Here is a 112,318-nt window from a genome sequence, read left to right on the forward strand (position 1 = left end):
CTTGGTATCCAGTAGATGCTGCCAGCTGTGAGTACCGTTTTCACCTCCCGGTGGTCCCCACTCTACGAAGAAGAGCTCCTTAGTTTTTTTGTTGAAACATGGTGCCTCGTGACTTTGGAATGCCAACTTTTGGACCTGCTTAACTGTAGCCTTTGATCCAATTAAATCCATGAATCTTTTGTCATAGGCTATGAAATTCGTGGTATTGAGGAAAGCATTCCTGTTCATTAGCTAAGGTTCATCAAGGTGCAAGTTGAACGAAATATACCTCTTTTGCAACTCTGAATCGGTGGCGTGTCCTTTGTAAATAGCATCCATGGCGGAACGATTGAACGATCCTGGAAGAACAGCCACAGAAGGGTCGCCATATGACATGTACGCCCATATTGCGGCTGTATCGTTGAAAGACTCTGGGATATCAGTAAAATATGCCACAATGGCGAGAGGCAAAACTGCTAGACTCCATAAAATAAAGGATCTCATCTTGGAGGCTTTTGGCTTCTCTGACTTGTCTGAATAGAGTTTTGTGGCATCCTTTACTGAATATATATGGTTGAAATTTCCCCAGCTTGATGAGTGCTCTACGTGACAGTGACAGCGGATGCTCTTCAAGTTTGTAAAGCCGGGCCAGTACCGAGACCGGACTACTCCGCGTTCTTGATCACGTCAACAAGTTGTATACAGTACGAATGTTCTGCTGATGGACTACTCCGCACTCTCACTTACACAGCAGCTTTATGGATGGACGACTCCGCGTACTGATAATGAGGTCATGCCTCGACACTTTAATGGCAATCGTGTTGCCGGTTCCGTCTTTGGCACTCCTTTTCAAGACTGTCAAAACGGGGTAGTCAAAACATGAAAGAGTTCTTGTGTCATCAGCCATATAGTAAGAATTGCTGCGACAGGGCCAGTTGCCGGCATGCTCGAGAGGTGTTTGGGATGTAGGTGGATACGCGGAGAAGCTCCGCCAAAAACACCTGGCGGGGGAAGTGCGGAGGCTCGAGTTTCTACCCTTCCGGACGGAGTATCTCCGATTATCATGGGCGGGCAATCGGTAAAAGCTGAAGCATAAAACTGGCGATGATTGATTTGTGCCCTCTGTAATACAAAAATTCAACAAATGATATTTAAACCTACTGCTCTGTTCAGAGACAGTAAACTGGCATTCAATTCCAAAAACCATCTCTCTATCAACAAGTTGCCGCAACGCTACCAGACCAAAGATCGAAATACACTAAAGCCTGGCCAATATCTCCAAACCACTACTAAGTGAACCTGAAGCCAAAAGATCATTATCTGCAATGCAATTTGGTTAAATATATGCAGCTTAGCTCGAGCCAAGTTGAGTTGAGCCCTCCACAGAACTTGAAGCCAAATGAAGCTTGATGAACAAACTGTGCCAAGGACTTCTGGATAAGAGGTCATTGGCAACGTGGATATGGTAGCTAATATACTGACAATAGAGGAATGTCTCCTATCTTCCATCTGGGTTTGTGAGTTCGCGCGATGGAAATTTCTATGATGAGTAAGTCGAAAGCAAGGATTAACGATGCACATTAGCTTGCTGACGTAGATCGCGCCGCAGACACAACTCAGACAAGGCGAGCGCCAAGTTTTCAATGACGGTAGTGCGAGCGGGCTCGCTTTCATTAAGTATTAGACCAATGTCATAAATTCTTGAGTCTCAATCAGCGATCTAGGATCATCCGAGCAAGGCAGCTGTTTCACTCTCGAACAGCCAAGCTACCTATGTCATTCACCACAGCACCAAAAGTCTCGCCAAAGAACAAATGCTGACGGAACATGGCACATTTTCCCGAATACTCGGAAGCGAACTATTAGATCTTCGCTGCTGATGAGTATGCGTTTTAACTCGAGACCCTAAGCCTCTGCATGTTTGCCGTCCAAATTGACGCTCTGACGCCAAGTAGGGGAAAAGAGAAACTCGCCCTCGCATTTTTGGGTTTAGAAGTATGTTCCACGCTTCTAGATTCGGGGGTTCGGACCGGTTCTCTGAGCTTAAAGCCGGCTGTTAGTATGGTCTTGTCGTTAAATTCCGTATCTCCTGAGCTGATGCAGATTCGAAGCAAGCTCCAATGTTATAGTAGATCAAAGAATCCTGGGCGGTTGACTACTCGTGCCCGCTCCCACTTTAATGGGCATTCGACTCTCATCACCCACTAAAGTGGATCTTCTCTAGAAGCTCATTCATACAGAGCCTCGGATCGGGGGCGTTTTGGTGGAGACAGTCTAACTTGTTTTCCTCAGGAGTTTCCAGCGAATGGGGTAACGTGTTCCAATCTCAACATGGAGTCAAACAATGGCGATAAGCAGTATGAACTGTCATTAAACAGGCAATCATTTCACTACAGAACCTGGGGTAAGGGACATGTTCCTATCCGTAGGCAAGATCGGCTTGGGGGCCAAGTAGAGAACATCTCCTGAGTCTGCTGGTTCAATGTCAAGACTCTGAAGAGCGTCTCATAATTAGAGAGTTTCCAGAAGCGAGAGCGGAATACTAAGAGATTAGAAATCGACTCAAAAATGAGTTCTCGCGCTCTCTCAGGTTCGAGTCTGTAATTCCCTGGCAACCGAACGGCTCAGTTGTGTCTGGTGGTGCAACATCAACCCCTAGCGCGGAATCTCATTGACTAAGTCCGAAATACGATTAAGGAGGATGCGGAAAATACGGCGGTGTCAAGGATCTCCTGTACCGCTCGGTATGGGGTTCTAGACGGCCTTTAAGCTTTTTCTAGGCTCGAACAACGAGGTGTGGTCCAGCTAGGCGTCCTCGGAGAATTGGTGTGGGTGCACAGCCCAGCTAGCCCCTATCACATTTCACGCTTTTCTTTTCCTATTTCCCCCCTCCATGCCCGTTACCGAAACCGAGCCCAGAGACACGACAGCTCCCAGGATTTCCCCCCAATCATCGGTCTCAACTTGCCGAAAAGGACTATGTTCACTTTCGTCCCCTCATTCACCATCGTAACTTCGTAAGGATGGCAGAGGTCAGTGAGGAGAACTGATGGCCGATTGACAGGGCTTCTTTGAGATGAACTTGGCTCTTACTCATCCACGCTGCTGGGAATTCTGCTTTGCGGTGGGTTTCAGTTTGTGAATTGCTCTATGCGTGTCGTTTTGCGACTTTCAAGATCTTCGATGATGCAAAGCGCAACCTTCACCTCTAGTGTGTTGGCTCTCACTTTTGACTAACATACCCTCCGTACCTAGCCATTGCCCTCGAGTACCGCAAGCACATACGTGCAGAATACCTTTACCAAAAATTTGGCACGTTTTTAGCTTACCCGTTGATCAGCAGAGCCGTCATTGGACGCCAATCTAGAGTCAAGTCGTTCCTCGAAACGAGGCCGCTGGTAGCTTGTGGGCCTGCCACCCCCCGGCCTTCGGTCTCGCTTTCAAGGATCACTGGCCACCTGCACTGCCTGGCCCACCAAGGAAGATCATTCTGACTTGTGCGACTTCCAGTCTGTCTCTGATAATGGCATGCAGCCAGCTTTTCCTTCTCCACGTCCTCACTTGTCAAAAATACAGCCCACGGAAGCTGACGGGGCATATGTGATTCGTTTTCCTCGCTTTCATGAATCTCGGAAACGCCTAACGAGACAGCGGATGGATCTACCAACCCGAACCCGACGTATTCCTCTTTTCTAACACTGAACTATTAGATCCATTCGTGTTTATATACGACTACACGACCGCCTCTTCTCAACTCTGCTGGGAAAGTCCGACTCTGTTTTGCTGCCAGACAACATTCATAACAGCCCATCTCTTGCCCTCCAACACACCAGAGCAAGAGAGATCAACCATTAGCATGAAGTCACCAGTCACCGAGTCGCCCCCTCCGGAGGCAGAGAAGCTTCCCGTCACCGAAACAAGTTCAAGCGCTGCTTCACCGAACCTACGAGGAGATGACGAAGAAGCTACAAGCGCTGAGCCAAATGCGAATAGCGTCAACACAATCGTCGATGATGCTGCCGAGCCGGAAAACGAGTTCTCTGTATGGTGGTCGGACGACCAAGACCCGGAGAACCCCATGAATTGGTCGAAGAGTCGCAAATTAGGCATCATCGCGACCCTTTCATTCATTACCTTCCTCACGTACGAAGAACTTTCCGGGGAATGACCCTTCGCCTTTTCGCAGTGACTAACCTGACCTTAGGCCCCTGGCGTCGTCGATGTTTGCGCCTGGTATCCCACAAGTCATGGCCGAATTTGGTGAATCCGACGATTCGATCGCAACCTTTGTTGTCTCCGTTTTTGTCCTCGGCTTTGCCTTGGGTCCTCTCATTATTTCACCGCTCAGCGAGTTGTACGGCCGCGTCTACATCTATCACGTCTGCAACGCCCTTTTCGTTGTTTTCTCTGCTGCTTGCGGACTTGCGGCCAACATCGACATGCTCATCGCTTTCCGCTTCCTGGCTGGTTTCTCTGGTGTCGCCGTGATTACTTGCGGTGCTGGATCCATTGCGGACATGATGCCCGTTGAAAAGAGAGGCTTCTACATCAGTATCTGGAGTCTCGGACCTCTCCTCGGCCCCGTCGTAGGACCTGTTTGTGCTGGTTTTCTTGTAGAGGCCAAGGGATGGAGATGGGTCTTCTGGATTATTACCATCACCGTGAGTGCACATATCTTCTCGACTATCTTACTTCAACGCAATGAGTGCGCCAACTAACGTTTCACCATAGTCTGGAGCAGTGACCTTGGCCTCCTTCTTTGTTCTTCGCGAGTCTTATGCACCGGTACTCTTAGAAAGAAAAGCCGCCCGCTTGCGCAAGGAGACTGGTAACGAGAAGTACCAATCAAGGATGAAGAAAAAGGGAACCCCGCGCCAGATCTTCCTTACGGCCATCATCCGTCCTGGCCGCATGTTCTTCCGTTCGGCAGTCGTCATGATTTTGTGTCTTTATGTCGCCATGCTCTACGGCTTCCTGTATATCCTCTTCACCACCTTCACCTTTGTATACCGCGACACGTATGGGTTTGGTTCTGTCGGAGCCGGCCTTTCTTTCATCGGAGGTGGTGTCGGTAACATTCTCGGACTCGCCTACGTCGGAACCTTGTCGGATAAGATCATCCAGAGACGGCAAGCCGAGGGCAAGGACCCCAAGCCGGAGGACCGCCTGCATCTCATCCTCACAGTCCCCTCTTCACTTACGATTCCTATCGGTCTCATGATGTACGGCTGGACGGCAGACAAGCAGCTTCACTGGATTCTGCCCATGATTGGCACCGGTATAATGGGCTTCGGCTCGATTGGTATTCTTATGACGATCAATACGTACTTGGTCGACGCATTTACGCTCTACGCCGCCTCCGTCACTGCTGCAAATGCCGTGTTGAGAAGTTTGCTGGGCGCTCTGCTTCCTCTCGGAGGATTGCAGTTGTACAACAAATTGGGTCTTGGATGGGGAAATACCCTGCTGGGACTTCTGACACTCGCTGCTGCGCCAGTGCCATGGATTCTGTATACTTTTGGAGAGAGGATTAGAAGAAGCCCAAGATTCCGTCAAGACTTCTAGACTACATAGACCAGCGCATGTTGTTCATCCACTTACTTGGGGAGCTTTGCTTAGTATATATTCTGCTTTAATGAAATTCGCAAACATCTTACATCCTACATGAAGCTTCTGTTGAAAAAGCACAGTACTTTATAAATTCGGTCCTTAGAATACAGTCAACATCGACTTCGGGATTACCGTCAGTCTAATTAATCCATGCTCTGCTCCCATCTTGGAGCACCTTTCTCTTTCTCCGGCCCCCGAAGATAAGGAAGCCCAGACGTTAACTAGAATGTCCCGGAATCTTTGGAGAAGACACTGGAGCCCTTGCCGCAATCTGAGGAAATCAGGGGCAGAGAAGAGACGCTCGTCGGCGAAGAGGCGAGCTACGGCCAAGATCGCGAGGAAGACTATCTTTACTGAGGAAATTCATGTGACGAAATGAAATATTTAATGACCCGAGCAGTGTAGTAGTCTGAAAGAATGGCTAGATTTACGTTGTCGCCCATCGGGCGTGAGTTTCTCCACGATCCAACCGCGATTGTAACCGAACTAGATCTAATCTATCTCGAGACCTCTGCCCTTCATCGGGAACTTTAGGCGGGAATACAGGCATCGCAAAAGGATTCACGATGGGCTTGTAGGGATAGGTATTCTCAACAGAATTTGCCTCCACCCATTTGGATATGGCGTAGAATCTGTAGTTGTCGGCTACCAGGTGTTTATTGTCAGTCGCCAAGAGGTCCGCCATTTTCAAGCAGAGAATATTGAAGCTTACAATTTTGTTACGTATACTCGCCGGTTTTGAATTGACGATCGTAATTGGCTAGTTCCTTAGCATTGTCGATACCGTAGGCTTTGTTCTCTCCACGGCCGTCACGGTAGTCGACGAGGAGATCTCTAACGACTGGCCCCGACCCCGACGATGGTGTGTTCATGAAGTAACCCATATGCGTCGCCTCATGTAGCCAATACCCTCCTCTAGCGTGCTCCCGGTTCGTCAAGTTCAGACGGTCTTCTGCGGTTCTCTCTGTGTTCATGTATCTTGTTAGGTCGTCCCAATCCTTCCCCAGGGTGGTGTACTTCCTACAGACAAGCGCCCGCGTATAGCGGTTCTCGTCCCATTTCCAAGTTATCAAAGCAGCGGGACCTCTATCAGAAGGATTTTACTTGTCTCCGCAGTAGTCTCCGGGGTCCCCAGAGCCATCGCCGAGGCTACATGAGACCTCAATCCACAGGTACTGCCACGAGTCAATATAGTTTGGAGGGCCCAACATCTGTCCACCAGTGAATCCACATTTGCGACGTGTAGTAGAAGATGTTCTGAATCTGCTTCTTCTTTTCGTCAGACAGTGTCTTTTGGTCGCCTTGTCCGAAGAACTCATTGATGCCCTGGCTGTTCCAGTCGATATTGCTCGATAGACTGTCCATCAAACTCAGACGGTCGAAGTCACGCCAGCCGTTCTTGATATTGCTAAACGTACCAGAATTGCACTGATAGAATCTGAAGAGGCGAGTCTCGCGCAAGTTCTCAACAGCAATGTCGGACCCATCGTCATTCTAAGGGGCGGGTATGGTTGGTTGCTATCCTGGGCATACACAGGAGCATAATCTCAGAGGATGAGCGGGTCGTTGGTAGAGTATGATGATAATCCAGGTCCACTGACGGTCCCATCATGGCCGCCACTTCCTTTACATTCGTTTAAGTGCGTGTAGGCTGCGTTCATCGCAGGGTCCACTTCGATGAGATCAGCTCGGCTTAGTCCGCCGAGATTCGCGAAGTACTGAGGTCACATGCGTCAACAAGTTCCATTCTTGATATAATTGTTTTGATCATGGGCTGAAACGCCTTCTGTAGAGGACGCCACGGTTCGTCCCGGAGAAAGAGGAACCCCCCGCTGCACCACCACTCTGTTAGCCATTGTTCTTGAAGACTGTGCTGACTCCAGTATATTTGTTCATCCAGATGATGTCAGCTCTCCCGGAGTTCTCCACGTCGGCAAAGCGTATATTAGCACGATCCCATGACTCTGCGAATTTGATCTGGCCAGCATCGAGAAGGCCGCCCTGTCTATTGAGCCAGGCAGTCATGCCGCCACTTATCTCACTGCAAATAGGGTCGGCTCGCCCGTCACCACTGCAAGAAAGTACGTTAGTTTCGATTTCGGCTTGCTGGAAAGTGATACTGGGGAAGCGCTCACTCAATGTCTGCCAAGCGCATGCCCCTATCAAAGATACCCGCACCCCAGCCCTCTGTGCAGCCAGTGTTCGCAACAACGCCCCGGTTGCTGAACGTGAGTGCCTTCGCGCCAGCATCGTAATTGTTCTCGTACAATGTCAGAGTCCCAGTAGCCTTGTTTTGGACAAGCACATCACATCCTCCGTTCCAGTGAATACCTGTTCGGGGCCCAGGCACTGTCAGCGTGATCGAGGTATCGTACCATCCTGCTTGGATCCAACCATGTTAACTTTCCAGCCCTCAAACCTTAGTTGTTCGCGCAACGCCTTGCGGTAGCCGTTGTTGTCACTCGACGGGACGCCTCTGGTAATTGATGCGCCGAGAGGAAGGATCCGCAAGTATAAATCCTCGGCACGCTTCTTGAAAATGTGGGTGTCATTGCCAAAGGTGTCCTCGTTGTCCGGGTGGTTCGTCCACGTCTCATTGCCCGCCAGCATAAGAACGTCCGTGGCGTAGGAGCCATTTCCGTACAGAGACGGTCCGTCCGGTGGTGACCAAGAATCTGCCGCGGCAAGGCACTTCAAAGAAGCAAACCAGAAGATAGGGTGTAATCGACGCATGGCTAGATCGCTTCGTACAACTCGCAGATCACTGGCAAATAAGAAAGAGCCACTAAACTGGAGGATCGAAGCATCCATTACTGATATTTGATGGTAGCGGTGCCATATTCTCTCTTTATGGATAGCGAGTTGACGATCTAGACCAAAACAGGTGTGAGGAGACTTACCGCGTGAACATAGCTATTGCCGGTTCTTTTCGTCGGTATTATGATTGATATACGATTTAAATGAATCCCACAGGATTCCATAGACTTCGCTTATTCCTTGGATTCTACAAATAGCGAAATTCTTCGGAGATTGGTACACAAATGGTAAGGCGTTGACAGAAATCGGAACCGACCATCCTGTCTCGTACGAATGTGACCATCACCCGAGAGTGTGATGAACTAGTGCTTATCATCCGTCTTCACATTCTCACGTATCGTAAGCGAAGCCAAGCCGTTGTATTCTCATATATCGTAAGCAGGTGAGAAGTGTTGCATTTTCATGTATGTAAGCATGGTCGAGGGGTTTTCCATCCACATCAATTCCTTTAATGCTTGTCAAAAACCTCATAGTCTAACTCATCAGAAAAGATCACTTAGGAAGGCGAGGTCTCAGCTCCCCAATGAGTAGGCCCAAAATCATGAAGTAACAAGTTCTGAGGGATGTTATTGTATCAAGGTTCGCTACGTTGAGTTATTTTGCTAAGTCTAAAACTTAGTCCTTATTCGTAAACAAATGGTACCCTGGCAATCTTACTGCACTTTACCTAAACATGATTTAACTCCGCTTTCTCTACGTACATCATAGTAAATATCTCCCTCGGCCTAACCCATTCAACTTCTTGCGCCCTCTCCAGGCGGACAAGCAGCTGTGTTTGGTAACACATTAGTAGCCCCTGAGCCATCAAAGTAGCAGGTGCCCAAGTCATTTTGGCAGGGAGAGTCTGGGCCTGGGCAACACCACCCGTATGATTTCCACTCGTAGTTCTACAATTAGGTGTCAGCTAGATACCTAGACTCATGAGCGCCGAAAGATAGTTGGGTCCCGTTACAATCGCCTCGATCACAAGAAAGAAGGTTTACTCACATAGCACGGAACCGGAGATGGCGCAGCACTAGTTGAAGCCGGCGCGGCAGACGTGACAGTCTCAACAACCTCAATTGTGGTCTCAGGAGATGTTGCGGTAACAACTTCCACGATAGATGACCCTGAGGATGACTCAACAGCTGTCGTGATTGGTGCAACTGAGCTCCAGGAGGTGCTCGCTGGTACCGAGCTGGTTAGTGTAGGTGGACTAGAGCTAGAGCTAGTACTAGAGCTCATCGTCGTGGTGGTTGACTCCGCTCCTGCCCCGCCTCCACCTCCACCGCCGCCACCAACTGGGGGAACGACGGGCACACCACCAACTACAGGAATAGCAATCGGAGCCACAGGAACATACGGATTTCCATTAGCATCCACAGTGGTATAAGTAGCTGTTGTGTAGCTCGTAGACCATGAGACGCCGGAAGATATGGTCAAGGAGAAAGTTTCGGACGAGACAGATGTTTGAGTAGATTCTCTTCTGCTCCAAGTACTCCTGGCACTCGATTCAGTAAGCTTTGAACCTGTGCTAGATACTGAATTGGAAGATGTTTCTCTCGAAGTAGTTTCCGAGGAGGTGGAAACCGCAGTACTGGAGAAAGATGTACCAGAAGTGAGTGTTGAGGACGTAAGTGCGCTGGAACTGAGGCTAGAGCTAAGGCTGGAACTAAGCGTGGAGGAGCTCTGGGAGCTGCTGGCCTGAGAACTTGAGGACGAAGACCCACGAGAGCTACTGCTGCTAGAGGACGAGGCGGTGCTGGAACTGGATGACGTTGAACTTCTGCTTGAAGACTTGCTAGAGCTGGAAGACCGCTTGCTTGAGCTTTTCGAACTTGAAGACGTTGAGGACGATCTAGATGACGTCGTATTGCGGTATGTTGTGGTGGTGTTGGTGAAGAAATGAGTTGAGAATGTGCTTGGACCCGTCGAGTTGAAAGACGGTGGGGGAGTAACGGTGGGATCCAGGGGACCTGTTTGACGCGGCATCAGGCCATGCTGCCGGTGGGCGGTACGTTCGTAGTGTTCGGCTCTATCCAGCAACTCATGAGCCGCTACCGCTTCGTTATGGTGTCGAGCCTGCACTGAGAGTGCCGCAGCGAGACATGTCAAAAGAGTGAATATTTGCATCTTGCAAGAATGGCAACCAAAAAAAAAAAAGAGTGACTATAGAAAATACGAGCGAGTGTGGGAGTTGAGCGTGCCAAGACATCACGATTCACTGAGCAAAGGGCCAACTACGCCCTTTTGTATGCCAATGGTATGGCATTAGTACCTTCCATATCAAGAAGCTTAACGCAGGGCTGAGATGTCAATAGAGTGCTCAGATCCACTTGCATCCCACAGAGCTGGCTCGGCATCAAGACAATTTTCTTGGACGGAGCGGTAATGGCGGCAGAGCCCCTGATTCACGGAGCCTTCGGTTCGTGTTCCTCGCCGACGTGATGAGTCCGCTTTTCGCTTCCGCGGGCCGCCGAGAGCTATGGACTAAACCCGATTAATAGACGCGGTAGCATTGTGTCTAGAACTCATCCGATCAAGCGCTGCAATGCTATGGGTGCCATGTGCTTGGCAGGAGGTAAGGCTGGTGCTCGAGTCAGTGACTTTGAAACTCCTTCTTAATATCGCCGTGTAAAGATAGTGCCACGACCCATTCGCCCCTGTCTAACAGAGAGGCTGCTCAGAGTGTGTGGATCTATAGTTGTCCTTTTATCAATGTAAATGTCCAAGCGCCGTTTTGGCGTGCGGCCAGAATCCGTATAGATGATGATTTCACTGGCTCGGGATTTGAACAGTTGTCCGTCGCGATCTTCCAATTTTCTGAAGAACCAAACTTAGCAAACAAGAATGCAATCCAGTGCACCAAGCAATCAATTCCTGCGCCGTTCCACACTTGCAAATCTACAGTTAGCCCAAAAGTCTCTATCGAGAAAATAATCTAAGCCAGTTCGCTCTAACACATTCCTGTACCTGATAACTTTTTTTGCCTCAACACCATGCATGGTTCTTTCTATGTAGACTCGGGTATGGCGGTGTACCCAGCGGGTTGTGTACCCCAAGCTGCAATGAACTTTCTTAAAATGTTCTCAATCTCCCGATACAGCAATTCCCTTTTACTGTAGATTGCTTCGCGGTTCTCATTTGACAAGTTCTCGCCACCTTCCTCCACGAGGTTGTCCGAGACGACGTGTAAATAACCGAACTTGACACGCACGTCTTTGGCTGCCTGTGCCATATGCCATGTTTCGCAGTCAACCCAGGAACAAGTCTCTTGCCATTGCTGTAACCATTGTTTAGTCTCGCACAACGGTGACGGAACCGAAACATGCGTCCCCATACTACCACGTCAGAGTCCGATGTGAACTCTCGCAGAGGGTTATCCCACTGTATATTACATCCGTCTTCCCATGAAGAATTATCTCCAGTAGCGATCCATCTGTTCGCCGGAAAGGTATTTGCCAGACACCCAACTTTGCTAACGTAGATGAGGCACTGTACACTTGAGATCGTGCGAAGTGCAATAACCAAAGACCCTGCAGCTTCGCTCCAGAGACCCTCTCTTCACCCCAGCAGGGTGATTCTTTTGCCACCTTCAGACACAAAGGTATACCAGTCAAATAGCCCCTTTGGATGTTGTGAGCCCCATGTAATTCCGGGAGCGAGTTGAGTCAGTCTGTGAACTTCACCGAAAATCACAACATCTGTTGCTCCAACTTCTGGGAGATTCGATTGCCAGAGGGCATCCTGGCTTGCCGAATCTGCCGGTAAGATCGTTTCTACCCTGGTAGCTCTGTTTTCGAATTGCAGGTACGTCGATATCACTCTGCTGTAATGTTGAACAAACGCCCGACATGGAAAGCAATGGATTACTAATGTCGAGTCGTCGATAATTGTCGCTGTCGGGCGCCGAAAGTTGAACAGTGTGGGCTGCTTCTCAAATTCCCAGGATGATACTATTGCGGGCGGGTCTCTTAGAAGTGAGCCGGTGACTCAAATCGTCTGCCATCCCAGTCGTTTGATATCTTGATGAATTCTTTGATATACGTACTCCCGTAGAGAATTTCCCATTGAATGCCCGTTCAAGACTCGAGTGTTGTGTTCTTCCAGAGCATGAGTGCTAGGCTTTTTCGGTGTTTGGGGATCATGCTCCTCAGGGGCATGAGAGGATATCTCTATTAAGTTTGCTGCCATCGATATCTGTTGAAAGCGCCAAATGAGCCATTGTGAAAATCAAGAATTCGAACGCCTTAAGACTCGCTGGGTCACCTTTTAGTAGCAGTATTCTATTTCATCACCTGGCAAACGGGCACAAACCCTTCCCGTCTTCATCTTTGAATGTTCAATCGACTATTCAAGATTCTTTATCCCATTTAGAAGCGGCTGTCTGCCCTTAGCACTAGGCTGAACTCGCAACTTGTAAGATCTGGTCTGCTGGGCCATTGGAGGCTGGTGCTTAGCGTATGAGAACATGAACTAGAATGACAGTTTGCTTTGTCCCTCCGCCTACCTTACCGGGTAAATGTGGCGGGAGAAAACCAACGGCGGTAAGAATTGAAGCGCTGTTCAGGTCAATGGAACAACAAAGCCACCTTCCTCGGCGCTTGCAGCGCCAACCAACTCGATGTTGAAATTATTTGAACCAAACCCTACCTGCCGTGGACCAAGTCACCACCGCCAGCAACATTCGAGGTTTCTATTGAAGAAAACTCCGTGGTAGGCGAGAAATTAAAATTTTAAGAATGACTAGCTATTTTCCAAGGCTCGAATCTTTCATCTGCCCCTCATTAAACGTTGTCGAGGCGGCACTCGCGGACCACGGATCGCTGTCCAAGTCGCTACCATTCCGCTCGATCGCCGTCTCCAAGTAATAGTGGGATGACTTCCCCTCACTCGGCGCCGAGGACTCTATCTCAAGCGAATCGAGCCTGACGGGCTTCTGGGCCGCGTCCTTGGGCCACGACTGGGCGCTGGCCTGGTGAGATCTCGAGGGGTGTGAGCCAATGTTGGCCATTGCGAAACCATGCCGTTGCTGTTGCTGGTGAGTCTTGTCGCCAGCGGACGTGGGCCTGCTGCTCCATGTCCGTGAAGACACGAGGACCAGCGCTTTCACGAAAAGCGGCCGGAGGGCTGGGAGACTACTGCACATGACGGCTGCGTTGAGCTCAGCACAGGACCAGTCTATGACGCCGACGTAATCCCCTTTTAATTTGACATAAGTTAGCACGGGAGTCTGATGCTGACTTTATGGGGGTGGCTATAAATGACGTACACGTAGGGTCGAATGTGTGAGCAAAGGAGACCAGCTGTTTGAGTCGGATCATGCTGGCAACACATGCACTAGTTGGCCGCCGTGTCAGCTTCCATTTTTCTACAGGCAACATCATGGACGATGGATACCCACAAGGAGCCTAGGGCGAACATGCCGAACAAAGCAGCCTTCTTCTTCTTGTCTAGCTGGAGCCTCATAAGCTCCGGAACGGGGAGGGCAATAAGGACAATGTCCTCGAGAATGCTGCAGGCCGCACCGCCGTAGCTAATAGCCGAGATATTGAGGCACTGGCTCGGGATAGCCCGGTTCCAGATAGACTGGATCGGGGTGCATTGAAAGATGATGAGAAGTAAGAACAGAAGGCTGCGCGTGGTGAGAAAGATCAAGAAGATATTGGTCTTGAGTCGGAAGGTTTTGCCGGTGAAGACGCGATAGTAGAAGCAGGCGATGGAGATTTTGGCAAATCCTCTACACGAGAAGGTGGTTAGTTGTCGTCTTCCTTGTTGTTTGTTAATAGTGGGCTTTTGACATACTGCACAAATATGTAGAGCATTTGCAACACATAGATGATCTACATAGTGTTGTGAGCAAAAAACAAAAAGAAGCTCAAAGTGAGTTGCACGATCTCATACCTGCAGGATCATCTTACTATTTGCAGGGTCGATGTTCCAATAGTGGTGACCGAACCCCAAGTCTCCATCTAACCAGTCATTCAGGTAAGCATGTACACCTCTGGTAGATTCGGCACGGGGAAGGAGTAGCATGTACTTGCGTAGCCGAGACCGGATATTACTATCAATATTGCCTGCAAGTAAGGTATTAAACTGATTGTTGTTATCTACACACTATAGAAGATCGCAGACTTACCATAGCCATCAAAGCCGCACCGTCGTCCCACCATAACCGACTGGCGACTTGTATGCGGGCAACACATCGAAGGAGCACAACCACGAGAGTCATGGTAGGGAGGGCAACGGAGAAGAACTTGGCAGGTCGCGCTTGCTCTTCAATGGGGTAGTTCTTGCACAACTCTTGGGAGACGTTGACGGTGGCTTCATGGGTTCTAGTCAGCCATAACCGCGTGAAGCAGAGCTCCAGCATCTTACTCTGACATACCAATTTGATCGTTGAAGTCGCATGACTGCTGTACACACTGCGAACTGCGGGCCTGCAATGGAATGTCGGTGCAGACGCAGTCTGTTATCTTGTCAATGGGGCAATGGGCGGAGCGGTATCCGTCGAGGAGGCATCCTATCTGTGATTCAACAGGAAGGTCAGAACATCTTCTCTTGCGGTCTTGATAGATAGGTGAACCTACTGCGCAATGTGGGACTCTGGCCATGAGAGTTGTCAGAGAGGACGAGTTGAAGCCGGATGTGGACGCCGCCTGTGCCACTGCGGCCATGAGCAGCACAACACCGATCCTCATGATTTGTTTCATCTCCGTGATGAAGGACAGGCACTTCAGCGTTTGACCCGGCGTGGTGGATAATCGAAGACCGCCCCTCTTTCCTTCCCTTTCTTGAAAAAGAGGGACTCAAGACCGGGCACGGCAACATCTTGTATCGGAGCCGGGGGTCAGGGGTTCGAATTGGGAAAACACCAGACGAACGCGGGATGCCTTTGTCGCAGTCTCTAGGCTAGCGCGTTAGCGATCGAACCATGCACTCAGCACTAGTCGCCGGGACAAGAACGCCACAGAACGCCAATCCGATGGGATGAGTGAATGAGCGTCTGAGCGATCTCAGTCTGGATGTGACAGGTCCCTAGGATCGACCCTTAGATTGAGTTCGACCCTTGGTACGAGCACGAATGATCTCGTCGGCTTAATGGCCAAGGAGAATCCGAGCATACAAACGAGCATTCAACATAGTATTCAGACCAGGTTTTAAGTATCTAGAGGAGAATTCAAGTGTCCAGAGGAGCATGTTGTATAGACGATATATTGTTGATACTACCTGAAGCAAGAGTCAAATTGCTTCAGGGTGATGAGGATGAGGAGGATGAAAATGGTGGTGGACATTTCTAGGAACTCTTAGCCTGGTCCCGTGACGCGACAGCACTGCAGCAGTTGACCACTTGCGTTTGTCTCAGTTCGGTCAACCAGACGACCGGTTGCCTTTTCGGAACGCGTTTCCGAGCGAAAGCACGTTGGGAATGTAGGTCGTGCTGGAAGGGGATAAACCAATTTCCTCTGGAGAAGACCTTGGATTTTGAGTTCTTGACCGTCACCGCGCCGGCCTATTCCTACGTCTTGCATACCTTGTAGAGCGGTCTGTGCCAACTTTGGGTATCTGGGTAGTGATATCCGTATACTCTTCTAGCCAACGAGAGCCTTCAGCCACAACTCTAAACTTTCCCGGTCCAGGTGCGCACGAGTCACAGAGCGCGCAGTAACCCGCCCGCGCGGCACCCACAACGCAGGCCCGGCAGTCAATGGCTTAGGTCCCAGTTGCCTAACTATGTTTCAGACTGTCTATTCTTGATCATACTTAGTTCCAGGCGGAATTATCTAGTTTCTATTGTAATTATAAACGATTGCGATCGCGTTCAAGCAATTCCGACCGTGGGTAGGCAAACTCGGCCGCCGTGGGCAGTCACGACCGCAACTGCCGTGTATGGCGCTGACCGCTATGTGATCGTAGTGGCGGGAGGGTTCGTATGGAGAAGTGGTCCCAGCTCAAAACCCCCGGAAAGTGTGGTTGCGGACGATAGCTCCAGCGTTATCACATCACTAGCACGCAACGTACCTACTTTAGCTAGGCGAACAAGGTAGAGCTAAGCCCACTGAGGCCAAAATACCCTTGGCAGCTGTAGACACCAGCCTGAATGGAGTCCGAGTTGACATGCTTTGGTGAGACTTGGGTGAGACCTAGCCAGGTGACTGACGCGAAGAGTCCAACAAAGAAACATCAGCTCATTCGGGGGGCAAGTCTTTAAGGAATTCAATTCGCGACTTGCGCGAAGCTAGAAAGTACCGAATGTTTCTCCAACTTTAAATCGCATAAAGGTTAGAACGGGGCTGGACATGCGCGATATATGATGGGTTTTGTTGAGTTATTGTTTTGTACAGCTCTGCTAGCGAACGCGTACAATCATCACCGCCAATGGCCCAACCGTGGATTATAAATCCGCCCTATGTTACGGTTCACCTCGATCTACCCCTACAACTCCCTAAGAGCCGAGCTAACTCTTTCTGTCTCCATGACCGACACCACGATCGTGGGATTTCTCTACTTTAGTCTTCCGGAGCTCTAGGCATTGGGCTCTCTGAGACGCAAACGCTTCGGACAGCTTTCCCGATTCATTGTAATCACAGCTCGATCTGAACTAAAGCGACTCCCGTGATCAAACGATCTCAAGCTTTCTCTTGCCGGGCTGCTGCAATGTCCCCATAACTTGCGCAGCCTTAATTCAATCACCGACTATGTCCATGACCACCCTTTAACCGACCTCCTACTCGCATTCCCACAGAGAGACGCAGAGCATCTTGTCCTATGTAGCCTGCCAGGCGAAAGCTATGTTTCAACGTCCTTACTGAATTCCATTCCTTGGGTCAACGATGGGAATTTCGAGTCGATCCTAGTCACACGAAGAAAACAAAAGAGCAATTATGAATCAGAAACAGCACCATGCGATGCGCTTCTTCATCTCGATTAGGCCCTGGCGAGTTGCGTTGAAGAGGGGTGATGGAGGATAGTTATTTGTATGGATGGCCCTGCGAAGGCAAATATGGACTGACTTGACGGCGACTAGTGTTCTTTACTTCCCCGAAGTGCTGTTCAGGTCACTGACTCAAGAAAGCCCGGCACTTGGACGTCGACAACACCGAATGATCCCACAGGCGCCGACAATATCAAACTTTTTGATATCCCTCACATGAACATTCTGTTGAACTAAAGGGCCCAACAGTGGTTCACAGGGCCTCTCCGAGCATTAAGTGTATACTAGGGACTGTCGCCCACCTGCATATTACTTGTCCGGTTCAGGCCATAAACCAGCAATCACACTACCCGTACCTTCGTTCGACACATCCCTACATTTAAGGAAGCCATTAAGTGAAGCATACTCCCAGGAATTTATCTCGATGGCGCGAAGCGACTCCTCATGCGATTTACACAGGTACAGAAGACGGCACTGCACACGGGACCGCCCACCATGAAACTCATTCACATGACAGAAGAAGGGCATACCACTGCTTCTTGTGTTATTGGTCGAGATAACACTCGGATCTTGACAAAGCCATGCCAATATTCGTTATCTCGACGCGAAGAGCAATAATTCACTCACTCACCCCATTGATGAAATCTTTAGACCATGTAAACATAATAATCACATCGAATCGACTGCAAATGATGGAAGTGGTAATTTCAAAGCCTTCAAAGCCAGAAATGTAAGTCTGTCTTATTCTGATACTATCGCATTAACAATGAAGAAAGGGCCAAGGTAAAACATCAAGCTCCACCTCCCGCAAGATAATACGTTGAATGTCGTGACATGATAGCGAATGTTTCCTACCGCAATGAGTCCAGGAATCATTACCGGGAAAATTTCAGTTAAGAATGTGCGCCGGAAGTACGGTTACAAGAGGGCGGGATAGGAGAAGAAATTGACCGTGTGTTTACGCAAAATTCGGCATTCATCATTTCTCAAGCTTTGATCAAGCGATTGAACATATATCTGTCCATTTTCAGACATCTTGTCCGATGACTTCGATTCCATTCATAATGTCAGACACAAAGAGTGCCGGTTTGGATTGTTCAAATCTTTGATGAAATCCGTAATTATTTCAACAACGGGATGACGTGATTGAGTCTCACATCCTTCGATCATCTTCGAAATCCTAACCCCACAGTTTACGCCCGAACCCGGACCCCCGCTCGCGACTCGCGATTATTGATGATGCGCGGATTTAACCTTCCAGTCCGCTTGCTCGATTACTCAGCGGAATAATTGCCTTCTGAGCCTTTACAACTGCGTCCTGTTCAGTATCACATCAACCACATTCATCTCTACAGACAAATCAATTCATCTGTTATCGAAAAAAAAAATGGCTCGAATCCTCATCACAGGCTCTTCTGACGGCCTAGGCGCAGTCGCCGCCCGCACCCTCCTCAAGAACGGCCATCAAGTCGTCATTCACGCCCGCAACGCGCAACGAGCCGAAGATGCAAAGACGGCCGTACCAGGCGCCGAGACAGTCCTCATCGGCGACCTCTCCAAGATTGCAGAGGTCAAGAAGCTCGCCGAGGACGCCAACAATCTGGGAACATTTGACGTCGTCATCCACAACGCCGGCCTCTACCGCGGGCCTTACCGCAAGACCGATCTCGGACTGCCAAGCTTGACTGCTGTCAACGTCTTTGCGCCCTACATCCTCACGTCCTTGATCAACAAACCCAAGAGGATCGTTTACATCTCTTCCGGTTTGCACAAAAATGGCGACACCAGCTTCAATGACCCGACGTGGCGCGAGCGCGGAGAGGGAGGGTGGAATGAGACGCAGGCGTATTGCGACTCAAAGCTGCACGTCACGACGTTGGCCAACGCCGTCGCTCGTCTGTGGCCGGATGTGAAGAGTAACTCGGTTGATCCTGGTTGGGTGCCTACCAAGATGGGAGGTTCCAGCGCACCTGAAAAGGCAGAGGATGGAGTGGCAAGTTACGTTCTGCTGGCGGAGGGAACTGGTGGTGGAGATGTTACTGGAAAGTACTTCAAGCCTCCCGGACAGGAAGATACTCCCGCCCCTTTCACAAAGGAGGAGAAGAGACAAAACCAGCTGTTGAAATTGCTTGAGGAGGAGACTGGAATTAAGATTCCCTTCGCCTAAATTAGCGTGGTCAATTCACACTAGCAGATATGGCTTGGTCCATGATACCTAATCCAATATGACTGAGAACGTCGCTTTTGGCATGATGTGACTGATTGATCCTAAATTTGGAGAGCTTAAGGGTTCAATTGATGGTACCGTAGCACTGCGGCGTGTGCTTCTCTGATCTTGGCTACTCGGCGAATATTGACGATCGGGATTCTCCCGAAGACAGCGTAGCAATGGCCGGCGACTCCCCGGCCGCTCGTCCGAGCCGCAAACGCGGCTCCGCGGCTATGTGACTCCCAAAGAAACGCCAATAGTCCGGTCAGGGGGTATCGAACTTCGCAAAGAGCTTGGCGTGCTCGAAATTCAATGAGTTAGGACAGGAAGGAACGCCGAAATCCCACAATCTGGCAGCCAACCCCACTCAAACCCCCCAGCGCCGGTGTGTCTCTGCCGATCTCGGCGCCGATGGCGCGGGACACCTCCGAGAGCTTCTAGAACAATAGGAGTGGATAGCTCTTTGATAGTATGAGATCCGCCACAGAATCATGTCAATCTTCAATTTGACACGTAAATACGAGAGGAGAACCTCAAATTGTCGTGGTGCTTACGGGCCCGGCGAACGCTAACTGACGCCCAGTATATTGTGCAAAGTTAGCGACCGTCCGGTCCCTGAGCGAGTGGAGCTTGGGACCGTTGCTAAGAGCAGATAAGCTAATTCCAAGCCAATGGCGGCTGGGGTTTGCCCATGGGGGCGGGTCCTGTGCTTCTTAGTGCGTAGGGTCTTTGAGGAGAATCATTCTCGTCCTGTGTGGTTAGCAGCGGCAGCCGGGGAGTGAGAGAGAGGGGTGTGTGGGTTTGTTTCCCCCTAAGGGTGTGCTGCACGCTTGCCATTGCCGTCTTGGCCTTTTTCGATGTGATGTCACGGTCACAACGATAAGTACGCACAATTTCTGATATCCCATCGTTTTGCTGCCCAGGGTTCGTCTCATTTGGGGGTGACGACGCTCGGTTGGGGAAGCTGTCACTTAACAGGTGAATTATGCGGCCAGACTTCGGCGTATTCAAGAGCTCACAATAGGCTTTTGTCAGATATCTCTGCTGGTTTCAGGGTAAGAAGAAACGTTGTTGGCCAGTGTCTTGCAGACGATTACCAATGAGCGAGGACACTATCTGGCAACTTGATTAGCGGGCCTTTTCGGTTCTTAGTTGTGTGCTCCGAATCTAAACACCGTGCTATCCCCATGTGTTGGCCAAACTCTCCAGCCCTCCCCTGTGTCCCCCAACATGAAGGACGGCATCCACCCTCCCCGGACTGGTGTCGACCCTCGTCGACCCTACATCATTCTAGGTGTTTTTATTTCATGGATAACCCCGCTCTTGAATTAGTGCTCACGGGGTTATGCCGTCGACAGGCCTCGTTGTTCGTATAAGACCGCTGCGGTGCCGTAGGAACTTCTGCTGGGTGAAAGGAACTTGACCTCCAACTACTCAATCTGCTTTGCGACTGGAACCAACAGCTCATCATGGACGATAAAACACACGTCGAACCTGAGAGCCCTCACATCGAACATCATGGGGACCAAGAGCCATGGCACGGCATGTCCGTCCGCCGCTATCTCGGTACACGCTTTACCACCCTCAAGCCGCCTATGCTGAGCGCGCCGAATCCGTTGAGGCTCGTGAAGATGATCAACGGAAGGCAATGGGCTTTTTTTGCTGTCGCCTTTGCTGCCTGGGTATGCCTTCATCCTCGTCTGTGTCAGGCTTTGCTTACCCTTCTAAACAGACCTGGGACGCCTTCGATTTCTTCACCGTCTCCCTCACCATCACCGAACTCTCCGAGACTTTCAACAAGTCCAAGACCGACATCACCTGGGGAATCACATTGGTGCTCATGTTCCGATCTGTTGGGTCCATCCTCTTCGGTATCGCAGCCGATCGCTTCGGCAGAAAATGGCCCTTCATCGTGAACAACCTCCTCTTCATAATCCTCGAACTGGTATGATAAATTACTCGTCATCTATTCTCTCTAACGGCGCTACTTTGATTGGCTTCAACCGGCAATTATGTGCCGAGCCTGGCCGGCGCCAGACAAGCTTTCCCCTCTCCCCTCTCCCGTCTTGGCTGCGCCGTTGGGGAATCCCTGCCCCCCTCCACAAACCCGCTCTTCTCCCCCAGGCTTGTCTTCCTCTCTCTCTTGGTCGATGTTGTTCAGTCACCTGGATGCTAGTGCTATGTATGGCAGTGGTGACATCAGCATCCGCTCTTTGTTCTGCGCCATCTTTGTTGTTTTGGTATTGCAAGCTAACAAGCCGATTTCCGCAGGGCACTGGCTTCTGCCAAACTTACGAGCAATTCCTAGCATGTCGCGCCCTCTTCGGAGTCGCCATGGGCGGTCTGTACGGTAACGCGGCAGCAACAGCCCTTGAAGACCTCCCAGCAGAGACACGCGGAATGATGTCCGGCGTCTTACAACAAGGTGTAAGTCTCAATTCCCGAAACCCAAGTTAACCAACCATCATCCCCCAAGCCACCAACGCTTGCCCGAATCCTTCAGTTGGTCGCATCACAAGACTAACCTTTTTCTCTGCCGATCAGTACGCTTTTGGATACCTACTGGCTGCGGCCTTTGCCCGAGGGCTGGTCAACACGACCCCGCACGGCTGGCGACCACTCTTCTGGTTCGGAGCCGGTCCGCCGGTCCTCTTCATCGCATTCCGTCTGATGCTGCCCGAGACCGACACGTTCATCGAGCACAAGCGCATCCGCGAGGCGGCCGGCCGACGCGCTGAGGAGGCTGGGCACACGAGCGTCACCTCGACCTTTTTGAAGGAGGGTAAAGTGGCTCTGCGCAGACACTGGTTGCTCTTGACCTACCTGGTCCTCCTCATGGCTGGGTTCAACTTTATGTCGCACGGCAGCCAGGATCTCTATCCCACCATGCTAACGAACCAATTCAACTTCAATGCCGACATGGTCACTGTCACGCAGGTCGTCGCGAACCTGGGAGCCATGCTAGGTGGCACGACTGTCGGTTACTGCAGTCAGATTTTCGGTCGGCGTTTCAGCATCATGGTTTGCTGCGTCGTGGGCGGTGCTTTGCTGTATCCCTACACCTTTGTCACGACCGAGGCCGTCATGGCTGCCGCCTTCTTTGAGCAGTTCTGCGTGCAGGGTGCCTGGGGCGTCATCCCCATCCACCTCATGGAACTCAGCCCCGGCGCGTTCCGCACTTTTGTGGTCGGCACGTCCTACCAGCTCGGTAATCTCGTCTCGTCGGCTAGTTCCACCATTGAGTCCCGCCTCGGCGAGAACTTCCCTCTTACACCGAAGGGCACGACGAAGCGCTACGACTATGGCAAAGTTATCTGCATCTTCATGGGCTGTGTATTTGCCTATGTGTTGTTGTTGACCTTTATCGGTCCTGAACACCTACGACGCAGCTTTGATGTGGCTGATGATTCGGATATGAGAGAGGTTGCTGGGGATGAGATGATGGAGGATGAGCTTCACAATCGCGAGGGACGAACCGGCCACCTTGCGCACAGTGATGAGGAATTGGGACACCAAGAGAAGTCGGCTACTCACCGGGAATAAGCTCAAACTTCAGTACGAAGTCACGCTGTAGCTCAAATTGTAGTTGAGATAATCTGATAATTCAATTTCGCGCTAAAATCTGAGTCCGTTGAGACGTCTGCATTGAAGAGAACTTTCAGTAGACGTCCTTGGTCTTGGTAAACTCTGTCTCATACCTCACGGTAAGTGAGACTTCCTCACCCAGCAAGAGGCTGGTTTCGTAAACTGTTGACGAGAAACATTTGAGTTTGTCGCAATCGGACCGGCTCGTCCAGATTTACTTCAGCTGCGGGTATTGCGCGAATCTCCCGCCCGGGGCCTTTCCCGGCTTCAATCCCGGTAGAGTGGATCCTGATCCGGCCTTTCTGCCGAATTCACTTCGATGACATTTATGCTTATCCGCATTGGATGCTTTACATGCACTCACCGTATTGGTGATTACCTCACTGTTGTACTCTAACATTTCTCGGAAAAGGCCAAGAAACCGCGAAGCCGTTCAGCCGACTTCAAAGCAATCGCTCCTTTCCCAGAAGAGGACTCGGCCGCTGCATCCGAACCCGTTTCTTCGGCCAAGATACCAATCTCAATAGTTGGGTCGCATGCGCAGGTCGAACACGAGGTGATTGATAGAAGAATATGCAGGAACCTGCAGCCCGCAGGCGCCTGATGACGGATACTTACCAAGCCTGAGCTCACTTTCAGCCCTTCGCTCTGACATCTTGCGCCCATGGGTCTATGCAGTTCATTTAAACCCCAGCTGCATTACATGCCATCAGCCTAATCGCACTCTGGACTAGGAATGGTGCCATCTCGCGCAATCAGCGACCGAACAGCGCGTTTTCCAAGTCACGCAGTTGGTCGTTATCGGGGAGAGCGCAACACGAGATTTGCGAGATTTCGACTTGCGATTTGCCATCAAATGCACCTTGTTCTTCCAGGGGTAGCGTCTTGGCAGCCTCTCTTGGGTAGCATCAATCACTACAAAACGGGTTTACCCCTCAATTCTCACAAAACAGCTCTCTTGTTTGCTGTTTAACACGACAGAGGTTCATGATCGACGTTCCTAAAATACGCTTCGAATGGCATGCTCATAGTTGCCTTTGGATACGAGATGCTACGCACTTTAGGGGATCAATGTGTTTCTTATTGTCTATCATGAGAACTTCCTACAACCAGAAGGTTGGTGATGACTGCGAAGTTTAAAAAAAGACTGTGTGATTGTCAACGTCAGCGCTGCACCATCGTCCGATACCGCGTGCGACCCTGGCATATTAGCCATCCCAAGAAGGAAGCTCATTCCAACAACAATGGCGATATCGCCAGGAATCTCTACGCCCATGGCCGTATCGGCAATGTAACGCTGCAACAAAGAGTAGCAGCCGGATTTCGGTAGAGGCGAGGTGAATGTCACCAGAGCCGTCAATAAGTCATAGTTATAAGAGCTTCATCCCACCGGTTTGATTTTTGTTAATCAAGAGACAGAGCTTCAAGTGGCGCACTATCTTGAGTGAACCCTCATAATGCATCTGCTGAGTATTGCCAGTCTCCTTGCGCTTCCCGTTCTTGGGAGTGCACAGTCTTTCGCTACTCGTCAAGCTCCAGAGGTTGCAGATGAGATCAACAACGCTACTGTTCCTATTGCGAAGAGCTACATAATCGAGTATACCTCAGTATGTAAATGCAACTCGACTCGGGAGTTCAGAAGCCTGGACTAATATTCAACTATAGGGATCAGCCAAAGCTCGTCGCGACGTTGCCCTCCAGGCCGACATTAAGGTCGTCAAGAATTTTGAGAGCGACATATTCTCCGGCGCCAGCATTGAGACCGACACCCACAACATTGATAGTCTCCAGAACCTAGCTGGTGTTGCTCGCGTCTGGCAGAATACCCGTGTCAGCTTGTCCCCCGTTGAGGGCCTCAAGTCGATTGAGGAGGCTGCCGCTGGTAACTACAGCCCGCACAATACGACCGGTGTGAGCAAGCTGCACGACAAGGGCATATTCGGGCAGGGAGTCAAAGTCGGAGTTGTTGACTCTGGAACTTGGTACACGCATCCAGCCGTAAGTCACTCTTATCATCCGTCGAGTTATCTTGGAGTGCTAAACACCCTTCAGCTCGGAGGTGGCTTCGGCCCGGGTTTCAAGGTTGCCGGTGGTTACGATCTCGTCGGCAATGGAAGTAAGTCTCAGGCTCAAGTGCGAAATATGAAGAGATTCTGACGAGCATGCGTAGTCTGGCCCTACGAAGACAAGACTCCAGATGATGATCCGCTGGACCAGCTTGGACATGGTAGGAGAACGCCTAACAATCTTTGGTACAAAAGCGGAATCTGACCACCGCACAGGAACCCATGTTGCGGGAATCATTGCTGGAAAGAATGACTTGTAAGGCCGTGAAGAAATCTTTTGCCGCCGCAAAAGAGACTAATGGCTTTTTCTCACAGCTGGAGCGGAGTTGCCCCTGAGGCTTCGCTTTACTCATACAAGGTCTTCGCTCAACTGGTGAGCTTGACATTTGAACCACTGCAGGCATGATCTTTTCTGATTTGCGGCAGGACGCGACGGACGATGCTACTCTCATCGAGGCTTTCCTCCGAGCCTACTCCGACGGCGTAAGCGTCCTTTAGACCTTGAGAGAAGCAAGCAAGCACTGATAAAAAACAGGTTGACATCATCACTGCCAGTATCGGCGGTCCAGGTGGCTGGTCTACGAATGCGTGGGCTGAGATCGCTTCTCGCTTGGTAGACGAGGGAGTCGTAGTCACGATCGCTAATGGCAACTCTGGCGCTGCCGGTGCCTTCTTCGGAAGCAGTGGCTCCTCCGGCAAGAATGTTCTCGCCGTCGCCTCCGTAGAGACCGAGAAGTATCCGGCCTCGCCCTTTGAGCTGACATCAGTCCTCGATGGAAACACCGAGACTGTTAAGGTACGATCTTCGTTCGTGGATCACATGGCATGGTCTCTGACACTAGACAGGCTGGATACTTGCCTTCGACCTACTACTTCTCATCCGATATACTTGACTGGCCAGTCGTTCCTCTCAACTTTGACATTACTGATCCTGCGGACGGCTGCGAACCCTACCCCAACGGCACGCGCAGCCTCAAGGGCGTCGTTCCCTTGGTGAGAAGAGGCACTTGCACTTTCGCAACTAAGCAAGCCAATTTGGTTGCCCTTGGTGCCGAGTACATCTTGTTCTACAACAACGAAAACCCCATCATTACTCCCGGAACCGATGACGATGTTGGTTTGATTGCCCTCATCACTGCCGCACTTGGCAAGGCTATCATTGAGACGGTTCAAGCCGGCGGCAATGTCACCGCGGACTTTTCACTCAATCCCGAGCAGGTTGTTGGCTTGGAATACCCGGCAGGTGGTCGGCCCAACACTTTCACTTCCTGGGGTGCTTCAAACGACCTCGATATCAAGCCTGATATTGCTGCTCCTGGTGGTCAAGTCAGTCTCTTTACCAGCCTAAAAGTCTCCCTGCTGGGCATTCTGACATCGCCTTAGATCTTCAGCACCTATCTTGATGACATGTATGCGTTGCTCTCCGGTACCTCGATGGCCACACCTTACGTAGCCGGTGTGGCTGCCCTCTTCATCAGCGCCCACGGCGGCCGGTCTGTACACGGTTAGTCCTCCCAATCAGCCTTAATGTCTGAATAGTAGCTGATCGTGCATTATCTAGGCAAGGGCTTCGCCAAGACACTGCACCAAAGAATCATCGCCAGTGGAACCTCTCTTCCCTGGTCCGACGGAACCGCTACCGACTACGGCTTCTCCGCATCGGTGGCCCAAGTTGGCAACGGCCTCGTTAACGCCTTCAAGATTGTCAACTACACCACCGACATTGCCTTTGAGAAGATCGCCCTCAATGATACCCACTACTTCAGCCGTTACCACGACGTGACTGTAACTAACAATGGTGCCAAGGATGTGAGCTACAAGCTCTCGTACGAAGCTGCCGCGGGAGTGGAAATCCTTGGATGGTACCCATTCGTCACACCCTGGGGTGGCGAGAAAAGACTGAAGAGCTTTACGGAGTTAACGCCCAAGAGTCTCCCTGTGGAGGTGTCTTTGCCGAGAGACTTCACTTTGAAACCGGGTGAGAGCAAGACTGTCAGGTAAGATGCACATTGTGAAATTACATTCCATATTGCAGGGACCTGATTGAGTAAAGTGTCAACTTTCCCAACCCAGACGGCCTTGACTGGAACTCTTCTGCTCTGCCGATCTACAGCGGAAAGGTCATAGTCTCCGCAAATAACGGAGAACAACTTTCCGTGCCCTACCTAGGTGAGATTCCGCGGTGATATTAGACTCTGACAACTAGATTGACTCCATTAAAGGCCTCGGTGCGAACCTGAAGGCCGAGATTAGCCCGATCTATCGTCCTTCGTACCCCTTCACCACGCAGAGAGACTAGTAAGTGGACGTGTTCAGAGCCCGGGGCAAGAATAAGCTGACCGTGGCCAGTGTGTACTCTTTCAATCTCGACCCATCCGTCGCCGATTTCCCTATCATCTACTCAAAGCTCATTTGGGGCAGCAAGGAGGTCCGATGGGATGTAAGTCTTATCACAACATTCAGTTGGACGTAAGAATAGCTGCTGACCTGTGTCAAGATTTACGAAGCTGGTTGGACCGATAGACAATGGGAATATCCGCCCGTCCCCGGCCACAACGGCTACATTGGCCCAGCCACCAGCCACGTCGTAGCAGGCAGTGCGTCGTACTTTGACCCCACTCGTTATGACCCTGATGACACCTGGACCTACCCTCAAGTTGATCTGTACCGCAATGCTCAGACTCAGGCGTCGTATCACGAGTTCTGGTGGTTCGGGAAACTTGGCAACGGAAGCCAGATTGAACTCGGAAACTACACGTAAGTCATGATGAACCCTTGTGCTTTTGATAAGAGCTGGGCTGACAATAGTTCTGGATAGCATGCGATTCGCCACGCTGAAGCCTTTCGGAAACCCTGCGGCTGCTGATAACTGGGATATTTTCCAAACACCGCAGATCCAAGTTACTGGCAAATACGAGAGACGAGGATAGGCGAAGCATAGCAAACGAGTTGTTTTGAGAAGCTACATGCAGAATTCCAGTGAGAACTGGTCCTATCTATGTATTTTGTGTGCAAGCATCCCCCTAGATATTCAGTTGTCAGACTGGAACTCTGCAGAGAGCTCTTAAGATGAAGCCTCTCAAAACTCACACTTGCGAAACTCATTCCGACCGCTTCTTGTAATCCTCATCCGTGACAGCCTCATGCCACTTCGTTTCTCCAATGCCGACAACAAAATGCGTCATAATGCTTCCATCGTCGGCGCCGTGCCAGTGAGTTGTGCCCGGGGGAGCCCAGACAGTGTCTCCAGCCTTGATTCGCTTAGCCTCGCCACCCTTGTCGCAAACCCATCCGCTGCCAGCCAGCACTCTGATCATCTGTCCTCCGACGTGGGTGTGCCAATGCGTCCGAGCGCATGGGGTAAAGGTGACGTTTGCGATGGCGGCGTTCTCGTCGCGGTTGATGAGCTCCATGTAAACATCGCCGGTAAAAGTAGCCGTTGGCTTTGCCACTGGTGTGGCCGAGGCCGGAATGACTTTGGACTCCGGCATGTTGGCGATTGTTTGGTAGTATTTCGCTGGTGTAAGTTGACGCTGGAGGGTTGAAGATGAGGAGGTCTCTGCTCCAAGCTGGCGGTGGGTGCGCTAGTTATAATCACGCCATTAAGTCTCCGCTATGTTGGTATTTCATGGCAAGTGGAACCGAGAGGACATCATGCGAGGTCTTTAATCTGATCTTGAGCAGCAGAACTCAACCCGAGCTGTACCGAGAACAAGATACATCAAATGGCCTTATCCGCTCCTAGACGCAAGCAAATACCTCTACCCAGATGACTCGGTATTAAAGGCAACCGGAATAGACACGGGCGCTTTAGAATGCGGCGGAGATCGGCCGAGGTGGGGTTGGCTGACAGCTCCCCCGCATCTTGAGTGGTAACTCCGCGTGGTGGTAACTAACTCCGTCACGACTTACTGCTCCATGATTCGAGTCATGGCTACTTCAGGAGCCGTGTAGCCGGGATTCGACTTCAGTCATGACGAAGTTCGAGCGCCGATTTGCTTCGATAGCCGGTGGTCGTCTTAAAAACCCATACCGGGTAAGAAAGTGCCCAAACTGCCTGGATTACTTAGAGCTCCCCAGCCATGGTATCGGTTCCTCTTAGACGCAGTCAACATTTCGAGCTTCATTCCATCTGTACGACATATAGAGATTTAAGTCAAAGTTGAAAAGGTACTGAAGTCACGACCGTCGAATACTCAAGTGCTTGCGTGTCGTCAACTGCATGTTTTCATGACTGCTCAAGCATATCTATCCGGTTCATGTAGAAATTGTCCATGATGGTCTCTTCCACCGCCGTCATGTCAATCCCTTCTGCCTTCTTATTCAATCTCTTCCGACTCTCAATCAAGTTCTTGGCAACATCCTTCCATGTGATGCTTTTCTCGTGAAGACCGAGGTCACTGGCTCCTTCCACTTGACTAGTGACTGACACCGGTAGTAATTTGCCATTTTCCTTCCGAATCACGCCTCCAACAATAACCATCTCCACATCTCTCTCACTCGAATGCAGAACCACGGCTGCAATGGGGTCCTCTTCAGCAGCAGGAAGCATAGAGGGGCTGTCGGTGCTGAATACCACCAGGTCTGCCCTTGCTCCAACGCGGATCTGGCCAACCTCGCCCGCCATGCCAATCGCCTTTGCACCGCCAATTGTAGCGAGGTTGAAGACTTGCTCAGCCGACGGTCCGACATGTCGGCTCCACTTGCCCTGTCTTCGAAGATTCTCTTGTCTTTCAATCCGGGCATATTGCAGGCCGAGTCGCATCTGGCTAGGCATGAAGCTGCTGCCACAGCTGTGGCAATCAACCCCGAGGCTGGAATTTGCTTCAAACTCAGGCTGAAGGGCGACTGGCGGCCACCCCATCTGAAGCTCTGTGTTGGGTGTAGCAGATATGTAGACGTTGTGCTGTTTGACAAACTCTGCGTCGCCATTCTTTGGAAAGTTGGCGTGAGAGATCAGTATATCTGAGCCTAGCAAGTTGTGGTTGTTGAGGATCTGGAGGACAGAAGGGCCATTGCCAAAGGCTAGACCGCCGGCACCGTGTGATGTAATAACTTTCGCGTTTGCGTTCCCGAAGCTCTGAGTAGAGGTGCTTCATTTGGTCAGGCGACTGATACAAGTTGTCCACCGCGAAACCAAGCTGCACTCGGCCGTCTCCGTATGGTCCCTTACTCGCCAGAGATTTCCAGTTTTCGAGAACATGTGAAGATGTATAGTCATCTACTGTAGAGAACGGGCTCCAGCTGGTCGTCCTTGGAACGCAATAGCAGTAGACAGAGCGAATCCCAGAGGTTACAAGCGCCTGAAGCATCGTAGGGGCTGGTTTTTAGTGTCAACTAATGGCTAGACTTATATCGAGCAAGGGTCTTACGGAATTCTGAGCCAACGTTCAGACTGGAGTGGTCCACAATGGTCGTGGTCCCGCCATCAATAGCTTCAAGTGCGCCACCAAGTTCACCCCAAAATGCGTCTTCGGTGGTGAACAATGACCCAATGAAGTTTCCTCGCGGCAAGTATTCAAGTAGAGTGTGGTCGACATGGCGGCCCTTGAGCGCGGTTTGCCAGACGTGATGATGTGTGCTTATAAAGCCTGGAGATATGATTTTGTTCTCGCAGTCTAACACTTTGACATCCTCGCCGGTTGTCCTGACGGTTGTGCCGATTTCGGAAATCGTGTCTCCCTCGATGAGAATATCCGACCGCTGCGGATTGACTTTGCCGTCGTCTCCATGAATAAGAAGCACGCCGTTCTTCAACAAAATCTTAATTGACGAGACAGTCATGATATTAAATCTAAGTATGGAGATAGGCGGGGAAGCAAATATCGCTGCCGCATACTGATGTCCGAGGAGCCTGGTGACTACTTATTCCCCATCCCATCGGCCATATCTGGGCGATAATCAGCTACGCGATGAAGGGCTTCTCGGGGCCACTGCTGTCACACCAAGACGAGGAAATGGACTGAACAGAAACATGCGCTTGTTGCTAGACCTCGCGCTCATGATCTAGAAGAATAAACGCGAAGAGCGACGAGGTTTACGGCCTGTGACGAAAAACCTCCAACTCGGTCTCGGACATTTCGGAGGCCGGATGTGGTTGGTGTGGAGATAGGCCTAATGTCCGGACGGTATGAGTGCCAGACGCCACCGAATGCTAGGGTATGCAACTTGTCACCGCTTTCTAGATATTGACTCGTACGTGACAGATAGATTCATTTATCCTCACGTTGTGAACACATAAGTAGTTCACAGGCAGCCGGCATAGGGTGCAACGAGTCCAACAGCACAGAGGTCAAGTTCTCAATTTGTGTTATTGGACCAGTATCAAGGTGATGAAATTGGATACGCACTGGAATCCAGGACTGCACGTTCTCCAAACCGAGAATAGGAACGGTTCAGTATTGAATGAAAGCCTCTAAAACAATACGCATGTCTTCAATTAGTTTTGCCACGCCATCCACGTCGCCTTGCCCCCACTTCTGTTCCATATGTCGGCATTGAAGGGGTGACGACTTCAGTATATTAAGGGATCCCAACTTCACATAATACAGAGAAATCTTATAATCAGAACGATTTTAAGGGACTTAAAAGGAAGTCATAGCCTCAAATAGCCTTCATTTTCAGTATGTATGCTATGGAAACGCAAGGTTGGTCTTACTTATGAACGAGAACTTTTTTGCCAGAATTGACCGATAACAATAGCTTTTGCGTGCGAAACTGTTCAGTAGAGCTTTCATCTCTTACGTAAACTAGTATACACTGACAGCTTGGTCCAAGTCTATTAAGAAGCTTTGGGTTCCCGCCCCAGAAAGAGGCCCTTGGTTGACACCGTAGAACATATTCACTGGGAAAACTAGTGACTTTGGGAAAGGTATCAAGCAGCAGTCCAGTCATACAGCATTTATGCAAACTCTTTTCGGCACATGAAACACAAATCTTCCAGTTCCGAACTGTCACTCGAATGGTAGGTGAGTATGCCCTCTTTCTACGATGATACCTCGGGAGAAGGCGACGCCAAATGTCAATCAGTGACAAACCCTGAGACAACTCGAAATTTTCGGAAATATTTTATGCATGGAACTTTTCTGCTATATTGTCCCTCGCCTTTATTCGATACACAGAGGTTTCACTGCCTTCGTCACTACACAAGGACGCATGAGCCCTTCAGACGGTTAGTTAATAATGTGTAACTTCAACAACAAAAGACTATGAGCGCGCAGGAATCTTTCGAGATAAGCCCCAAGCGTTATGTTCAAAATTCGCAGTACATTTTGGGTGGGGAAATGGGAAGAGGGGCTCACCGTCATGCGTTAACGGGACTTTTGTCGGGGCTAGACGTCAGCTTGAACGTAAGCTTAGTAGCCCGTGATAGGGCCACTCGGACTCCTTAGAGGCATTAGTAAGGAATCCCCTCACAACCCTAAGTATCAACCTGCAGAAGTAACGGTAACAAGTCGCTCAATTATTGCACAATCACTTGATATTTGAGACTTTGAGCAGTGCCCAGAGTGATTACTTCCATTCTGAACTATCTCGAACAGTCATATTCGTTACGACACCCCTTGCACACTCTGATAACCACCATGCTCGCCGGAGGCGTGAACGATGCCTATCGCTCTGAACGGCTTGTTTTCCGAGCCGTGGAAAACAACGACGATGATAAGAAGTTCTTACACACGCAAATCGAGAATGACCCAGTCATCGTCGCCCTCTCCAACCCAATGGCGCTGATGCCGAGGACTAGCAAGCACAGCGAGTGGATGGTTGAACAAATGGCCAAATCCGTTCTCGCTGTCATGGTCTGCCTTCCAGCGGATGCCCCAGGCGACAGCGACGAGAAATTTGACGATGCGAAGACGACTGCGCCAAAGCCCATAGGATACCTCGCGATTGGCTGGGGTGGCATTCCGCCGGCAATGGCCCATCACCGCTCAGTCGGCCTCGGGATCGCGATAGCACCACAGTATCAAGGAAGAGGCTACGGGACCGAGGTCATCAACTGGGCTCTCGACTGGGCCTTCCGGTATGGGAACTACCATCGGGTTCACCTTGGCACTGTCTCTTACAATGAGCGAGCGCAGCACTTATACAAGAAGCTTGGTTTCGTGGAAGAGGGCCGCAGCCGTGAGTCTTATTGGTTTGATAGACAATGGTATGACATGATCAGCTATGGAATCCTAGAAAGTGAATGGGAGGCAATGAGGGGCATAGGGTCCAGATAAGCAAGTTTCATCTGTAAAGTAGTTGCTTAGGCGTTCAAACTTTCACTTAGGAAGAGAGCAACTCACTATAATTTCTTCCCCCAAACCTCTGAGCGCCCTGAATCTTGGCCGAGATTCTGCTCCCGGTTCAAATTATGATTACGAGAAGGGCTTGTGAGACAGTCACCAGTGTAGTGCGCCCTAGTCTGATAAGGCAGTTTGTCCGGAATAAGATGCTCCGGAGACTGTTTGGAACCGCTGTCATTCAGCTCGCGTTCTGAGAGATATGTGTTCAACGTCGTTAGTTTCGATGGAACGTGTCTATGTCATTGTTACGAACGAATCGTTAGATATTACAAAAAGACGAAACAAATCAACGCAGAAGAACTCAAGCTACCACCCATAAAAATGGTAGACAGGATGAAATGAAACACGATGATAAGTAGCAGGTATTCAAACTTTGTCCTTCTCCCCTTTTCATCTCAATCATGCTAGTTTGTGTTGAACCTCCAGTTATTAGACTTCACAGATTCTCGCTTTAGCTGTAGCTATTCCACAACTCTATTCCCAGTCATCATCATGGTAAGGTTCCTTGCGTCTCTCAACCCACAAAACAGCCTTCCGTTTCTGTTCATGATCAGGCGAAAAGTGGAACACCACATGACCCAGGGCAGTATCAAATAGCTGTTCGTCGTCGTCATCTAATCGGTTATAAATGACCTCTTGCCACTTGTTATCTGGCGCCAGTTCCGGTATAATTTCCTTTACTGTGTCTTTGATCTTGTTCCATTGCAATCGATATCCATCAACTGCGGCGGGGGTATGCTGCCATGATCGCTCAGGATGAACAAGGTAGGCCTTGATATAATCGTCAGCAATCTCGTCTCGATCGAGCCTAGCCTGCATTCTCCTGCCTCTGACAACGTTGCCGCTTTTGAGACCGTCAATTACAGTACGTTCAAACACCTGAGAATTGGTTTCGCCTGGGTTTCTCCACTCTTTCTCAGGCGCGAACGAAATACTCTCCCAATAGTGAGTGGCATAAACCCCTTTTCTGCTGATGATCCAAAGTGAACTGCACCCACACAGGCCGTTTGTTCCAAGGCTGAAGGAATTCCTGCCAAACCTTCGGAAAACTGCTGTATTGGCATCGGTTCCTGGACTGACTTCCCAAACAATAGGTTTCGTCTTTCGGACCTGGGCTATCATCCACTGGTCTACGTTGTCACCAGGAAATGCGATATCGACTCTTCTAGCCAAGGTGAGATTCTGTCCTTCAGCACTAAGCCTCTCAACAGGCCCATGGATGTTTTTAATCATGGAAAATGGGTTGCAGGTATTTCGGGGATCCTGATCCTCGTCGCGCTGTCGGGTTTGGGTGATAGACTCGAAGTTGCCTAGAAGAGTGGTAGAGCGAGGCCATTCTTCAAACGATGGTCTCATAGCATTAGAATCTAATAATCAAAGTCAGCCAGAGTGATAAGGTATTCAACGTGACAGAATAAGTGTTTGCGGACAACATACCAAGTGACCATGCCGATGGAAAAGCGCTTACTGCCATCGCTACTAGAAGCAGGAGCGGTAAAAAGAGCTGGCCAAAGGTGTTTGGAGACATTCTGAAGTGATGGGGTCTTCCAATGATAATCCTTAGTTGGGTGAGGATATTTGCGCGTGTGGGCTTTTGAGTGTTGATGTACTCGTCGTGACTTGCAAAGAATGCCAAAGAATATGAGTTACATCCGCAATGATCAATCTCGAATGTTGTGATCATAATATGTTAATGAAAAGATGATTTCACATTACGGAACCACGCCCTCTCAAGCAGAATGCGTGTTGTATTTTATAAGTCGAAGAAGATGTCGTAGAACATCCTTCCGGTTCGGAAGCAGAGTATCTGATGAGGTACGTACAAAAATAACTTGAAAGGCCTTCAGAGGCCATCTTGGCGACCAATTCTATCCTTATTCGCGGGGGCTTGTTGAACAGGCTTTCCATCTCGCTTGACCCAGTCCATCAAGGGGCGAGTTCATCAGGGGCTGCATCCGCTTTCAGCAGATTATACATTTCCATGTAGTCAAACTCTTTGGCTGTGTCGGCCGGCGTATCGTCCCAATACTTGACGCCGGGATCGGCCCCCGCACTCAACAGAAGCTGAGCGATGTCAAGTCGATTGGTACCGGCGGCGACATGTAGAGGGGTCCCTTGCCAGATCTTGTAGCCTGTTTTGATGTTTCGGACATAGTTGAGGTCAGCCCTCTTTTCAATGAGATATTCAACCATCTCTATGCTTGCACCTTTGAAACCTATCGCAGACTGAAGTATATCTCGTGGCAACGTGGCTCCGTGGTCAAGCAGCAGCTGACAGGGTTGCAACGATGGCTTGATCACGGCGGAGTGAAGCGCTGTCCGTCCCCTCGAATCTTTGACATTGGGGTCTGCTCCGTGCTGTAACAGTACCTCCATCCACTCGATATGTCCAGTGGATAGCCTGTTTGAGAAGATGAGTATCATGCCCCTCAGAACCTGGCACGATGGGGGCACACACCTTAGTAAAGTCGCGCCTGGCTCCACTGTGTTGATGTCAAACCCTCTTTTGAGGATTTCCTCCAACATCGTTTTGTCACGACTTTTAGATACCGCAAGAACAACTGAATCGGTGATACTAGCTCCGTTATCAAGTAGGAAGCCGACAACAGGCGCGTGATTCTTCCACGCTGCCTCGTCAACGGCGTGCTTTATCAAAGTGTCAGGATACACATAACACTCCTGCTGTGCCTTGAAGTCGTTGTGATCCTGCATAATGCTTTCAGCCAGTGGCAAGTCGCCGTTCCTGCACGCTTCAATAAAGCTCTGTTTGGGGGCGCCCGTCATCTCCGTCTCTGGGCGGCGAAGTGTCTTTGGGTCGTGTCGGGGGGAAATGAAAAGTTGGGATGTGGTCTATTGTTTGGGTACAAGGCTGGTGTTGGAACATGAAGTGAGGGCACCAACCACGTATTTGTACCCCAAACAAGCCGCTTGCACGTTGGCCGCGGTTCCGGCAATGGGGGCCATGCTTCGTCCTTCCCGGTTTGGTTGGGCCCCCAAAGCTGGGCAATTTATCTCTCCGTTCGAATTGGCTACTTGCAGAGACACATACTTAAGGTTGGCATATAGGTCTAGCCCATGAGCCACTGTTGGCAAGCAGTCAAATGAAATCAACTGACATGAGTACATACCAAGCAATGCAGCAGAAATAGGTTCCAACCATTCGCCCCCAACAGGCAGTGATATGCACAGGCACCATTTTGTACCAGCCATCGACTGACCATTGCTCAAACTCGGTGGGTAGGGTCAGCTTAAATAGCCCAATGTGAAGTTGAGGGTTTGGCCCGTGCTTCGCCAGCCAACAACTCCAACAAAAACGTCAGAATGACAGTCCTGCATCGTGATTATTGAGCTTCATCCTTAAAACCCATCGTGTGGGGGTTTTGGGGCAGCCCCAAAGCCCCCGACATAGCGATGCCCTTCGCAGGCCCTCAAGGACGACTCTCGTCGACATGCAGATTGGCCCGGAAGTTTCAGGCCGAAGTCCACAGCTCACCACCGGCTTGAAGCTGTGGTTGTATGGAAGAAGTCCTTCCGAGGATAAAGACAATTGTCTTCAATTTTAAAGACAGTGGAAGATGGGAAAGGCATAAATACCCGCGCTTCCATCTCCTCTGAGTTCAGAACTCGAAGGTACCTTAGTCAATGAAGACGGGCCACCAGGATTTTGTAAAACATCGCTAGAAAGCCTCTCTCTTCACAACCCCACCGCGAAGAATAGCTTTCTTATCTTGGTTCTATCCAGAGATTTCTTTGATATGGGCTCCACAGTCGTCCGCTATCTTTTCATTTGCATCATTGCAGCAGTCTTGGCTGTAGCCCAAGAGGAAAAGGTTTTCGATCTTGGACAACTCAGTCAATATCAAGGAAATGTGAGTACCACTGTTGTCCCCCGGTCCAACTAAGAAAGCTGATACCTTGTTTCTTCAAAGGGAAAACTTCCAGGTCTCAGTGGTAAAGTGATCTGGATGTCGGGCAAAGAGGGTGCAGGGTTCCATATTGCCCTATCACCTGATACTCAGGACGAAGTCCGGAAGACGTTGATCGGCTGCAAAAAGACTGATGACAAGTGCTACCAAGACGTACGAGAGGTAATTCAATCAGCCAACTTTGTAATCGACGCCGAAATCGAACGTCGCCACTTTGGGCATTTCCTCTCCAAGACGTTCAAGTCAAAGGGCTCCGCGTTCACAACAATTGCTATGTTGCTTCTTTCGGCCTGGAGCTTCAAGCATGCCGAGCAGCCAACCATTCAGTTTGCGGACCGTATAATTCCTGATACGCAGGCTAGTAACGCGGCCGATCTTGCGGACACGAAAACGATCATATTATCTGCAGAAGGGAAGGGCGTTGCTACACTCACCCCTGTGCCGGATCCAACCAGACCAGGAGGGTGAGTCTCCTGAAAAACTCCTCTGAAGATATGCTACCTTACACATGGGATTGTGCTGACGAGGCTATATGCAGTACTGCCACACCTTTGATCACGCCCATTGCCACCGCTATTGCTGGTTATACCCCAGGGGATCTGATGGTCACCATGGACGAAGGACTAGCCAAGCGGCTCGAAGAAATTATACGAAGGTCTACCGACTGCCTTGATGGCAGGCAATTCGACAGTGATGCCAATGGAAAACGCGCTGCTCAGTTCGGAGCCGCCATATGTGGTGCTCAAGGGGCCATCGGCATGGCAACTCCTGGTGGCCCACTGGAAGACCTCCTTCTCATGAATCCCCCAGCCTTACCATTCACAGCTGGAAATGTCGCCAATGCCGCCCTTGTCGTTACGAATTTTGTTAGAGACTTCGCCCCGCTAATGAATATCGGTGAAAGCGTCGCGCAGGGCATTGGCGAAGTTGTTTTCATGATGGCTTACAACACCCTGATTGAAAACCTACCCCTAGGGGACAAGAATCCGATCAAGCAAAAGCTCATGTCGGGCATCATCACCACACCACCCGCCTCAGTCACAGCAACTACTATATCTAGATGTTCACGAATTACTGCATGTGAGGCCTCGTGTGAGGGCGTTGGCATTATGTTTCAATATTGCGAAACATCGTGTGGAGCCGTCTCCGGATGCCGAACCGATGGAGGGAGTCAGACATCAACGCCCATTACCACAGTAACGACGAAGGCGTGGTTACCCCCACCAGCAGAGACTAGAATCCCGATAACGACTTTGAGCCCATCTGCCAACCCAAACTGCGCCATGGATAAACCTGCTGAGATTCAATGGGATGCATTCGCAGGGTCAAAGTACAACGTGGCAGCAAAGTTCTGCCAGGAAGTCGACGCCCTGGCTTCACAAGCGCTTTCATGGGTTGTCGACATAACTGGCAACAATCAGGAAGCCAAGCTGCAGGCGCGAACTCCGCCAGTCACACTCGACCCGTACAAGGGCTACATCGTAAATCTCGGTTGGAAACCAAACATGGTATTTGACGCAGGCTCTTGCCAGAAAAGCTGCCTAGACACATACAAAACAATTGCGAACACATGTGAGTCCATGCCATCTTCCTATCCTCATTAGAAGACATTGACTAAAACACTTCAGGCGGGCACACGGGAGGCGAAGGCAACGTCATGGCCGAAAAGGGCCAATTCGATGCTGGGTGCGGGACATACTCATACCAAATCACCAACACGGCCCCTCGCAAAGGGGAGCTGCGTTGCAACAGCGAGGGCGACTTTCCGAAGCACAAAGATGTCCACGAAGTGACAGTCAAGCAGGGACTTAAGGCTATGTGCAATGAGGTCTTACCTGACGTTGTGACACCCGGACATGAGGCAATAACCCGGATCTACTACTCGAAGTATTTCAATGCCGCGAAGTTGAAGTATACCGTGGCTTGGAGAAAGCAGTGCTCGCCTGCCGTAACGGAGCAGAATCCCAAGGAACCTTGGGGTGGGGGTACGATTGGATGTCGCCAGTTATTCTACCAACTTTGGACCGATTGTAAGTTCGCAGTTGCCACGGGATCTTATCATATGCATAACGGATGGCCTTCATATCATTTCTAACTCGAGCCGACAGGTATCAACGGAGGTGTTGCTGGAACGCGGGATATTGGGTGCTTGACATATTCCTTGAGCCCTACCGAGGAGTGAAGAGACTACTTAGTACTTTACTGAGCACAGTCTCTTTCGTAAAACATCTCTCAAAGGAGTGCATGTGGAAAGGCTACTTAAGTACAATGAAGAATTATCTCATCCTTGCATATATCAGCCTAAGGTAGTTGGCGGGTGTGCTATGCTAGTCGCCAGTTTTGCGCCCTTGGCGGGCGAGCTCTCCCCATGAACTCCGTCGTGAAAACGGAGTACCTTGAAGTCAGTTCCCTTGCTTCACACGCGCAAGTGAACTTTGATACTTTGAAGGCCTAATGACTAGCATTGTTTTCTCCGGTTAAAGCCGCTGAAAGTTAGTTAGTAATGGCTTTGGATGCCTTCCTCGGAGCAATGCAATTCAATACTCGTCGATCATTACTTGTTTAGGGACTTGTATAATACTAGGTGGATTAGATTTGACTCGTGATTTCTAAGTCACAGACTCTTGTAGATGAGACTGCTCTTCCTTTCGGAGGGTTGCACTAATAGATATGTTGAAGAGAAGACAATCATATCCTCCCTAGGTTGATGCGATAATGGACATCCTGAGTCAGCGTACGTCAGCTACGATATCTTGCCACGGTAATCCTTTGAAGACTAAGGTCGGCATTAAGGTGTGGCATAGTCCATCACACCACAGTCTTTCGCTCCTGGCCAAACCGGTCCATTTCCTTCCTCCCTATTCCCTCGCCGCCTACTTCTTAATCACCACGCGGATCTGTCATTTTCATCCCAATCATGCAGAATCGGGTTACTTTGATCCTGGCAGCTTTGGTTGCAGACTCCGCAGCCAAGCACTGTGCCTTCTTCTATGACTCGACCGTCTCCGATCCCTTCATGGCCTCCATCCCTGCTTCCAACGCCCAGTGGTACTGTAAAAACGACATTGGCGATACGATGGAATACAAAAGTCGAACATATCCAACTCGGCAAGCAACCCAAATTTCAGATGCGGGATTTGTAGGGGAGCTAGGAGTTCAACCAAGGACTACGAAATCCCTGATAAGATTGGCAACTATGCAATTCGATGCGTATATTATGCTCTTGGAGAATGCACAGCAAGCTAGGTTTGAGATCGTAAAGGTGACACCAACAGCTCTAGATTCTCTCGTGCCTAGTTCCAAGCTTTTGCTTTTTTTCAGTCTTGTTCCAACAGCTTTTGAGTTGTCGATTTATCGACCTGGAAGGCGAATGGAATGTCCAGAGATCGTATAGAGTAGAGCTTCGATCCAAAATTGAACAGGAGTTCTGTGTAGGGCCGTGCTTCTGAGCCAAGCACAGGTGTCACGACAAGCGAGAGGTGCGTGTGAAGATCGATGGCTTCGGGGTTGGTCGCGATATTGGGTCCGGCACCTATGAATTCAATCTACAGCGTAAAGTATGTGTGAAACGAATATTGATCCTTCACTAATCAGAAGGTGCCTGTTCCATATACTTTCTTTAGTAACTGTTTAAGCTTTCCTTGCTTCAATCTATTGAGAGCAGTTCTGTCGGAAATGGACATGATGCCGAGCTCAATTCATCCTGATACCTTTCTAGTACTACTCGTGATCTAAAGTTTTTGCGGATAGGACTCAGCCTAGACTTCGCTTATTTTTCAAGAAAGCTTGCACCCCATGTGATGATTTATTTCTACTAACTTCTTCGTGATGTCCAGTCATGAAGTAGTTCAAAAGTCGTCTGCCTCTTACGAAATCGTTCGCATTCGGTTACCATATGTCTCAACCAAAATTCGGCAAATAATCGGGCGAGCATGCATCATATCTCGCGAATTTACCCTTGAGAATGGCCCGTCATCAACCATGATACCGCTTACTTGTCTTTTATATCCCTGAACTCATGCCTAGCGCCTATGGCTTACGTCGGAATGACGAAGGTGTTACGACGCCGCAGAGTTGAGATTATGGTAGCGTTTGCATGCTGTTGGCCAGGGTCTCATGCGATGTGACGCACTCTGCAAGATTAATAGGCTATCAAGTATGGAATATGAGACTTCGCTACTGGATCTGCCTTGTTGCCTTATTGCCTGCTCAATTGGCTTATCTATCAAACATATTCATTCAATGCCGGTTCCGTATCAGACTGCCCGTGAGAAGGAGCTCTTAAAATTCTCATTCTCGGTCATATGAAGCCTTGGATACCAACAATTCCTAGTGATCAAATCTCCAACTCATCAAACTTCACGTTGTGTCGCAATGAAGCTTCTCAACTGCTCCACCCTTCGCATTGAGGAAATGTATCCAGCGAGGAAACAGGAGCTAGAAAAGAAGGGAATTTCAACAGCCTACGCTATTCTTTCCCACAGATGGGAAGACGACGAAGATGAGTTCACCTTCGAAGACATGAGCAGTGCCGAAACAAGGTCCAAGAAGGTACTTGGGTGGTCCAAGATTGAGGGAACTTGCGCCAGGCACTCGAAATCGGGATCGGTTACGCCTGGATAGACACTTGCTGCATCGACAAGCGAAACCTTACCGAGCCTACTGAAGCGATTAACTCAATGTTCAGGTGGTATTCAGAGGCAAAGATCTGCTTCGCATACCTCTCGGACATTCAGTCAGATGATGATATGACAAAGTCGGCGTGGTTCAGCAGGGGCTGGACACTCCAAGAGCTCATCGCACCGCGAGAAATGAAGTTCTACGACAGGCAATGGAGACTGATCGGAAGCCGTATCGAGCTTTGGAGGGAGATAAATCTCCGAACAATGATCGACGACGAAGTTTTGAAACATAACCCGCTGACGCAACAAAGCATACAGAGTCTACTAGCCAGCATTCCTGTTGGCCGGCGATTGTCATGGGCTGCCGGCCGTAAGGCAAAGAGAGTCGAAGACCGTGCCTACTCACTATTAGGTATTTTGGCATCAGTATGCCTCTTCTCTATGGGGAAGGTGACCGAGCTTTCATTCGATTACAAGAGGCGATCATCACCGAGACTAACGACATGTCGCTCTTTGCCTGGACGGATTCTAGCGTCACTTCGCCTGACCGCTCGGCCGGATTCTGTGGCATCCTCACCAACAATCCTGATCATTTCGGCTCTTGTCGGCATCTAATATCCGTTAACAATGCGAAATGTGGTCCAGAGGTCTGTTAACAATCACCAAGAACTTCTGAAAGAGAATGCAATATTAACGTATTCATGCCGCTATTGGTAGTTTTCTATGACGAACAAGGGTCTTCGACTAGAATCCAGGCTTTTCACGTACAATAAATTCGGCGAAGACACGGACTTCCTTAGTCTGGGTATTCCAAGAACCGCGGAAACCAAGTCTGAACCTTTGGGCATCCTGCTTCGTAAGCTCAATGGTGGTATCTTCGTCAGGATGAGGCCGGACGAGCTATACCTTAGGCAGTATGAGTTTGATAGTCGACCACTCGACAAGAGGATTCTTTTCATCGCTAAAAGGTTTACTGTAGATCTAACGGAGGAAATTGTGAGGATCCCTGGCCGTGACTTCAGGTTTTCCTTCGACACCGAGGAACCGAAGTTGGTATTGCGCATCATCTCTCAAGGAGCTAGCAGGGACCACTGGGACCCTGACACATACAGATTTGTGAGTCGACGCCTAAAAGAGTTCGAAGGATCAGTAGAAGTCGAGACCGTGACTGGGAAAAAGTTCATACTCATTTGCGGATTCGACACACATAACGGTACATGGGTCTATTTAGTAGACGAGGATCTTCGGAACAACGTACCACTATTCTATGACTATAAAGTGGCGGACGAAACGCTCAATGGTATTCCAGTCACAAGTATTCATTTCTTTAGTACCAGGTAAGTCGCAAAGAAACCTGCCCTTTGGATGAAAGTTAATCTCCAGCCGAGGATTAGGATGCCGCTCAAATTGACTACGGTTGAATGTGAAGCACAAGGGGGAAAGGGCTCTCAAAGGGCAGCTTCCGACTTGCAACCAGATGTAGAATGAGATCTTATTTCTACGAATCGCTGGAACTTATCGGTTAGATCGATTGAAATCGCTGCTTCACACTTCAGTAGATACCGCAATAGTAAGTGTTGGGTAGGGTGAATATATACCTAGATTCTACGTTTGTACATGAGAGAAGCACAGCATTAAAAATAGCATAATTTGCGAGGGATAGATAGTCGCAATCAGACAACGTCATTCACAGGGCAAAGTGAGCAAACGAAAGCCGAAAACAGATTCCTTTGAATGGTGTAAACACGACGAATGAAAAAAATACCTGCAACCTTTGGTCGTAGACACATCCAACCTGATAGGCACTAGCATAATGATTCACGCTATGTGTGTAGTTTTTTGTTTGAAATTTCTAGTTATCGTAAAGTAGCAAACATGCAGTAGGGTACTATATATATCGAAGAAGTGGGCGCACCACCCATTCCATTCAATGGAAAGAAGCTCCAGGCTTTTCAAACCTCTCCCAATCCAACCCTTTCTGTCATTTTGGTAAACCCCAGCCGTTGATGCATAATTGGTATAAAACTTGGTCCCATAATCTCCTTCATCTTCCCAGCCCCCATTCGGGTATTCAAAGAAACCACACCGCAGGACATCAGATGAGAAGTCCTCCGACAACACCAGCGGCAGCCATACCCAAGCTGAGCAGACCCCAGCGAACGTCACCGCGGGCCTCAATACCAGCGCTGGGCTGCGATGAGGATGAAGCAGAGGGAGAGCTCGAGGCAGAGCTGGGGCTGCCAGTGGCCGCGGAGCCGAGGGTACCACCTCCAGTCGCGCTGGGAGCGACGTTGGACTGCGCCGCGGCGGCGGCCTGGGCGTATTGCTCAATAGTTCTTTGACCGCTGGCACTGCAAATCTATCAGCAAATCTGACTAGATTCCTCCGAATAGGGGACATAAACTTACGGAGCGTTGATAACACCAACCATACCGCCCTGGCAATGCTGCCCAGTAGCACAGTAAAACCACTTGGGATTCGTATCCTTCACCTCGACAGTAAACACCTCCGACCCAACACCAGACGCAACCTGAACCGGACCGCTAAAGAAGCCCGTCGTGGATCCGTTGGTCAACGGCTGGCAAGGCGAGTCAAAGGCCGACTGGGCGACGGAGTGGGCGCGCGGGTAGAAGTGGAACTCGACGACGTCGCCGACGGCGGCGGTGACGCTGTTGGGTTCAAAGGTAAGGCCGCCATCGCCGACCTTGACGACGTGGACGCCGGTGATGCTGGATGAGGAGGAAGCGGCGGCGGACGCGGTGTTTGTGGAGGATTCTTGGGCGCCGTAGCCGTATTGGGCGAGGGCTCCTGCGGCGGGGAGGAGGGATGCGAGGAGGGTTGATGTGTGCATGTTGGATGTGTTTGTGAGGTTATGGGGTTGATTAGGTAGTGTCGAGTTAAGGAGTTGATGTGTATTGTTGTGATTTGCGAAAGCTTGTTTGGATTAATGAAGGATAGCAGCTAGACATCAGGGAAAGGAAGACGTCCTCTTATACGTGTAGATCTTCTTCCAGCCTTCACCTGGAGATGCCCAGGAAACAACACTAAAAACGACCCTCAAACGGTTTACACCCCTTGGAACATCCCAAGCCTCCATACTCAAGCCTACACCCCTCCACCTCACCAGGCACCATCCACGTTTGATCCTATCACCTTGAAGCTTTGGTCCCCAAACCATGTGGCGGCGGCCTCCTTCATCAAGTCCGTCTCGGAAGCAAATTGACCCTTGGACACTAGACCCCACCTCAACTTACCTACCAAGACCACAAGAAACAAAACTCGGCTAGGCGGTCATCCTCCAAGTAGCGTAAGGTAATCACAATTAAGCTCCGCCTCGCGGATAGGATATTTTCCATGGTGGCATGGTCTCCATCCCAAAACCCGCGCCCCAGCCGGCCGGGTGTATCTGACATCCGAGGTGGCAGCAGTCAGAGAGCCAGAGCCAAGGGCCAGGGATCAGGGGAGTGCTTGTGGGAACAAACACGAACAAGCGTGCAGGCCAAGCATTTTCCTGACGCATGCTGATCCCGGGGGAGGTGGGCAAGGGCTAGAAGAGGAGAGAGAGGAGAGGTCCCTCGTCTGAATGCGAATAAGTCTATTTCGAGTCCAAGCGTTTTCTTGTCTTGTCTTCTTTGGGCGTGACAGTGGCAGTGGCACCAGCAACATTGCAGATACACTACCAAGTCACATTAGCAGCTTGGTCTATCAGAGTTGGGCTCTAGGCCGAATTCAACTCAAATTAGCACAATAGCACGGAGTCCTCACGGAGGCGGACATTAACGCCTCCAAGTTTAGCATGACAAGCCAACGAGGTCTGCAACGGATTGGATGACAGAAAGTCTCAGTGAGTGCTCTGCTGTAGCCATATGACTGTCTGCCGGGATTCAACACAGCCGCTGTGCATGTCCCGTCCTTCCCGCGCCAATGTTCGGATCATGTTTCGAATAGTCGTGCCCCCCAAGGCCAGATGTAAGCGCCAGGAGACACCAGTCCAGTAAGGGTACCTCATTCGACGTGCGAAAGCGACGACAAAACACACAACAAAATTGTATCTTTTCTGGCCCCCATGAATAGCCGCTAGAGCCGTTTTCCGCCTAGGAAAGCTGGTCGCTGGTCAGCTAGTAAGCAGCCCCCTCGAACAAACCAACGAATTGGGGTCTCCAACCAAGTCAGAACAGAAACAATGGCCAAACCTCGTTCATCCCAAACAGAAACAGGGGGATCTTGGATGAAGGGGGAGTTGTCCAAGGATCACCGGTAGGTACGGCAAGCTTAATCCCCCTTCAGTTTCTCCCGCTCCCCAGTCTTCAGTACCTTTCCGATTGATCATGCTACAAAGTACCCAACGGATACATACTAGCTCGTTAGCGGCCTCCCAAGAACAACGTTTGGCGTTTCTCGCTTCGAGTGCCGAGCGTTCCATTCCCAGAGTTGGGGTGGCAGCACAACCCTGTCGGGGTGACTATCCGGGGTGATGATTGGACCGGGGGCCATCTTACGCTCTTTTGGCGCCTCAAAAGTTTAAAACGTCTTGAGCTTGAAGATGCCGCTTGTTCCAGCCCTTCACTCTCCCCCTCCTTGATCCTCCTTCAGGGGTTCAACGTTCTGAATATGATTTCATGAAGACCACTGGACTGCATTTACAGAGCAGAAATGAATATGTGTGAAGAGAGAAGAGAATCGCAGTCCGGATCAGAGTTAACAACCAAAAAGCCCACCAGACTCCACAACCCGAGAACGACACAAGCCTCAGCCCCTGTTCAGAGCCAACATCAAGTCAGCTTTCCCCACGCCGTTATTCCCAGCTGGGGAGGTCAAAAGAGGACTTGTCCCATCCCAAGCACCCAAAAATAAGGTTCCCCTAGTGTTCCTCTGCAGGCGGGTCAACAAAACTCCCATCTCCTCCGCATTTTTTTTCTGCACCAAGCGGGCACCATAGCCACCCTCGCCTAGCACCCGAGCCGGCAACCGGGACAACTCACTTCCCCAAGCGCTTGCTCTTGTGCATCCCATTCGTAGTAGATGCAGTAAATTGTCCGCCCAGAGACGATAACGGGGCCTTGTCTTTATTTCGTGTCACAAGTCCTCGGCTGAACCATCGCACCGGAGCCGGTCACGGAGATTCAATCGCTTCCCAAGTGTTGCCAATGCTCACACGATCTAACCTCTCCTGGTGCGCTATTCCACTGGAGTCGTCAGATTGGTAATTGGGTTTGCCTTATTCAACACGATGCCTCGCCTTATTACAAACCATGACTGATGTCCGACGCCAATATTTCCCTGGCTCGTATCCCAAGTTCCCAACAGCTAGTAACCATGGTACCCGGAATCGAAACAAAACAAGTTCGTGACAGCGTGACGTGACGTGACAGCCATAACATGTACAAACTCAACTCAATAAAACACACAGCGCAAGGTCCCCGCCGCTGCCAGCATCATCAGATGAAAGCTCTTCACTCTTCATCGCTTGAGCTGGAGGAAGCCGCTGCTGCCGCTGCTTCTTTGGCGTCATCGCCTGCCTTCTTCTCCTTCTTGTTCTTCTTACCCTTCTTCTTATTCTTCTTCTTGCTTGAGGAGCTCTCGGCTGGCTCACCCAGATCAATCAAGTTGGTCGAAGCCGGACCATTACCGGCATTTCCAGCCGAGACAGCCTTGGAGATCTCGACCAACATCTTCTTGAGCTCTTCAACCTCCCCCCGCAACTGCTGCACCTCGTAGATCGTAGGATCGTGCTCCAAGTTGGTCTTTGCGCTTGTGCACACCTTGTTCCATCCATCAGATTCGAAGTCGACCTGGTCCATCATTTGCTCCCACTCCTCGATTGTGTCGTCGTCTTCCTCACCTCTCGCTCGGTTGCTCCTAATGTCGGCGGCTGAGCGAGTCTCGAAGACTGCGGCGACAACAAGAACCGGCGAGTAGAGGATTCCCATGATGACGTCACTCATCTTCTCGAACTTGGATTTCTCCATCCACCAGAAGAGGCAAATAACAATCATCTCGATGAGGTTGAATGGCGGGATGTAGACATTTTCATCGGGGGCACGAACGAATTGCATCGTCTTTTGAGCAAACAGCGCGAGGTACTCGTCGTTGGCGTTATCGTAAATGTCTTCGTATGCGGAGTTGTACAGCGCAATGAGGATGTTGAGCAAGACGACCTGCGATCCGCATTAGCAATTGGCCCCATCCTCTCATAGAACCACGACTTACCATGACAATGAAGGTGAAGCAGTAGTACAGGATAATACCGAACGGCGGCGAAAACCTGTCGAATCCGTCAAAGTCGGGGCTCTGCATGATGGCATTAGCCATGGCTGACATGATAAATGTTATATCATCAGCCACCAAGTCGTCTGCCAAGTCGAGACCAATAAAGGCCTGGAGGAATCCAATGATCAACACAGCAAGCAGGGCGAAGAAGATGATTGACTCCTTCATCATGACCTTTAGCACGACTAGCATGGCTCCAAAGAAGCGGAAGCTGTCGAGATAAAGCAAAAGGCGAGACCAAATCATGGGTGCGCTGAAAGCCAAGAAATTGTAACTCAATTCACTGTACATTTTCCGCGCGGGCTCGCCCTCGTCGTGGGTAAGGCCGATGATGCGGAGAATGAGGGATAGTGTGATGAAGGTGTAGAGAACGCCATTGAATGCATTCCAGAAACCCAGGATGTGGTAACCGGCCTTCCAGAATTTGGTGACCTCCTCGCAGATAAAGCCGAGGGTGAAGATGTACAACAACACCTCAGCCGCGTCCAAAACACCCTTGGCGTTGACCGAGTTGATAACGGCAGTGTAGAGACCAATGTAGATGAGGGAGATGAGCACCTGAGTGGCATTCTGGTACATGGGAGCACGGATACGATCGGGGTCCATATGCACGAGGAAGGACGGGTTCGTTTTGTCCTTGTAGTCAACGAATACTGCAGGGTCGTTCTCGTCCTGAACCAGCCAACCCTTCCATAAGTAGGAAATGCATTTCTGGTATCCCGAGGAGCCAATGACTCTGACGGCGTGGAGATCGACGGCCTTCTCGATAGCGTTCGCGGGCGGCGTGGCTTCGCCGTCGACGACCACAGAGTATCGGCGGAGAAGAACGGAGTGCATTAGGTATTGCAGGTCGTCTTCGGTTTCGATGCTGTATCCAGCTGTTAGTCTCTCGGGTGTCTCCTCTTGGGCAATGGCGTTATAAATACACACATCTGCTTCGCTATAACCTCACAAGCGACGGCACGCACTCTGTGTAGGTCTGCGTCCCAGAGTTCAGCCAAGGCCTGATGCTTGAACCATCTCTTGCAAACAATCAAGCAGAAGACTACACAGGATCCATAGTGCGAGCCGCCAGCTTCCTTGGCGGCCTTGACGACCTTGGTCGTGATGATCTTGCTATGCGCCTTTGTAATCTCAACTTCGTCCAAATTCGCAGGGGACTGCCAGCTCAATCAGGTGTCGAAGCTTGAGGGCAATCTTTGTTACTTCGGGGGCAGGGATCGCGGACTCGAGGTGCTCGCTTCGGTACTGCGGCAGGACTAAATCGGGGCAGCAAGCCCGAGTGTAAGCTGTTGAAACTGATGGGGGGGGGGGGGTCCCATGGCGTGGTGAAGAACAACACGGCTGAGATTGGTACAGCTCGACGTTTCAAAGGAAGAGGTGATCGATTAGAAGGGATACGTACGGCGTCTTCGGTCATCGCGGATCCAGTCCGAGTGGAAGTCGTGGTGATGGCGTGGGTGCCTATCCCACCCCAGCATACGGGACACCCAGTTGAAGTTGGCCATGACGACCGCGATTGCTTCGTTTTTTGTCGTCAGGAATACTTTCGTCTGACGCTCTGTCCGTTTGAATTGACAATTGATCGATCGAGGGATTCGGCGCGGTCGGATCGTGGGAGCAGCAGTCGAGCAGCAAGAGCGAATTGACAGGAGCTCACAGGAGGTAATCCTCTGGATGGAAGCTGACAATTGATCGAAGCCCAAGAAAATCAAGAAGCAGGAAAGAAATGCCAGATTCTGCTCCTGGCTCTGAGGAGGTGCAGCAGCGGCCGTCGCATTCTCGTCTGCCCTCCGCGCGGCCAGGTTCCCTGTTTTTGTTGTTGGCGCCAGAGAGAAGGTCCGACAGGAGCTTGTCCTCTTCCTGCCGCAGGTGACGTCGACCGACAGCGGGGCATTCCCTGTGCATGACTGGGGGGGGGAAGGTGGATCCTTAACAGTTCGCCGCCTTTCATAGTGGTGGATGAGATAATCAGGGACATTGAAGCTCCAATCTACGCTAGTCCCTCCTTGGTCGTCCCCACATCGCTGGCGTGGGAAAGTTGGCTGCGCTGCCACGCTTCACCAGCTGAATCCTGCCGCCGTCACTCACACACCACCAGTCTCAGTCTCGGACCTCTTTTTTTTTTTCTGTTTTTTTCCCTTGTTTTTCACTCGAGTCTCCAATTTCATGATGAATTTCTCTAGCTCGAAATGAGGCAGCCCTTAGCTCAATCGCATAAATGTCCAACGACATGGCATCTCATACCTTTTCTTCAGACCCGCCTTCTCCCACGAAGCAATCAGCTGAGAATCTTCACCATTAGTGAACAGCCCAGAATAGTAGGAGTGCATGAGTGACCAACCTCATTAATTTCATTCGTTTTCGGTCAAAGTTATGTTTCACATATAGTCTCCAAACGAGACCACCCCGACGCTGATGATGTCTCACTCTTGCCCGCTCATCGTCTTCACCCAAGACTCCATGCCATTCATCAAGTCACTTGATTGACCACGAAGGGCCTCTTCTGTCCCCATTGGCTTGCTCTCTGGTTTCTCCATCGTCATCTTCTTCACCTCTCTCATTCCCTCACAATCATAAATGAGAGAAATAGTGTAGAGACAGAAAAAGTGAGCGGTGCTTACCCTCCCATCACCCGCATGCTGGCCGTCTCATCGCTCAGCCTTGACCCCTCGCGAATGGCTGAAGTATGCCCATCTCCCTCATGTGGTAAGACTAGGTCGTGAGTCTTGCCGAATCTCTCGCTGATGATGATACCCTCACATCGTCCATCACGCCGTCGCTCCCGTAGTCTCCTTCCATAAGTCGGTCACCATGTTCGCGATATTCTGAATAGCCTCCGGCGCGTTCGGCAGATGATGGCCCCCCGGATATCTCACAACCTTGCGCGTACCCCGCTCAGAACACTGCTCAATCAACATCTCGCTCGCCGGCTTCCACGGATCAAACAAGCCGACCACATGGACAGTCGGCAACCGAATCAGCACGTCGTCGGGCACAAAAGGCGGATACGTCCCGCAAAGAAACACCCCAAAGAAGTTGTACGGCACAAACGGCTGCCGCTGCTGCTCAATCAACAGACTCGACGCCGCGCGCGCCCCTTGCGAGAACCCCAGCACGCCGACGTAGGGCCCCGTCTGCTGTACGTACACCTTGAGCATTTCCATCGCCGTGTCCTTTTGCTGCTGGAACTCCTCGGCGGGGATGGAGGGATCGTCGCTGACCCATCGTCGGTACGGCCCGCACCCTTCGAATACGGGGAGTACGCCCGGCCCGGCCTCCGTTTCGATCGGCCCGTCGAGATAGACGAATTCGAAGCGCGGCTCGAGGACGCGCGAGAGCCTGATGAGTTGAATCTGGAAGATGCCTGCTGAAGAACCGCCTCCGTGCAGACAGAGAATCTTTGGCCGTTCCCGCGGCGCCTCGTTGACTGCGTACGGCTGGTACATGGCCTGACTCTGCCCGTGTTGCTGGCGCGCTAAAGAAATACCCGAGAAGCGAGGAAGAGGAGTGGCGTGTGGCGAGTGAACTGGACTCCAGAGAACGGACGAGATAGCGAGTGACAGATACGGCCTTGCGTGAGAACTGTAGAGTGACGTGAAGGATCTTTCTTCCAGAGACCTCCTCACACAGCGTGCGTGGTGCGACTGAAGTGACAGGGCAGTAAATGTGACTGACGGGGATGCAGGTGAGATGAGAGAGAAAGTGGATCATATGCTCGCTCCAGCCTCCAGTTCCCAGGCCCCCCACGGCCCCCAAAGCTCTCGGCCGTTTCGGGCTTCTGCCATCTTGAACCTCCGACGCCCGGCCCCTGGTCTCATCTTTCCAGTTCGCCTTACATAAGCGTAAAGGAAACTCACATCTACCATCTGGCCAACCAAGTCGTCTCTGGGAACTCTATCAGGCAGCATCAAGATTACACGGAAACGTTCTAGTCTGACTCGGGTCGTTGGCGTTGAACTTTGAGGCTGCACTGTTGGAAGACTGTTCAACACTCGTCCGGTTCGGATCCGGCTTATCCGTTGATTCGATGCGTAACCCTAGTGTTTTGGCCATGTGGTGATGGAAGTTAAGTATTCTTAAGCTTTAGAAACCGTGACTTTACTAATCTTACAAGGTTAAAGAGGCGATAGACTAATTGATTTATGGTGGCCAATGGGTGGAGATGAGGAATGGTCGGGAGGTGGCACTGACTTCACATTTGCTCATTATAATATTCACTGCCTCGATCTAGTTGAATTTTTGTGCTCTTCACTGTCGCGTCTTCTAAGGGATGTAAACTATAATTGATTCATGTGTTGCTTCTTGGATCTATGAAGCGTATGTAATAATAAACATGCTGACACGTAAGACCCTTGATGATTTGGCTACCACTCTGTTATCTTTGGAAACAGCTGCAGCTTAGAGTGTAAATCCTCCGACTCAATAGTTTCCACTTCGCAGATGAATCGTAGAGCACGGCGATTTGCGACATTCTGCCACGGCTCGATAACCCCATCGCGAATCTCCAGTTGCCATGTCGCTGCAATTGAGAGTTTCGCGGTCTTCTCCTCCCCAGTATCAAATCGGAGGGAAAATGCTACTGACTCCGTGGGACTGAATACTTCCATCATTTCAAGCTTGGGCATATGCGTGGCTGCCATCCCTGCTGCCATTATCAAGAAATTCGTCCCCGCAACGTTACGAGCAAGTCGAGCAGCATGCGCCGTCAGGGCCAAATTAGTAAGGCACGACCAACGACGTGGGTGCTCTGGGTCGTTTGCCGGGGCACCAGTAGATATAGCATCGATGTGGTTTTCGAAAAAGTCTGCGGCATCGATGACGTTGGCCAATGCGACGCGTTCACGCCGGTAGCTCGCCTCCACAGCCGCAGAAACGAGACCGTAGTTGACCGGTCTAGATCGCCAAAGGTCCCAGGGGAAGGTCGTGATTTGTGCTTTCCAAAGGTTCAACGTCTGAATCCTGGGGTTATTAATTACGGCATGCAGGATTTCTTCGCTGGCCGCCTCGCCCGTCCCCTGCTCATTTTGGTCAACAGCAGGCCAGTATAGATATCCGAAATATTGTAGACAGGACATGCTGGAGACGAGCTTTTTCATCAAGCCTCCTGAGAAGCTTTGATAGTATTGCCGGTCCATGGAGAATCTCTCAATGATGGGAACTTGCGGTAATTCCTCAGCTTGAAAATCGGGTTCTGAGAAAGTGCTGAGAAGACGCTTTTTGGCATCCAGAGTCCGGTTTGCCTGTGCTAGATGACGAGAGTATCGATGAAAGGCGTTGCAAGGGTGCATGTGGTTGTTCTTAGCTTTGAAGCTAGCACAAAGTTCAAGTGCGATATGGTGTCCAGGTGTTGCTTTTCCCCACTGTGAAAGCACACAAAATAGGGCCGTCAACGCTTCCGTGACTACTACATTGACTGCCGTTATCGTGTCGCCATCCTCTGGCTGATAGTGTTCTGCGCCGGTGAACTCCGCTGTTCCGATGAGGAGGGTAATATTCCTGACAAGCTTTATCCGATAACCTTTCACAACCTGGTCCAGGCGGCCGATTTCTCTTCCGCAGGACCGAATACACAGACTTTCAAATATCTCAGGCTCAAAGGAATATTGCCATTCCCTCGAGACGCTGGACCAATGTGCCATTTGATGTCTTTCCTTAGCTAGCGGTGGGAGCTTCTCAAGTACCATAAGCCGGAGCTCTTGTGGCAAGGCCTTCCACAATGGGTGGACAGAGCTGCCTGTGTTTCGAGGATTGGCATCGTGCTCCTCATTTGAGCTGAAGATAATATCTGAACATAGCTCCATTGTTGAATGAGGTTTGATGTCTGAGTAAGGATTTAGCGCTTCATCTACGTTTCGATGGTGCGTCTTTTTTCGTATTTGCGTATTCTGTTTCGTTTTCGTTGAGTTGTACAATGAGAAATGATTGAGAGCTGGCGCTACCTTATACCTCGCATGAAAAGTTGTCATTCCGACACCCGGAAGGGCAGCACCTTAGTACACTTCGAAATTTGGGCGGGCACTTGAGACCTTGAAGGCCAACCAAAGTACTTTGTTATCGAATAAGATAAAAGCTTTGTGAGTTACAAGTACGCCAACCGTTCTCACCTCTAGCTAGGTTCTAGTAATGAGCCATGCCATTCATGTTTCACCTACGCACTCATCTTCAAGGCTTTCGGCAGATCCGATGCACTAGCTGTCTATATGTAAGACGTTGACCCATCTCGACATACGCAAGCAGGCAAACACTCGATATTCTTGACGATGTGATTTGCTGGCTAGGTAGCTGGGATTTCAAAGTTCCGTCTGTGCTCTCTGTAACACAGCTAACTTGATTACTTGCCCTGAATAAAAGGGGCCTTCTCGAGAGCCTGTCCCTGGATGTGCCAAACACTCCGACCCAGATGCACAAGATGCTCACCAAAGTCCTCCAGAACCTCCTCCACACTAGGCTCCTCCTCGCCTACGGAGTCATCCGCAACATTGTTCTCCACGCCGAATGTGAGATCATTCCACATCTTCTTCCAACAAGCAATCGCTCCGATAGCAGCGGGGTGCTTGCTCTGGACATTGGTAGCGATCAAGTAGAAGGATGATCGTTTCTTGTGACTGGTGCGAGGCTTTTTGGCAAAAATGTTGGAGAACTTGCTGAATAGGTGGAGCTGAAGAATGGTTCTCCAAGCCTCGGGCTTATGCAGCAAGATGATCATGGTGCCTCCCGGGCGTAGATGCTCGAGGCTAAGAGCCAGCTGCGCGCAAGAAAGTCTGCGAGCTTCGGACATGTTCTTGTCACGGTAGTCGGCCCGGTCCTGAGTGCGCAGGACCTGACCATCGCAGAAGGCAAGGTCGAAAATGTTGTCTTCGGTCAGCTGACGCTCCGTGTAGAACTTGCTGAAATCGGGATGGTCGGACGGTATGACGGCCTTGCCCATGTCCGCGGCGAGCATAGTGATGTCCATCCATCTCTGATCGAGATAGGGAGTTGGTTGGAGTCGAAGCTTTTGACCTCCATCCTCCTGGGGAAGACTGAAGCCAATGGCGCGGGACTTCCAATTCATGTCCAAAGCTACGTCGAGGAAACCGCCAGGGGCCATGCACATGTCGAGAATGCGACCTTTGCCGATGCCTGCTCTGGAGATGTCGAACGCGCCGGTGGCTGTGTGGATCTCACTGGCAACCTTCTTCATCACTTCGAAGAAGAATTGGCAGACGCGATCATCGGCGTTGTCGGCAGCGTTACGCTGGTTTTCGAAGAAGGTGTCCCCAGCTGCGTTTTCCCATCCCTGCGACCGAGTTCAGTGATTATTCGCCGGCTGAGAAATCATTGCGACTTCATACCTTCTTGCGCAGTGTCTGGAGCTTTGCAAACTCTGGGACGTTGCTCTCCAAGTACTCGTTGATGACTTGTCTCCGACGATCTCGGACCAAGTCCGCGTCACTCTGCTTCTCGACTTCTATGTGAGCTTGATCAATGAAGGCAGTGATGCCGACTTCGAGGCTCGCCTTGTCAACACTGCTGTTATTCATCATGAGGTTTGCCATGACGCGTGACTCGGCGATGTTGTGGCTAGGGATGTTGTTGCCAGGTTGAGGTTTTGATGTGTAGCTTCGAAAAATAAGTCGATAATATTTCGCTTTAATTTGGGAAAGAAGTAAACTCTTCAATTATTCACGGTTGGAGGAAGGAGCACATTAAATATGAAGACATCCCCGGTCACTCCTTCCAAATACAAAACGAACAGGGAGCCTGAAAGGCAGCCAGCCTTCCATGCGGGAATAAACATGGTGACCCGTGATTCCGTGGAAGGCTGAATCATAGCCCTCTCTTACCGCTGGCATTGAGCATCGATCAATCAAATATTTGGAACCGTGTGATTCAGATCGCACAGCGCTTTGAGAAGGCTTCCAATGGCTTTATGAGACACTCCTGTTGTTTCCCTTCTCTTGCTTTGTTCAGCTGCCTCTGAACTCAGATATCAGGTATGACTTACTCTGATAACAAACACTTTCTAGGTTATTTTCCACCCGAGTGCATACCTTTGCATCTTTCATTGGCTTGTTAATTCCAGTAGAGTCATGCAGCGCCATTTAGGAATGACTACCCCAGGTTCTTCACAACAACCAGCACACACTTTAGAGAGGCCATAAAACGCAAGTTCGGGAGATCATGAGATGTTTAGTCAAGCTATCAAATAAAATGTTCTCATATTGCGTGGATGTGCTCAGGTTTCTAATAATATCTCAGTCAATAACACATTCCGAGTCTATGAAAAGGCACATAAATCTTTTGACGGAGCCTAACTTACATACCTCAAATCTACTTCTGTCATGGTTTCAAATACTCCAGTCAATGTTTAGACTGAAGTATATCCCTACTGGAGTGCCAAACGCCCTTGACTCCTCTAACAATCTCATACCGCCCATCGTACAGCGGGTACACAACGACGGCAAAGAAAGCAAAAAATTGCCAGATGATCGCCACCGTTGTCCAGCTCTTGAAGAAGGTCTTCTCAAAGATGTAGTCGCGATACAGTGGCATTGGCCAGAGAATGAAAGTAACGAGTACGATGGCGACGAACATGTACCAGGCGATTCGGTACCAGCGGTAGAGCAACTTGATCGTGTCGTCGTCGAATGGGTGGCAAACATCGTCCAGATTGACTTCACCCGCCAGTGCGTTATCTTTGGAAGAGACCGCAGGAGGGAGCTTTTCTCCCGCAGCAGTGACGGTATTCTTTTCCGCGTCACCTGGTTTTTCGGTATCGAATAAAGACGACACGGGCGGTTCTCCTTCCGATTTCGACGAAGTATTTCCGTCATTCTTCGCCTCCTCCTTTTCGGTACTTTCCTTCAACTGAGTCTCTTCTGCTATCTCAGCGACAAGGAATCGTCTCCAATCGAACTTTTCAGGTTTGTAGAGAGACAAAAGTACCGAGTAGAGCGCAGGCGAGAAGAAGGATCCAATTGCTCCATATAGAGCCGGTAAGCTACCTTCTGTGGTCTTCATGTTGATCTCGCCGTAAATGACGTGCGCTGTTCCGAGCCAGATGCCCAATCCCGTAAGGAAACCAAGAATCGGGGATGCAATTGCTGCTAGTCGCGTCTGGCCTGACCAGCACAGAGTCAAGCCAAGCGGAATGATGCCAGGGCAAGAAAGGATAGGACGGAAGTAGCCAATCCAGGTCATATCAGCGCCTCCGTAGTTCAACGCCAGTGAGATGGCCGTGATGAACACGGCATGGAACACCACTGTAAGATGGCTAACATGGACCAATTTCTTATCGGATGCTTTGGGGTTGAGGTACGTTTTGTAGACATCAAAAGATAAGATGCTGCTGACTGCGATCATCGATGAAGAGACGGTGCTCGTCAACGCCATGAACACAAGGACGAGAAAAGCGTCGATGCCCTGGTCGCCAATGAGGGCTTTTATGGTGTATGGCATGACAAGTCCAGCGTTGACCTGTGCCGACGTGAACTCATGTGGGTAGCCTGGCCAGATGGGAGTGTTGTGCAGTGCTCGCGCAGTGAGACCGATTACGGTACCGAGGCCCCACGGGATACCAAAGATTGCTACTGCAGCCAAGTTATATCCTGGAACAGTGGCGTTCACTTCAGTTGCGAATGACTTTTGCCAAAAAGCGGTGTCCTGCCATTTTGATCAGCATCAACTTCTGTGAGCACATGCACGCAACCACTTACCATTACGACAAGAGCCAAGTTTCCAAACTTCAAAATCAATCCCCAAATGATCGCATCTCGAGACTTCATCGTGAGTAGCGAGCCCTTGTAATTCCCGTCAATTAAGTTCTCTGAAGCTGTGGCCACCACCTTATCGTATAGTCCACCAAGCCCACCAACGGCATCGTGAGTGAGGACCTTGAGTGTAAAGTAGATGATGAGGATCAGGGCGATGAGAGTATGCAAGTAGTCCGTGATGAAGGTGGCCTTTAGCCCACCAACAGCTGTGTAAAGTACGACTGGTTTGTACTATGTCAGTCACGTTCGCGTTTGGGTCAAAAAGCTGGCGTGACCAACCTCCAAGTGGAATGAGAATCGTGGCAGCGACGAAATGCATCCCCGAGATACCATATATCAGTTGCGATCCAGTGAGGATCATACCAGCACAGCCGAAAACGTTATTCGTGATGTTGAGGATAATGAAGACAATGTGACCGATCCATCCGTATCTTAACCGAATGATTTCAAGCGAAGTGTGGGCGTATGGAACCCGAATCTTTGCCAAAACGCCGAGTGCTGCCATCAGGGCAATCTGGAAGCAGAGACCTGTTGACCACCACTACTCAGAGCATCAATGACAACTCCGTCTATCGTATCGTTGGGGCAAATGCACTTACAAAAGGCACAGCAAGGCCAAATTTGTAGCAAAACGCTGCTGAGAATACTGTCTCATTGATCCACATCCAAGAAGAGAACACGGCTGATGCTGTCAAGCCTGTCCCGACCGATCGGTTGGCCACCATGAACATTTCTGAGGTGCCAGAGTCTTCTGCCAGGTACGCCTTTTGGATCTTAACGGCTGCCAGAATAACGCCACAGAAACCAATACCAAGGCCAATGAGCATGCCATAGCTGGTCGACTGAGGAATCAGGGTCTCCCCTGATACACCTAGCTGAACCGACATTGTGACAAGATGTTTGTCTACAAATCCCCTGTGTACGAGCAGGCCGATTTGCGAGTCGATGAGATGGAAAGCGGAGGCTCAAAACACCAAATTTGGAATCCATTGTAAAAGGCCAAGCAGAACTACTTTAACATGAGTCGCTTCCGCAAAGCTTGACTTTGAACCGAGATCGGTATCAAAAGGCCCCAGTTCTTGGTCACATCTTAGCTGCCCCGCATTGCGTTATGAACTCAACCCATGTCGGTAACTACGATTACTTACTTGCCAGCCAGGAATTGATAACAGAAGCCTGCGAGGTGGTATTTGTAGTGTAGACATACTTTAGACTTTTACTTGAATTTAAGCGATTCTGCCGGAGACTTTGCTCGGAGCTTTGCTAGCTTGGTAGATCGCAATCGGTTGCGTGCGATGATGCAATCTGCATATGAGCCACCCACAACGCATCGCGACAAGGCTATTGGATCACATCAGTTACAACAATGCGCGCTATCGGCATTCCTTCGACTTGAGATAAGAGCATAAACTTAGTTTGAGCCGGCAATGTCCAAGCAACCAAATGGGAAATCAACCGTTTCTAGGGCCATCATTGCTTGAGACCAAAGACTGCAAGACACATAGCATTACGACCGAGACTTAGAGTAGTCTCATCATGGCCGACAACTCAAATCCTACCACAGGCCGGAATGACCCCAACGGCAAGAAGCAACTCATTCTCAATGCCTTTGTAATGAACACACCCGGCCACCTGGCTCCCGGCCTTTGGAAACACCCCCGGAACAAGACAGACCAGTATAAGAAGCTCTCTTTCTGGACCGAGCTCGCCCAGCTACTAGACAACGCCGGATTCCATGCGATGTTCATCGCCGACACCCTAGGCCCTTATGATGTTTATAAGGGACCGGCCAATGTTGTTCCAGCCTTGGCCTCAGGCGCGCAATTCCCAGTCAACGACCCCCTGTACCTCGTCCCAGCCATGGCGCAGGCCACGAAGAACCTTATTTTCGGAGTAACTGCGAGCTTAACCTACGAAAAGCCCTACTCGCTTGCAAGACGGCTTTCGACGGTAGATCACCTGAGCGAAGGGCGGTTGGCCTGGAACATTGTCACCTCATACTTGGACAGCGCGGCCCGGAACCATGGGTTGGAGGAGCAGATCCCGCATGATGAGCGTTACGCGATTGCACACGAATATCTCGAAGTTCTCTACAAGCTCTGGGAAGGTAGCTTTCGTGACGATGCAGTCTTGGCGGATCGCGAGGCTGGGACGTACATTGCCAGGGACGCAGTCAGACAGATCCATCACAAGGGCAAGTACTTTGAGGTGCCTGGGCCGCACTTCGTTGAGCCTTCACCTCAGCGAACACCCTTCCTCTTCCAGGCGGGCGTGTCCGAAGCTGGAAACGGCTTTGGTGGTAAACATGGTGAAGCCATCTTCATCGGCGGCCAGACTGCGGATGGTGTCCGAAAGACGGTCGATAATCTGCGCAAGATTGCAGCGGAAGAGGGAAGAGATCCTAACCACATCAAGATCATTCTCGGCATCAACGTCATTGTGTCAGCAACAGATGAAGCGGCCGAAGCGCAGAAACAAGAGTACTTGAAGTACGCGGACACCGAGGGAGCCCTAGCTCTCTTCGGCGGATGGACGGGGATCGATTTGTCTGGGTACCCAGATGATGAGGACTTCTCGGTGGCTGACTCTCCCCGTATTCAGTCCATCATCCGACGCTGGTCAGATACCGTCCCGGGCACAGATAACCTTCCTTGGACCAAGCGAAGAATTGTGGAATACCTCAGTATCGGCGGTCTAGGTGCCAAGATAGTGGGTAGCCCTACCACAGTCGCCGATGAGCTGGAGCGTTGGGTTGAAGTTTCTGACGTGGATGGTTTCAATTTGGCACACGTAACCAATCCAGGTACATTTGAGGACATTATCGAGTATCTACTTCCTGAATTACGCAAACGAGGAATATTCAGGTCCGAGGTCGAGAAGGAGGGTGCCACGGCGAGAGAAGTATTTATTGGCTCGAAACGACTTCCGGAGGACCATCCTGGAAGTAAGTACAAATGGCGCGCCGGTGAGATCGAACCGCCATTTCTGAAGCAGAATGAACTGCTTTGAGGGGCTGAGGCATAATGACAATGACGAAACTTTCTATCAGGGGGAATTCCTCAGGGAGACTTCTGTACTTAGTGAATATCGAAAATTATTGCCAACATCCATAAGGCATTCAGCAAGTCGCCTGGCTATGCACAAATTCCTGGGGGGAGAAAGAAGGATACATGAACCCAGAAACGCTGGTGAGATCTGTAATATTACCTGCAGGGCCATGAGAGGGAAAGAAGCTGCTGTCCGATTAGTCGCTGATGACCCTACTTGAGAGGCTTCTGCTTCGAATTGAACTCACTGCGCATTACCTGGCACTTTGTCTCGAGTGAGACAGTTGAGAAGCTCCTGTACTGCTGCGTGGTCAAACGTCTCAATGAATGCCAAGTTTCCATGGTCCGCATCGAACACCGCAGACGAGCTCTTCTCAGTTGGGCAAGATGAGATGATGAGAGCGTAGCCATGGTCCTCGGCGTGAATGGTGGCTTCCATATCAACGAGAGCAAGCTGCATCTTGCTGTCTTTGAGGACATAGGAACCACCACGCCTATCAATACGCATAGCCTTAGTCGAAGCTTTGTACTGGGAGGGAAGAGTTGTAGACCTACGGGTAAGAGACTACCTGCTCTCTAGGGACAGTGGTATAGTATCCCGCGGCATGCTCGGGCACAATGAGCTTTGCGCCTTGTGCGACATAGTCTACCACACCGAAGGCATGGTCGTGATGATGGTGTGTAGGCTATGGCGATTGGTCAGCGATCCGAATGGATGGGATCTTATGAGAGAGTATGACGAACCCAGACATGCGTAATGTTCTTTCCAAGATTGCCCTGAACCCACTCAATAACAAGCTTGCTCTGATGCGGCGGTGCATCCAAGACAATGACAGAGCCATCCTCGAGCTCAATCAGACCTTGTCTCATTCCCAAATCACCGCCGGGGCTAATGGTCCAGAACCCAGGTAGATCTTGGAGAGGCTGAGCAAATGAAGCGGCGATGGACTCCTTTGTTCCGGTATAGGCACCCGGCCAGAGGAAGTTTGCAGATGTTTCTCCAATCTCCGAGAAGCTATATTGAGTGTCTCGATTTGGAACACTGGAGGCGGGGACAGTACCGTTGCCGGGTACCGCAAAGAAGTCGCTTGGTAGATCACCGTTGATGATGGTCTGGTCAGCGCGATAATCTCCGATGAGATGCTTGCCGTTATAAATGGTCTTGAATCGTTGAGGTACCTGAAATCCCTTAACTTCGTTGTAGTCGTGGACGAGGAGATCGTGAGTGGATTTTCCGAAAATGGGGTGATCTTCGTAGGATCTAATGATGTAAGGGAGATTGGTGGCAGGATCGAACAGAACTGTTAAGTCCAGCGTATCGTCATGAACTGCGATACAGGTTACAATCATATTTGTAACCAGTTCAAGTGGCCTCTCTTACCTCCGGGCAGCGTTATGCCTGCTCCTGTTGCTCCTTGCCGAGAGGTGAAATTGTTGTTGGAAAGGATCTCGATGCGGCGATTAGTCAAGTGATTAAAATAATTGCTGATGAAGGCATACCGTAGAAAGAAGTAATGGATGCCATTTGTACGCTTCGCTAATCAGGTACGACGCAAGCAAGCCTGCGAAATGGACTAACGTCAGCTCTTGGCAGAATTATCATTGAACTGAATACTGACCGTCAAGATAGCCCTGGGGCTCACCAGAGGGATTGTACAAGTTGTAACTGCCTCTGGTGACAGCTGCGTAGCCATTGCCACCACCCTCGGCAACAATGGAGAAGTCCATCGGCGCAAGGTTTGCCCTTCCGAAGGTCCATCCGGCTGGTCAAGGTTAGGATGGGTGCCGTAAATAGCCTCATAAGTGGATGCTTACGCCCAAGAGCCGCGACCTTGTCAATGCGTTGCTTAACGTGTTCTTCGTCAAAGGCAAAGGAAACGTTTTGTCGGCCTGCTGTAACGGCAGCATTATCCACACCAGCGACAGAGATTCCCATCATCAAAGTTCTTCCCCTGAGAATACTGCAATTTATTAGTAGCGGAATAGAAAGTAGAATATGAGGCGGCTCACGTTTCGCCGACATATGTTAGGCTTTGGATGGCAGAAATGGCTTCATGCCCTCCAAGGGCTTCTATCCCCAAAGTCAAAAGTACCGAGGGGTCCTGGGTCGTGCCATTTTGGCGAATGTGTAAGTGACCCAAGGTCAGGTGTGCAGCCGCCAAAAGAAACAAACTTATACGTCGAACGAACATCTTTGCGATAGGATGAAGAACAGACGAACAGAAAGCTTGTACAAGATGGTAAGCTTAGTTATAGGTCAGTCAATTCTGCATGGACAACTTTCTCACAACCAGACCCTGGTGAGCTGCGTAAATTCTTCAGTTGCGTGTATTGCCCCCCCACCCCATGCAACTTTGGATTTACTGAGATGTTGATTTCGAAGCATCGCCATCGTTATTTGTTGCGTAGCATCTAAACAACGTCAATGGATTGTCTTGGGCGGAATTTTACCAAAAAGGGCAATTTCGACGTCGTCACTTCCGATAGTGCGACATTTGCTTCCCCCCAAAGCATGATTGAAGCCTAAGGTACCACGTATGATAACTCAGCCAGAGACGGATTACTCCGGGCCATGTCTTAATCATACCTAGTACCGGCAGGGAGGATAACTCAAGTCGTCTGACTATTCCGCAACGCTTGCCTAGAGATAATCTGGACGATGACTAGTGGGGCCACTTCCGGCTCTTAGATCTTGGCGATATGGGGAATTAGACTTAAGTTCAGGGGATGTCAAGATTGCGGCCTGTTCGCACAAGGGACTAAGTCCGAGGAGCTTAGGTCCGAGGAGCACTCGGCCGGAGTCACACGAATTACCGTGCGTTATTTGACCCGGAGATAAACTTGTTTCCCGACTCGAAAAGAGTCACTTCGACATAATGAAAAGTAACTCGAAGGAAATATCAGACACCCACTGGACGAGTTCTTGAGAGGGAAAAGACAATAATTTTGATGATGACACGTGAATAAATAATCTACTTTTCCTGATATGTCTCTTGGGTTATATGTTTCTATGCAGCATTCACGTGTAACAAATAATCGGTTCCTTTGACTCATGTTCCATAGCGGGAGATCCCCATGATATATGTTAGACCTCCCTAGAGGAATGTCAAAGATACATTGAATCCAAAGGATTTCTTTTGCCTCTACACATCTATCTCTTGACACCGGTACCGGCGGGGAGCGCCTTGCTGCAATCAGTCAAGTCATTGATGTTGAAGACACCAAGGAGACTCAAACGGAGGTACTGCTTGGCATATGCCTGTAATTTGGTTAGCCATACTCCTGAAGTACTAAGATGGGATTAAGTGTAAACTTACTCCGCCCCAAAGCGGTGCGTTGTTAGCGAAGGCCTGGAATGCCGGAGCCGAACGGGGATCCTTGGACAGAACGGCGTCACTGGGGAAGGTAACAACCTCGGCAGGAGCTCCAGCCAAAGTTTGTCCGTAAAAGTCAACATCCCAGACATTGGGCGTGGTATCCTGCGGGGCGTTGACCTTGGATGTGTCGAAGAAGCGTTGACGGCTGGCAGTGTGCGCACCGACAAGGGCGGCAAGACCAGGGGCACTGATAGTCTTGTTGCCAAACAGCTCGATCAGCTTGTCGGCGGGGTCCTTCGGGTCCGGAAGCAAACCATCGGGAGCAGCCACGGAAGAATCCTTGCGGCCGACGAAAGTCTTGATTCTCGGTCCACCAGGGCATGCCACCGTCGCGGTGTTGGCGGCAAACTGGATCAAGTCTGCCATACCGGCACCGTGATCCTTGTACTTGTCGAACCACGTCTTCATCTGCGATACGATCTCCTCCAAGCCCTTGTTGAGAGGGCGCCCGATTTCCTCGGGAGCGAGAACGATGGAGCCATCGGCACCGCCGAGGTCGCCGGTGTTCAAGCTCCACCCAGCGGCGTCATGGAATCCGAGGCGGATGGCGGCGCGGGCAGGGTCGGTGCAGCCATTGTCGTCACGGAACGTGGGCATCAGGTCGGCAGCGACGTGCTGCCACACACAGCACTTATCCGCGTTGCAGTCGGAGCTGCCGAGATCAGGGAGGTTGCCGCTGGCGGCATCGGACGTGGTTGGCGATCCGGAGCCCGTGAGGATGCCCTTTACATCCTTGCCGACGTCGGACAAGGATCCGTCGGGGATCTTGAGGAGATCGCCGAGATTTTGGTTGTCTGCGGCACCCTCTCGGCTAGCGAGATGCGCCATCATATCTCCGTGGCTCGTTCCGACACCGCCCCGTCCCATGCCGGGGTATGCAGTGGCAACGGCTACGAGTGCCGTGAGAGCAATGAGTGCTTTCGATCCGGCCATCTTGCTGGAGAGGTATGGTGACTGGAGGGAGAGAAAGCGAGAGTGTTGTGAACGAAAGTAGTGCCTGTATTAGAGCGAGTGACTGAATGCTGAGTGCTGGACCTACGATTGACGGCAATGATGGGATCGCAAGTGTCTAATTATACCTGAACTCGCTGTAAGATATCGGTGGCAAAGATGCACTCTGTATGCACAGAAGCAGCGCATCCTCACTCATGGCCGTCAGCTCGGCCCTTAGGCGGGAGGCAGGAGTCATTAGCCTGCTTCAGACATCGAAGGCACGGTTGAGATGTTTCGGTCCGCAAGCACGCCAATCTGAATGATAGAGAGGGCACTACAAGCTGTGCATTGGTGCAGCAGAAGAAACCCAACAGAGAACGTTGACGGCTTGGCCCATGTGTCAGGTAGCTCTTTGGTGAATGTCTCTGGCTGCCCGTCCGAAATGTCATCTTGCGTGGCGTTGTAAGCGTCCCGTCTTCAATTGTCAGTCTGATGCCAACCTCCAAGTCAGGGCGCCTGGGGGCCCGAGAGCGTAAGCAGAAAACGCCTCAAACTTTCTCCCTCGTGGGTTTGCTTTCCAGCCGTTCTTTCCGGCCTTTGAGCTTTTGCATGAGCTGAAAATGCCGATTTCCAGTCGCAAAGGCAATTCCATAATGTTCGGACGCCGTAAGTTGACGTTAGCCTCAAGTCAGCGATCATCCCAACCTCAGCCAACCTCGATGAATGCTTCCTGCATTCATACTTCCCCGATATAGTGCCGTCGAAAATTGTCAGAGAGGATGAAAGTTCTATGTTGCCACGCCACTCTTCCTGAATCCTTCCCAGAAGATCGCAAGACTAACCCTGAGGCAAGACACTGTTCTCTGGAATAAGTGTTTCTCCAAGACGCTTGGCTTCAACATAAATTTTCGTTTCAGACCTTAAATGAAGGAATCTGCCTCACAAACGATGCCAAGAAACACTACAGGGTGAAAGATGCGGGAACTAGCTATCGAATGCGCGCCATCGATGTGTCGAATCTGGCGGCTCACGCTGAGCCAAGATGTGGCTAAACAGTCGCCTCCCACATCCCGCCAATGAGAACAGACTCAAAATAATCAAGACGTGTCGGCTGTACGGCAGACTATTCCCTCAGCGGCTCACGGTCTTTAATCGGCGTCGCTAACGTGAGTGCCGGCCGTGCTCCAGTTTCTCGGACATCCGAGCTTACATGTCTGTGCCGGCGGCACCCAACCCAACCACACCCACCTCCCATTCGGGAGGCCGCACATGATTCCTCTTCCAAAAAGAAAGGGAGAGAAAAGAAGAGGTGGAAACTAATGCACATGTCGGCCTTCGCCACAATCCCGGCCCTTTCCAGATTGGCCTAGGACGCCGGCCTCCCGAGATCGATGTTGCACCAATCTAGCCCCGCGTCTGCCGATGGCGTTCTTTGACAGGAACGCGATGACCTAGGATTATTCCCCAGACGGCCGATGACGCGTCTTCGGGCTGGAGGCCGTTCCTGAGGCTCTTTGGCTTTGTAGCATCTTTTGCTCGGAGTTTACCAGTTGAACTGGGGAAAACTATCGAAGCTGTCTTTGCCAACCCAATTGTCTCAAGTTTAAACAGCCGATTGGTACTGGACCACTGAAACGGACTATATATTTCCTCCCGAGCTCCCGGATCGGCATCGGGAAGAAGTAGCCCCCGACACTAGCTTCATTTTCACAGATCCGCTCCTGGAGGATGTAGCGGAACTGTTCGCCGACATATAATACCTGTGGCTAACCGTTTGATCCGTCACAGCAGTTTCGTTGCTTACATGATGAAATCAGATGATCAGAACATACCCAGGTTTGTACGGAAGCCCAGAGGATTGTGCCTTCTGGTGTTTCGGCAGCAACCCTTTCTTTCTTCCACGTCACAGTGTCGCGCCACCACATGCAGACAAAGCTTCCTGACCTAGAAATAATTCACCCTGTCCGCTCAAATCAGTCACAAACTTTTTTGAGCCCCTACTTTGTCTCCTCCATCGCTCTACTGTCCAAGAGCCAAAGGATCCAAAATGCAAGTCACACATTTACATATTGACCAATCACACTATTGCAGCATCTGCAAGGCATATCATTACGGTCTTGCCTTTTCACTGTCATCATGCGGCAATGAATTATAGATTTGCGGTTTGTCGTTACAACTTTTCAACAGATCCTCTTGAGGAATAAAGTTAGTAAGGACTTTAAATATCCAAGTCCAAGAAGTCTGAAGGCTTGTGAACCTCAAGTGCCGGAATAAAACAGGGCGCTCAAGTTCGAATGGGTTGCCAAGAGCTTCAAGGCAGTCAGCTTACTTGCAGACGATCTACATACAGCTATGTAACACCATGTTACTCCAGCCTGTGCTGCTGTGTGATTCAATGCTACCTTAGATTCACTGCAAAAACGGTGGGCGGCTAGTCCAGACCACAACGGGCGCTACCTCCGTGGTTCAATTGGAGGAAATGGTCGCTTCTTGCATGCTTTTTGCGACATCAACTTTCAAAGAGGACTAGGTTATCCCTCGAAGATAACGGTACAGGCGGTAAGAGTGCAGGAAACAATACACGAAAAAAGCTTATAATACTACTAGTACGTGAGGTTGACGCCCTTTGTCCCTCGAATGCCAGTTTGCTCAATTTGGCAACGCAAATCAACGATGACGTCTACTGTAGATATCGACAGAATTGGAGCGGACGCCATCGGACGCAGATTAAATGGCGCTGATGAAAAGGCATTGATCACGCATTCTCAGGAATTTGGCGAACAACAGCAACCATCTGGTCTCGAGGTCCTCTAACCCAATTTATAAGCAAATGTAATCGATGTCTGACAATCTTCTAGCGATACATCAACCATTCCTCTGTTGTAAACTTTGGTGTTATCATACTTGCATCATGGGAGTCTTTCGCCGTAACATTCCAATTTGCGCTAGCGAACGGTGGCCCTGCTTCGATGTTCTACGGCGCAATCCTGGCTGGCTTTGGAGCTTGTGCCGTTGGTTTCTCACTGGCTGAACTAGCGTCAATGTAGGCTCAACCACCTTGATGGAATGTCAAGATTCTCGCCGCTAACAAACTCGAATAGCGATCCGACTGTTGGCGCGCAGTACCGTTGGTCTGCCAATCTTGCTCCTGGCGCGAAAAGATTTTGGGGTTTGCTTCAAGGTACCTCACTATGAAAGTCCAAAAGACTTGCGCGTCGTGTTCCCAATGCTGAATAGCTGTACAGGATGGATCACTACTGCTGCGTGGTGCTTCGCCTGTGGGGGACCACCATCGATCTTGGCAAACATCATCACATCCCTAGCCATTTTCAACTATGATAACTATGCGCCAGAGCGGTGGCATACTAGTCTCATCATGATTGGTACCCTCGTCCTGCCCTTTCTGTTCAATCTCTGGTTTCGAAAGTTTCTCAACGCGTTTGAGATAATCGGCGGGGTCTTGCACATTGCTTTGTTCGTGGCGTTCATTGTTATTCTCGCTACCCTTGGACAGCGCAGCAGTTCCGACTATGTTTTCAAGACGCTCACATCTGACGTCTCGGGATGGAACAATCCCGGAGTATCCTGGGGCTTGGGACTGTTGACAATAACGTTCTCTGTAACGGGATTCGACAGCGTCATACACATGAGTCAGTTGCTTCCTTGAAAACTAACTAAACCTTCAACTGTGAGATGTTAACCATCAGACTGGAATAGGCGACGAGGTCAAGAAAGCTAGGATACGCGTTCCACGAAGCGTGATTCTTGCCTGCGCCGTCAACTCAGTCATGCTTTTTGTGTTTGTTACAATCCTACTCTTCTACATCGGACCTTTAGACGACCTATCCACAGCTCCGTTACCGCTCATCTACGTAACCTACAATACGACTGGCTCGAAAGCCGCCTCCAATGCTTTGGTTTCCCTGGTAGCAGTCATTATCTTCTTCGCCTCATTTAATATGTTGGCTTCAGTATCCCGCCTGGTATGGATGTTCGCGAGCGACAAGGGTTTGCCATTCTCTCGCTTTTTCTCACACGTAAGTCACTTTGACTCCCAGTTCCGATGCCAAAGCTCCCAGCGTGACATTTCATTACAGATCAGTCCTACTTTCAAGTTACCAATGAATGCTTTGCTTCTCATTGTGGGCATAGTCACCTGCCTGTCCCTGATCTACATCGCCTCGGCAACAGCCTTCAACGCCCTAATTTCTCTCCAGGCTTTGGCTCTTCACGTTTCGTACTTTTTTCCGATTCTGTTCCTCTTGCTCCGGAAGATTCGCGGTCCGCCACCACCATATGGACCTTTCAAGCTAGGAGTTGTAGGCGTTCCAGTCAACTTCTTTGCTCTCAGCTACTTGATTTACGTTGTATTATGGATGCCGTTCCCGCAAATCTTGCCAGTCACGAAGGACAATATGAACTACGCAGGTCCGATATTTGGAGCAGTCTTGATAGGTGCGCTTGTCGATTGGTTTGTGAGCGGGAGGAAACGATTCCAAATGCCTTTGAGGAAATATGAGTAGTCGACTTCATACATCGTGTCTCATCTGAGTACTTCTTTTGCTGATACTCACTAAGTGAGTGCTAGCTTTCGATATTGGCTCTGGGTTCCTGTACTCAAGCTTATTGAGTGACCGACTTGATAGACCAGGCTGCTCACTTCAGGATAACCTAATCAGTACACCTTTGGATTCAAAAGGCGTTTCCACCACTGATTTCATGAACATGTTCCACAAGACTTCCTGATTTTGCTCACATACGCAATGTGCTCAGAGCCCCAACGCCGAAAGCAAGCCAGGCACCGAAATCCACAGTAACCATGCGCAACCAGTTGGCCTTCAACCACTTATCCAAGATCCCATTGACATCATCATCGTCTTTTGCATCGGCCAAAGCCTTCACATGCGGCGCAACAGCCGGAACATAGAGCAAGTGTCCCGCCGACATGGCCGCGCCAGCAGCGTACCACCAATAAGTGCCTTGCGACCTCAGAGTAGCTGGCTGGCTGTAGAGATTTGCGATGCCTGTGCTCGTCGATACGGCGATGAAGCCTAGGACGAAGAAGACGCCGCGCGAAAAGAAGGTGTTGAAGTACGGCTTCAACATAGGCGCGCTCTTCTTTCGAAGCTCGGAGGTATCATTGAATAGGCTGAGGAAGAAGTGCTGATCCCAAGCGAAGAGCAGAGTGCAAGTTGATGATACTAGGGGTGTGACGCGAAGTGCGACTAATGGATCGAAGAACTGGCCCGATGCCATGTTGTCGTTCTCGTACGCTTGATTGTAAGAGTATGTCGTGAATATCTGCCGGAGGTGTCTACTGTAGTGAGAGACAAGACGCAATGATGGCGCACTATATTGACATCAATCAAGTGGTTTTGCTGCCAACACTGGGAATGACAACGTTGTTTTTGGGTATTTCAACAGGCTTTCGCTTACTTCCCAACTCTTTTAAAAACTCCTAGCAACGGGACTTTCGGCGATTTTCCCCGCCGAAGGATTTCGTGGCGCCATCTTCAACTCTGTGAAAGGCGGGGAATCGCCCGATTTACATGAGAATTGTAAGCGCCGAGCTTTTAGTCAGATAGGTCACTTTCGCGTTTGGCCGACTAGTCGCTTCATGAATTTTGAATCCGTAGACATTTTATGACCGAGAACATGGAGTTCACATCGGTGGTCGGCATGGCCCGGTATTTCCGAGCATACCCCACTGCCCGGCAACAGCCGGGAGGTGGGGCCGATGCCGGTCCAGGCAGTATCAGAAACGATGTCCCGAGACATCAAGCAACGGGTTCAGAAGGCGCGCTTTCTTCTTACTTATGGCCAATAGAAAAATCATACGCCTCCTCGCATCAAAGGTTGTGTCTTCCAGCCATAACCACACGAGGATGACGAACCCCTATTCGCCGGCATGGACGCCTCACTCTTCCAACGTCGGGGCTAAGCAACTTGGCACTGCTGTCCGCCATTCGTTTGTATGCCGCCCCGCGCCGTCCAAACACTGCATGTACATGCAGGACACCTAACACGAAAGTCGTAGTCGGAGGGGTCACACAGAATGCGGAGATCCAGTAGCCCGGATCGATTTCTCATCGCGTGATGTGGAAAAAGCACCGAAGCCAAGGAAAGAGGGAAATTAGGCAGATAAGGCGTTCGTCCGCTCTGGACAGCAAACGGTTTGCGTCAACACCCTCCTTTTCAAGCGAATAAAGGCCCCTTGTCTCATCTGCTTGGGGTTATGAGGCTGATTTACGCTGTACAAACGGCTCGCTTCGGCCACAAGGCCGCTCGGGTTGCTGACTTTGGTCTCATCCGGTGCACGAGACAATTTTAGGCAGGATGAAGGGCGGAGAGCTATGTCTCTAGGCATAAATTGCTAACGAGGCAGACCTTTGACATATCAGCCGATTGACACGAATTAGCACAATACATAAGTGTAACAAGGTACATCTGACGAATTACATTTGATTTCCGACTCAAAGCGAGCACAGGGAATACGTAAGAAGGGTGGACGGGTGTTGACACCACTGTCTCTTGACTGCTTGGAGGCATTCTTTGTTGGCCGCAAAATATCGCTGTCAAGTAGCCTGGCTCCTTGCCAGCCTTCGGCTTTAGTATAGCACCCTATGATTAAAGTGCGACAGGATGAATCCGAACATGAACGGATGGACGGCAAATGCCGCGAGCCTACAACCGAGTCGGAGTCATGATGATGCTGCCTAGAATTAGTCTCCATACCTTTCCAGCTATGTGATCAAGGAAGGCGGCCATCAAGCTGACAGCGGCTCTAGGCCAATGTGGTAGATGTCATGTGTTTGCCTTGTCGGTCAGAGAAAAGTAGATAGGGGTTGGCGCGGCTATCACAACAGTGCACGCAAATTACCTGCATGGTGCAGTACTTTCCTCCAAAGGATAAGTAGACTAAAGTAAGGTAGCAGAAGGCTGTCATACAGTCACCCGTCTTTCGCAGGGATCCAGGAGTACCATAAAGAGACCAGTCACCCGATTGCGGCTCTAAAGCTAGCAAAGAAGCCTTATCTAAAGCTCCTGCTTTTTGCGATGCTTCCACATGCTATCCGAGCGCTTCAATATTCCATCATCATTTTCTCTGGGCTAATGTCCATGGTAAGAGAGTAACGCAATTTCGCACCGTTTTATGAAGAGATTCTTGATTTCTCTCCAACATACGTGCCAAAGGTGACCATCCCACGGCGAAACAACGAGCAGCAAACTCACCTCCCCCACAACCATCCGCAGGGGGTCGCATTTCCAAGGTGAATCGTTCGAAAGTTCTAGGCCACCAGTACCGTCGCCAGTTCTTATTGCATATAAACTCTTACTCGGCTGCAGAGGATTTTCCCGCTCCTTACATCACTTCGTCTACTGTCCATTCCTACCGTGCCACACATCAACACGTCATCAACCCCTCACCAGGCTTCATGAGTATGGCATCTGCGGATCAAGGCCTGACCGACCGGCAATCAGACAATACGCTAGCCGACCCTGCCATCTCCAACATGGACGCAAGCAAAGACTATACCACTGTCGTCGTCGCTCCAGCCTCATCTGCACCGGGCCAGGCATCCAAGAGTGCGAAAGTGGCCAAGAAGGATAAGAAAAAGGCTGCCAAGTCTAAGTCAAAGAAGCAGCTCAAGAAGGCAAAGAAGCACAAAAAAATAGCCGACCTGGATACCGATGACTCATCCGACGATTTGACTGACGATAGTGACTCTGAGGCTGAAGAGAATTCTTCCGATTCGGAGGGCAGTTCTTCTGAGTCGTCCGAAAGTGACAGTGAGAGGGAGCACACCAAATCGAAGGTGAAATCCAGCAGCAAAGGCAAGAATGGCCGATCCTCGAAGAAGCAAAAGCACAAGTCGCCTAAAAAGCGCACTCCATCCTCCTCTTCCTCCTCTTCTGACTCCGAATCTTCCGAAACTATCGAAGACTCGGATGATGATGCACCTGGAAGAGGCGGTGGAATGACCAAGGTCGCAATGACACCTCACCAATGGGCACTTTTCAGACAGATGCAGGCTGGCCCCCCGCCCTATCCAAAGAGCACCAGTCTCGGTAATGCTGGCCTCGGTCACGGCTCTTCCATGACCGGCAACAAACTCGCAAAGCGCGGGAAGTTTCCTCCACCACCTGCACCTCCGAAGAAAAGATCCTCCAAGCTGGACTTCAAGCGAGTTGATCAGGTCTGGGACACCACGATTCACAACTACAGACTTCAGGAGACATCAGCGACAACTTCGAACTCGCAGTACGACGGATATGTGCTTCAAGTCAGGCGTACTTTTGACTGGGAAGGCAAATACCAGGCCACCTATCTCGATGTCAAAAGCAAGGTCTTGCGCGAATGCCTTCAAGATGTGATTGGCAACATAAAAGGAATTAGCCTGGTCGATGAGACTCCTAAGCTGAATCCCAATATGGTATTCTTGTGAGTTGCAACGACCCAATCTAGAGTTTTATAGCTTACTGAACCCTGCAGGTACTTGGAAGACTTGCGAAAGTACCGCAAGGCATTGAGCAAGATTTCGACGACGGACTTGAACAAGAGAGAGCGCAAGAAGTTCAAGAAGGACATCGAGAACAAGCGTCAGCATCTCAAAGTCCTTTTGAAGTATCTCGAGAAGGACTATGCTGAAGTCAAGAAGAGGTATTCCCTTAGTTCAGACCTTAATCGTGGCAGGTAACCATCGCTGACCAAATAACAGCCTCTATCCCATGTTAGAGAATGGTCTTATTACTTTCGATCTTCTCTGGGCTCTTTTCAAGCCCAACACGCTCATTTACACCACTACGTACGGATCCTCCGACGAGCCTCGAGTCTTCAAGGTGGAGCAGGCAGAGAAGATGAGCAGCATGACAAAAGGTGAATTTTACCTACTCGATGGCAAGGTCAGTACTACTCCACAAATCTCTTTATCTTGTAATAAATAATGCTAACATTCTTTTAGTACCTGGAGTATGACGGAAAGCAATTCGGATACGGAACTCTCTGTGAAGAGATCCCGGAATTCCGTGGCGCCCGGAAGATCAGCAGCCTCAACGCCTTCCCGCTTGACTTCCACAAGGAGAAGGAAGCCATCAAGACTACTCTCACTGAACGCGGCAAGAAGTTTGTCAACCTCGGCGGTGTGAACTACCGAAGTCACCACGGCTTGGCGTACTACAAGAAGAAGAAGAGCATCATCAAAGTCAACATCAACGGACGCATCATGGTGGACCCCTCTGTGCACCGTAGGATCAACCCGAACTACCAAGTCTCCGTCGTCAGGCCCAAGGACCAGGACATCCTGTCTGATTCTGAGGATTCTGATGACGACGAGAAGGCCTGCGAGAATGACGCTTCGACCACAGAGAACGCATGCGGTAGCGACGATGATGCGGGTTGCGGGAAGATGGTCACAAAGGTTGTTCGCGATGCCAAGGGTAAGGTTCGCATGCTCCGAATGCCCAAGTCCATGGTCGAGGATCCTGCTATACAGGAGAAACCGCTTGAACGCGTCGACGAAGCCAAGACCGGCGAGAGGCCAACGAGGAGCAGGATAGTGACAAGACGAAGAAGGCTTTGGAGTTCTCTGACGAGGACTACCTTATTGCGTCTTCGGTCGTGTTGGGGTTCTCCTTCTCCGAGAAGCTCTGGCTTGAGTTCACCGTCTCCGGAGTCAACGACATCCAGTGGAATGACGGCGCGTATGAGTCTCTAGTCCTTGAGTCGAAGCAGAAAGACATTGTCAAGGTATGTCATTCTTTACTTTGAGGTGGTGAGAAGGAGATGGCTGACATTTTTGCAGGCTCTCGTCGAGTCGCACAAGTACCATGCTGCCGAGAGCATCGACGATGTCATACAAGGCAAGGGCAAAGGTCTTGTCGGTGAGTCCTTCTTTTTCTCCCACCTCACATTGAGCAATATCTCCTGACTGACGCCCTCCTAGCTGTTCTACACGGACCGCCTGGAACTGGTAAGACTCTCACAGCCGAAGGCATCAGCGAGCTTCTCAAGTGTCCCTTGTACATGGTGTCTGCTGGTGAGCTAGGCACCGACTCTCGATACCTCGAGACGGAGTTGCAGAAGATCCTCGACATCTGCCACGCCTGGGGCGCCATTCTCCTTCTTGACGAGGCCGATGTTTTTCTCGAAAAGAGAAATCTCCACGAGATCTCACGCAACGCATTAGTTGGTATCTTCTTGCGCCAACTCGAGTATTTCCAGGGTATCCTATTTTTGACGACCAACCGAGTCGAGGTAAGTCACGCGACACCACTCTCCCCACCGCATAACCGTAAACACTTGTTGCTAACGCTCTTACAGACCTTTGATGATGCATTCCAGTCACGCATCCACATCGCCTTGCGTTACGAGAATCTCACCCAGAAGGCCAAAAAGGCCATTTTCAAGATCTTCGTAGAGCGGGTGCGTGTTCTTGAGAAGCTTGACCTCAAGCCCTTCACCGAGGATGACTATGAAAGTCTTGCGAAGCATGACCTCAACGGTCGCCAGATCAAGAACACCATCAGGACCGCTCAGGCCTTGGCCGTCAATAAGGGTGAGCCGCTTGGTATGGAGCATATCTCGCAGGTCTTGGATGTCCAGAACAGCTTTGACCTGCATCTCAAGGGTGGAGAGTCGTACAAGGATGCCATGAGAAGCTACTACTAAAGTGTGCGACAGAGGCCTGGATTGTGGAAGGTATACCTAGGTAATCGTAGAGAAGGTAATTTGTAGACATTATTCATGTTTCTCCTTTCAGTCTGCCATCAGGGCAAGATTCTTCTGTATCGCTGCACGAATAGCAAAACATATCCTCTTGTTTCGCGAATACTCGACTTGATGCTTCAAAATACCTTGTGTGCATTGTTTTTCCATATAAAGGAGCATGGTGACCTTGATCCACGTACATTGTAGGATTATCCCAATCTTGGCGGCGATAAGTAGGTGAGGCACACGACGAAGTTGAATATTCACGAAGGCTCGTGGAAAAGCTCTAGATTTAGAAAGATGAAATATGAATATAATTCCAAAAGGTTGAGGATAGTCCTCGAAGAAGAATGATGGGGTCACTAGACTAGAGCTACCAGCTAACTGATTGCAGCTTACACCCTTTCAGCAATCTTAAACGCTGCCCATCGGGGGCCTTGAACAACAAGAGTCGTGTTCCAATCCCCGAAGCCGAATACGAGCATCGATGTTGTTCATCTCTTATGCCTGGAACTCGACCTCGCGCTTGGCGGCCGGAGCAGCGGCCGGGGTAGAGTTGGTGGCGGCACCGCCAGGGGCAATCTGGATGGGCACGACACCTCCGAAGGGGCCAGCGCCGTTGTTGTTGGCAATCTTTACCAAGCAGACGTTGCTCTGGCCACCCATGGTGCCAGTGCAGGTGGTGCCAGCGGGCACGGAGAAGGCCATGGGCTGAGGGAAGCTGTGTTAGTGAACGATAATCAAACGTTGAGTAGAGTGCTACTTACGAAGTCCTTGTTGACGTTGGAAGCACGCTTTTCAATAACGCTCATGGCCCTCTCCCAGAGAGAACGCTTGCCGCCAGGAACCTGGCCATTGGGCCTGATGTTACCGTTCTTGCCGGGAACTTGCTGAGTGACCGTAAGCTCAGTGCCCTGGGAGAACTGGCCGGTACCGGTGGGGTCCAGAACGGCGCGGAGAGGACCGGCACCGTCGGTGGTGACGACGTGGAAGGTACCGGAGATGCTGCCGCCGGTGGAGGAGACCTGAGGGAGGGTGTCGCCGGACAGAGCCATAGCCTGGGAGATATCGGCAGCCTGGACCTTGCCGCCACCGGTGGTCTTGCCCATGCCGTCGGTCATGATGTTCTTGCTCTTAAAGACAGTAGTGTCGAGCTCAGTCTGAGTTGGAATAAGTCAGTCCTCTTGACTTCTGGGTACTTTGGCTGTGATGGGTTCGTGAACTTACCTTGCGGTTGGGGCCGGGGCCGGGAACGACGCCACCCTGGATAGCGAGAGCAGTGCCATTGCCGCCGAGATCACCAGTGACCTGTGCAACCTTGCCGTGTGCGGCAACAGAAGTAGCTGCTGCGAGAGCGAAGATGATCGTCTTGGAAACCATTTTGAAAGAGTTGTGGGGATTTTTGAAGTACGAGTAACTTGATTAGAGCGATGATTCGGATCCGAGCCGGATTAGATTGCAAAGAAGGTTCTGAATAGAAGTGAAAGAGTTGGAAATAAGTTTAAATCCGCGCGAATCAATCGGCGATGAGATGAGAATGGAATACAAACGAGGAAGTGAAGCTGCTGGATAGAGAAGCGGAAACCAGAACCTAGAGGCGGACGATCATTATGCTTTATACTTGACTCTCCAGACCTCGACGACCCATGATGGAGAAAGTCTGCGAAACAACAATGCAGACAGGCTTCAAAGGCGTAGGATGAATCTCCGCGGCTATTGTTCGCATGGGTTCGGGTTCGTGATGGCCATGGCTTGGGACTGTGTTCGCTAGCCAGACATCGTCCCAAACGCGACCCTATCCCAAAGCAGTAAAAATTCAGGAACGAGACGAGCAGCCCCATCGACGTCTGAAGCAGGTGAAACGTCGCGACACCTTCACCTCCCTTCGCGACGTTCAATGTGTGGTGGGGCGGGGGGCGACAATATTCGGTGTAAGGCTTCAATAGCGACCAGGTGTCGGCCAATGTCCGCAAGATTCAGCCAACATTGGACGACATCGATATTGACGCCCGACGTAAGGAGCAACTCATTGGATGACTTTGACACTGACAGGGCATAACACTTCGCTTCTATACGGCTTGACCTGACAACTGCAGGTCTGAGTGTTGAGGAGCGAAGCCTCTCTCCCGCCCTTACTCACCTGGGTGTGTCACTCGGATTCAGAAACATGGTAAAGCGACACCGCAAAAGGCACATCTTCGGTCGATTGCATCGGGAGGTTTCCATCACCACGACTCGTTTGACGTAATTCAGTTGCGAGCACGCGAGAACTCGAACCAACTTGTGCGCATTTCACAGAGTTCTTCCCGACATGTAAACGTATGCGTCTATGAACTCAGTCAGCCAAACAGATCTACCTCAAGGATCCCCCATCTTGATCTGCCCCCGCTGCTCACGGCGGCAGCACCACGCGCCCAACCGAACCGAGAGCGTCACTGACGAAGGCAGAGTCGCTATCGGCTGGCATAACCGACCCGGGTCGCTGCCGCCTTGTATGTCGGCCGCGGCCACCGCGCAGCCATCTCCCCTGAAAAGAAGGGGGAAAGAAGAGGGAAAGAAGACTGAAAAGCTTTATGAAACCCGTCTTGGGCCCGTCTGGACGTGGGTCACCGCTGCAGCGACCACGCCGTGATAGGCCCGAACGCTTGATGTTTCACTTGCCAAGGATGGGATCTCCCTGCGTGCCTGGTTCGCGTCCGCCACTTGCGGCTGATGTGGCCGTCAGTGGTGAGCGTTGCGCTGACACATGCATCCGAGATGGGATGAAGCTGAAGGCGATGATGAAAACGAAGGTGCAACGCATTGCGCGAGCGGAGGATTGGACGGCGCTCGCGTCTGGTGTCATCTGTCACCTGCCATCTGTCATGCCCAGAACTCTGTGCAGGCTTCTCCTTGAGATGGCATGCTCTCAGACATTTCGAAGAGCGAGACTCGGCGGCAGGCTTCGTAAGTGGTCGGGCTCTTCCGAGGTTCAAAATGGTACTAGCGGTCGAGCGTTGGGGCGGTGAGACGCATCATCCAAAAAGAAACATCAACGTTGAAGAAGTTGAGCGGACCAAATTGAAGAAGCAAAGAAGCGTAGAAGCCAAGTCTTGGTGTTTAGAGAGTTCCCAACCAGCTTGCCACTCCCGTTTCTCGCCAAGGCACGGGAAGCTCATTGTTTCCATCAACTTGAGAATGCAAGAAAGGCTTGTGTGGTTTTGTCTCCCGCATTCGCACGCGGCCTTACATTCTTCGGTTCCCATGCGGCTGATCCCCCGAATTCATCCGCCGATCTCCCAAAGGAAGAAGATCAAAACACCAGCATTTTTTCTATCGTCTTTCCAATCGGTAAGACTTACCTGCTTGAATGACATCGCCCCACTCTTGCTACGGATGGATCGGCAACTTGATACACGTGGAGACGATTCTGGTGTAAAACACGACCTCGCGCCTCGCGCTCCCTTGTGGAGAGCTATGTCGGCAATTCCGCCCATATCATCATCGTATTGGCCGGGGGGATGAGCCAAAAACCCTTCTTGTGATGCTATAATAACCATGAATAGGGGGTTAAAGTCATTGGTCATACTTGATGGAGGAGGTTCCAGAAGATGAAAAGAGACCCCCAGTCTCTCATCCCCCGCAACATGAAGCCAGGGGTCGCATCATCGTCCAGCGAATGCAAGACGACAGCCAGCCAGCGGGATGAGAAATTCAGACGACTTTGGCGCACGCATGAGACCAAACATTGTGGGCTGTCTGAATTCTCCCTGGTGATGTCGCTTTGTCCGTGCAGGGCATCTCTCATCTGCCTCCTGAGTCCTGGACTTGTAGGCTGTCTTCATCGCAACGCCATTTTCGATGACAATCTCTGCCGGCGCTTTCACTCAGTCCCGCATGCTCCCGACTTCCTCCTTGCCCAGTCTCCTGCAATTTCTCCGTGCGACGTCAGATCTATCTGATCAGCCACACCGAGACTGGAGGAAGAGATGGCCTCCTACGGAGTCCAATGGCTGGCTGATCTTGATACCCGAGGCAAGGGAAATTGTCCCGGTAAATTGGGTTCGAAAGGCTGGGACCGAGCCGCGGCAACACCTGAATGCCCTAAAGGGAGGTCAAAGAGTCAGCACCTCAGGTCGGTCATCCAACGCGCCTTGGAAACGGCCTGCCGCCCTGCATCGCGACCATCACAGGACTATTGTTTTAAGTTCACCGCCTCTGGTCTACAAAACCTTCTGGATTATCATCTCGTGAAGAGGGTAACATCCAATTCGGGATTTGGCTGTGGTCTCAAATGATGATCATCGGCAACCCTTGCCAAGCAACCCGGGAACCCGCTGATCTCTGGAGGGGTCCGAGCCTCCGAAAGCCACGAAAATATCACTAAAACATTGTTTCCGGCAGAAAGGCTCAGCGACGATCTCGGAATTGGGTTTGGTTTGGTTTGGTTCACAACGCGGCGCTGAGACAATTGCCCACTAACAAAGTCGACCGACTTTGACTTTTGAGTTGACAACTGAACTATCGACTTCAGGTGCGGATAAGTAAGGGGAAATTTTCCCTCTAGCTTTTTACTTTGAGCTTGCAGGATAACGGTCGAACGGCATCTAGCAAGCATGCCAAGCTTAATTTCATCGTGTCTCTCCCTACATGTGGCTAACGAACGTTTTGACGTCGTCGCGGAGCATCCGGGGAGTAACGATCGTCGACGTCAAGGGTTCTTCATGGGGACGTCTCCCACTAAAATCCCCGAAGCAGAATAGCTGCCCTGCCAGGTCAGCTCTGATCGTCAACTTTTGACATTTGACTAACCGGGGCACGGGAGGCTGTCTGCCGCCATGACGAACTCTCGTCAAGGGTTTGGAAGGAAGATTAGGAAATAGAGGCAGCCAAGGAGAGGCTGATGGAACAAACTAGGAAACGACCCATGATTTTGCAGCCAGAGGGATAATTTCGAGCTGCATTGGGAAACCTTGTGGAGGTTTGCGATCGGCATCTTCGGGGAATTGTCGAGGGTCGTGATCCTCTCCGTGACGATGTCAAGATGGGCGTTGACCGTGCATCGACATCATGTCCTCCAGGTACTTAAGCCTTTGACAACTCCGCCAGAATAGAGGTTTTTCTTCATCCAGCTTCAGCATTCTCACTCAGTCACTCTTTTCAGACTTTCCAGCTCTTTTAGCTCTCGTCATTCCTTAATCCAACTTACACCACATTCTTTAACTAATTCAAACCAAACCCCCCAACCGCAAAAATGAAGTTCCTCAACCTCGGCCTCGTCGCCATTTCCTCCCTCTTCGCCACCTCCCTCGCGGCGCCTGCCATCCAGGGCCTCCCCACTGATGTCACCGACGTCGCCAAGGTCCCCGTCGTCCACGTTCCCATTGCTCCTGAGACGGACGTCCTTGACAAGCGCACTGAGGTCGTCTACACCAAGGTCCAGTACACCATCGTCGAGGTCAAGAAGCACTGCTCCACCATCAACTCCACCGTGGACGGTGTCACCAAGGGCCAGATCGCCCAGAAGAAGGCCGACATCATCAAGCTCGTCAAGAGTGAGGTCACCATCATTATCAGCCTGATCCACTCCCTCGTCGGCGACATTGTCGAGCTTCTTGGCGAGACTGTCGAGATTGTCGGCGAAGAGAAGGAGCAGATTATCTCCTGCGTCCTTGAGCTCGTCTTTGAGATCATCTACTGCCTCAAGCATGTCATCAAGGTTCTCGGCTGCAGTAAGTTTGCGAAACATTCCACGATTCTCAAGAATAACTCCCGCTAACCATTCACTAGGCATCTTCGAGCTCCTCGGCCCCATCGTCTTCGTCCTCCTCACCGTCGTCTTCCACCTTCTCTGCTCCCTCAACGGCCTCATCGAGGGTCTCTTGGAGCTCGTCTGCTCCGTCCTCGGCGGTGTCATCGGCCTCCTCCTTGAGGTCCTTGCCGGCCTTTTGCCTATCGTCCTCGGCCTTGTTGGAGGTATCCTCAAGGCCATTAACGTTGGCGGCCTTCTCTGCAGCGTCGGCAGCATCCTCTAAATTTCTCTGCTTCCTCGCACTGAAATTTGACCACAAACGCTCTTCGATTGGTTTAGTACATGGCAGCCGGCGAATATGGATATAGAGCACTCAGGTGCAACCACTTAATATCACTTTTCGAGTAAATATTTGACGTCAAACATATTACTTGGAATGGAAAAATATACATTTTAACATCTTACTCTGCAATCTTATTCTTTCGTGACGCATCAAATCTTGGTGACCGCCCGAGCCGTAATGATAAAGTCACATCATTTGACTAAGTAGTATATTAAGAAGCAGCGCAAAACCGGGGCGGCAGCTTTGATTATTGGGGCGGGTGTCATTTATGGTCGGACGTGATCTCGTTCGTGCTAGCGCCAACATGCGCCTCGAATTGATTGTAGTCGGCTGATCTTGAGAAGCCCAGGTTAAGAGAGAGCTGACACAGGCCGGATAGTATAGTCAGATGAGGGAAATCGTGTCATCTACCACCGGTCGTTTAGGGTCGAAAAGCTTCAGTGGTAGCCAGCTTGATGAAAGAATCATTGTATAACAACATGAACGACCTCAAACTTGGGTCAGACTTGTAATGTCTGCAAGCCTGCGATCTCGAAATGCCAAAGTCGCTAGCCAGTTTGACACGTACATATAAAAAAAGGTTGCCAGGACCAGAAATGTAGCCGCGAGGGGAGCCAGAATCGAGAAAATGGTAAACCCATAAGAAGCCGACTGAAAGGCTGTATTATCAGCAAGGCGTGTGGTAGCTAGACCAACTTGCATCGCTGTGAGGACCACAGCGATATACACTGTTGTCGAAGCGAGCCACGCGAATTGGTCGTGAAAGAAGTCTCCATAGTGATTCCATGGAGGCATGTAAAAACGAAAGGAGGCCAGATACTGCAATTTGTTTAGCCGGCTTAGGCGCAGCTCGCCGTAATAGAAGCGTTCATCGATTTGAGCATAAATGTTCTCCGGACTCAGCTCCGTGGCGAATTCTCTCCATTTTTCCCATTCGACTTCCTTAGGAATAAGGCGGTTGTCCTTCGCAAGAAAGAAGTCGCTCTCATGGCAGATCAGCGCAGCGTAGGAGAAGAGGAATCCAAAGGCACACCTCCAAAGCCTCTGGCGATCACAGGGTTTCGATGTGGTTTGTGAACACCGATGGCCCTGACAAGAAAGACAATTTGTCCAGAAATTGGGTTCAAGCAGAAATTGCGGGATGGGTTTGATGTAGATGAGTCCTGTCGTCCAGACGAGATGGAGATCCATCTGTTCGACTACGACGATCTCTCGACCGAGCATCCGTTGATAGTGTAGCGGACGTGTGGGCGTTGGTCGTCCCGCGAACCATAGCCGCGGATACAGTTGGACTAGCCGTCCAAGTCCCAGCTCATTTTCCAGGAAGTCGTTGCTGTGTGGTGTCACAGGGGTGAGGTCAGCATTGTCTGATCCCGTTCGGTAGGAGACTGGAAGGAGTTTTTGCAATTGTTCTGGAGGGAATGCTGTTTCTAGAAGCTGAGTATGAAAGGGGGCAAGCTAGAGTATTGGATTCCAAATCAGCTGCATCCATCCGTTCGGTATCATGAGAAAAGAAGAGTACCTGGGCTTCCTCTTCTTTCTTCGTTGACGGCATCCCTATCTACGTTATTTGTCTAGCGGTGGACATCCACGATGGCGTATGGGTGATTCAGGAGAGCGCAGAGAACAATGAGTGAACTATGAGGATGTTCGAGCAGTCTCTGAACGAAGCATTTTGCGAGAAACCATCTTCCCCGCGATTTTCCTATCATTTCTGTTTTGTCGAGGGCGTAGTGATCGTCAGGACAGCTGAAAGGTCCCGCATTCGATTGGTCACAGAAGTACCGACTAGGGTCCGCTGCGTTAGCCGCTGGGGGGACTCCGGGGGCGTCTTAATCATGTGCGGCGGACATCCAATGCATGTACATTGCGAGGAAACGAAGTAAGGAGACATGTATTCGCAACATGGAAAGCTTGAAAAGAACAGATTACATTCTTTGACGTAGAATTGAAAATTGTCTATACAAGGGTCTCGTATCTCGATGAGTCTTGGCCGAGGATGGGCACGGGGATGAGGACGGAGGTTCCGTTCAATGATGAAGTGGCAGAATGCTGCATGGTTTTATCACATAGGTTGCTCGAGCAAGAGTAATAGTTCCTGGCCAAAGTGTTATCGTGGACAAACCCGGCGCTCAGGGTTGAGAAGCATTTAGGATAACCAACTTCTATCGATACAATATCAGGCCCTCCTCAACTCTTGCCTCTTGCCTCATCTCCTCACTTGAGCAAATATACAGCTCCCAACTGGTGGCATTGGGTTGCCCGCCGGCACCCCAGTAGTAGCACTCGTCGGGGTTAGAGTCCACGATCGCGTACCTTCGAGCGATTATCCACGGGTCAAGAAATGTTGTTGTAGGCTCTTTATCGCGGACCACCGCGTCCTCGCACTCGGAACATGTTCGCGGGAGATCAATGGGTTCCATGCCAAGATCTCTAGCTCTCTTCTCGAGGTACTCAACGTAGTAATTTCGGTTGGGGCTGTCTGGGTATCTCGGGCTTTGCGGGAACCTTGGACTTCGTTCCTCCTTCTGTGTTGCCTGTTCCAGGAGCTCCGAGCATGGCTTTGGCGCAAGTTCGTTCCAGAGATCTCTGTAGTCGCCCGCGATGCACGCCATGGCGACTTGCAAGTTCATATCAGGCCGTCGGCGGACGAGTGCTCTCAACGTCACTTCCGCAGGAAGCAAAGGCCACCATATCAAATGTGGCATGGCGGCTTCAGTTGGGGTGTAAGGTTCGATATGAGACAGATCGTTGACCATGATGAATCGGGCCAGAACGGCTGTCTTGATTGCATAGTTGCCATAATCTATTTTCTGGAGAGACCACCACTTGGCAAAGGTGGTGTTGTTATAAATGCCGCGTATTACGGCCGCTTGTTCGTCATGGAGCATCTTCGGCCGGCGGAGGCGTACATATCGCTCGATATTGCCCTCATAAGCAGCCATAAGGACCAAGGCATCCTTGTTGGTAGTCGGTAGGTGCGAGAGGAGGGGAGTGTAAAAGAGCGCCATATGCTCGGGGGCGACTTCCTCGATGTTGGTCTTCTGTGATGAGAACTCATCGACATTGAAGTCCTCGGCGATATTAAAATAATGTTTTCCCCACTCCTTGTAATCTTTCAAGCCAAGTCGAACATCCAAAGAAGACCGCACTGCCGTATCGCCGTTCATGAACGCAGGTGACAATGGGTTCTCCGAGTTGATTGAACGGGCGTAGTCATCGAGAATGGCGTAACAGACAGGTTGAAGCATGATATTATCAAATATGATCTTGGATCCATTGTTTGAGGAATTGTCCCTAGCTTCCTCGGCAACAGAGACCTCGGGGAGGAGACCAAGCTCACTGTACAGATCGGCATACCCGGCGACTGCGCACGCCCGCCCAACAAGATATAGCATATCGGGGTAGCGCGTCAACAATACCCGGTAGGTTTCCTCGCTAGCGACGCCTGGGTACCAAATACAATAAGGCTTCTCATCGCTGGACATCATGTCCGGGACAATGTTACTCATGATCAGCCGGGCATTGCGGGCTCGGGCGAACGCTCTGTCGTCTGAATCCAAGCAGAAATTGCGGACTGTGTCTGACATGGCAAATCCATGATTGTGACGGATGCCGTGAATCACGCATGCCGACATCCATGTTTGGTCGGAATTGCACGTGCGCGGCAGCCTCGTACCGCGGAGTGCTTCCAGATGGTCGTCGCCAGGAGGCCGTTGAGCGTGAGCTCGGTAACGTGGAATTATGGGTTCTTTCTCATGATGAGATTGTTCCTTCTCAAGCAGTTCAGGGGAAGACGACATTCTTATCGTGAATGGAAGTTTGTTGTGAAACGAAGGAAAATTGGATGGGTGATACCATGAAGGTAAGGTAAGCATCGATCGGGTTGGAACAGTCTCTCTTATAATTCTATTGGTTCTGTGGAGTCAAAATGGCCTCAATACAGACCCGCTAAAATCATCCTGCGGGCAAGACTCAAAAGTTACAACCAACACGAGGTCGCCTCTATCATTCCCTGCCAACATCACAACTCAGCACTTTCAAGTATGGCTGTGGACACAGGTGTTGGAAGTTGCCTTTACTCAGCCGGCTAAAGACAGAACCATCACCAAATCCTACTAAAGCCACCCGGAAGCTATGGAGCTAATCAATGTCAATTTGTGATCGGACAATTTCATGTTAGGTTTGACGATGAACAGCAGAATAATCTCAGGTCAAATTAGGTGCCGAATAATAGTGGCTAAAACTTTTAGTTGTTGCCCGCAATAACAAGATAGAGATACCGTTAGGGAATGATTCGATGCAACCATCTTCTCGTACACATTCAGCTATCACCAAGCAGTAATAGCTCAGCTGGCCAAATCGGGTCACTGCCGACCTTTCCCTTCTGCGTCTGATGGTCGCAGTGCGCGAATTGAGATTCTCTTATCTACAATCAAACCGCCTATCGGTGGCTAATCCTCGTCTTCAGCAACCTTGGCCCATTCGTCATTGCCTAGGATTGCCATCATCAGTCAACATTATGGCTCATATGCGTCGTCTGCCACACAGCATCATCTCGATCAATATCCAAAACCACGAATCCCTGCCGTTCCCAGAACTTGATCGCTCCCGGTAAGAACGGGTGAGTGTGAAGATACAATTGTTTCAGGCCCGCTTCTCTCGCCGCCTTCTCCAAAGCCGAAACTAATCGGGATGCCAATCCGCCGCGTCGCCAAGCCGGGACCACGAAAAGTCTCACAACTTCGACGACGCCATCGGGTAGTAGAGTGAGCTGGGGAAACCGGTAGTCGTAGTGTTGATATCCAACTGTCGCAATGATTTGGTTGTCTGATCGTGCGACAATAAAGGCTCCATCTGGGTGATTGAAAAATGTCTTCTGGAACGTTGCAAGATCTTGCCCGGCCTTCATGGCGCGCCATTGCTCATCCAGATGCGGGTACATGTCCACGCGTGCTTTCTTGGCGAGTTCCAGGATTTCTGGGATGTCGTCGATTGTCGCTGGCGAAATTTGGATATCCATTATGTGTCTTTAAGTGGGCTGATCTTGTCGGCTTGTCGGGGCAAGTCGAATATGTTGATACCAAGGTGGTGATGCGCGGGGTTGTCCGAGGCAATCTGTGGTTGACGATGCGACAATGAGATGTTTGCGTTTAAGGTGGCTTAAGAAGAGGTAGGAATACAGAACAAAGAGATCTACAAGTAACTAGTCCTTTTCTTGATATTTAAACGCAGTGCTTAGTAGGTGATTAAGTTTGAGAGATTGATTAGATATAGCGAGATCGGCGTCTTCATTATTTCGGCGTGCCCCACAGACTCTTCGCTTCACCTCAACTAACAGGATAAAAGCTGACTAATAATGGCCTCACAACTTTGCCAAGGCGCAAGCAATGTCATAAAGCCAGGTTTCCCTTGCGAAATGCTGATGTTCTCGCAACTTGTAATTTCGCGACGCTCTCCATAGAAGTCATTGAAATATCGTTCATATAAGTGTGAACCTGGATAGTTATACTTTCTACTAACTTTAAATCTACGATTTATCACTTGTGAACTACTCATAATCCACCATTCAAATGGTAACCATTTGGAGACAATAGAGCATCCAATGCCACCACCACCTCCGCCACAGTGTTGTGATATCGCAGACTACACCTCATCGTGTCGAAGGAGCGGAAGCTCTTTTACGCGTGATCATTCTTAGATACGAACAATTCGTCTGAGCACATCGCCAATGCTCAGCTCGCATCCATCCAGGCTCGGGGTACATCCAAGTAACTCTTTCATCAGAGTCAGGAGGGTCGAGCGGAAGTTTTGAACCATCCCCGTTATATGGCCAAGCAGGCACAATGTCTGGAACTCACAAGAGCCGAGAGTTCTTTATGCCTTGAAATATCCCCTCCATAGCCTTTCGAATAATCTCTCCGGGTCGTAGACATTGGAAATCTTCCTCAACCGGTCGCGGTTCTCGGATCCATAGCCTCCATAAACGTCTTGATGCTTGCCCGCGTAGTTCATGTAGATATACTTTGCCGCAAGGCCTCTCTCCTCTGCAAGAGCATCAATTTCATCAACTAGCCTTGCTACGCTTTCCTCCACGAGGCAATCTAATTTGGACGTCTCCCAGTGCGTGGTGACCTGGATATGAACGAGCGGACCTTCTGCAGGTGTGAGTCCGAGCGCATTGCCGCCGTTCTTTTGCATAGCCTCAATGATGTTCGTTGATATCGGCTGATATACGAGCAGAGGTGATAATGTTGTGTTCGTTTTGCCGGCGGCAGTCATTAGATCCTGGGCATGAACCTGCCACAACGGGATAATATCTTCAAGGAATTGAGCCGAGCCCTCTTTGAGGTAGACGGAAATACCTGCCCAAGACTTGCGCATTCCATAGGGTTCCGAAAGGTTGATCGTATGAGTGGAAATATTGGCCACCAGCGTCGTTGTTGAAACAGCCCCGGGAACGGATATCGCGTCGGCGAATACGGGCGGCACATCCTCTGTAACCGTCGGAGGTTTGGCATGATACATGTAGTTCGCAATGATGTCGCCATATCCTGGGAAGTTGGCAATCACGAAGAACGTGTGCGCATCATGGTCTGATGGTAGACCATCAACAACCAGGTCCACGAATGCTGTCACGAGATCTGAGCTGGAAGATAGAGAATAGATGGGGTTATGAAGCCACACATCTCCCTGCTCGAAAGCGACGAGGTCGAATTGGGTCACGACGCCAAAATTGGAGCCTCCACCCCCACGAAGTGCCCAGTATAAGTCAGGATTCTCAGACATGGAAGCGTCAACAATCTCGCCAGAGGCCAGCACGACTTCGAAGTTGCGCACGTTGTCGCAAGCCCATCCATACTCGCCGGAGAAGAAAGAGATACCGCCTCCAAGGATGAGCCCGCTGACGCCAACATCATTGACCCTGCCCCCGACAACGGCGAGACCCAGTGGATCAAGCACTTGTGAGACATTGTACCAGCGGTTTCCAGCTCCAATGGACACTGTCTGACGGTCATCTGATACAGTCACCTGATTGATGCGTGCGAGGTCAATGGTGACACCGTCTTCGACATTTGATCCGCCTGCGAACGCCGTGTGACCGCCGCTCTTGACTGTGAACTGTGCCCCGAGAGAAGTGAGAGTCTTGATAATATCGGAGACCTCTATTGCGCTTTCAGGCGTCACGAAGCAGGCTGGATGGACCTCGGCCTGTGGTTCTGACCAGTAATTGTTGGAAATGGCGTATTGCGTCGAATTGGGATATGACACCTTCCCTGGTAATTGATCGGAGAGTACCATGCACTGTGAATGATTTCATATTAGCTTGATTTTCAGCGACTGAGATTTCTGAAAGTGGTACATACTGCGCTGCCAGACCTCATATGCAAGTTAAGAAGTTCGGCCGTGACGCCTAACTGCATTGCAGCTATGGATGCCAGTCCGGCGAATGAGGCTCTCATCTTGCCCAAAAGGTGCCCTCAACAGGGCTAGGAGTACGGACGAGCGCAGGTATCTAAAGGCGGCTTGATATTCTTGCACATTGAGGAACGGAGCTTTTCCACTTCCACGAGGTTACTCTCCATCTTTATGGTTCATTGGGAAGAAACATCGTTGTGTCTGAGATGAGCGAAGAAGCGCGCGGTCAACACATTCCAATGTACCCCGCCAAGCACGCCAGCGACAAAAGGACGTCAACGGTTCCATACCCGCGTCGATGATTGGTGTAGACAATGAAGCTTAATACAATTTGCCCGCGACCAACGCAGCAGTCAATAAGACTAACGATTTAGGGCTGGTGCTGATGGTTCCGGTCTGGGGTTGCATTCGCGTGGCGCGGGTTGGAGTAGCTCCGGCACGCACCTCTGCCGGGATCGATGGTTGACTTCCAGGGGTTTGGCAAGGAGCAAACATCAAAAATCGTATCATAACCAGCAGCTGAGGCTCTACACAGTAAAGCGTTCATCTCGGATAGATCTCATCCGGCGCAAACAAGTGCACCATGTGGATGGCAGTTGGTCACGTGGACAGAACAGCATGTGCTGCGCCGTTGGTTCGCGTTGCCATCCATCCAACGGAGCAGGCTTCGAATGAGAGCACGTTTGCTAAAGGTGTTTGGAGATGTTTGCAATTGGCTTTTTGATAAGATTTCGCATACGCACACTATAGATTATTTCCACGTCTTGACTAGGTTTCCGGTGCATGGATCGTTGCGGTTGGATGGGAGTTCGCGATCTTACCATGTGGCGACGAAAACCCAAAAGCAAACCGACTGATCAACGAACTCACGAACAAACATTTGAACAATTTAACAGTTGAACAGACAAACATGCAAGCACCAAGCATGGAAGAATTATAATTCCCGCATTGGAACACTACGGTTTACTTCTTCGAAGTTACGACTGGGACCGGGGCTATTGCGGTTGCTGGAGCGTCAGTCAAGTGCTAGACGGACCGCGCCTTTACTCCATATTCTGAGAACTGTCTTACGGCGTAAATTTCAGGTGAAAGACGCCTTACTCTTCAGAAACCAGTCCCAATTTTTGCGTAATTTAGGATTTCCAGATTCGGTCCTTTACCTTATGTGACGTTGGAGGAGTTCGAAGCGCCAATTGGAGAGCCTTCAGGGCTCTTGGTCGTATGTTCAAAGGTTTAAACAGACGGATTTCCCAGAAACAAGGAGGCAGCAAGTCTGACTTGACCCACAAAGAAATCAAAACTCCTCTCCTCGCCGAGGGGAAGTCAGCTTGGTGATACCATATTTCCGACGAGAATACGTATGATTAATGTCTATGAAGGATGCTTGGACTTTTTTGAGATGACGTTAGCTGGGAAATAGAACAAATCTCAAGATCCAGCATGACTAAGTCAACTAAGGGGCACAAAAAGGACAGTTATCATGTCGTTCAAGGGGTGGAAGAAGCTACGAAGACATGGGGTTTCACAACAGCTATAACCGAAGTGTCAAATGTAGTTAATTATCCTTGATAAATAAAAAGAATTCCCTTGATCCTCTCCTTTCTCATTGGCCTTAACATTGTTTCCTTGATCATCGCCTCGATACACCAGTAATTTTAGTCTTGAAACAACCCCGCGGGCTGCCAGGTCGTTTAGATCAGACGACAGTGGGGTCCAAGCTGCACGGCATTGATGGACTGCTGGTTGCTTTACCTCAAACTTAAGCATAGAAGATCTTATTGGGGGCGCTGATCATAGCACGTGTTCTATAAGGAGAGTAAGGCAGACCCCAGCCCCGATGAAAAATCTTTTGACGGGGCCATTGGCTTTCATCAAGTTTGACAACCGAGTTACAGCTTTAGCATCTTGCGTCATGGTCATCGTGCGGCCTCGTCGCTCGGAAAGTCGATAACTGCCGACGCCAGCAGTCTTTATTCATCTGAGCGTTTTCGATAGACTCCAAGAAAAGCTTAACTCTGCAAGCGTGTAACAAATATGATGGGCAACGTAATGGTCAAAAATTGGGTTTTTTGTATACCGGTGCGAGTAGTGCGATCAAGCCTCTACTGCACTCTCCAGCTGGCTCAACGAGCCAAGTATGTTCGTTCCTCTAAAGTAGGTAGTATGATACAAAGAAGTGTTCGACACGTGACGGTCTATGTACAACAACGCCGCTGCTCAACTCCACAAATGCTGTGATGCTTCTGATTTATGCGCGAACAAAACGCGACTTGGTGGACCAACCCCAGGATTCGACGTCACGCTTGCTCATGGCGGCAACGCTCTCGGCGTAGTCGCCGGTGCCGTGGGAGGGGTCAGCGTCGGTGGCCTTGCAGGTAGGACCGGAGTTGTAGGTGCCGAGGGCGCCGTTGACGGAGGAGAACTTCTGCTTCTCCTTGGTGGTGGCGAGCATGTTGGTGGCAGCCTCCGTGGTCCAACCGTTGATGAAGTCGCCGTGAGAGCACCAGGCGGGGCCGCAGGCGAGCTTGAAGGGCGCGGTGCCGCTCCAGCCGTTGGGGAGGACCTTGCGGAGGTCGTAGCGGATGGAGAAGCGGAGTTGAGGCATGGACTTCATGCCGGAGGGGCAGCTGCCACCGCGCTTGGTCTTGTAGGCGGTCTCGAGGGTCTCGGTGTTGACACACTGGGGGAAGTAGAGGAGCTGCTGGAGGTGGGTGCCGCAGGTCGACGAGGGGAAACCGTTGGCGTCGGTGCTGCCGCCGCCGCCGTTCTCGCAGGCCCACGAGGACTGGGCATCGGCGATCATGTCGCCCTCGGTGGTGGCGGTGGCCTTGCCGGCAACCATCTGGAGGTTCTGGGGAATAGCGACCTCGGCCTCTGTCTCGCCAAGGTTGTAGTAGGCGCTGAAGCGCGAGAGAGGCATGGGCTCGTAGGTCTTGCCGCCGTCGGTGGTGTAGAGCGGCGTGGGGATCCAGTAGACGGACAAGTCGTTGGGGTTCTCGGCGTTGGTGCAGCCCTTTTGGAGCTCGGCGCTGGTCTTGGTGTTGATGGTGACGGCGTCGGAGCCGAAGAAGGAGTGCAAGTGAGACTTGTCGTACTGGCCGGGGTAGACAATGGGATCGATGTTCTTGGTCATAAAAGGGGAGGCGACGTTGACCTGGGTGTAGGCCTGAGCCAGGCCGGCGAGGAGGCCGGTAGCGAAAAGAAGGGAAGACATCCTGTGTCTGTAAAGCGAACGAAGAAGTTAAAAAAATGAGTAAAAGGGAGGGAAGTAAGGAGGGCATACGACGAGGAACGAAACGTTGGAGAGCAAGAGAATGACCGAACAGGAAGCTATCATGAGACGAAAGCCCTTCCGACTTCTTATAGAGTATTCTCAACTCAGCTCTCAAGACTGGACCATGGCCCATTGCTGTGCCTTGTCGTCCAGAAAGGGATACCCAACGTAATCAAGCCCCTTCTGAATTTCCGACCAAGTTTCACGCCATCGCCTTTGGCAGCGGCATGCAGCCGAAAAGGGAACCACGTTCGTGGGGCATCCCGTTTTGTCCAAAGTGAATTAACTTGGCAGAGCCGCACGATGCCTGCGATGGATTAGTTTCCAAATGTTGATTGGACATGGACCACACCCAAGATCACTAGCGTCTGTGTTATTCCATTGTTATCCGCTTTTTCGTCCGATGCGACGATGAGAACAGTCCGGGAGATCAGCCCATTCGTAAACTCCCAGCAACAATAGCCGGGGGGCTCTTCTATTTTCCACCACGATCTATGACTTCTGCAGCTACCGTTGGTCGCACACACTCAAATATCAAGCTTATTGTTTATCCAGATCATGGTACTCCGTACGGTATCCCACGCTTGGATATTTGAATGCGTTGTGTCTGTACGTACGACTGTTTCTCACTAACAGTCCTCAATCTGAGAACTTGGCAACCTTATCAGCAACTCTAACCCCCTGACTCCTATCAGCAGGGATGGCTTAGCAGAGGCTCACATTTACAACGTGGTCCACCCACCGGAGATCTCAAGTCATGCAGTGAGCAGCAGACCCGTCAGGACTAGAATGTCTGCTATTCCCCAGTTGTTCTTAAGATCAACAGCACAAAGGCTAGATGCCCAAATCTTAAATTGTGAATTAACCATTGGCTGTATCAGGAATACAAACAACCTAGCCCGCGTTTGATTTTGACACCACGAAGCTGATGTTGATGAGCTCGGCACTCCTAGACAACGTTGGGGATGTATTTTAAGAAAGCGGCGGACGTGACTTCGATGTCACCCTCCCACAGGCAAAGTCAAGGTTTTCCTTCGTATTCTGGACCTTCACCTGAGAACCCAGTTTACGGAGTACCGAATCCAACAATCGGCAGAAAAGGATTTGCAGATGGGTCATGATCGCTCAGGGGCTCGTGTTTTTCGCCTTAGGTAAGCGGTCTCTCGCTCCCGGGTAAGTCGGTATGTGGGCGCAGCGAAGGAGCGCTGTTCTAAGCGATGTCGGCTAGGATATATGAAAATTCGGTTTGACGACTGGGCAGAAAAAAGACGTGTCGCGTCATCGATACATGTTCATTCATTTCCGGACCACAATGTCCTAGGAGGGGCCATCGAGAATCAATATGGGCAGCTCGGTGAAGACATAGTAAAACAGGATGACTTTCCCGAACTTCGGGGCCGGTCAATCGGCACCGCGGAAAGGTTGGGACTCTTGGATGCGATTGCTAGGGGGTCGCTTGCTTGCCAACAAGTGGGGATAATGCGACTTGGAGGCATAGACCATCCAGTTGGGTAGGTCATACCCCTTTTTACACGACAATTCTCGGCGGCTATCCGTTCTGTCAGGTCTGAATGAATCCATAATCTTTAAGAAGCGAGGAGTAAGCTTGCCTAAACGCCAGCCGCAAACCCCTTTAATTATTGGGTTCGATATTCAATCCCTGTCCGCGCATGGGTTCTGCGGACGCTTTCCTCTTTGCGGTAAGCCACCACGCTGCACTCGTTGGCCTGCATTATCGCCCGTTTCAAAACTTTTGCATCCCTGAAACGGGATGCCTTGTCGCGACCCCGTTATTCAAGAGCTGTGAACTGGTTCTGTCGTGTACTCAAATTCTGCCACTGTCTTTATGTTACCGATTACGGTCGCTACGGATAGTGCTTAATGAAGAATGCCTCAATGAAAAGATCAATGAGCCGGATGACGGCACTCGCATCCAAGGCTTCCCCCGTGTCCATAGTGATATCGCAACAGAGATAAAGTAAGAGATGAAGGCAGTAGTTCAACATGTTTGGGTACAGCAAGGATGATTTGGCGGTACAGACCTGTGCGGGACTCTAAGTAAACGTCCGACGCATGTCAATTACGTCGAGTAAGGTCCAACACATGATTAAATCATGACTCAGACTCTCTATTCCTTAGTCCAAGAAATCAGAGTGTGGCTCGACATTTAATCTGACATACTGTAAAGAAGTCGAAGTGTGTGACGATTGTGTTCAAGCAGGACAGTTTTCTGATGAGTTCACCTGGTGATTGGGGAATGAATATATAGCAAGCCAAGAGGATGGACAGTTGTATGTTTTATAGAATATTACCTATGTAATACTCGCAGTAGCAAACAACTTCTGAGTTACTAAACTCTGCATGCAGCATCGCCAGCGACGCTCTATGTGAACGTACGTGTAAGCTTGCTGAGGCGGCCTGCAAGGCGAATCCGCCTTCTCAGATAGGCGTTCGTCGACAAGGATCTACGTTGAAGAAGGACTATTGAATGTAAAGTCAACTCGGCCATTGTAGGGAGGAGGACAAGTTCACAAGACAAAGCAAAGACCAAAGCGCATGGACCTTACCCCTCGCCGCCCTTAATCAAATCTGATTCAGGGGCGTTACAGTCTGCGTACAGATATCCGTACGAAGGACCACTTCAGCAGGTAATTCTTTTTGATCTCTGCAGCCCGCACTTGGCTTACTTGATGTCAGGTCCCATTACGAATTTAGCAAGTGATAGCGGGGCCCACGTGATCATGGGAAGTCATCCCGAAGTTATTGTTTCCTTCTGGAGATGGGAAGACACGATGGCGAATTTCCAGCACTGTCAGCCTAGCACTATGGCAATGATGCCTGGTCAACCAAGGAGGTAGAATGGAAATAGATGACTGGCAGCACTACCTACCGCATTTCATTCCTTGCCCGGGGCCCGGCTACACGATCTTGGGACACGAATTGATGGGTGTGTGTAGACACAGTCACACAGTCCATCTCACTCTTTCCACCTGTCTATGCTAAGCTTCGAGATATGTCTATTCCTAGTCTACCTCAGTGGACGCCTCCTCCGCCACCGTACCACCGTCGCAGGGTCAATCACGCCATGAATCTACCCCTGTGATGGTGTTGTCGAATAGGAAAGCGCCAAAGACAGTCTTGCGGCAATAAATGACGAGACCCGTCTTGCATAAACCCAGCTGAATAGCCGGCATGAACCGGCAAGGCTTTTGTTGGCGCACCAGTAGGCATGCTGTACAACGTTCAAAAACAAGACTTCAACAAGGCTAGGGACACATATGTAGCACTCGGTCCGAGGCCACCTGGAATGTTTGTAGAACGCTCTGCCAAGGGATTGTTGTGAAATACCACGGGGCCGGCACGAGATTGACTCCCAGGGCTCTCAGGGGAGCTTCTGCATTTCACACCTGCAAATGCCGGAAAATCTTAGACATTACGGCGCACATATTGCCGACATTACCATGGTGACCCTCCCCTCACGGGGCTCAAGGTGGCGCATCCGAGCAAGACAATGTCTTACCCAGGAAAACGGCACAAGTGCGGAGAACGTGGTCTGTTCTAGACTGCGATTGGCAATCATAGTATAGTCCCACGGCCCGAGGCCGCGTCGACATATCGCTAGATATGGAGGATCGTGACGCGGCATACGCTCTTGAGAGAATGAAAGTATGGCTGAAATTTACAGGTCTTTGTGAATTTGAAGTTGCTGCAGAATCCATCTGAATTAGGCCTTGCAGTTGAGAAAACAGCATACCTACCGCTTAACGCTTTGTCCAGAGGGATTCAAATAGTTAAGGTTCGATTCCGAGAAACACCGCACTCCATCCTGAGTCTTTTGTGCAACAATAACATGAACCGCCTCTCTATGCGCGACTGGATTCTGAGGTCTCGCTCTGCTAGCCGGCATAGTCCGAGCCAAGCCAACGGCTTTCTTGTTCAACCATCCTTCTTAGCCCTGCGCATTGAGAGTTAGGGCCAGATCATGTTGACTCTAAGCTAATGTCCACAAGTAGGCCTTCAGGTGGTAGGGCAGAGGCGAAGCATCGCCTACTACTGGGCTCAGACGAGGCATGAAGAGGATATTGTTGCATTCTTCGAGGTGGTTCCCTTGTACAGGGGCAACTACTGCGGCATCGAAAAGCTTCACAAAGCATTCCAAGTCTTCTATTGCCAGACGATGTCAACACAATGGCGAGCAAAATCCGAGATAAAAAGAAGGCAATGTTGCCTCCCCAGACAATATTCTTTTCACTCTCATCATCACGATAATCACGACATTCTTTCACTGCCCTTGGGCCACATTCATTCTTTCAGTTTGACCTCATTTCTCTCACTAACCGTCAGAGGTCTAGTCATTCTTTAGTAATCGCTCTTGTCACTCTCTTCGCAATGGCGCTCCGTTCTATCGCCGCCGTTGCCCTCCTGGCCCAGGGATCTGCGGCTCAGGTTCTCGGGCTCCCGCTTCCCACTCTTCCCATAAACGTCGGTCTTACCACAACGATTGCAGGCATCGGTGTAGGCGCCAATGTTGGCAACACTGTCAGTGTCAGCATCGGCCTCGGCGGTGTTGCCACCGTTGTTGCTGGCGTTGGATCCACGATCGCCGCCTCTGTTGGTGCCGCCGGAGCCACCGTCACTGCTGGTGTCAACTCAGGAGGTGTCGCAGCCTCTGTCGGTGCTGGCGGCATCCCGATCACCGTCGGAGCCGGAACTAACGGAGTCGGTGTCGGTATTGGCGGTGTTGCTACCGTCGGCGTCGGTGGTGGTGGCGTCAGCGTTGCTCTCCCCGTCGGAACCCTCGTTCTCAACCCCGTGGGCGTTGTCTCAACCCTTCCCGGAGGAGGCGTCACGACTGTTTTCCCATCTACAACAGTCAGCTCTGTTGCCTCAAGTGTCACCTCAACTGTGGCCGTAGCCACCTCATCCTCAACGGCCGCAGGCAGCACAGGTGCTTCCACTGTCTCCTCCGCCACCACTGGAGTCACCAGCGTGGCCTCCGTCTCCACCAGCGTTGGATCTGCTACGACCTCTGTTGGCACCACCAGCATCGCCTCTTCCTTCATCTCGACTGTTCTCTCTACCTCCAGCTTCGTCAGCGGTAGCAGCACCATCGTGACTACCCTTTCAAGCGTCACCTCTGGCGTTACCAGTGTCCCTTCGGTCACCACGAGCATCGGATCAGGCACCTCTTCGGTCATCACCACCAGCGTTGCTTCTTCCTTCACATCCACAATCTTGTCCACATCGAGCTTCACCAGCGATGGCAGCACCTTTGTCACAACCATCAGCTCTACGTCCGAGGGCGTCACCAGCGTTCCCACCACGTCCACCATTGACACGCAAATTTCTTCCTCCAGCTCTACCTCCACCTCCACCTCCAGTGCTGCTGCGTCTTCCAGCGCGTCCGTCAACCCTCTGACTGTTGGTGATGCGAGCTACTTGGGCTGCTTCCGTTCTCCCACAAGCTTCCCGACCTTTGTTCTCACTCAGTCTGCTGCGTCCATGACCATCGAGCGTTGCATTGCTGCTTGCCCATCCAGCAAGTACGTCGGTCTCTTCGCCAATGATTGCTTCTGTGGCTCAACTGTGGACTCTGTCAACGAGATCTCCGTTCCCGATGACCAGTGCAACATTCCCTGCGGTGGCAACAGCGCTGAGCGTTGCGGTGGCCAGGTTGGACTTACCAGACGTCAACTCATCGGCCTCAACGTCCGCTTCACCATCTACATCCGTCTCGGACTGGCTGGTGGAACCACCGCGTCTGCCACTGTGACTACTTCTTTCACAACCACGACTACTGGAACCGTCACTTCTTGCCCTCCTGGTGTCTCGACCTGCGCCATCGGGTCTCTCACTACTGGTGTTACCACTGTCACAACCACCTACTGCCCTACTGAGACTCCCGCGCCCAACCCCTGCAGCAACGGACAGTGCTACGGCCAGCCCTGCTACGGCGATGACTGCTACAAGAAGCTCGTCTGCTACGGTGACTACGTCAGCTTCGACTACCCCTGCTACGGTGATGAGTGCCGCCGTCGCCTTGTGTGCGTGGACGGACTCTGCCACCCGGAGACCTGCAGCGGATACGACTGCGGCCGCAAGATTATTTGCAAGAGCGGACTCTGCGGATACTCTCAGTGCCAGGGAGACGAGTGCACCAAGGAGAAGATTACCTGCTACGGCAATGCTTGCAAGATCGAGACCTGCTCGGGAGATGAATGCTACAAGAAGTACGTCTGCACCGGCGACATGTGCGAGCACGAGACCTGCCCGTACACCGACGTCAACAAGAAGTACGAGTGCACCGACGACAAGTGCAAGGTCGTCACACCTTGCAACGGTGACTGCCCCAAGCCCCAGCCGCCGAGCACCCTTCCGTACCCCACCGGCACCGCCCCGGCCATGCCCCCCCGCCAGCCCTCCGGCAAACCCCCGCTATGCCTACGGCTACTCCTCCTGTCGGACAGCCTCCCTGAACCCATCTCCTCAGCCTCCTGTCGGTCAGCCTCCCCTGAACCCATCTGCTCAGCCTCCTGTCGGTCAGCCTCCTTCCAACTCTGCTCTGCCTCCTGTTGGTGCGCCTCCTTCAGGAGCGCCTCCTTCAGGAGCGCCTCCTTCCGGCCCTGTCGTTACGCCCCCGGCCGGTCAGCCTCCTTTGAACCCTTCCCTGCCAGTCTCGCCTCCCGTCAACTCCGCTCAGCCCCCTGCCGGCCAACCCCCTGCCAATCCTCCTGCCGGCCAGCCTTCCGTCAACCCCACGGCACCCGGCGGTGGTGTTCCCACAGGAGGCGCCAAGCCCCCCGTTGTTACCGTTGCCGGTTCCAGCAGATCTTCTGTTCCGTTCGGCTTCGTCGGCGTGGCTCTGGGCGCAGTTGCTGGATTCGTCTTCCTGTTGTAAGAGAACTTGGTGGCCAAAAAGACTCTTCTTCTCATGTACTGGCTCTTCAAATCGAGGAGCTTGCTTATTCACTTCTTCCAACGGGCTCTACATATGGGTTGCGTTTCTTACAATATTGGGTTCATGGTTGACTCCAGGTCTAGCTAGGAAGGTAGCCGTTTCCAGGCGGCTGTAGTAATTGTTATTGGTCTATTCCATTGCTTTAAGCTCGGGTAATCGTTGTGAATTTAGACTAATCGGGGATCTAATGACTGAGATATGATGAAATTCAACGTCTTTTGCAAACCACATGCGTACCGGTCTTGTGACCCTTAACCCCTTGGACCTTCATTCTCCGTAGCTGGCCATGATAATAACTGCGATGCCTGAAAGTACTCAATCTTGATTTCCTCGTCCTAGAGCCCGCAGATTCGCGCCCCAGAGCCAAAGAATGACGGGGCATGGCAGACCAACTACTATAAACACAAATGCCATCAGACTGTTACCCCAACCATATCCGAGCTTGTTGAAGAGTTGCGGGGCAAAGATGGGGAAAGCGAAACCAAAGACGTTGGACAGCATACGTGCTGCTGCGCTTGCCGATGCAGCGTGTTTGAACTCATCGATCAGGTAAGCGTTTACAGCGGACCCCGTGATAAACGTTCCGCAAGTAAAGATGGCGGCGCCGACATCCACAAGGGCCCAATGCATGCCTCCTTCTGCCGCCCATCCATACCAGAACAAGCCGACGGGGAGAAGAATGACACCGAAGATGAGGTAGGGCACTCGAGACTCCGGGGTAATCTCGACATCGGATCTGCCTTGGAGATATCGGAATATGTAATCCATGAGTGGACCCCCCGCCTGGGAAGAAATCGTGATACCAATCGCCAGAGCGATTTAGTTGAGCGTACTCTGGGTTTCTGATTGATCATATCTGTCCATCCAAAGGCTGGCGAATGACGAGGAAACGAGAATGTAGAGACCGAAGCTGATTGCCCAGATCCATGATATAATCAGGATGATTGGACGACTGGTCAGGATTCTCATCGGTCTGAGAAGATGAGTTGATGGTCCCTTGGGAAGCCCATTATGGATATTTCTCCTCCATGGCGGACCTGGGCGATTGCGGCTGCTCGAGGACTGACTTTCAAGTTTGCGCTGAAGCAAGATCGGCGAATAGGTCTCATGGACCAAGAAGTATGCGATCAATGTGTTCCCTGTTGAGACTATGGACAATGTCTAGAACAGCCACGGCCATTCGATATGATCCGACACATGCCCGCCAACGATGGGGCCGAGCGCAGGACCAAAATATGGGGTGAACAATGCTATTGCAAGAGATTTACCACGGTCTTTGGCCCGGTACATGTCAGCCATGATGGGACCTGTCAACTATCAACCATCGTCAGTTCATATTAAGGTATCAGTAAGTATGTATTCGGGAATAAAATACCACTATACCAGCACTGGCTACGCGACCGGACAGGAAGCTTCCAGCAGTCATCAAGGGCGCACTCTTTCCGATGGGACAGAGTGCGTTCCAAAGCTGATGGAAGCAGCACGAAACAATCCAGACAGGCTTTCTCCCGTACAACTCGGACGAAGCTGAGATGAGGAAAGGCGCAAGTGCTTGGCCCAAGACGAACAGCCGCAATTGTGATCTTGTGATACATTGGCTAGTGGTACGGATCATGGGGGTCTTGCGGGCTGGCTCAAGTTGCCTAGGTAGGTTAAACATGATCAGTGGGCGATCAAGAATTGTGAAGAGCGTGACCAAGTTCATACCACATAATTCTCGGAAAGGCTTTGCAATCGGAACTGGACTGCCTCTTCTGGATCCGGTCCTGGGATCAGGGTAGCTTTGTTATGATTGCCGCCTTCTTTGGAATCCCGGGGCCTCTGCTGGTAAACATCAAAGTTTATGTTCGTAGATGGTACCTAGTACAGAGAAGCCTTTTTGCATTTCGCCTGACCTGTTGCAAACGCTTTTACCACCTCCCAATCTTATGAGCTTTGGGAATTCGTACTTCTTACACTTATTTCAATTGCCAGTCTTACGTCGATTACCGACTGATATCACTCGGCTCTGACGCACAGTCGTCCGAACCCCAGATTTTCATCCCCGTCTCACTGAGTCCAAACTGCAGGGTATAAATCCTTTGAATTCTCAGAACTTCGCAAAGTCCCAGTATAATTCTTTGTCGCTAACCGCACCCATTTCTATTAGCATAATTGCCAGTCACAGTAGATTTATTCATGGTCTAAAGTGATAGCTGTATCTAGTTGCTATAGCTAGTGAATCCTATCACCTCTTCCTAAATATAAACGATTTCTTATAACGTACATATTATAGCCAGCTAGTCGTAGTAAGTATATTAGCAGAAGTTAAGGCTACGAATACTAAATAAATAATATTATAATTATAAATAGCTTTTTTTAAAACTATATCTATAAGTTATAAAATAAATAAAGTTTTAATAATTAATTATAATTTTATTAAAAAAGCTTTTTAATAAAAATAGTTAAAAGCGATTATAAGATCTAATACTAAGTTAATTATTAAAGAAATTATAAAAGTTTATCCTTAAGCTTAGCTCGAAGTTATACTATATATAAGTCTTATTTATAAATATATTTTTTATAATATTATTATTTATAATTACTTAACCGTTTACTAAATAATTATTCGTCCTATTTATATATAATTATCCGTTTTATTCTTTTTATAAATATCCGTTTTTTATTTTATTATATAATTATAATTACGTAACTTATTTATAGTTTTTTTATTCTAAGAGGAGTTATTTTAAGTTCGTTCTTTTTATATATATAATATAATAGTACTATAAGTTTTATAAAGCGGCCCCTAGTTTTATTATATTTATTAAGTTATAATATTAATTTCTTTTTTTAAAAATCTAGTTCTCTAAGCTTATAAATAAATCGTTTATTTTTAAATTAGGGAATCGTTAAATTTATTTTATTAAAAAATGTGCTAATATAATATTAAGTCGAATTAAAAAATCGAAGTTTTAAATAGTTATATTTCGTTATAAACTATTACGTATTATTTATTTTTTTAATAAAAATATAAAAATAATACTTTATTTAAATTATCGTTTATATAATATTTAGTATTTAATCTTTCTTAATTCCGACGTTTATAAAACATATTATTACCTAAATATATTATATAATACTTTTTATTAACGTTATTTATACTTATAAATAATTATAACCCTTATTTAATAATCTAAGCTAATTTAATATAATTAATTATTTAGTAATAGAATTTAATTAATTAAATTATAAAGAGTAAATAGAGGAGTTATGCTTTTTAAAAAAAGGGCTATAGAGTTATAAAAAAAGGCTAAAACTTATTAAAGAGCTTAAGCTAAGTTAAATAAATCGTTATTTAAACTAAAGCGTTTTTATATTTAAAAACGAATAATATTTAAAAAAAGTTATATTATATTAAAATTTTTTTTTAAAAATATTAAAAATACTTTATTAATAACTTATAAAGTATAAACTAATAATATTTTTAAAGTTATTAATTAAAACGCTATAATAACTAGGAGTTTTAGTTTTAATTTTAATTTTAATACTCCTTAAAAAACTATTAAGAGTTCTAAAAATTTATAATAAATTCTTATATATTTTTTTTATATTCGTAGTTTTTTTTATTTAATAAAAAATTCTTATATTTTATCCTTAATTTTATAATTAATAACCTTTTTAACTTTATATTCTAATTTATTAAGTTTTATTATAATATAATTTTTTATATATATACTTTTAAGTATTAGTTTAAAAAATAAGATATAAAAAACTAAATAATATTTTATTATATCTAAGAGTCTTAACTTATAATTAACGTTTAAGATTTTTTTAAATAATTTTAAAAAAATCTAAGTTTTTTATAATTTAATTTATTACTTAGTTATTTCGTTTTAATATTATAATAAAAAAAATAAGTACTATCCCTCTTTTTTTTAAAATTAGTTTTTTAATCCTTAATTTATCTATGTTTTTTTTTATATATTAGCGTACGAACTCAAGATTTAAAAATACTTTTTTTTAAATTTCTTAGAGTTTTATTACGTTTATTATTATTTTAATAACTTATGGTCCCTATTATATTTTTTTTATATACTATTAGTTAGTATTTATAATTTAAATAAAACAGGGGATTCTCTTATATTTTTATTAACTATACTATTATATATAAATTAAGCTATTAGTAATAATATTACCTAATTATTCTAACCATAGTTTATATAATAACGGAGGTATATTTTAAAAATTTAATTAATTCTTTTTATTTACCTATTAGTTTATAAATAAAAAGCGGTTAATAATTTATAATTTATACTAAGTTATGAGATTAGGGATTTTTAAAACTTTAAAATAAATAGAGTACTTTTATTAAAAATAATTTTTTTTTAATATACTATAAATAATAATAATATTTTTTAAAGAACGTATATATTAATTCTTTTACGTTACTAGCTTTTTTTATAAAGTATAAAGTGAGCGAATTTAGTAAGTTAATCGATTATAATTAAAATATTATTATATTATATATTCGTAAGTAGTTTTTAAACTTTAGTAATTTAATAATAAAGTTTTATAAAATTAATTATTATATTTCTATAAATAATTATAATAATTATAGCTCGTTATATAGTTTATATAGGCTATTTTTATTTTTTTTATAAATTATATAGTTTTTAATTACGTTAATAATTTTAGTATATATAATAGATTTATTATAATATTAATAAATCCGTTTTTATATTTTAATAACTTTTTTAATATCCGTATATAAATATACTATAAATTTCTATAATAAGCTTAGGGGTTATTTTTTTTAATTAGGCTAATATTAATCCTTTTAATTATTATAAAAAGCTTTATAATTAGTATAAAGCTACTATCTTTTTTTTTAAAAATAATTTACGTTTCCTTAGAGATTATAACTTCGTAATTAAGTCTTCTATTAAGAGCGTTTATTTTATTATTTTCTAAACTTTTTTTAATAAATAATTTAAAAGTTATACTTAGATAAGAACTCGCTCTATTTAACTTATTATTTATTTAAATTCTTATTTATTATAAAGTTTATAAAGTTTTTATAATTTATATAAACCGTAATTTTATACTTAGTTTTAAATAATTATAATCTCTATTTTTAAAATATTTTAATAATAGCTATTAGTTCCTTATTATAAATTTACTAATTTAATTCTATTTTATAAAATATTTTAAAATAAAAATAATATAAATAAAGTTTTTTTTATTTATCTTATTATTTTAAAACTATTTTTATAATAAAGTCCGAGGTATCGGTCTTAATTTTAAAGGGTTTTTAAGGATTTAAAATTATAATAATTAGTTCGGAAATAACTATATTTTTTAACTTTAATAAATACTTTTTCGTATTTAGAGTTCTAAATAAATAGGTTATCTTTTTTATATTAAATTATTAAGAGGTTTAATAATATTAGCATAGTTTTTTAAAAAATTATTAATAAAAATTAATAAATTTTAAGAATTTTTATACGTCCTTAACGTTTTATAATATAAACTAATCCCTAACTATTTCTACCTTAAATACTTATATATAAATTTATTTTAATATAATAATATATTTAAAAAAATCTATTTTTTTAAATATAAAACTTATATTTAAAGGGTTCAGTATATAACTTAGCGTCTTAAAGTTTTTAAAATATTATATAAATATACTTTTTTATATATTTTAAAGTTAAAAAAGAAAATAAAAAATATTATTAATATAAATAATAATAAAAATATTAATAAACTCCTAGAATATATAGTTAACTATTATTTAAAAAAATTACTAAAATATTAATAAGTCTAAAAAGTATAACGAGATACTTAAAAAGTCCTTTACGAATCCGAAATACTATTTTCTACTTATTTCTTTTTTTAATTTTAATTTAGTTAAATACTTTTTTAAAATCTATCGTAATAAATTAGTTAGCTTTATATAATAAATCTCTAAGCTCAATAATAAATAATAAAAAATAATAATTCTTTTTTATAATTTTATTAAGTTTTTATAATTAATAATAAGTTTTAGCTTTTTTTTCCTTTCTTTAATATAAAAAATAGGGGTAATCCCATGGGGGATTTTAAAAGTCAAATATATCTTTTTTTTAAGTTTTTTTATTAATATATTCGTTAAAATAGTCTTATTTTTTTTTAATTTATAGGGTATATAAAAAAGAACTTAAATTACGTTCTTTTTTTAAGTTCAATCTTTATATCCTAATTACTATATTTTAATAATCCTATTTTTTTAAGTTCTATAAATAATCTTATATATTTTTAATACTCCTTAAGTATAGTTTAAAATCGTTCTAATTTCTAATTATTTATACTAAATACGAACTTTTTAAAACTTTTTTATTATTTTAATAAAAGCTATATATTATATTTTTTTTTAAGAGTTATGATAAATTTATTTAAACCCTTTTTTCTTAGGTCGTTTAATAACTAAATTTACTTATTAAACCTAGCTAGTAATCTAATTTATCCATAAGTTATATTTTTTATAATTACGAGATTCCTAAGATAATATTAATATTTCTTATTTCCGTAATATTATATTATAATTATTTTAGATAATTGTTAATATATATTAAGAAGTATATAGTCTTTTAATTAATATATTTATTATTATAATTAACTCTTTTTTTATTATTATTTATAATCAGTATAAATTATTTTTTTATATTTATAATAAGTTAAATTTATTTATTACTCTTAGTAATATAAAGTTTTTTTATATACTACTATTAATTATAATATATAGTTATTATCTATATATATTAAGTTTAATTAATAAATATACGTCGTATTATTATTTAGTTATATATAAGAACTTATTTTTTAATATTTATTTTTTATTATTCTTTTACAATTAGCTTTTTTAGTTTTTTTAATATTTTATTTTTTAATCGTTCCCTTTATTTTATTTATTTTTATTATTCTTTTTAAGCTTATACTTTAAAAATATAATAAATTTAATACTAATCGTATTTATAATTAATTTATATTATATTATTATTATTTTAATATTATATAGGGAAGTCTAGACTTAGTCCGAATATTATTTTATAAATCTTATTAAAATATATAATCGTCTAGTTTAGTAACTAATTATTTAATATAAATATTCTTAATAAGTTAATTATTACGTCTTTATAAATAAAAATAGCTATTTTTTTTTAAGTAAAAAGGTACTAAAAGTATTTATTATTTAAATACTCTATTTAAAATAATTCTTTATAAAATATATCCTTAGTATTAAATAAAGAACTATCTCCCTTTACTTAGGGTATTATAAGAACTTTTTTAAGTTTTATTATTTTATAAAACTATAATATTTATTTATTATTAAATAAGTTAATATTCTTATGTTAATTCTCGTTAAAATCCTTTTTAGAACTAATATTATTAATACTAAAATAGGATCTATAACTAATTTCTATTTAAGTACGTTATTAAATAATATCATGAGGTTTATTTAAGTTATATAATAGTTTTTTATTAAAAATAAGGTTATTAAAACCTATATAGGGTTTTTTCATTAAGTTAAAAAATTAATCCTTCCTTTAATTTCCTTAAAATTAAAATCTAATCTCTTAATTATTTTAATTCTATTTTCGTATAATAAGTCCCTAAGCTATTTCTTAACTTTATAAATAAATTTCTTATTGCTATTTTCTTATCTTATTATATAAATAAATTTAATTAGAATTTTTTTTTATATTAGGGCCTTTTTTTTTAAACTTAAGAAGTTACTCCCTTATATTTATTTAGAATCTCTATATAATTCTTTTTTTAAAAAAATAAAGAATATCCTTTATAATAGGGTCTGTTTTAGCCTTTTTTTTATATTTTTTATAAATTTAGGAAAGTATAATAATATATTTAAAGTTATTATTTTCGAGAGTATTCGGTTAATATACTAAAATAATTTCTTTTTTTAATTATAACGGCTAGTATTTTAATAAATAATAAAATAATATTATATTTTATTTATCTATTATTCTTAAGTTTTTTTTAAATATTAACTAATTTATTTTTTTACTATTTTAATAAACGAGATAGTTATTATTATAATAAGTTATTTAAAAAAGTTATCCATAAAGGACTTTTTTTATTTATAATATTAATTTATTTTTTTTAAAATAGGCTAGTATTTAATATACTTAGGTTATTAATAGTTTTTAGCTATATATCCTAGCTTATCGTAGTTATAATATCTAAAATCCTTTTTTTTAATAGGGTTATTTTTTTTTAATAATATTAAGATTTATAGGTCCGTTATAATAATTAATAATAATTATTAAAAGTTGATATTTTTTTTAATATTAAGTTTAGGTCGGTTATTTTATATATTCTAACCCTTATATTTAAAGTATTATTTATAAAATTAGTTATCGATTTTAATTATTATATTTATATACTTATAAAGTTTATTAAGTTATTTTTTATATAAAAAATTCGTTTTTAACTTTTTTTTTAAACTATAATAAAATAATACTATAAGTACTTCGTTACCCTAGTCGAGCTTAGAAATAATTTATTAAAACTCTAAAGCGTACTTATTAATAAACCTTTTTTATTTAAAGTTTATAAGTTTTTTATTTAGTAACTCGTTCTTTATTAAAATTATTAAAAGTTTTTTTTAATTCTCTTCTCAAATTTAGTATAGTTTATAAAAATCTTTTTTAGTATTTTTTATTTTATATATAATAATTATTTTTTAAAATAATTTTTTTATTAAAAGTTTAAACTAAGCAAGGGCGTCCTTTTTTAAAAAAGAAGCTATATAATAAACCTTATTTATTTTAATAATAAAAAAAGTTCTATAATAATATAAGTAAGCCTTAATTTAAATAAGGAATCTTTAGAATATATCCGAGGATTTATTATAAAGTTCTAGTTCGGGAGTACTTAGTTTTAAATATTAAAAAAGGTTAGGGTACTATAAATTAAATATAAAGCTACTCGTTCTTATTTTTAAATTTAAATATTATATTATATAATTATTAAATAATAAGTATAGCTACTCTAATAGGCTACCTAGTATTATTATTATTAATAATTAATATATTCGTATTACTTAATTAGTCTTTATAAAATAAACTTACTAAATAAGAATAATTAAAATATTATAATTAGCTAGTTATAATAAGTATATTAATAAAAATTAAGGTTACGAATACTAAGTAAATAATATTATAATTATAAATAGCTTTTTTAAAATTATATTTATAAGTTATAAAATAAATAAGGCTTTAATAATTAATCATAGTTTTATTAAAAAAGCTTTTTAATAAAAATAGCTAAAAAATAATTATAAAATTTAATATTAAATTAATTATTAAAAAAAGTTATAAAAAGTTTATTTTTAAACTTAGCTCAAAGTTATATTATATATAAATCTTATTTATAAATATATTTTTTATAATATTATTATTTATAATTATTTAATTATTTATTAAACGGTCGTCCGTCCTATTTATATATAATTATCTATTTTATTTTTTTTATAAACGTCCGTTTTTTATTTTATTATATAATTATAATTACGTAACTTATTTATAGTTTTTCTATTTTAAGAGGAGTTATCTTAAGTTCGTTCTTTTTTATATATATAATATAATAGCTACTATAGGTCTTATAGGGCGGCCCTTAGCCTTATTATGTTTATTAGGTTATAATAGTATATACATAGCGAGTTACTTATTATAACAAGTCGCCCACTTTTAAATACCCTCTTACTATTTATATAAGTTAATTAAGCTATATTATACGAAATTAATTAGAACTACTTATTAGCCTCTTTTTTAAAAGTCTCCTAAACTATTTAATATATTTATATATTATATCTAGTTTTTTTATAATTATTATATTACTACTTATATAATTTACCCCCTCTATATAAATACTTTCTTAATATATATTTTCGTTTCTAATATTAACTACCCCCTTTTTTATTTAAATTACCTTAGCCTTAATAATATTAAGTAACCCCCTAAAACGTAATTAGGGTTTTTTTTAGCCCTTTAGTACTTACTTAGTATTTTATTTATTATATAAAGCCCGTAATACTTAGTTTTAATAAGAGCTAGTTTATATATTAACTTATTAATATTTTTAACTTATAAATTAATAACTTTATATAAATATATTAATAAGCTATTTTAATAATTATAAATCCGTTTTTTTAAATAAAATAGAGCTTTATATAGCGTTATATACTATAATTAATATTTTTAAGTCCTAAGAGCCTCGGTTATTTAGCTATAAGTTTAATAATATTAGCGTTTTTAACTTAAAATCTAAGTAAAAAAATAACTATTTTAAAATTAAAAAGTATAAAACCTACTTACTTAAAAACTAGCTTATATATTATTTTTCACTTATTAAAACAAAAAAATACTACTTTAAAAAATAAAACAAAAATCGTTTTTAATAATATACGTAATCTATATCCGTATTATTTTTTTTAATTTCTTTTACTATATAAAACCTTTAATAAACTAAAATAGTTAATATTAAAAAGGCTAAAGCTTATATAATAAATTAGGAAGTATATAAAGAGTAATAATACCGTACTTTTTATAATAATTATCGAATTTAGTTAATTTATAACTATTATAACTATTAAAAAATAAAAAGCTACTTAATACTTTTCGTATAAAACTTTATATAATTTTTTAAAATACTTTAACTAATTTAGGCCGATCTTATTTATAATCTATTTATTTTTTACTAAAATAAATATACTATTTAGGGGGAATTAGTTATTAATATATTATAAAAAAAAATAATATTTATTTTTTAATAATAACGTATAAAAATAGCGCTTAGCTATTTATATATATACTTTAAATAATAAAAACCTATTTATAATTACTAAGCTATCTTATATAAAGCCTTTTATAATAATTAAAAATTATAATAACCTTTATATATAAAAATATTCTTATTAAAAAACCCTGTCTTATTAAAATTATAAATATTATTATTATATATTCCGTACTTCGTAATTATATTTTATACAAAGGTAAACTAGGCTTAAATAATTATAAAATCCTTAATTAATACCTTTTAATAATTAATTTTATATTAAAAATACGTTTTTAGTTATAATTAATATTATATAAAGTTCTTTATTTATTGCGGTCTAATACGCGTTCCGTTATATTTATTAAAAAAAATAATTAGCTATATCTTATATATTATTAAATCGTAATAAAAATCCTTAATTAATTAGGTTAATAACTCGTTTGAGAATTACGGTTTTTTTTTAAAAAGTTATTTTTTTTAAATTTATACGAGTTTTGTATTAAAATAATAAACTAATATATCGGTTATAAAATATTATTTTTAGGACGTTATAAATAAAAACTACTTTTTTATATAAATAGTTTTAAGTCTTTTTTAATAATTTAAAATATAAAGATAATACGATTTTTATTTAAAAAAGAACTTATTATTATACGTAAAAGAAAGTTATTATAAAAAAGAAGAGGTATAAAAAGAAAGGAAAGTAGGCGACTCGCTATGCATGTACGTTATTGCATACCTAACATTATTAAATATTGCGGAGCAACTCGCACCACTATCCAAACCAACACAAGCTCTAACTCGACAGCCGCAATTAGTTCTAACTTGAAGGCAAAATTATGTATACAATTCGAGCATCAAACTTCAATTTCATTGTTCCATGTCTAAAACCACCGTTGTACCCACTTAAGAAGTCTAATCGTGGCGAATAATCAATCTTAGAGTCGACGATATCTTCGCCAATCACTGCCGTACCGATGACTTGGAATTCCGCGTAGTCATTCAGCCCTTTCGTAAATTTCCCGGTTGGTCGCACAACCAATGCCGTTTTTGTATCTCGAACCCAACATACGAAATCACCCCTCTCGACTTGACCCGAAGCAACTCCCATCTTCCATTTGTCCCTTGGCTTCGCAGAATACTTTGAAAAAAGTTGGTAGAGAACCGTGACTTCAGTGCTCGAAGACGATCCGGCAAGCCTCGAACTTTCGGTAGCCTTAGATTCGGCCTTGTACTCATCAAACCATTTGATATAGTCTCCCTGTGGACCACCCGAGTTTGCCAAGCCTGTCCATTTAACGAGACTCGCTTGATTGGAGCAAAGACGCGAGACTTCCAAATCTTCTCTGGCCAAAAGGGCTCTCAAAAGATTACTGCTTTGCTCGTAGGCAGCGCCAAGATCGTATCGATAGTTGACCTGGACTTGTAAAGACCATTCGTCGACTTTTCCGAGATTACCAGCAATGTCTCTCGTAGAAGGGCCAATAGATTGAATACAACCAACCACGTAACCCTTAAATTCAAAAATCCTCGAGTCTTTGTACCGAGAATACATCTCGGGTATGTGTATCAGCTTTGTCTCCGCTTCTGCCACACATGGCCCCAGAACTTGTTGAACCGGCGTGCTTTGTGTGCCCATAAGAAGGTATTTTACCAATGTGCCGCA

The 112,318-nt window shown here is 47.7% G+C and overlaps 26 protein-coding genes across 26 annotated transcripts; 11 read left to right on the forward strand and 15 right to left on the reverse strand.

Moving 5' to 3' along the window:
* Positions 1–3,835: 3,835 nt before the first annotated feature.
* N0V96_003076 (uncharacterized protein) lies at positions 3,836–5,544 on the forward strand (the record flags this gene model as incomplete). The annotated part of the gene is made up of 3 exons (XM_065756730.1): positions 3,836–4,122; positions 4,184–4,565; positions 4,711–5,544. The coding sequence occupies 3 exons, from the start codon at positions 3,836–3,838 to the stop codon at positions 5,542–5,544; spliced, it is 1,503 nt and encodes a 500-aa protein (XP_065614497.1).
* A 764-nt stretch (positions 5,545–6,308) lies between these two features.
* N0V96_003077 (uncharacterized protein) lies at positions 6,309–8,322 on the reverse strand (the record flags this gene model as incomplete). Its single annotated transcript, XM_065756731.1, has 5 exons — positions 6,309–6,638; positions 6,799–7,083; positions 7,191–7,307; positions 7,632–7,660; positions 7,965–8,322. The coding sequence occupies 5 exons, from the start codon at positions 8,320–8,322 to the stop codon at positions 6,309–6,311; spliced, it is 1,119 nt and encodes a 372-aa protein (XP_065614498.1).
* A 4,813-nt stretch (positions 8,323–13,135) lies between these two features.
* N0V96_003078 (uncharacterized protein) lies at positions 13,136–14,758 on the reverse strand (the record flags this gene model as incomplete). Its single annotated transcript, XM_053189764.1, has 5 exons — positions 13,136–13,587; positions 13,658–13,725; positions 13,790–14,125; positions 14,191–14,228; positions 14,525–14,758. The coding sequence occupies 5 exons, from the start codon at positions 14,756–14,758 to the stop codon at positions 13,136–13,138; spliced, it is 1,128 nt and encodes a 375-aa protein (XP_053052687.1).
* A 3,949-nt stretch (positions 14,759–18,707) lies between these two features.
* On the forward strand, positions 18,708–19,487 carry N0V96_003079 (uncharacterized protein; the record flags this gene model as incomplete). Its single annotated transcript, XM_053189763.2, has 1 exon — positions 18,708–19,487. One exon carries the CDS (start codon positions 18,708–18,710, stop codon positions 19,485–19,487), a length of 780 nt encoding a protein of 259 aa, XP_053052686.1.
* Positions 19,488–20,998: 1,511 nt separating this feature from the next.
* On the forward strand, positions 20,999–23,072 carry JEN1 (Carboxylic acid transporter; the record flags this gene model as incomplete). Its single annotated transcript, XM_053189762.2, has 4 exons — positions 20,999–21,211; positions 21,262–21,474; positions 21,801–21,956; positions 22,074–23,072. 4 exons carry the CDS (start codon positions 20,999–21,001, stop codon positions 23,070–23,072), a joined length of 1,581 nt encoding a protein of 526 aa, XP_053052685.1.
* A 1,499-nt stretch (positions 23,073–24,571) lies between these two features.
* On the forward strand, positions 24,572–28,110 carry N0V96_003081 (uncharacterized protein; the record flags this gene model as incomplete). The annotated part of the gene is made up of 14 exons (XM_065756732.1): positions 24,572–24,721; positions 24,780–25,112; positions 25,167–25,230; positions 25,285–25,341; positions 25,397–25,436; positions 25,496–25,553; positions 25,607–25,663; positions 25,716–25,976; positions 26,027–26,506; positions 26,564–26,684; positions 26,742–27,177; positions 27,497–27,620; positions 27,678–27,937; positions 27,999–28,110. The coding sequence occupies 14 exons, from the start codon at positions 24,572–24,574 to the stop codon at positions 28,108–28,110; spliced, it is 2,553 nt and encodes an 850-aa protein (XP_065614499.1).
* A 171-nt stretch (positions 28,111–28,281) lies between these two features.
* On the reverse strand, positions 28,282–28,671 carry N0V96_003082 (uncharacterized protein; the record flags this gene model as incomplete). The annotated part of the gene is made up of 1 exon (XM_053189760.1): positions 28,282–28,671. One exon carries the CDS (start codon positions 28,669–28,671, stop codon positions 28,282–28,284), a length of 390 nt encoding a protein of 129 aa, XP_053052683.1.
* Positions 28,672–29,408: 737 nt separating this feature from the next.
* N0V96_003083 (uncharacterized protein) lies at positions 29,409–30,964 on the reverse strand (the record flags this gene model as incomplete). Its single annotated transcript, XM_065756733.1, has 2 exons — positions 29,409–30,052; positions 30,553–30,964. The coding sequence occupies 2 exons, from the start codon at positions 30,962–30,964 to the stop codon at positions 29,409–29,411; spliced, it is 1,056 nt and encodes a 351-aa protein (XP_065614500.1).
* Positions 30,965–32,763: 1,799 nt separating this feature from the next.
* On the forward strand, positions 32,764–33,361 carry N0V96_003084 (uncharacterized protein; the record flags this gene model as incomplete). Its single annotated transcript, XM_053189758.1, has 2 exons — positions 32,764–33,304; positions 33,348–33,361. 2 exons carry the CDS (start codon positions 32,764–32,766, stop codon positions 33,359–33,361), a joined length of 555 nt encoding a protein of 184 aa, XP_053052681.1.
* A 4,072-nt stretch (positions 33,362–37,433) lies between these two features.
* Positions 37,434–38,454, forward strand: N0V96_003085 (uncharacterized protein; the record flags this gene model as incomplete). Its single annotated transcript, XM_065756734.1, has 3 exons — positions 37,434–37,858; positions 37,933–38,400; positions 38,433–38,454. The coding sequence occupies 3 exons, from the start codon at positions 37,434–37,436 to the stop codon at positions 38,452–38,454; spliced, it is 915 nt and encodes a 304-aa protein (XP_065614501.1).
* Positions 38,455–38,677: 223 nt separating this feature from the next.
* Positions 38,678–39,576, forward strand: N0V96_003086 (uncharacterized protein; the record flags this gene model as incomplete). The annotated part of the gene is made up of 3 exons (XM_053189756.2): positions 38,678–38,885; positions 39,023–39,424; positions 39,503–39,576. The coding sequence occupies 3 exons, from the start codon at positions 38,678–38,680 to the stop codon at positions 39,574–39,576; spliced, it is 684 nt and encodes a 227-aa protein (XP_053052679.1).
* Positions 39,577–44,111: 4,535 nt separating this feature from the next.
* Positions 44,112–44,867, reverse strand: N0V96_003087 (uncharacterized protein; the record flags this gene model as incomplete). The annotated part of the gene is made up of 2 exons (XM_053189755.2): positions 44,112–44,367; positions 44,425–44,867. The coding sequence occupies 2 exons, from the start codon at positions 44,865–44,867 to the stop codon at positions 44,112–44,114; spliced, it is 699 nt and encodes a 232-aa protein (XP_053052678.2).
* Positions 44,868–47,469: 2,602 nt separating this feature from the next.
* YVC1 (Calcium channel yvc1) lies at positions 47,470–49,794 on the reverse strand (the record flags this gene model as incomplete). The annotated part of the gene is made up of 5 exons (XM_065756735.1): positions 47,470–48,174; positions 48,227–49,154; positions 49,217–49,446; positions 49,493–49,545; positions 49,692–49,794. 5 exons carry the CDS (start codon positions 49,792–49,794, stop codon positions 47,470–47,472), a joined length of 2,019 nt encoding a protein of 672 aa, XP_065614502.1.
* Positions 49,795–51,057: 1,263 nt separating this feature from the next.
* N0V96_003089 (uncharacterized protein) lies at positions 51,058–51,735 on the reverse strand (the record flags this gene model as incomplete). The annotated part of the gene is made up of 1 exon (XM_053189753.2): positions 51,058–51,735. One exon carries the CDS (start codon positions 51,733–51,735, stop codon positions 51,058–51,060), a length of 678 nt encoding a protein of 225 aa, XP_053052676.2.
* A 2,885-nt stretch (positions 51,736–54,620) lies between these two features.
* Positions 54,621–58,931, reverse strand: N0V96_003090 (uncharacterized protein; the record flags this gene model as incomplete). Its single annotated transcript, XM_065756736.1, has 7 exons — positions 54,621–55,568; positions 55,624–55,852; positions 56,596–56,602; positions 56,662–57,934; positions 57,988–58,265; positions 58,324–58,585; positions 58,644–58,931. The coding sequence occupies 7 exons, from the start codon at positions 58,929–58,931 to the stop codon at positions 54,621–54,623; spliced, it is 3,285 nt and encodes a 1,094-aa protein (XP_065614503.1).
* Positions 58,932–59,580: 649 nt separating this feature from the next.
* N0V96_003091 (uncharacterized protein) lies at positions 59,581–61,053 on the forward strand (the record flags this gene model as incomplete). The annotated part of the gene is made up of 1 exon (XM_053189751.2): positions 59,581–61,053. One exon carries the CDS (start codon positions 59,581–59,583, stop codon positions 61,051–61,053), a length of 1,473 nt encoding a protein of 490 aa, XP_053052674.2.
* Positions 61,054–61,335: 282 nt separating this feature from the next.
* Positions 61,336–63,027, reverse strand: N0V96_003092 (uncharacterized protein; the record flags this gene model as incomplete). Its single annotated transcript, XM_065756737.1, has 4 exons — positions 61,336–61,620; positions 61,836–62,419; positions 62,711–62,854; positions 62,907–63,027. The coding sequence occupies 4 exons, from the start codon at positions 63,025–63,027 to the stop codon at positions 61,336–61,338; spliced, it is 1,134 nt and encodes a 377-aa protein (XP_065614504.1).
* Positions 63,028–64,242: 1,215 nt separating this feature from the next.
* N0V96_003093 (uncharacterized protein) lies at positions 64,243–65,401 on the reverse strand (the record flags this gene model as incomplete). Its single annotated transcript, XM_053189749.2, has 2 exons — positions 64,243–64,350; positions 64,409–65,401. The coding sequence occupies 2 exons, from the start codon at positions 65,399–65,401 to the stop codon at positions 64,243–64,245; spliced, it is 1,101 nt and encodes a 366-aa protein (XP_053052672.2).
* A 4,752-nt stretch (positions 65,402–70,153) lies between these two features.
* On the reverse strand, positions 70,154–70,657 carry N0V96_003094 (uncharacterized protein; the record flags this gene model as incomplete). The annotated part of the gene is made up of 1 exon (XM_053189748.2): positions 70,154–70,657. One exon carries the CDS (start codon positions 70,655–70,657, stop codon positions 70,154–70,156), a length of 504 nt encoding a protein of 167 aa, XP_053052671.1.
* A 2,180-nt stretch (positions 70,658–72,837) lies between these two features.
* On the forward strand, positions 72,838–76,070 carry N0V96_003095 (uncharacterized protein; the record flags this gene model as incomplete). The annotated part of the gene is made up of 8 exons (XM_065756738.1): positions 72,838–73,844; positions 73,896–74,063; positions 74,122–74,305; positions 74,365–74,839; positions 74,929–75,149; positions 75,205–75,283; positions 75,346–75,656; positions 75,723–76,070. The coding sequence occupies 8 exons, from the start codon at positions 72,838–72,840 to the stop codon at positions 76,068–76,070; spliced, it is 2,793 nt and encodes a 930-aa protein (XP_065614505.1).
* A 540-nt stretch (positions 76,071–76,610) lies between these two features.
* Positions 76,611–77,489, reverse strand: N0V96_003096 (uncharacterized protein; the record flags this gene model as incomplete). The annotated part of the gene is made up of 3 exons (XM_053189746.2): positions 76,611–76,820; positions 76,877–77,269; positions 77,337–77,489. The coding sequence occupies 3 exons, from the start codon at positions 77,487–77,489 to the stop codon at positions 76,611–76,613; spliced, it is 756 nt and encodes a 251-aa protein (XP_053052669.1).
* A 3,853-nt stretch (positions 77,490–81,342) lies between these two features.
* Positions 81,343–82,123, forward strand: N0V96_003097 (uncharacterized protein; the record flags this gene model as incomplete). The annotated part of the gene is made up of 2 exons (XM_053189745.2): positions 81,343–81,820; positions 81,879–82,123. 2 exons carry the CDS (start codon positions 81,343–81,345, stop codon positions 82,121–82,123), a joined length of 723 nt encoding a protein of 240 aa, XP_053052668.2.
* A 2,225-nt stretch (positions 82,124–84,348) lies between these two features.
* On the reverse strand, positions 84,349–85,773 carry N0V96_003098 (uncharacterized protein; the record flags this gene model as incomplete). The annotated part of the gene is made up of 1 exon (XM_053189744.2): positions 84,349–85,773. One exon carries the CDS (start codon positions 85,771–85,773, stop codon positions 84,349–84,351), a length of 1,425 nt encoding a protein of 474 aa, XP_053052667.2.
* A 2,287-nt stretch (positions 85,774–88,060) lies between these two features.
* Positions 88,061–89,607, reverse strand: N0V96_003099 (uncharacterized protein; the record flags this gene model as incomplete). The annotated part of the gene is made up of 2 exons (XM_053189742.2): positions 88,061–89,488; positions 89,551–89,607. The coding sequence occupies 2 exons, from the start codon at positions 89,605–89,607 to the stop codon at positions 88,061–88,063; spliced, it is 1,485 nt and encodes a 494-aa protein (XP_053052665.2).
* Positions 89,608–91,850: 2,243 nt separating this feature from the next.
* Positions 91,851–92,816, reverse strand: N0V96_003100 (uncharacterized protein; the record flags this gene model as incomplete). Its single annotated transcript, XM_053189741.1, has 1 exon — positions 91,851–92,816. The coding sequence occupies one exon, from the start codon at positions 92,814–92,816 to the stop codon at positions 91,851–91,853; it is 966 nt and encodes a 321-aa protein (XP_053052664.1).
* Positions 92,817–97,265: 4,449 nt separating this feature from the next.
* N0V96_003101 (uncharacterized protein) lies at positions 97,266–99,774 on the forward strand (the record flags this gene model as incomplete). Its single annotated transcript, XM_065756739.1, has 2 exons — positions 97,266–99,216; positions 99,344–99,774. The coding sequence occupies 2 exons, from the start codon at positions 97,266–97,268 to the stop codon at positions 99,772–99,774; spliced, it is 2,382 nt and encodes a 793-aa protein (XP_065614506.1).
* Positions 99,775–112,318: the final 12,544 nt, after the last annotated feature.

Source organism: Colletotrichum fioriniae (genome assembly GCF_027942845.1).
Source record: "Colletotrichum fioriniae strain IMI 355084 chromosome Unknown scaffold_3, whole genome shotgun sequence".
NCBI classification, from domain to species: Eukaryota; Fungi; Ascomycota; class Sordariomycetes; order Glomerellales; family Glomerellaceae; genus Colletotrichum; species Colletotrichum fioriniae.